Here is a 118397-nt window from a genome sequence, read left to right as displayed (position 1 = left end):
CACAACCACCCACACATGCAGGGCCTTGGAGTGGGGGTATGTCACCAGGGTGCAGAGGAGGCTACCCCCCCCCCCCCCCCCCCCCCCCCCCCCCCGTCCCCTTCTGGCTGCCTCTGCCTCAATTTTATCCCACAACTTAGACATTCACATTACTCACACTCTCATTACACATACATATAGGATCTTGGGGGTGGGCACGATACACGGAGTCCAAAGTACCATCAGGGTGTACACCCCACCCCTGGCATCGTTGCCCACCTCTCAATTTTAAATACACGTAGACATTGAGGGCTAGCAGGAGGGACCATGCGCTTACCTGCTGCTCTCTGGCAGGTAGCTCCATGCCCTCCTGGGTTTTAAATGCACCTTAGAACACACATGCATCAACACTACAATGAGTGGGTGGAGGGAGGTTTGGAGTCTTCTCTCACCCCCATTCTCTGCGACCTGCTGGAGCGGGGAGGGCTAGGAGGAGGAGTTGGCCGTCCGACTGCGGTCTGGAGTGTGGAGCCTTCCTGCTGCTGCGGAGTCGGGGCGGTCTGCCTCCCCCCACCGCGGGGAAAAGGGAAACACCACCTGGGTCTGGGTGCAGTTCCCCCCTCCAGGGGCAAGGGTACCTAGACCCGGTTTGTAGAGTACGCTTGGGGAGTGTGATCGTGTGTACAACGTCTCTTTATGTCTGTCTCCACGTTGGTTGAGTGTGGAGTAAGTGCATATGAGAGCATGAGGGTGGGAATGGATGTTTGTATCTGTGTGTGCCTGTATGTCTGTGTCTATATGTCAGGTTGGGTGTCAGGCGCCACCTCTCTGGGGACATCTCAGGCCCTCCAAGGTTTGGAGGCTTGTCTCCCCCTACCACCACTTCCCCTGCCAGTGGCGGACCCCCTCAGACATCGGTGCGTTGGTGGTTCTTTGTGTCCGGGGATGGGCGTCCAGGTACACACCGGCTCACTCCTTGGCGGCCGCTTATCGGGGCCTGGAGCCCGGGGCTCGCTCGGGCCACTTCGGAGGTGGGGTGCCCCCGGCCTCTCGGCCTGGGGCTCGGTCACTCAGGCGCAGCTGGCTGCCGGCGGAGCTCACGGGCGCGTCACTGCAACTCCCCCTGGCTTCTGCTCCGCGGCTGCTGAGTGAGCCCTCATCTGGGACTCTCCTCAGCTCTTTCTGGGACAGTGGCGCAGCTGCCCCTCTGTTGGTCTTCCTTGGTCTCTTGTGTTCTGGGGGCCTCTGGATGTCTGGAGTTTTGATCTCCTCCACACCTGCTTCACGCCCTGGAGGACGGGGCTGTGGCCCCCCCACACCCTCTAGCAGATCATTACACGAAGGAACCTTTTAAAAAAACAAGCGCGTCCATGCTCACAGGTGTACACACGGGTGATCACACCCACAAACTACACCCTTTTTGGCTCCTACCTCAAAGCACACGGTGTTCTGTTGATCTTATGTGCTGCACAATAATGTTTAATATTTAGTATTTACTGTCATATTCCCATATATCATTGTGATGTTGTTTATTCTATTACTCTTGTTCTCTTCTGCTTGCTTTCTTTTTTCTTTCTCAGCAGGTGATCCAGGTGATTGATATATGCATTTTTTTTCTCTGCCCGTTCTGTTGGTTTTTGGTTTTTGCCCTTCTCCCCCGTCCCTCTTCTCAGCTGTTTCTCTTTCCCTCTTTCTTTCTCCCCTTCTTTCCTCCAGTCAAGTCTGTCCCGTATTCAGTAAGTGAAAATAAAATAAACAATAAAAGGTGAATCAAATGGACCATTACGGCAAGGCTGGGATGGTCAGTTTGGTAAAGTAAATCCGTTGGGCATCTTTCTTTGCCTTTAGACAACAATTCTGATGGCAAAAGAGCCAAACGGGACAGGCGAAAAAAAAAAAAAAGAAAAAAGAAAAAAAAAAAGAAAAAAAAAAGAAACCTATTTCCTAATGATGTGGTGCCAGTGTAAAGCACAGAACCTGCTAAACACATAAGAAAATAGAAAAGAATAGTGCCAGTGCCAGATGATTGGCAGATGAAGCCTCTGTACCGGCACTGTTGCTAGAAAAACAGCTACATAATGAGCACCCCATAAGGGCAATTCATGATTTTCTACACACTGGAACTTGTTTGTAAAAGGAAGCTTCACCCCTTCAGCTTCCATTGAACTCAAACCAGCTGGCAGCCTTTTAGATCTCATTGTGGGCAAGCCCTGCACAGCCAGTTTAGCTTTAGTAGCGGCAGCCCATTCAAAGTTATGCACGCGAGCTCCAGAGTGAACCTCACGGAGGAGAAGGCACAGCAAAAAGAAAAAAGAAATGGAAAAAAGTTACGGAAATTCCACAGTAACAACAACAGGGCTGTAAATTTCTGCTCAGACACCTCGGCTAAGACGCTGAGATTGATGACACTGACACTTTGATCTCTGAACCGCTGCAGTGACATGTGACTTGAAACACTCCTGACCCCACGTCACAGCTGCACAGGAAGAGCTTCAGTTCAACTCACTGAACTTTACAGAAGAGATATGTGAGGGTGAAGGCTGATAATAATTAACATATAACCTGTGCAGGTATGTGATGTTGTTATAGTCCAAAACAGAAACCATAACATCTCTGAAATTCAGAAAAAGTCAGTCGTTCACGGTGAACAAACTCAGTCTTGTGATAAAGAATTAATATTCAAGAGCGTGACCGAACCATTAACTTAAAAAGTGTTCAGAGAAATTTGCTTGCAGTAGACTTTTCTTTTTATTAAGATCAGCACCTTGATGAGTTCCGTCTTGCATTTTGAACAGATTTACCTTGTTTTCCGATCTGGTTGAGATGAGCATGTTTTTGCAGCACTTTCCTCTGAGCATTCTAATTTGAGGTATTTGGGTCAAATGCAACTTTGATGCTCAACTCTTTCAACTTCATCTGAACCTAATATCCCCTCCATAAGTCATCCCTGGAGTGGATTCAAAGGTAAGATAAACAGCTTTGTGTTGGATCCATACAAATTGCCTAGCAGCTTTATCTGAGTTATTGTTCGGAGGTATGTCTAAAATTAAAACCTTATCTAACATTTAAACTTTTTATCCGCAATACGAACATCTGCAATTTAAGCTATACATGAGTGTGTGTCTAATATAAAAAGCTTGAGATCAACAAATATGAATATGTATGCTCACAGAAAGTACATTTTTGCATTTTCCCGCAGTTCACAGGTCAAAAATGCCACCTCTTCTCGCTTCCTCCTGGCTTTTCTTCCTCTTTCTCTCTCCAACTCCTCTTCCTCCCACCTTATTCTCTGTTTATACCTTCCTCTTCCACCTCTGCTTCCTACATCCCATTGTTTTTCTGCCCTGAATCCTGTGAAGACTAAATTTAGCTGAGGATTCTTCTGCAGGGATCAGTGATTGCGTTGCTTTCCAAGGACGCCCTCGGTGTTTGCAGGAAGTAGTTCAGTCTAATCTTGTTTTTTACGGTGTGGGACTTTTGCTGGAATTTTATTTTTAAGTATGTGCAAGAACAAAATACACCCTGCTTAAAACCATTCTGTGCATCAATATTGTACAGTTACAACAGCGTAATCCACTCAAGTTTAAAATGTCAGCAAGCTTCTGATCAGCAATAAATCAATGGCAAATAGTTTATTTACTTCTGCTTTCCATTCAAAGTATATCATGTCTTCTAGTGCCTGAAACAGCCTGAAGTCAGTATTCAACCCTTTAAGTATTTGTATCTTGTTTTTTTAAATAAATAAAATAATTAATTAATATTGTAATATTATTTTTATTTAGTTCGTTTTTATTGCCCTTAAGGATGTTAATGGTTTCATCACCTAAATATAAAGTAGATATCTCCCCACATTCAGTCAGTATTGGTTACTTACACGCCGCAACTTTCCTTTGCACTTATTTTAATGTTGTCTACAGTAATGAAAGCACTGAAAAGCCATAATTCATCCATCCATCCCCTTCCACTTGTCAGAGTTTTGTTTCAGCTGCAGGCTATCCCAGCGATGATGAGGGCTGGGGTATCGCCTGGACAGGGTTATTTTTTCTTTTTAAAAAAGCATTTCAGGTTACAGGTATGTTATCAGACATAAAATTATTAAAGGGACATTCCAGCGTTTCATTCTGATTCTATTCATGGGTGTGTTCCACTCAGAATAATCCCCTGAGTTCATCGGAAGTTTCCATCTGTTTATTTGCAGATTTTAAAATTAGAATGTGGGGATGGAGGTGGTTGGAGCCTAAATGCAGCTTGAATGAAAATGAAAAAAACTTCCACACCAGTTCAGAAAAGATGATGCAAAAGAGGCTAATTATAACAGATATTTATTTATTTATTTGAAAAATGTAACTCCTGACTCCTGTACAGGTGGCTGATTTTCTGCTATGCTGGTGGGTTTAAATTTAAAATATCACCCACACTTCCCTGCATGTCAGACATATCTCAACTTCTTCATATTTTCTGACTCATATGTCAGAATAAAAATGGGGAAGTAGGGAAGTTATATAACTAAAATTTCCAGTTTAGTCCTGACTGGGGCCCGTGGTGCAGCTACATCCATCCAGCACGCCACAATTCAGCTGGAGCCTCACCTAGGGTGAGCGCCAGGCTACACCCTGGACAGGCTGCCAGTTTATCAATGGGTTATTTTACTTGAAGGAAAAAAACACCTCGGGATAGAAATGTCTGACGTGACACCTAAGCTACATTTAATGAAAAAATTATTATTATTATTATTATTATTATAAAGGCACATGAATGCTAAACAATAAAACCTGAAGATTGAGCTGTTTTTTGTTTTTGTATATTGCAGCATGTGCCTCCAGATGTGAGGCTGACACACAGATCGATACTGTGTCTGAATACTTCCAGTGTACAAACACACTGGAGCTGCTACACCTTCTGTGTGCACACAGCTTTAGAAATAGTTACCCTGTTTTTTTCCAAAGGTAAAAGACTTTGTTTACAAGTTGCCTTTAAAGGTCAGTCGTCAGCATGCACAGACAGAAATGTGAAAATCAGTCTTCTTTAGCTGTGTTAGCTGTTTCTTGCTATTTTAGTCTTTATGCTTATCCTAACTTTAGCTCTAAAGTTGCATGCAGGCATGAAAGTGGCACTGATCTCCGCATGCAGCTCTTGGTTAAAAAAAGTTTATTTTTAAACTATTTTTGGTGGGAATGCTGTAATGTAGTTACTCCTGTTTGATAAAAGTAAAGGTTAAGCTGTAAACTAGTTGATCCACAATGTTTTTCCCTTTTATTTATTTTAAAACTGATTTACTGTTTAACAGGAGTGTGGCTAAAGGGGGGGCGTGCAGTGTCCGTGCACCGTTTGTGCTCCAATACGATGTATTCTTCAAATTACTGATGAAAAATAATACACTTTAAAACCTCTGATAAGTATGTAAGCAAATTTTATTTATAAGAGCTTTTCACAGACAACCAGTCACAAAATGCTGTACAAAAAACTAAAATCGACATGAACATTAAGTGCCTAAATAAATAAATAAGGCACAGTAAAATAAACAGGTAGTTTTAAAAAAGTAAATAATAATCCAATTAAAAATAATTCTCAACAGAAAGCCTGTTTACGCAGAAAACTATTTGTAGTGGTAGGCTGTTTCAACGCCCTGGTTCCACACAGTGAAAGGCTATGTCCCCTTTAGTCTTCAGTCTGTAAGGGGAACAGCTCAAACGTTTTGAGTCTGTGAACGGAGACAAGTAGTCCAACGTGGTAAACAGTGCTTTACAATAATCTAAACGTGATGACAAATGCATGAACAATTTTTTCCAGTTTCGGTGACGAGACCGTTTGTCACAATTCAGAAATGTTCCTCGAATGAAAGAAACAGCAACAAGACAAAGATTTTACATTTGGGTCGAAGCCCAGACAAGAATCAAATATGAGATGAGAGATGATGAGATGAGATAGCCTTTATTTGTCAGTTGCAGGTCTTTTGCCCACAACCGAGATGACAGACCTTGCCGACCGTACATACAATACACAAACATCACATTGGGGAGACAGGTCGGGGTAGGTAGCGAGGAAAAAAACATTGAAATGTGTAACACAAAAGGATAATACAGGAATGCACAGATATCAACACACCATAACACAATAAACACAGACAAGCAACATGGGAAAGTGTTCCAGTGTGTACATCTGATCTGGGACCGCTGCAATCTTTTGACTGCGCCTCCAGCTGACCCGATGTCCACATCATGGGGGAGGTAAGCGTTGGAGGTGGCGATGGATCCGGGATAGGGAGGGTGATGCGTCGGTGAGTGCTTATCAGTATCAGTATATGTATGTGTGTGCGTGTCCATAGTTCAGCTGAGACAGTGTCCTTCGCCCTGCCAGGCTAAGTAAACAGTCTTCCAGCCAACCCAGGTGGCCTTGCACGGAATGGGAAGGAACAGACTAAACACAGTCGTTCCACACCAAGATTTCAAATGTTGGGCTTAGCATTGGACAAAAAGAAGCAACAATCTGACTGAGAATGTAGTTCAGGAGGAGCTGTAATTATGGCTTCAGTGTTGTTACTGTTTAAAACAAGCTAATTGCTAGAGAGCCAATCAGTAACCTGAGTTAAACAGTGGACTACCTATCCATCTGATCAGGCTAAAAAGACATATGCAGCAGAATGTTATCGACATAGAACTGATAAGAAATGTCATTAGAACATTGAATAATGCCAGCTACAGGAGGCATGTAGAAAGAAAACAATAATGGACCCAAAACTGAAGCCTGCAGGTCAGGGAGGCAATGTTAAAACTTGTTCGTTCATACAGACAAGGTCCTGTCAGGTATGTAAGAAGAAAACCAGTCTTAGGCAGAGCCACATACACCAGCCAAAACCTTAATTCTAATAAGTAGGCTTTTATGGTCAGTGGTCTGCACTTATATCAAGCAAAAATAATTACAGAACAGTCATCTGCAACAGAAGCCATTAAAAGATCATTACAGACCTTCAAGAGAGCGGTCTCAGTCTCAGATCTGCTTCTCTCCAAGGCCAAAGAAGCCAAGCAAACTGACTCTCTACTCCTGCTTCCTCCAATGAGGCTCCCAAAGTAAAAGCAAACTTAATGGCAAGAGTGGAGGTATGCTGGGTGCTTTCCACATTTTTTGATGCAGCGCACTCTTTGTACCTGATTTTACCCTGGTCGAGGAATACCTGTTTTTCCCTAGGGACAGGCTGTTGGCAGATGTTACGAACCCCTCTCTAGGCCTGTGCGACTGACATCTGACTCCCTTGACTAGCAAAGATGAATTAAAACCAAAGGATGAGTTTAGTTCTGCAACTCAGTAGGATTATATAGCAATATATTTATCGTTGTTACCAGAATACTTTTTCTTGACTCAGCTGTAGCAATTAGCTGCCCCTGCCTGAGCCTGGTCCTACCAGAGGTTTCTTCCTGTTAAAAGGCAGTTTTTCCTTCCCACTGTCACCAAGTGCCTGCATATAGGGAGTCATTTGATTGTTGGGGTTTCTCTTTGCCACAAGTAAAATTAGAACTCGGAGAGTTTTCAGCCAATTTTCCAGTAGTTTGGCTTTGTGTTTATTTCTGAAAAAATTCAGCATTTCCATTGCAGCCCATGGATTGGTTCACATGAAGTGCCATCCCTCCAAAGTTGGTAGGTGAAACCGAAACACAAACTCTATTTGTATGTATTTATTTAAATGTGTTAGTGTCCTTTAAAAAACAAGGAATTGTGGAAACACTGGTCTTCTCAGATGGCAATGAGAAAGCCCCTAACATGAGATACCAGTCTGACTCATTCAGGCTCTCTCCCTGTCCCTGCATGAAAGCAACAACAACAGCAAGAGGGCGGCAGCGTGGTGACACCAAGGTAACAGAAGTGTCTCTCTCTCTGTCTCTCTCTCACACACACTTGTCCCCATCACGTCTCAGGACATCAAATTACCTAACTTAAATTTTCTGACTACCCTTAAACAATTACCACTACTTGTTGGATTCCCAACCTTAAGCTACTTCTTCATCCTTAAACTAAACCATCTGTTAACAGAGACCTGCCCAGAAGGAGAATGAGTCCCATAAAGCTGACTCTTTAAGTGCATTTAAGTCGCCACAACACAAGTAATACAAGCAGACGCACATTTAGCCTGCCACTGTGCTCAGGACTGCACCTATGTGCTGATTTGACCATAAGAAGGAGAGAGAGAGAAGGAGAGGGAGAGAGGGAGTGACTCAATTTTGTGTCACCATAGCAACGGGGCGACTGTAGAGAAATCTGGTCCTCTCTTGTAATCTCTTTTTAAATCATCTTTGAAAAGATGGGATGGCTCGGTGACAATATCTGTGAGTGTGTGACGAGTTGGGGGGGTTCAGAAAATGAATCTCTGCAGTAATTGTGACCCATGTCTTTCTTCGTACTTTCTTCCCCTCACACACACACATACCCTTCACTTCTTTCCCCTTTTGTCAGTGTATAGATTTTCTCTCGGCGCTGGCCTTGTCTTCCTCCCTGCACAACGCCACGTTTCAGAATAGCAATCAGCCAGCCTCATTTGCCCCCCACCACCCACCCACTCCCCCCTCGTCTCCTCATGTACCAGAGAATACTTATGCTCTCAAGTCAAAGGCTGCTCCCCGAAGGTGTCTGGGCTTCCTTCACGGGCTAAATTAGATATTTAAGTGGTTCGATGCTTTTGTTGCAGCTCGGCCGGCAGGCAACTACAACAACAAAAAAGAGGCGCCGATTAAAACAAACTGCGTTGACACACGCGGCAAAGTTGAACTTGAAATCATGTTATTGTTTCGTGTTCCCTTTCTCTCCCGCTGCCTTTATCGTCGTCTTTTCTTTCACTCCCTTGCGCTCTCTCCCTCTCTCAAGCAAGTAATTATGTTGTAGTGTAAATCTGAATTCTGCTTTCTGCTTGCAGGGACAGAAAAAAAGCTCACAATTTTGCTGACATGAGCAGCATTGTAACTTCTCGAGGGGCAGCCTTTGCGCTATCAATGAGTCACCGTCTGCCTCTGGTTTAGTGAAAGCTAAGACTAACACAACTAGCACAGGGTTTAGGGATGTTATTAAAAATAGGGGTGGGGAAAAAATGCACGCTTTAACAAGGCATTCTGATTCTTTTTCTCTTTCTCTTCGCGTTCCTCAGTTGCAGGATTGTTGCATCATATTAGAGTTAATTTAAGTGCTCAGCTCAGACTGACTCATGCGGCAGGGTGCAGAAGGTTACTTGAAATTATAATCTGTTTTTAATTACTGATTGATTGCGTGCTTAACACTTCAGTCAGCACAGGAGACTGTTAGACGGCTCTGTTAAGCCATGTGTGAGAGTCATCAAACAAGTATTCAGAGAATCCCTGTCTTTGAGCCTTTTTTTTCCCTTCTCCCCACTCTAATAACAGCCTTTGGATTTTCACAAAATATCAGCTGCCTTCTCTTTCTTTTGTTTTGTTTTTATCTTCTTCCTCTTTAGAAAAAAAATCTCTTCTTATGCTGTCTCTGTGTCTCGACGTTATGCACAGGCCAGGGCTGTGCAGCCGCTGCACAGTCCCCAGCCTTGTTAATATTTCACATGGTTGGAAGTCAGAGCAGACTCCTGGTCTTTCTCTCGAAAGGAAAGACATCTCCTCATTTAACCCCGGGCACCCAATCTCCATACTAACCAGCCAAGCCAAGGGTTTGACTAGAGACACACTGATTGTTGCAGTGCAGTCCCCTGTTGTTCACCCCCACCCACCCCCTCAACAGTCTTCTGCACATTTTTTTTTTCATTTTTACTTTTCAACATGACTAAACTCCAAAATATTTAGCTGCTGCAGAATCATAACCAACGCTGCTAAGCACATTCAGAGGTATGACTTCCCACATGGAAAAGATATATATAAATCTTATAAAGTTTGTATCTGTCTTGTGTGAAACTTGTATGAAAAGCATACAAGAGTGAAAACAGATATAAGATCCCTTGAAAAATTATATAATGAAACTTGTATGTTTTGGATACTTACTAAAACAATATGTGAAAGTAATGAGAAAGTGGCCACTTTCATGAGTAAATCATATATGGTTTTTCTATTTCTTTTTCATATGGGTTGCTGCAAAAACTAGTAAAAAAAAAAACTAAAACCAAACACACTGATTTTGTCTCCCTAACGGTTGTGATTCTTGTGATGTCTGAGTATAGCGTGAGGCAGATATACTTTGTATCTCCATCAGCTGCCATCAAATGAATGTGATTCATCACTTTGTGCAAAATGCAGTGTTTGTCTCAATCACTCCAACTTTACTGTTTTTTTTTTGTTCTCGTGTAAAGTCATTATCTCTTCTGAAAATAAGTTATTTTTGCTGAACAAAGTCTTTATTAAAACTTCCAGGTGTTATGTGAATACAAGAAAAGTCACCTTTCAGATTCAAGAGTAATTTATTGTCAATAAAACAATATACACAGTATACAGCGTACCGAAAATTAAACAAATATAAAAGATATATCTCCAAGTGATATAAAACTAGGAATTACAAATAAATAATAATTTGCTTTTATACGTGAAAACACAAACTAAGTGAATCACAACACTACAGTGTTTTAGAATTAATTCACAATTACACAGCGATTCCCTTTTGTGCAGTCAAAAATAGCCAAATTGCATTTTTAATTATGACCAGGAAACGATGGAGGGATGAGAAACGCTTCTTTTCTGCCAAATCAGCACATAATGTGTCTGAAATGATATCTGCAGTTGAGATTTTTGAAGCTCATTGGAGTTTTCCTCTTCTCCCCAGTTAAACCAATCACATTTTGCCTCAGCATCTCTTAGTCTGCCAATCATTTTTCCAGCTACACTCCACTTGGGAACGCTCCTGTGGCTCATGGCATTACTACCCCCTTAAACTGACGGCATCACAATGGAGTTTAATCAGCACGTATTTCTTCAGTTATTCCATACTGTGCGCACATCAAATAAATCATTTACGCCTTCTCTTTAAGCATCTTTCTCATTTAAGCCTCTTGTGATTGTTATGCTGATTAGTTATGTAGCCTGCAAATTGTTATACAGTGTAGATTTCCTGGCATTGGAAGACGTGCGACTTTGGTAGTTAAATAAGAATGAAATTGAAAAACTAATCTGAGTCGAGGTTTAAAATTTGTTGCTCTTATGCTGTGCATCAGACTGCTGTCTGCTTATGTATCATGAAGCGCATCACATCATATACATGGTTTAAATTAGGGAATATTTTATTGGTATAAAAACCAACTGTCAATCTGGTAGGAGAGACTGGTAAGGAAAATATATATTTTATTTGTTGCTGTGAAATTGATTGCTAAAGCACCAAATGACCCCCCACAGATGACTGCACTCCTCACGCTATCACTAAGGGACAGTCCAGCCACCCTTTGGATTCTCATTTCCACTGTTTGTATCTAAAATCTCATTCTCATCACCTCATCACCACATCATCAGCAAAAAAGTCACGCTGCAGAAGGAGGCAGAGATGAATAATAAACAATTAAATACAAAGTGAACAAAGTGTTGTGTAAACACAGAGTTAAAAAGGTGAGTGCATCATGGGAAGACTTGCATGTTAGGTTAATCTGTGGTTCTAAATTGGACATAGGTGTGAATGTGAGTGTGCGATAGACTGGCAGCAGGCCCAGGATGCACCAGCCCCCACAAGTGATAAAATTAACCTTCACATGAACCTTTTACTGAATTAGGGTGGGCTGCTAAACAGCCAAATATCCCAAATGTCCCAACAGCAGCCTAAATCCCCACAGCACATGAATTACATGCTATAAACATCCCAGGATCATTGGTCCTGCTCCAGGTGTAACACCAGCCCGAGTGCTGCTAACTGGAGCCGTTTCTAGAATATTCTGGCAGCTATATATGGCCCAGAGCTGGCCTGCGTCCTGTCTTCTGATGCCAGAACCCAGATGAGTGCACCAACACTCAGCTGCAACTGGCCTGATTCTGGCTAAATACCAGGCACATTTACCATAAACAAATGAGAACATGTTCAATAAGATTGGCAGTCTTTACTGGACGCTACATTTCACATTGTGCACCACAGGGTCAAATCTCGCTCACAGCGTACGTGCCGGTTTGCTTTATGACACAAAGCAGAAGACAGACTGATGCCAGCACAAACAGAACTACTGCTTCAGAGTTTCTCACAAAGGCAGATGGTAGAAGGAGTGAAAGACAGATGGAAAACCACTTACTAACTGTTTACCCTCTTCAGTAAAGTAGAAGGGAAAACATTTGCCCAAACACGCAACATTTTTTGCTGAGGGGAGGTTTCCTGTTAAAAAAGATTTAAGGTTTATTGGTTTATGGGAAATGTGCTGTTAATTTAGAGAAACATTAGCAGTGACAGCATCACTGGTGCGAGGATCAGGTTACCAATCATCTTCGCCACGGTGTCATCTGTTTGCAGTAATTATACAAAAATTTCACAGATAGTTTGGAAGTAAACAGTGCTGTGTGTCGAAAGAAATATCAACCATTTCATAAAAAAACACGTTTATTTTTTTTAACACTGGATTAAAGCCGCGAGTAAAACTGCACACAGCTAGAGAGCTGGGTGTAAAAAGGATGAACTGCAGCAATGCATTTAGAAAACCAGATTCCATTTAACGCAGTCAGTATGCTCTTCCGCTACGTGATAATGAAGACTCCGGGGATCCTGTGACCTCAACAATAGAATACAGGTCAAAGGTCACAGGAGAGCGGCAGCTCATGATGATAATCGTCTCACTTTGCCTTTTATGATTCCTGAGGTGAATTCGTGGGACGCAGACGAATGTCTCTCTTCTTTTCTTGCTGTCCCATCAGGCTCTAGCATTTTAGGATTACTAATATAGCTCACCGGTATAGAGATTGAAAATGTGACGTCACTCAGGGGTAAAACCGCAAAGAATTCTGGGAACTCGTGGCAAGAGGTACTAGCGCACGCAGGCTTTCAATTGAAATCAGTTATACAGCGATAAAAAGAAACACAAAAATGGCAAGAAGCTGTTGTATTATTAACTGCAATAGCCGGTCGCATGACAGCCACGGGAAGCCGACGGGTAAAGAGATCGGTTGTTATCGTATTACGTCGTTGAAGAGAAATTGTTCGAGCCATGTTTCCGAAGTAACAAAGAGGCGACTGGATTGCAGCCATTCAAAGACAAAATATAACGTCCCAGAACACTCCAGCTCACAGGTTAGTCTGCTCCAAGCATTTCCACAAAGGTCAGTCTGCTGTTGTAGTTAATGCGTCATTTTCATAACATAATTGGTGAAATAGGTTACAAGCAAGTCTGGCGCTGAACAGAAATTGTCGCGCTATGCTCCTTTGTTTATTGTGCATAAATAGTAAATTGTCCTGACACAATATTGTGTTTCGCTTCTGTTATTACCATGGTACACTGACAAAAACATATACTTTTATTCACAGGATAAAACAGGTTTTTTGTATCACTAATTGTCCAGTACGGTTACAGCATACAATATTATTGTCACTGCTACATTTCTGTGATGCGTACCAGAAATTATTTCCACTACTAATTAATTACCGTTGAGCTCAAAGTTCCCATTAATAAACGGTTAACGAATGTGTATTTATGACGACGATTTGTGAGACTGGTAAACTTATGATATGTACGATGGTCTTTCGTTCTACACGGTGCATTTCAAGGTCCTGCACCCATCCGTCGGCAAACTGTACCTGGGCTTGTTGCAGTGACCTGAAGTTACTAAACTTCACGAGTGTATGCGCTCACTCCAAGAACCGTATGATTATAAATATGAGCGTGGTGAAAGTTGGGCAGCACGCTAACGTCTTTTGTCCCTCTGTGTGCTCGTAAGGATCTAACACTTTCACTGGTTTGATTTTTTTCCTCGTATCTTTTCTTTGACTTTTCATTAAGTCTGTCTTTGTACGGACCGGCATTGTTCTCCTTCGTTTTGTACATACCTTTTTGGGGGGCAAAGAAAAAGCAAGAATTTATTGGAACCGAAGAATGAACGTTTTGCGGTGCTGCAAATGCTTGCATTTGATGCAGTACTTGGATTGTTTTGCCACGAGTTACCGGCATGCAATGCGCGAAAGTCACGTGGTCTGTCAATCTCTATAGAGAAGCGTCGGACGAGAGAAAAAGTTCATGCTAGCAGGCCCACCTAGTGGTGATGGGATTTCCGGCTTTTTGGAGAACCGGATCTTTCGGCTTGGATCACCAAAAAGAGCCGGCTCTTTCAGCTCCCAACCGGCTCTTCAGGTTGTTTTGTTGCTTTAATTAATTTATTATTAACAATAATATAAAATTATGCACAAAAAGAATTGCTAATGGAGAAAAGGGTTTTTATTTATATATGTTTACATATAAATGTATACGGTGGCCCCTAGAGACAAAGCACGTACAAACTCTGAAACACATTTCTAGCGTTAACTTAACTTCCAAAACAGAGCTATCTAGATAACTTAAATAACACAATTGAAAGCATATGTGTATTGTTTGTGTATTTACACACAAACACTCACTTAGTTTCAAATAATTTAAAAAAATGTTCATTTACCTGTTACTGCCACACACCAAATCCGATCATTGGTACTTGTGTAGCCACTAGGTAACAAAAGCTCAACACTGCGCAAAGCATCCTGGAGCACTTCTGTTGTCTTTTATACGTGCTTCTGAGTTTTTACGTGTTTTGGAGTTTTTACGTGCTTCGGAGTTCGTACGTGCTTTGTCTCTAGGGGCCACCGTAAATATACTTTCATTTATCCACTCCACATAAAATTTAATAAATAAATCATATAATACAAAAACCAACTATTTACATTTCAACTTTTAACTATTTAAATTTTCTGCTTTTTCCTTTTAAGTTTAAAGTGAAACAATACAAAATACTGCAAACCACAGCCAATTAAATATAAATTAAAATATGAAAGGGAGAGAAAAGGGGGAAAAAAACCCACTCTAAGAGCCGTTTCATTCGCGAACAACACATCACTACCACCATCATTAACTGATGACATTAATTTGTGTGACCGCTGGCTGCAGGCTCTGTGCATGACTGACAGATCACAGCAGTGTTTCCAGTCAGTTTGAAAGCCAAATGTAGCTGCTCTATCCTGCTCTGGCTTTTGATATTTAAAGTTCTACTTGCTATTTATTTAGCGTACCAACGCCACCGTTGCCAAATACTGTAAACAAGTTAACTGTACAATTTACTCCAGGATTAATTGCATGTCAGGTAAAGATTCAAAATCCAAGATTCAAAATGTATATTTAACAATGGTCTGTGTGGTAGTCCACAGAATATCTGTAGTTAAGCAAGCTTACTGAAATGGGCTTGGATTATTAAGGCTTAGGAACAAATATGAGCCTATCATGAACAAGCAGTTTTTGTAACATTAACAAAATAAAATGAAAGAGCCATACCAAAAAGATTATAGTGAGCAGCAACATGGGAGAGCTGTTGTTGGACCATACTAATGCATTATTGACATGGTTTGCCATGGTTTGCATATTCTCAATAATCCAGATGGCTCCAAAATTACTCTTGCGGAAAAAGAAAATCCTATTAAATTTGTTTGTATGAGGGTCAATCATAAAAGCTTTAAAGCAGCCACCTTCATATGCTGCTTGTGGGTCTTTCTGCATTCAGTTTTGTATTTATAACTGAAAAAAACTTGGGTTGAGATCATGTGACTGACATGTCCATTGAAGAATATCTTTGGACATTAACCACTGTACACAAGCAAACACACTATGTGTCATAATCTCTCTATCTGTCTCACTCATTCACAAATAATATCACCTAGCAGTGATCAATAATATCAATAGCATCATTCCAGCTTATGAATAACAATTCCAGTCAGAGTTCAGGGAAACTGACACATTTCAACTTGCCCACAAAAAATCCGAGACAGAATCAGCTTTGCTAAAGTAACAAAGAAAGGTGCAGCGTCTATAAGCCCGGAACAAACGAGATAAGCCCATTGGATGGGGTCGAGGTACCAGACAAGCACACCTCATTTATAGAATTCCTCATTCAACAAGCATTTTCAATGGACTAGTTGGAATAGAAAGAAACAGCGGCTTTCTAGATATGCCACACACATTACAGCATGAGTTTTTCATTTTCATGTCATTTTCAACTTACTTAGACTTAGATCCTCCCGTGCCGATCGGCGCATCGGGCGACAAGAGAACGCCATCGAACTCGGTCTATCGCGGCAGTTGTTGCTTCATCCTATGACAGTTCAACTGAACGTAAATCTTCAAGGAAAGTCCTCCTCCATGTTATTTTAGGTCTTCCTCGCTGTCTCTTTCCATTCTTCGGGTTCCACAGAACCGTGACACGGGCAGGTCTCGGGTCCGGTAGCCGAAGGATGTGACTGGCAAATCTGAACCGACGCTTGGTGACTTGGACATGGAGCGGCTCTACTCCTGCACGGCGATATACTTCTTCATTGGTAACGCGATCCCGATATGTGATCTTGAGCAGCCGTCGAAGACAACGTTGTTGGAAGACGTCAAGATGGTGGTTGATCTTTGCAGTTGATTTCCAAGTCTCCGCTGCATACAGTGCTGTCGGTATAACGATGGTCTTCAGGAGCCGCAACTTGGTTGATAAAGGCAGTACGGTGGTCATCCATATAGGTTGTCACTGCTAAAAGTGCAACCCAGGTACATGAACCTGTCCACCTCTTCTAGCTGCTGCTGTTGCTTCACAGTAACTTCTGTGTTTGATGGTATAGCATAACCAACTCGCATAATCTTCGACTTCTCACCGCTGATCCTGAGTCCTATCGGTGCTGCTTCACTTTCCAAAGATGAGGTTGTTTTCTGAAGAGCCCGGAGTGTTGGTGCAAGTAAGGCTATATCGTCCGCAAAGTCCAAATCTGTGAACTGCTGCAGGGGATCACGTCCGGCGATGCCCATCGTGTTCGGTCCAATTGCTCGGCGCATGACATAGTCAATGGCGATGTTGAAGAGGAATGGCGATAGGACGCAGCCTTGTCGCACACCAGTATCGATGTTAAAATATTCCGTGATGCCGTTGTCTGTTCGGACGCAGCAACTAGAGTTGCGGTACAACGCTTGGAACGCGGTAACGAAGCAGTCGGGTACGCCGTAAGACTTGATGATTTTCCAGAGCGTGTCTCGATTAAGGCTATCAAAAGCCTTTTTAAAGTCAACGAAGTTCACGCATAGCCTTTGCTGGAATTCGAGGCTCTGCTCAATAATTGATCTCAGTGTGAATATTTGTTCAATGCAGGACCTTCCACTTCTAAAACCCGCCTGCTCTTCGCGTAGCCGTTCGTCCACCGTTCTCAATAGTCGCCGAAGTAATACCTTTCCGAACACCTTCCCTGGGATGGAGAGGAGGGTGATGCCAGGCCAATTATTGCAGTTTGACAGATCACCCTTCTTTGGGAGTTTCACGATGGTACCTCTCGTCCAGTCGCCGGGTACTTTGCCTCTTTCCCAGCATTTGTTGACCAGAGTTGTCAAAGCTCTGACCAGAACGGGGTCAGCGTACTTCAGGAGTTCCGCGGTGATTTCGTCGGCACCGGCTACCTTTCCACTCTTGAGAGACTTAATTGCCGCCTTTGTCTCTTCCATAGTGAAGAGTTCATCATTTTCGGCTAAGTCATTGTCCAACAAGGGCGTGTCTGGGGCGGGTTGATTCAGGAGGTCTTTGAAGTGTTCTACCCAGCGCTTATCTTGGTCTTCCTGCGTGACAAGAGGTCTGCCATCCCTGCTTTTAATTGGCACTCCTTGACCCGAAAAGGTGTCAGTGAGGTCACGCACGATCCGGAATAGCATTCTCGTATCATTCCGATCAGCAGCTTCCTGTGCCTCCTCCGCTTTCCGCTCGACCCATTCGCATTCATCCCTTCGACAGCTTCACTTCACCTGCCGATCAAGGCGTCAGTACCGCTCCTCTGCGGCTTGCTATTGTTCATTTGATGTCGTCTGATCCCGGGCAATTTTTGCTCTTCGTCGTTCATCGATTAGCTGCCATGTTTGATCTTGGATCCAACGTTACTTGAAGGTACCTCTTCTCTGCCCGATGGCCTTCTCAGCGCTGGCTGTCATAGCAATTCGAAGACACTCCCAGTATGCCTCCAGATCTTCGACTTCTTCCAAGATGACAAAGCGATTTCGGATCTCAACTTTATATCGATCGCAGAAATCGCAATCCTTGAGCTTGGCAACATCAAAAGGGTGTACGCGGCGAGCATCTTGTCTTGTTCGTTTGAGCCGCAACTGGATCTTTGCCAAGATAGTGGTCAGACCCAACATCCGCGCCGCGTCGAGTGACTACGTCAGCAGTAGCTGACCTCCATCGCCTCGATATGCAAATGTAGTTGATCTCATTTGCTGTTTGACCATCCGGGCTTCTCCACGTCTTCTGCACATTTTCAACATATGATTGGAAACAATTCTTGACAAAAAAAAGTAGTTTGTCTTTTCTCTTTTTGTCAAGAATTTTTTTATTGGAAACAGTTCTTGACAAAAAGAGAAAAGACAAACTACTTACCCATTGGAACTTCCTTTTTTTGGGCCTAATGCTAAGCAACGACATTGACAGCACCACTCAAATCCTAAATCCTGGTGCTCTGCTTGTCCTTTTTTCCACAGATGTCAAAGAAAAAAGTCAGGAAGTACAAGTAATACACATCACAGTGTGCCAACCTGTTGTCAAGGGCCGAGGGCTGACAGCATGTTGACCGGGCAGTTCCTTGGTAGCTACCCCGCCAAAAGTTACGCCTTCGCGTTTGTGCTGTCCATTATCCATTTACACTGTGAAATACTTCCAGAGACTGTTCTTGACTTGGTTGGTTGTTGTGAAGTTGTATTTTTTTTTCCTACCAATTCTGAAATAATTCTGCGATCATCCCCTTCAGTTGTCTTCTTCTTTCAGAACTTCTGGTGTTACTGAGCTGGCCAAAATATTAAAAATGAAGCAGATTGTTGCTTTGGACACTCCAACTCAACTCACCTGGTATTTTAAAAATAGATATACAATTAAACTTTTTTTTTTTAAAAACAACAACAACTTGTGATTCGTTTTTTAGGTCAGGACACAGACCTGAACTATTTATTATCTATTTATTTTGCTTTCTAAATGATGGGTTGTTCTTTATTACTTTGCATCAACTGAATTAACTCACACACCCACAAAGCAATAATGGACCCATTGATTTCAGATTAATACACCATAGTTGTGAACACACACATTAGCCACTGCAGAAATAATCAGCTGTCAGTGGAAATATGGCAGAAATATATGTGGATTTGTGGAGGATTTATGGCAGTCATTTAGGGAGAGGTTTACAGTTGCAGGAGCCGGGAAGGAAAAGCATGGCTGATGAAAAATAGTCTGTCAATCTGTCTGCCCTAGGTAGAATCTCAAACCCAGGAATCTGACGGTGGGAATGAAATATTATGTGAAGTGTGAAATATTCCAGCGGTGAAATACTCAGCTCTGTCTGTCCTCATTATCCAGCTCTCTCTCTCTCTCTCTCGTCCTTCTTTCTCTTTTGTATCACTTCCTTTTCTTCCTCTCTACCGACACTGCTCTCTTCATTCGCCTGCCCTCTCAGTCGTCTCTCTTTGTCTCCTTCTGTCCATCTCTCTTGCTGATGCAGGGAGTTGCTCAGATTGGTCACAGCTTTCACAACAAAGGAGGAGAGAACAGAGAGGGACAGATTGGTAAAGAAGGAGAAGATAAAGAGGCTTTTACCTGGCTCAGATGTTTCATTTTGGAAGTGAAATACTTACTAAGGGAAAGATAAATAGCTTATAAAGCTAGATTACCAACTGGACCAAGTGGACAAACCGTCTAGCGATTTCCTCCACGTCATGTCTGCGCAACGCTTTTGTTGTTAACAAATTTGCCCAATTGAAGCAATCACAACAAGGCTTCCATGTCTTTTTCTTTTGTCTTGTAAGGTGACCTTGTTAAAAAAAAGTTTGTTTTATTTTTTATTTGGGTCATTTGTTTTGGTTTTTTTTATCAATCTGCTTTCATTTTGGTTCACATAATTAACACCCACGGACCCTGAGGGAAAGTACTGTTAGCTTTTAAACACAGTAGCCGTGGAAAGCTGCAACCAACATTTATTTTTATCATCAGTACATTTGAAAGATGTTTTTAATTAACTGACTGTAAAGTGTTACAAATGAGAGAAAATGCCAGTACATCTGTTCTCTTGATTTGGCTTCTAGAATCTGAAAAATAAGAAAGTACACCCTCCTTCAACTGCTGTAGGCCCATCAGGAATAAGAATACTTAAACTGTAGTGTACATCACCTCTCCTCTCGCGGTGCTTTGGTCTATCCAAAGGACACTGCTCTTGTGTTTTGTTCAGATGTAACTCTAAGCCATGCTGTGATGTTCTTTTTAGACACAAGAGGCTTTCTCCTGTCAAACTTTTCAAACAAGCCATACTCGTTCAGTCGTTCTCTAATTACACTGTCATGAACGTTAACATTTAGCAGGCCAATTTGGACCTAGAGAGCCTCAGATGTAGCTAGCTGTGTCTTTATTCCTATGGAAGCAATATTTACTTTATACAACAGACGGTTGATAATTACACTTTGACATTTTGGGTGACTATGCTGTACTGCTCTCCTTGCGTGTGTGCATGTGTGCATAGGTACACAATTCAGCAGCCAGCCAAACTCCATTCAAAAGAATACGGGAGTCAGGATTTTATTTTATTACCATTGTTGGCTGTTATAGACCCCCCTCAGCTAGTAGTGAGGCTTTAGTTTCACTTAGTGAAAAACTATCTACTTTAGATTTTAATGAAATTGTGCTGGCCGGAGATTTCAACTGGGACTGGTTGTCCTCTGCCTCAGACAGTTTTAAATCCATGTGTGATTCATATAATCTCACACAACTAATTTATAGCACAACTCGTCCAAATCTTAAATGCCCAGAAAAGTCATCACTTATTGATTTATTTTTAACTAATATGCCGTATAAATATTCTCACACTGGGGTTTTCGCAAATGATATCAGTGACCACTGTGTGGTAGCTGTAGTCAGGCAATCGAAGCTCCCAAAATCAAGGCCACAAATAGCTTTTAAACGAGATTTTAAGCATTTCTGTGAGCAAGCTTTCTTTCATGATTTATGGGACTATAACTGGAGTAGAATTTACCTGATAACTGATCTTGAGCTGGCATGGAATTATTTTTATGATACTTTTATCAAAATTATAAATAAACATGCCCCTATCCGCAAATTTAGAGTAAAATGCAGAAACAATCCTTGGTTTTCTCTTCAGCTCTCTAGTCTACTCAAAAAAAGGGATGCTGCCTGGGCTAAGGCCAGAAAAACTAAATCCGAAGCGGATTGGCTGATTTTTAGACAGCTTAGAAACCGTTCAACTTCCTTAATTAAAAAGGCCAAATCAGAATTCTATCTTTCAAATACTACTAAACATTTGAACGATCCTAAAAAATTCTGGAAAATGATAAAATCTTCTTATGGGGACATAACTACAAACGAGATGCCAACTTTTGTTGTAAAAGACTCCTGCACTTTAACAGAGAAATGCGACATTCTAAACTGCTTTAATGAGCATTTTGTTTCTTCAGGATCTCTATTTGAATCTTTATATCCAGATTTAAAACAGCTTAATCAACAAGAGGCTCTCTCTGCAACCGCTCAAACTGAATCTGTGGTCCAACCCTTCAGTTTTTCTCCGCTAAAGGTTTTTGAGGTCCACAGGGCTTTAAATCTGTTGGATCTAAATAAATCTGCAGGACCAGATCAACTTGATCCCTATTTTCTTAAGTTGGCTGCAGATTTTATAGCAGAACCGATAACTTACATTTTTAATCTTAGCCTCTCGAACAGTGAGATCCCTGTAATATGGAAATCTGCCTATGTTCTCCCTTTGCTGAAAGGAGGTGATCCTTCAGATGTTAATAATTACAGGCCCATATCTAAATTGTGTGTTCTAGCAAAAGTTCTAGAAAAGTTCATTAGTGAACAACTGAAAGACTTTTTGGACAAAAATTCAGTTCTTTCCCAATATCAGTCAGGATTCAGAAAACAACACAGCACAATAACTGCTGCTATTAAAGTGGTTAATGACATTGTTGATTCAATGGACTGCAAAAAATACTGTGCTGCTCTTTTTCTTGACTTGTCAAAGGCTTTTGATACAGTTGACCATGCTATTTTATTAAATAGACTAAACAATATTGGTCTATCTGTAAATGCTGTAAGTTGGTTTTCAAATTACTTGTCAGCAAGAAAACAGTGTGTCCATGCTGCTTCTTCTTCCTCTTTTCTCCCAGTATCCAAAGGAGTTCCGCAGGGCTCCATATTAGGGCCATTGCTATTTTCTCTTTACATAAACAACCTTTGTGATAATTTGTCAAATGCAGCGTTTCATCTTTATGCAGATGATACAATTATTTATTGTTCATCCCCTTCAGTAGCACAAACCCTGCAGTTTCTGCAGTCTGCCTTTGATGTCGTTCAGTCCCATTTAACTCAACTTAAGTTGGTGTTAAATCCAGAGAAATCCAAGTTCATGTTATTCTCAAATGGCAAAGAGTTGTTAGCTACGTCTCCTAAGATTAAAACAATTCAAGGATCTGAAATTGAAATGGTCACATCTTACAAGTATCTAGGGATCATTATAGATCAGAATTTGTCATTTAAGACTCACATTCAAAGGCTTGTGTCGAAGTTAAAACTAAAACTAGGTTACTTTTTTAGAAACCAATCCTGTTTCTCCCTCCAAGTGAGAAAACATTTGATTCGTGCAACCTTTTTACCTTTATTGGATTATGGTGACCTGCTTTTTATGAATGCACCTGCCCACTACCTAAAGAGGTTGGATACTGTGTACCATGGTGCTTTACGTTTTATTACTGGCTATGGAAGTCGTGTACATCATTGTTCTTTGTATGCTGCTGCTAAATGTCCATCTTTGCATATTCGTAGACTCTCCCATTGGTTGATTTTTATCTATAAATCTCTCCTTGGGCTAGTTCCATCTTATTTATGTGTTTATATGTGTAAAAACCACAACCAATACAACCTTCGTTCGAACAAAATCATACAATTGATTGTCCCAAAAATCAGAACAGAATTGGGAAAAAGGGCTTTTAAATACGCTGCCCCTGCTTCCTGGAATAATCTGCAGAAGGAACTGAAATTATCAGAATTGGTTACCTTGGGAGAGTTTAAGTCTGTCTTAAAGGAACGAGAGAACAGCTCTTTTACTCAGTGTGATTGTTTTTAATGTACTCTTAATTTGATCTGTCATTGTATATTTTACACATGTTTGTATGGGATATTGTATTTGTTTTAAATGTTATATACCTATGTGGTATGTGACTTTTGTTGCTATGATGCCAGGTCTCTCTTGTAAATGAGATTTTTAATCTCAATGAGATTTTTACCTGGATAAATAAAGGATTAATAATAATAAAGGATATAGTGTCCAAGCTCCAGGTGCTTTATTTTACATTGCACCGCCATACACCATTGAATCAGAGTGAAACTAAAACAAAAACAAGAATACAACAGTACGGTGATTAACACACTAATATTACAAATTCCCTTATCTACTCTACAGCAAGTGAAGGCTAGCAACAAAAGACAAAGACATTCATGTAATAGGTCCTCCTATGTATACATGGCATGAGATTAGCTTAGCAATATAATTATACACAAAGTTAGGCTTTAGAACACAAAACTACCAAAATATTACTAAAATATGGCTCTATGGCCTGCATTTGTATAGCGCTTTTCTAGTCCCTGAGGACCCCAAAGCGCTTCACACTACATTCAGTCATTCACCCATTCGCGATGGCAAGCTACATTGTAGCCACAGCTGCCCTGGGGCGCACTGACAGAGGCGAGGCTGCCGGACACTGGCACCACCGGGCCCTCTGACCACCACCAGTAGGCAAACATGGGGTTAGTATCTTGCCCAAGGATATTTGGCATGCAGCCAGGAGGCAGCCTGGGATCGAACCACCGACCTTCTGATTAGTGGCTGACCTGCTCTGCCACCTGAGCTACACCCCACCCCATACTCTTAAGTCAACAAGTACTTACAGACGATGCTTTCGAAGGCATAAACAAGAAAGAGGATTGCAGCGGATAAATGCGGGAACACACATGTGAACCTGCTTACCCCAACTAACATGGCTGACTTCCTGTTCTGGGTCAAAGTGCATGTCACATTAACAACAATTTACAAGGCCCAGCAGGGGGCACTAAACTCAAGGCAGAACATAATGTGTCTAAATCGCTACAGTTGTGTTTGGAGGTTGGTGAACCCTTCAGAATGGTCTACATTTCTCCATAAATATTTTTTAAAATATCACCAGTTTTTCACACAAAACATTAACAAAGAGGACCAAACGTGAGCAAAGATAGTGATAAGATCCTGAACCGAGGTTTATTTTCTCCCGACAAAACGTTTCTCATTTAAACCATTTCTTTTTTGGGGGGGCTCTATCAGCTTTCTTCTTGCGTTCCTGCACATCATTGTTGTTCATTATCTCCTGATGATGGAATCATGAACAGCAGCGAATGTGAGAAAGTCATTTAGTTAGTCATTTGGACATTTCCCAGGTTTCCTTTATACCTCTCAGTCTACTGAACGCCTTTCTCTTGAGGCGATCTTCTTTGGCCAATGACTCCTGGGGAGGGTAACAATGGTCCAAATTTCCCTCTGAGTGTGGAATCTCCCCTTTAACACTAGACTAAATTCAACTTAAGATTAACTGCTAATCAAAGACGTTCACATGCTTCCCTTTTTCAAGACTTGTGTGGAATTTTGATGATGTTTTAGGTCATAATTTTGCAGAAATATATAAAAAGCATGCACAACCTGCCAAGCGCCACTTTAATTGAGAGTGAAATTTTGATCATCATATTCACTACAAAAATAAGTCGCTGTGCCCCCGGGAAATTCAAGGACAGGTAATGTGAAATGTTTAAAACTCCTGTGGACAGCTGTGTGTTTTAATAGACCGAGATCATGATCCTTGCCAGCCCACCCACAAATGTTAAGTAGGCTGTGAATAGCAGAGAATCAAATCAATTTGATTTGGCATTAACTGAAACGACTGGAGAGACACTGAGTTTTATTCGATTTAATTGGTCTGGTATAAACTATGCTGTTATTCAGGCTGAAATACAAACGCTTGTTCCAGTAAGAGCGGACAGATCGGCTGTTAGGAATAATAAGTCACAATAATGCAAAATGTCTGGGTAACCCATATGGAAAAGATATATATAAATCTTATAAAGTTTGTATCTGTCTTGTGTGAAACTTGTATGAAAAGCATACAAGAGTGAAAACAAATATAAGATCCCTTGAAAAATTATATAATGAAACTTGTATGTTTTGGATACTTACTAAAACAATATATGAAAGTAATGAGAAAGTGGCCACTTTCATGAGTAAATCATGTAAGCCTTATATGATTTACTCATGAAAGTGGCCACTTTCATGAGTTAAATCATATAAGTTTTTACTATTTCTTTTCCATATGGGAAGCCCTACATTTGTGTCAGAATCTTGAAACATATAAGTAAAGTACTGAGTACATGTATGCATGTTTCTCTTTTCCCCATGAAGACGACATTTGATGACCTCCGCTGTACTCTTAACTCACTATACATCAATAAAGACGTAATTTAACGATCCTCAAACATTTTGCACACAATCGCACACTTCCAACTTTGTAGGAACAGCTTGGTGATGGCCCCTTCCTGTTCCAGCATGACTATGCATGTATAAGTGTGTTTTGTTTTAAAGAACTTGACTGGCCTGCACAGAGTCCTGACCTCAACACCTTTGGGATGAATTACAGTGGAGACTGTGAGCCAGGCCTTCTCCTCCAACATCAGTGTCTTATCTCACAAATGGAAGAACAATCAAAAATTCCCATAAACACACTTGTAAACCTTGTTTATAGCTGCAAAGGGTGGACTGACACCAGCCTTGTGAATTGTGAGCAAATACTTTTGCCAATATAGCGTATAACAGAAACCGTCATAATAAAGTGTCCGTTTGAGTTTTTATTTTTAATTTGAAGCTAAGGCCTTTGACCTGTGTCACTGCTGTCAACCTCCTGCTGCCTCCATCTAGCAGATTCACATCACTTGACTCGCAGGAACAGCAACTCGGCACCGGCCTTGGTCAAGTGTGGACACTGGTTTACCAGCAAAGACCCCAGATTCATTCCATAAACATCTCTTTAATTATACAACTTACACTAATAGCTCAAAAATGAGCCAAATGCTGAATGTTGAGAAATAAAATCACGCCACAGTTATCAGGTTGCTGGTTGCACTAGGATTGCTGCTCAGACAGCGCTGTCCATGGTGCTGATAGCAACATGGAGACGTTTGGCTGCCTTCATCCATGTGCGGTATTCACAGTTTAACGCCTTCTGTGAGCTCTATGCTGATGTAATTGATCGTGTCGTCTCCTTCCTCTCCAGGGCGAATCCCTTCCTGCTCTCCAACACATGAGCCTTGTGCCTGGCAGCCTGATAGACAGTCATGCCACGTACGGAGTTAATTCAAACACTTCCCGCTGAACGAGATGAAAGATTGTATTTGTGCCACTAACTTGAAACTAACTCCGTTGACACCGTGACACTTGATGCACCGTTCCTCTGTTGCAGGGAATTTTCCTCACTTCCTTTCCTAACCTGAAAGCACAAGAAAGTTCAACTTTTCCAGAGACAAAAATTCACGAGGCAGACTCCCACACATGAGCACACACACACACAGGGATGCACGCTTCCCCTCCCCACGCCACACACCCATCAGCGTGTGCGTGCGTGCACAAAATAACACAGACAGAATAATAAAAAATGCCTCGGCACTCACGCTGAGATGAGAGCTTGCAAGTGGAAAATAATGACATCTGTTGGGAGTCAAGAAACCCTCTACGCAGTACACATAGAAATACACACAAGACTGCACACGTGCACTCGGAGGTTGATAAATATACTAATTCTCCTGCGTGGCGTTATGCATATTGGTTTCAAACTGTTCAACCAGTCATTTCGGATCAAGCTCATTCAATGTGTGTTCGGCTGCATTGGAACTGTTGCTGCTGTGGAAATTGACTGGAAGTCTCTCGTGTCACCTGTGCTGCTTGATGCGCTGCCATGGCAGAGGCAATCTTGGCTCAGAAATGTAGCGCTGCTTGTGCTGTGCAGGTTCTTCGAGTTATGTGCTGTGGTTACCAAAGAAATAAATCTGACCTTCATAAATACATCATTTTAAATGTGGTATTGCAGCTGACTTGCACGCACTGCAGAGTAATTTGAGAGAGTTCCAGTAGGTGTCCAGTCATTTTAATTTGATGGGGGTTGTGCATTCATTACATCACCGAGTCCCCTACTGGTGCCTCCAAATAGCCAAGCAAAAAAATAATCCCAACTGCAACGCAAAGATAAGGACTCGCAGTATGCCAGGGGATAATCTCCTGATAATGTGTTGTGTAGCAGCAGGGGTGTGCTGTACAGGTAGCTTGTGGTAGTCATTTAAAAGTCCCATTACCTGGTAAGTAGACAGCCTTGGTGCTGTGGGATTTTTACAAAGTACTGCACCTGAGAGAGGCATGGGTTATCAACCACAGCGCGGCAAGGATTGCTCTTCCTGAAGTGAGTCACTATGAGATTTGGGAGCAGAAACAACTCAGTAGTGGTGGATTGGACGGGCTATATTTGCACATGTTTTCATCTCCGCTGGCCTGCCACAGGAGACAGAAGATGCTACAGTGTGATGGTAGTGGCAGAAAAAAAAGGCGGGGGAAGCATTCTAAAGGCGAGTTAAAGATCAGTGTGGCATTTTGCATAGCTGTGTGAAAAGACTGCTATCAGATTGCAGTTCAGGGTCTATTCTTGACCTTGTCTTGGAGGGACATCTATTTTTCTGACTACTGTAAGGGAAATGAAAATGTTTGACTTGATTTTTTTTTTCTTTTTTAGTACTCTGAGCACTAAAAGAGTGCCTACAGAAAATGAACATCTACAGTTATAACTGGGTAAGAACAGTCATTAACTACTTGCTAGACTGCTGTATGTTTAGTAAATCCATATTTGCCAGTCAGGGTAATAACGATGTTATTATGGGTGTTCTGGATTATAAATCTCATCAGTGTGTTGTTGTATGATGTTTACATGATTACATAGGGACAGACAGTCATTTTTTGGAAAAAAATTGATTATTATTTATTTATTTAACTATTTAGTCAATAGTTAGCTCATAAACGGACAGTGATGATGCAACACAGTTGGACTTATTGAGATTCATAGGTATTTATCTTGAAAAGATTACATTTTAAGAGAGTGTTTCATCTGTCTCCATGAAACATAAACTCAGAAGTTATGATGCCATAAAAATCTTTTTGTTAGTCACAAAGTAGCTGTGGTTGATGAAGGTTGCTGTTAGGCAACAATGTAGCTCACTGGGTTAAACAAATGGCTTTTGCAGAGGGCCTGGCTCAAATCTACCCTGAGGCCTTACAGCGTGACTTCTTCCTGTTCTGTCTCCTCTGGTTTGCTGTCTTCTCTCCACTGTCCACAACAAAAATAAAAAAAGACAGTGCTGAACAGTGAACCCCAGATCGCACATGCAACAGTGTTTCAGGTTTGTGGAACAAAAGGCTAACACACCCTATAAATCACTCAGTCCATCGCCAGAACTTTCACACCGCACTGCTCCAGCTTTAAGGGAAGGCTTTAGAGTTTATCGATCTGATAAACTAAAGACTCCAGCTGAGAATAACTCCATGGCACGAGTACGAATCTGGCTGCATTTTACACCAACTCAAAACCCAAGTATGATGACAACTTAAAAAATAAAAATAAATAACATTTCTCAGAGAGAAAATTTCAGTGTCATTGCTACAGATGTATGAAATCAAACACCTAGCCATGCAGTCCGCCTTTACAAACAGTTGTGAATAGATGGGCCCTAAAAAGCTCACTGGACAGTGTGTTATTGTAATAGGATGTCACCATTGCAACAAGCCAATGACTCTGTGAAATTTCTTTCCTCCCACATATTTGACGAACTATATCATAACTATATCACTGCAAAGTGGATGAAGGTACTGTTACAGGTTAATTACATGAACTGGGAACAGGTCAGTAACATGACTCATTATAAAAATAGTATTTTAAAGAGGCAGGGTTAAGTCTAAGAAGTAAAGATGGGCAAAGATTTTTTTTTAAAAAACACCGTTTACAATTTGTGGAAGAATTTTCCATAAAATATGTAAAATTGTCATCATCTACGGTACATAATATCATTCAAAGATTCACAGAACCTGGAGAAATCTCTGTGGGTGAGGGACAAAGCTGAAAATCAATACCAGATGCCTGTGATCTTCGGGCCCTTTAGGTCACCATGCCATCCACAAATCCAGGTTGAAGCTCTGTCATGCAAAGAGGATGCCATGTGTGAAACTTATAGAAACACCACCACTATGTCTTCGCTAGAACACAGTTCATTTTAAATGGACTGAGGCAAAGTGAAAAATTATTCTGTGTTCAGCTGAAAACTTTTTACCTTTCATGGAATCTGGTCAAAGGAAGTTATTTGGCAGATTTTCCTTAAAAGATGAAATATTTGACTTAATAAACATGTGATTTAATATTTTTCAGTTTCAGTTTAGCATAAACTAAATAAACGAAAAAGTCTTATATATAGTAAAATGCCGTAGTTTAAACATGTGATATCTTTTCCTTGATTTGAAAACCGTTTCATTCTGGTTTTCTTTACATTTTTCACAGCGTTCCAACTTTTCACGTGTCATTTAGATTTACTGAAACCTAAATGACATTTTATCCATACCCTGAGCTGTCCATTAGTAAGTGCAGCAATGTTACAGTCAAGATACCCATTATCATTAAGTGGGCTTCAGCTTTTGTCAAGCCATCTAATGCAATGAAGCCTGGTTATGTCCAACACCGAGCACAGGTGCCATTTATCTCTCTGTCTGCGTTTTACCTGAGAAAACAATCGGCGTGTTTTCACTGTTTGAACATCTGATGAGTCTTTAACATATGTATGAATGTGTTACCATTCAGTGGATGTCTCTTTGTCACTTGCTTACACTTTGTCAGACTTGTCAACACCACAGAAGCCAAAGAGAACTGTGTCGCATGTTTAATGTAAAATAAGTATGCTATCAAACTACAAACCAAAGCCACTGAAAAATCACCTGAAACAAGTGATTTACAGTGTGCAGTCACAATTAAGCAACAGCGCCTTTTGATAAACAAGCTCACGACAGTTTACAATTCAGAAATTACTACTTTGAGAGCCTCCATAAAATGTGGTGCATAGCAAGGCATAAAAAACTATCCATATGATGCAAAGCTGAAGGACAAAATAGGAAATGGGCAAACATTTCCAATCAGGCTGGAGTCGTCCTTTAATGTTGACCTCAGTGATTGATGCAGGCATTCTCCAAACATCATTTTATTCCCGTAGCCTTTCAAATCAAAAGCAGCAGAGGACCGGGAGGCTTTGAATGGCCGTAATCAGTTTCTACTCCATTTTGCACAAACCATTGTTCGTGAAACAAAACCACAATGATGGGGCTACAAAGAAATGTGACGAACTGATTGACTGCCGACGGTACGCTGATTCAGAAAAGTTCCGTTGTGGATAACTTTTTGTTTGGCTTTTGACAACTTTGTTTATCATCCGCCCAACGGCCAAGTTTGGTTACTCAGCTCTGCAGGAAATGAATAGTTATTCCAGTCACTTGTTGATCATGTAGCTTGCAGTGTGAATGTGGGGTTTATGGGAGGAATGTAATGAAGTTTTTCACAGCAGTAAAAGAAAAAAAAATCCCTGTGTTTGTGCGTGCGTCCATGCGTGTGTGTGTGTGTGTGTGCGTGCGTGCGTGTGTGAATATTAAAACCCAGGAGATCCACAAGCGGCCAAAACAACAAATTAGCTGGGCAAATGATCCAAAAAATGAACAAACCAAGCAAAAAAACAACAAAAAAACAGCTTCCATCACTTCGTAAGTCGGACTTCACATGTGTGTAGCCCCCTTTCATCACCCTTAATCAGTGTATTAGTCAGCTTTTACCGTTCCATTAAGTGTTTTCAAGCCTTGTTAGTGTCCCCTGTAGAGTGTGTTTGGGTGTGTTTTGGAGTAGCAGGGTACAGACTGTGCTCTGAGTCAGCAGACGAGAGTGGAACTGAATGTTAAAATGACTAAATGCTAAATGCCAGCTCAGTAATGAGAAACTGTCTGAAGCTGTCAGAAGCAGCCCGGACCAAATGCTCCCGGTTTTGATTAACCCTTTAAGACCTACCATAGAACCAAGTTCGCCAGGGCTTATATTATATTTTTACCTGCTGTGGAGCCATTTTTGGGAGCATTTCAAGTTGCTATACATCAATACAACCATTATAGCCCAAACTTTAATAATATGTCTGCATTAGGTGCATAGTAATTACATAAATTGCAAAAAAGTGCAATAAACTACAAAAAAATTGAAAATCGTTTTTGTTTTTTTAACATATATTTCTAGTTAGAGAAATTTAAGAGGCTTATCCCTCAAAACTGTAAATACAAAAAAGTTACACAAACTAGTTTCCCACCACAGGAAATTTATTTTGAGTGTCTTCATAGTTTTATTTTTGAAATACACCAATTTTTATATACTGCAGGAAAAACGAAAATAAATATTATAGTGCAAATTTGCAAAATAACAGCATATGCATCAAAATAAACTATTTCCAGCAGTGCAATATGAGTCTTAAGCATCCCAGAAACGACACAGAAAGTCATAAAGTCAAACATAACTTTTTAAAACACATAACAAGTAAAACACAAGCTCATAAGGCCCCGATCGTTAAAAAACTACATTTCCGCAAAATGACGTCACTTCCGGTTTCGGGCAGGTCATGCGGTCATGTGATAGTTCGCGCTGATGGACGTAGGAAGTGTTACAAACAGCTGATGGATCGGCGAAGCGTGTTTCTGGAATATCATGTTTTTGTTGCTGCAAGTGATTTTTATGCAGTTTTTGCAAAGCTATATGTGGAAGGAAACTGTGACCTAGGACAAGCTGATGGCATAAGATGTAAGTACAACTCCTCCAGTTTCATATGCAAAAAAAATTATTGCGCTAGCTTACGTGGTTGCAGAGCTACCGGGATTTAAAAATAGTTACGCAAAACAGAGCGTGCCCGCTCCGATCGGCTGTAAAGGGTTAAGACACCTATCGTCGGTGTCCCGCAAACAAAAAGCAGAACGCTCTCTAAAAAGGTCAAGCTTTCAGGAAGTGAGAAACATTTCTTCATTCGCCCAGTGACATCTCTGCATTTCACAGAGTATGTTTATGTGTTTAAGCAGTTTGCAGAAGTTGCTCTGTGTGAGTGTGAGAGGACTTTGTTGAAACTGCTGCCTTATCCAGAACATCAGACTATATTTCACAGCAGTTCTGAGTCAAAAGCAGGGTCGCAGTTGGATAGATCGAACCCATCCTGACTGATTTACCTTATCTGTGGGCAATGGGAAACCTTTATTAAGAATTCTTTCCTGACTGATCTGCAGCATGTCTGGCTTACTATGACAGCCTTTCAGCATCTACTCTGTCAGGAGCACACGCAGCTGAGCAGCAGCTCATGTAGCTTTAATAAAGAAGTCATTCGATAATTGGCCTTTTCACTTCCCATCCTTGAACAACTGTGACCTCATGCTGCAAATAGGGTGAGCAGCTTTCCACACAGCAACAGCTCTACACAAGCCTCTAAGGTGGATGGAATGACCCAAATATCAACAGTACGATACCAATGCCAGTATTGGTATCAGATCAATACTAACAAGAGAGGATCAATACTTTGTTTCTATCCTCCAAGTTCAGTGTGTAGCCCACTGAATTGTGTTAAATAAATACAAATGAAATGGAAAACACACCTCAAACAGTATGAAAAATATCTGAACCTTTTTGTGTTGACTGTCATTTATAGCCTATAGCACATTTAAACAACAAAAGCTGACCCAACGTGCTTTAGAGACACGAGCGCTTACGTGCAGGTCTCCAAATAAACCTGGTTTCAAAATACATGAAAAGCTGAATGATGTGTTTTGTTGTGTTAACTATTTAATGTGGAAAATATCAATCACCAAATTCCATCAGAGCTGAAGTACTTACAATTTGTTCCGGAATAGGAAATCTTTTTCCAGTTGCAATGTTGATCCAGGACCAACATTATCATGATGATGCAGGAACGACACGGGGATATCGGGTACACCCATGGGTTTGGAGGGGTGCGGCTCATCATCAGAACCTCACCGTGGCTGCTGCTTCTTCCTTTTAAATGAATGATTCCTGTCAGTGTTAACCTGGATGACAGATGTGTTTATTTTCTCTGTCACTTCTTCAGTCTGACTTTTTTTTTATCCGTGTGAATTAAGCATTGTGAAGCAGTTGGAAATATTTGTTTTCATTAGCAGTAACTTCATACAGCTCTGATACAGCTGTGGGAGAAGGAAGAGTAAACAGTGAGGCTGATGATAATGAGCTAAAATTACAAACAGTAATGGGTTTCTGGGAATCTTTGTGAAGGCAATCTGAATCCAGTAAGTCAACGGTTGACTTAGAGACATTACAAAAGCGATATATTGTACACATTGGTAGGTTTAAATACATATGTGACTGGATGGCTTTGCCGTCTAGGAAAGTTATCCCAGTAGCATCTGGGTTTTTGCCTTAATAAATGTTAGTATCATGTAAAATACAAAGTAAGAGCTTTTAGAACAAAGGGTGAATCTGTAAAAGAAATCAAGTTTGAAGAGATTAAGGCACTCAGTCAGTTTTTGTGTTAACCAGTGTTGGAAGTAATGCGATTCAATTATCTGTGGGAAAAGGAAAGAAAGAAAAAAATCAAACGTATCTTTTCCTACATCCTTGTGCAACAATTTTCAGTTCTAAGCTTGCATGGGAGAGGGTATGAAAAGTAGGAGGCCTGAAATATGCACATTATCTTCACATTTTTGGTCATTATGTGCAGTAGATTTGAAAGAAATAACCATTCACTACTGTCTGTGAGCACAGCTCACCATTCTCATGGCATCTGTGTTTGCACTCACCTGCAAAGGAGACATGCTAACACAAAGGTACCAGCAATTTGTACCATTGCTTGAATGTCAAGCTGTGGTGGGTCAACACAGAATAAGATGCATGTGAGGCAGATTCTCATCACTCTGAAACTCTCTTATAGACATCTGAATAACACATAGCCAATCAGCCAAGGAAACTGCTGTTGCTGCATCACTGTACAATACATTTGCGGGCTGTACAGCTAAGTAACGAGGAGTAGCTAGAAGTGCAATTCTCCAAAAAGATGAGTGCAGCTGCAGATTCAGCTGATAGTTTCCCATAAGTCAGAGAAGCCTTTCCACATCATCGCATTGCCAATATTATGACTTGATTGTTATTTGCCCTAATGAAAAGCCCGAGTCATAGTCTTACTGAACGGAATCAAAACTTCAAGTTTAAACTGTTTTTGACTCAGACCTACGAGCCTCCTCAGCAGTGCGCTCTCCTGCCTTAGGTAAAGTATCATTAACAAGGAAACATGCTGCTCGATGCAGGTGAAGGAATGCCTCCTGGTTGCCTCCTCTCTATAAGAACCTGCATGTGGCCAAACAATGAGTGTGTGAGTCATGCACAGAGCTATATCTGATGCTGCCTGTTGTTTTTTCCCTCCTTGTCAAACACACATGCTGGTCTGATGCAGTGTTTCAGCCCAGCAGTCGATGTAGCTTTTATCCTTGCTAATGTGGACGGTGGAATTGGCTAAAGCCGCATCTCTCCACTACATGGTGTTTCTTGTGTGCTTTCCTATCTCACTATCTTGGTTTAAAGTATATTACTGTCAATTTTACTATCTTTTCTTGGGACAGAGCTCTTACAGTGGGGCAAGGAACAAATCAGTAATGGAGCCAATGTTTGCGCTTCAGTACTGATTGAAGACATGTGTTTCAGGTGTGCCTTTGTTCTGGTTTAATTCAGCCACATACAGTGAACTCTGAGACCATGAGTGTGCTTCAAGTGCTGCAGTCATAACAGTTGGGCTTCTTAAGGCTGAAGGGGCCTTGTATTAATCCATGCATGATGATGGATTAAACAGGACATTCAAAAATGTATGTGTAAAGTTGGTGTGACAGGAGCCTTCAGTTGATGAAGGCCCCTGTCACACAGGCCTCGATCCCAGTTACCAACTGCCTGGCAAGCATTAGTTGCTAAATAAAGATAAATATTCCCTGAATGGTTGCCAGAGGTTGCTGGAAGTAGTTCTGTGAAACTGGTTACTTCAATTCATTTCTATTTCTATAGTGCCTAATTGCATCATGTTACTTTATATTGTAAGGTAAAGACCCTACAATAATAAAGGAACCCCCCCCAACGATCATACAACCGCCTTTGAGCTTCCCACTCTGGCAACAGTGGGAAGGAAAAACTCCCTTTTAAAAGAAAGAAACCTCCAGCAGAACCAGGAGTGGATAAGAACCCAAATAGTGCCCCGACTATCAGACAAGGTTCCTTCTATTTCAAAAAGTCCTATTTAAGTGCATTTAACTGGTCAGATTATTATCATTGCAATTATTACAGATCGACTGCATAATCACCCTTTTCAATCACTATGTGTTTGCACACCCCTATTATTTATTATTAATAATCTCTGGCTCTTTTCCACATGACAGATGGCCCCGCCCCTCCCTGGTTCTGCTGGAGGTTTCTTCCTGTTAAAAGGGAGTTTTTCCTTCCCACTGTCGCCAACGGCTTGCTCATAAGGGGGCATATGATTGTTTTCTCTGTTTTCTTTGTATCATTGTAGCATCTTTACCTTACAATATAACCTTGTTGTTATTTGGTGTTATATAGAAAAACCTGAATTGAATGGAATTAATGTGCAATGATTTCTTCAGAGCTTTTTTGCCCTGTCATTGTTACTCGTGAAGAAGTACAAAAATCTTCCTTTTGCTACGCTAGAGCCCTGTGACTGTGTTGTGAGAACTTGCATCACTTTCTGGATAAGTGATGCTGAACTTGAACTAATTATGTTTGCTTCAGTTTTACTGCACAGTCAGACTTTATTCAGCTTGCACGGTATATTTCCTTTCTTATTCTGTTCTATTTGCCTTGCTTATCGCATGGCTTCAAACAGCAGGCAGTCACCATTTCTCTGTTCTAATCCTTTGTTTTTCTTTTTTTAAATTTTCATTTGACCAGAAAATCTTGGTGTGTCATTGGGCGATTCCCATCCGGGTGCAGCAGCACACTCCCACTCTGGTCGGTGTCAGGCTCTTTCTATCAAAGCCGAGGGAAGCTGCTTTGATTCAGCAGACAACGCAGAGTCTGTAATGATGTTCTCAGCGGAGCACCCCCTCTAGAGTGATTGCGGGGCCATGTTTGTTGGTGTTGTTTAGATGCATCAATCTCACCGCTGAATGGAGTGGACTCCTGCTGCCACTGCTCAGCATTCAAATTATCTTCCAGTCAATTAGTCATGAAGTTGAGAGGAAGCCTTCACTGAAGAAGTTTTTTTTCCTAGAATGACCTAAATCTGTTATTTCAAAGAAGTGACATGTACTCCTCGACCGAAAAAAGAGAGTCACCGGCACAGATGGAGATAAAACTTCCCTGCTGTTTCAAATGGAATTTGAGTTTACTTTTCATTTCAGAGGGGTTATTTTAGGAGAGTTCTCCCCCTTTTTTTTCAGAGTAAAAGTATGAACACAAACAGCCCCTCACATGTATACACAGCCTCGCACTCTGACAAGACTAGAAAAACCTCATTAAGATCAAAGACTTGTTTCTCTTAATGACTCTGTCGCTGCAGCCCCATCCTGCCCTCACATGCATGCACACACGCACACAAAGCAGAAAACTAATTAGACTGTGGTTATTTTTAAATCCGGATCACAGTTTCTGAGAGGGTTTTCTTTGACTGTTCTGTCTCTTCGGGAAGAGGATTCCCCTATAACCCTAGGATCAGTGACTATTTTATTACTAACAACTCTCTAATGCTGGCTAGGATCCCAGAAGTGCCCGCATTCTGCATTACATTGATTCAGCAGTGCATTAGCATTACAAAGTTGCTACATGATGCAGACTCAAGGGTTCCCTTTTGTGGACTGAGATATGCTAGCTGCAGTGACCTTTCCTACAGTATAACCGAACTTAAATCATACACTGTGTCCACAAAGATGCTTATGCTAAGAAACAACCATAGCGTTAAACCACTTCAATGCTTGGAAGTATTTTGTTTTTTATATTGGTGAATATATCCTGCAATACGAAGTGATTCAACAGGTATTTGCACCTATAGGAGCAAGAGGTAAGAAAGTTTCTTTTTGCTGCATAAGCATTCTTAGAACAAAATAAGCAACAACCTTTCCTGCAGTATCTCAAAATCAGTGGTGTATTCAGACAGAAGTACTGGTTAATGAATTATTTATTTGCTACAGCAAAATTTAGCAGCAAAAGTACCCCAAATATCATTCAGTCAGAGTGCATTTATTATGGGACAGGAATGACAAAGTTCAAGTGGGACAATGTTGAAACTCCCATCTGCATCCTGCAGAGACACAGGATCTTCTGGTCAATGAAAGATCATGGTGGGCATGCAAAATGGTGAAATAGTGAAACAGCAAAGGAGTGACCATTTATAGCATGGGTAAGGATCAGAGGTCATAAAGAGGTCAGAAGGTGCCTTGACCTGCATCTGAAAGCACAAGTGTTTGTAGCCCTGCTTACTGAAGTGAAGTAGATTACATAGTATAACATGTACAGGCAGGTACCTCTATTTTTTTAAAGACTCAGTTTTAGTGACAAGAGCAGTTGTAAATAATTTCTTTGGCCCCTGCTTCAAACGATTTACGCATGAATTGTGTAACCTGCTCTTGAAAACGATGTGTAGTTTGGCAGATTTGATTTAAATACAGCACCAGGATTTTCACTCAGCCCATTGTCAGGCTGGTGAGTGTTAGGGATTATTAAACATGGCCAAGTTCGTATTAAGGCCTTTATCTGCCAAGAAAATATTCTGAAACCTATGAGGCCCCCACCCCCAGCCTGAACTGCACAAGGCAGCTCAGATTCTGTGATTCATGATCATTTTGTTCTTTATTGGATGCTGTAGGATAATACAACTTAATTATCAAAGACAGATGCAAATAGTATTTGCAAATAGTATTTATAATACATCCAGCCATTTATCCATTTTCATAACCACTTATCCAACACAGGTTGGAGGTAACACTGTGTGAGAGCTGTTGACACTATATGAGAGGCAGGGTACACTCGGGCAGGTGGCCAGGAAACACAGACGTGTAGTTTTCTTTTATAAAGAAGTGGGCACTGAGTCAAAAAACACAAACTAGCTGGGAAAAAATAAAACATGTATTGATGTTGTGCTTTAATTTAATTTGTAATAATTGAAAAAATGAAAATGTTGCCAACTACACAGTTAGCTTGTCTGAAAACCTGTTGCTTTGCAACGGAAAATGGCGTTGGGCTTTCTCGACCGTTCCTCTTTTCTCCAGCCTAGTAAAGCACAAATGCAGTGTGCATATAAAACAAGGGCGCAGGACAATCAGTCTAATGGCCAGTAAGATGCTGAAGGCAATTATATTCTTTGAGATGAATAGGAAGAGAATAATGAGGTTGACACCATGAATAAAGCACTTCAAGTTTGTGTATGAGTGTAAAGCGAGTCCCTTTGTAACGTCTTGCACCCAGCGCTGTACATGACACGCAGTCAAATAGGGCAAAGTAACAGTGCTGGACAGTCTTGTGTGTCATGTCAGTAAGTGTGCAGGGTGACATTGGTGCAAGTAGTCTCGTTAATAACTTGGTTTTTCTTAACGTTACACACATTTATTCAGAGCTTTTAAAAAGGTAGGTTAACAGTTCGAGCCCTGTATGTCAGATAAATTACAATTATGATTGAACAGATTTATATCTAACATCTCTGTGTTTCCACAGACATTTGATCAACATTCAACATTTTCATGAGCTTATGATGCTTTTTTACTTGCATTACTGCTGCCTTTCCCACCTGATTAACAGTAACACTGTATTTGGTTGGTTTGGTCTGGATCAGAGTCAAAGCAACAAGCTATTCATAGCTTTTTAAATAGGATTGAGCCCATCATGAAGTTATCCTTACATTACATCCTTACATAATTGTGTCCAAGTTTTAACTTTCTAGCTGTTGATCTGAGGTCAGACCAAAGTGATTCTCTCTGTTCATCCACATTGTGCAATGTACCAGTATTACTGGCAGCAAAACTGCCCAGGAGCATGATGCTGCTACCACCATGTTTGACAGCTGTTACAGTGTTCCCAGGTTTGAAAGCCTTGCCTGTACTCTTCCAAACAAACCTCTTTTCATTGTGTATAAATAGCTCACTATTGATCTCTTCTGATCATAACACTTTTGTCCAAAACGCATTTGTCCATAGGAGAATAATCATATGATCTTTCATTGCAGGTGTAACCATGATCATCTCATACATATTGCAGTTTGTTGCTCATTGTAGAGTTGTGCTCAAGTTAATAAGGGTTAAAAGCTACAGTCAGCGCGAATGTCTGGCTGATCTATGGAGGGGAAAGGCTTCGAGCATAGAAGGCCGCACGCACTTACACAACACTGATATCATGTTATTCTTTGTGATCCTGTATTCAGTTATATCTTTTGTTATGTTTTAAGTAGTGGCAGTTGATTAAACAACATTCATTTAATATTACATACTTGATTCAGAGCATCACCTCCAGGACATTGCGGCGTGCAGCTCGGATCTCAGCTGACCCTTCTCACCCTGGACACAGTCTGTTTGACCTGCTCCCCTCAGGCAGGAGGCTCCGGTCCATTCGCACCAGAACCTCTCGCCATAAGAACAGTTTCTTCCCCTCTGCTGTTGGACACATGAACAATAACCATATGACTGTTCCCACCACTAACACATGACCCTACGCTGTGTCACTGCATCATTCCATGTTTGGCACTGATCACCACCTGCACTCATGTATATATCTTTCTACGTAGCACTCTTAATTCTTATTCTCATGTATATATCTCATGTATAGCTCATGCACATATCTTTCTACGTAGCACTTTTAATTCTTATCCCTACTTTTATTTTTTCATGTCTATTTAAGTGCTATTTATGACACTATGTTTGCACTGAAGCACCGCAGCAATTTCCTAATGTTGTAAACCTGCTCAACATTTGGCAATAAAACCCTTTCTGATTCTGATTCTGATTCTGATTACACACTGATCACCTTAACCAATCTGGAAATCCTTGTAGCTGCAATGTTGTGTCTCCGCAGGGGACAGTTGGCTCCAGGAGATAGGCGGGAGTCAGGGCCCGTCCTCGGGAAGGAGAGAATGTTCTTTTGCTGTGTTAAATAAACTGTCAACATTGATTGTATTGTACCTGTCTTACGCATGAGGGGGCATTCTAACACCCTGATTTCATAAAACTATGGAAATGTGGTTTTTGAGGTGAGATCTGATGCTGTCTGCGTACGGTGTCCATCTCCCACGTGTGTGATCATTAAAATCATCGTTTGACTCAACCTGGCCGGACCAGTGTTGTTATTGTGGCTTTTCCTCTTGTATCCATCCCCAATATTTGAATCCGTAACAGTTTGGGGGCTCGTCCGGGTCAGACAAATTCTTTTCATGCTGGCAAAAAGAAAATGCCAGTTGTAGTCAATCATGATCACTAACAAGAAGTTAATAGTTAACGTGTGTATATATTTGAGCCCTTTGATATTTAATGAATGTATATATATATATATTTCTGACATCAACTAAATAAAACCATACTAGGTGTCTGTATGAATAAGTTCAGAGCTTGTTTGAAATAGTCATGGTTTAATGGAGGTTCTAAGTTTGTCTGCAGTCATTTTGTTTCTGCTACAAAGCTAAATGAACTGCAGGATTAAAATACAACATGCACTCTTTCCAAAATGTACAGATAATCTTGCAAAATCTTCTAGGGGATCACATTCATCCATCCCCAGAGAGACTAGTAGTTTAGTCAAACTTTACAGATAGTGAAAAGCTTAAAAGGAGACACACATGCTGTGTGTGGAAATAGCCTGTTTGGAATAATGCAACCAGATAACTGACAACATCTCCTCTGTATATTTTTGACTTATTCTACTGCGAATTTCGCTCACTTGCAACATCATTTCAAGGCACTTCTCCGTGTGTGTGGGGGTGTCTGCATTTGTGTAAATCCCATCTTCTTTTTTTAAAATATGAAATTCATTTCTGACGCACCACACGAGGGGAATATGTATCAGATCATGTCTTCCACATGCGAGGAGTGAGACTTTTGAGTCATTGCTCATCCCAGATGACTCGTGCCTGACAACCATGTGGGTTTTAAGGCTGTTTCCTGTTGTTTTTCGAAGCCTCTCGTAACATAAGATATGTGAATTTCATTACACCATATCAAAATCTGTCCCTGAACACCAAAATAGTAATGTCTGTGGTCTTTGTAGTTGCCAACAAAGGCCTATCTCTGTCTCTTATTTTGCCACTGTGGCGGTGGCAGTGTGTATATGTGTGTAGCATGTAGATGGCCCACCTGCCACTTCAAAGCTCCTGCCAGATGTGAAAGCACAGGGACTGGCAACACAGGGTCCCACAGTGGGAGGTCCCCACACGGTTCTGCAGCATTATTCACACATAATTATACATGCACAAACACAATGGCTGTAGCTCATTGTAGTGCCGGAAATCATGCACCCACCCTGTGTCTTTACCTCTGGCCACTCTTTGATGGAAAAAGCTGTAGCAGCGATTTTTCATTATTTTTCAAATAAGCATTTGTTTCATTTGAATATGTGTTGAACAGTGAGCCAGGGCTGAACAGGAGGACATCCCATCTTGCTAACGTGGTCAAGGGATGCTCAGTCTTACCTTAGACCAGCGGTCTCCAACCTTTTTTGCGCCACGGACGGGTTTATGCCCGACATTATTTTCACGGACCGGCCTTTAAGGTGTCGCGGATAAATACAACAAAATAAAACTAGTACCGGTACCGAAAAAAAGAAGATTTATTCATAACACACGTGAAAAGACCCAGGAAAACCGAGTAAACGGTAAAAACGATAACAAAATAACGCTGAAAACCGATAAAAACCCTGAAAACCATACATTTCACACCTGAGCCTCAACTCTCGTGGCCCGGTACCAAACGACTCACGGACTGGTACCGGTCGGAGGCCCGGGGGTTGGGGACCGCTGCCTTAGACAATACGGGAGGTGCTTCGAATGTCATTTCCTTGTCCAGCTTTGGACCATTTTCGGTGCCCTATCAACTTTTCCCTCAGATCATGTTGAGGGAACATGCTTCATTTCTTTATATTTTGCTTCAAAGCAGACAGACCTTTTTGTAATTGTGGTCTTGAGCAATAGTTCTCTGGGATTTCTTTCAAAGTCCTTGTACTTGACCGTTTCAGACGATTTTTCTGCTCATTAAAACACTTAATACTGACCCACGAATTGGTCGAGCATAAAAAGGCAGCTAACTCAAGTAGGATGTCTACACACAACAGAGCAAAGAACCAATTTTACATTTTATCTTTAGTGACTTGGTTACTTTGTGTCCATTTCTTTAGTTTAATCTACAAAAAATAGAAAACAGCTTGACATTCATAAAATAGTGTTTTGTGATATAAAAACTATCTAGACCTCGTGAACGGCATCTGAAATTCTTGCCCTTAAGAAATTGTAAAAAGCTGAGACCTTACACACGACCTGTGAGATGCCTCCATTGGAGCTTTGATGAAGCCTCACCGGAGAGGTTGAGATACGCTAAATTACACAAGAACTGCACTAAAAATCAGTGCAAGAAGTCTTGTGGGGAAGTGAATCCAAATTTGAAATGTTTGGTTCACATATGTAGCAAAAAGGTCTCGAGAGATCTGCAGCCATCTATACGCAGTAAAAGCACATCTGAATAGAAAAACACACAATGACATGATCAATCATGGATTAGCATGAAAGAGCTCAAAACTCAAGATTATTGAAGTAGTAAGGGGTCATCTTGAAGGCAGTCAACATCCAAAGGAGAGCTCTAAATGTCTTGAAGAAATTTTCCCAAAAACTAGTAAAGAAATTACAGGAAAGCTTAAATTAAAGAGGCGGTGCTGAAGAACAAAGGTCATACCAAATATTGACTTTCAAGCTAGAGTTGAACCAGTTGTTGCCTTATATACTGTATTCCCATGTATGTTTGCACATGTTTCAATAAATCGCTACATGTATTTCCCATTTTGCTAACAATGCACAAAGAACTCAGAGGCGGCTTAAGACTTTTGCACGACAGTGTCCATGTTACAAAATGTCTGTTTCCTGATTTTAGTTCCTCTGTTAGTTCAAGTTCAAGGCATGAGAGAAACTTCAGCGGAGAAATGAAATTTCAAGTTCAAAAAGATTTCAGACGCCACAGTAATGAGATGCATGTCAAAAGATTTGACCACATAATTACTTCATTGTATAGTTGCTACCATCACATTAAAAGCATTTCTAAAGGACTGTAACATTTCCTATTTTCAACATCTGATAAGTTTCTTTGTACTGTTCAACTAATATGTAGAGATATAACCCTGAGATGAGGCTTTTTTCTCTTCAAAAATTATTCTACCCAGAAGATAGCACATGATGTTTTCTCCGTTTTTCAGTTAATGAAGCTGATTATCTTTGTGGCTTAATTACAGCCCACAAAAAAGAATAATTTCACTACGCTTTCTTTGCTTTCTTTATTGTGTGATGCTTCTCATCATTACTGTAGTCTGTAGACTTGCTGCATTAGTACAGTTTGCATAAGTAAAGTCTGGATGCTTCATATATAGAGAGAATGGATGGCTGTATATTTTTAAATAATGTGCTTTTTCTATGAAGTTATTATGTGCTTGATCCATAAAGCTAACAGCTAAGATGCTAAGGTTGTGCTTTATTTAGCATTGTGTTAGAATATGTAGTAGAATGTGTCACCGTGATGACTAAACCTGTGTTAGCACAGACGGGAGTGATGCTTTTCCCACAGTTAAAAAGAAGATCTTTGAAGTGAATTTCAAACCGTCTTGCTGCTGATGAAATGTGGAGTCACTCATAAAACTTTTATGCCAGGCAAAATAAAGAGTAATGATCTATGTTAACTTTTGTGTTATATTTACAATGTATAGAGTCAATGCTTTCGTTCAATAAGGAAGATTTTATTAATTCTACCATTCCTTTGTGGTTTGGTCTGTGAGTTTATTCTTTACATTATTCTTTTCTTTCATGCTCTCAATGCAGTTACTCAGGTCCGGTAATGTTCTTGGTCACCTTCTATGAGCCAATCAGCCTCAGTACTGCTCTGTCAGTCTGCCTTTCAGACTCTCATTTGTGCGACCCACCTTCACCACACCTCCAGCTCATTTCGTTTCCTCAGAGAGCCTCACCCAAGTCTCCACTGACTTCTCCACCACCAGCAACAAGCATCTAGACTCCAAAGGGCCATTTCCCCAAGGTGATCTCATCTTGATGAAATGAAATGAAGGTGTCTTACTTCAAATTAAAAACCCGACATTACTTTCTAAAGACTTTAACTCATTAAAAAGCCGACATAGCATGTCATTAGATCCTTAAATTCTGAAAATATTCAGTTTGAGTTGACTTGATTTTTATAAGCTACTGTATAGGCTGTAATCACAGGAATTCTTGATTTTCTATGTTAATAACTAATTTAAAGCTTTCAAAGTGTATATATTGCATCTAATAAACTTAGTATCCTTTCATTATTTGGGCCGATGTCAGGTTTTGGATTTTAACACAACATTGAAGCATGGTAAAAAAGTGCATTTTGCTTATTGTGTGTCATTATTATATTAATTCTATTATGTGATTGACCGTATCCGGCAAGGGTCGGTCCTCTCCAGACCAGCATCGTGTTACACAGTAGTGGTCATTGGGATTTAAGAGACCTGCCTTCTCACTTTTCCCAGCAGACCAGCGCTACCCGCCTCCACTTGCTTGCCATAGTCACGTATTCCTTTTTAATACCACAAACCGCTTCCCATTACAGGGTTGATAAAGCTGCACAACTGTTCCTTGCAGTAGCCCCTCAAGAGTGTGTGTGTACATGTGTGCGTGTGTGTGAAGTGTTTTTTATCCATTAATGCTTAATATCTTTGGCAGAGGGCACGTTTCTATTTCATCTCTCACAGCGTTTAAGTGTTGAATCATCTGTGATTAAAGTGTCGAAATGACTACATCATCATGTTCCTCACGCTGCCCATGTGCATCTCGACTCAAACAGTCACTTCAGTGATATTAAGGCAGGTATGCACGCAACATTAAAACTCCATGAGCCGCTGTTACACGCCAACGTAAACGCGGCCTCTTGCCCATTCGAGTCTGTGCGCAACATCGTGCATTTTGACGCGTACGCGCATCTGAATGTGGCAGCATATTTACAGCTGTCCCGTTTTAAGTAGAAATGGTAAATGGCCTGTATTTATATAGCGCTTTACTAGTCCCTAAGGACCCCAAAGCGCTTTACATATCCAGTCATCCACCCATTCACACACACATTCACACACTGGTGATGGCAAGCTACATTGTAGCCACAGCCACCCTGGGGCGCACTGACAGAGGCGAGGCTGCCGGACACTGGCGCCACCGGGCCCTCTGACCACCACCAGTAAGCAACGGGTGAAGTGTCTTGCCCAAGGACACAACGACCGAGACTGTCCAAGCCGGGGCTCGAACCGGCAACCTTCCGATTACAAGGCGAACTCCCAACTCTTGAGCCACGATCGCCCCGTGGCGAACAACAGGGCTTTTTGATATTCCTGCCATGGATTGTAATACTGTCAGGCTAAGGGTTTTGTGCATTCAAGTGAAGAGAATTAGACAGGTAGAAAACTGGAAGGAAGGAAATGACATGCAACACACACATACGCACACGTGTAGCTTTTCATGTACTCACAAACACAATCAGTCTCACACACACACACACAAATGCGCAGACACCCTTTCCTTGTTTCAGTGATTCGTTGGCTGGCATTTCCTGGGGTTGCTCTCTCTGCATGAGCTTTTCACACATCCTCCCTCTTTGGCTGTGAGTAACACTGATCTGATGGGCAGAAAGAAAGACAGACAGACAGAGCGAGAGAGAGAGAGCAATCAGGCAGATACTTGGTCAGATGCAGCCAAGCAAAGAGTGGTAGTCAGACAACGAGACAGACTGCGCGGGAGTGGTGCCAGGACCTGAATTTTTATTTTACCCCGAACCAGCCGTCTTCATTCAAACATCAAACCAGGATCAATCGAGCTCCAGTGAAAGAAAGGCCAAGGTCAAGTGAAGAAAGCCAGTGTTCTTTAATGCGTGTGCCTTGTTAGCTGTATTTTTTTGATCCTCAGAGCTGGGAATGATCTCTAACGTGTCAGTTTCTTCTAGTTAGAATTCAATTAAAGAGAAATTTCACGGCAGCAAAAACCTTGATTTCTGGCACAACTCCAGTGGTTTCCACTGGTTTAACTTCCACTCCTGCAGAGAAATATAGCAACTGTGGCAACAGGTGCAGTATACCACGTCTCCAACCACACCCAGATACACCAGATACACTCAAAAAATACTTTTGAGTAAAATGCAGCTGAATCTAAAATCTGCTTGGTATAAAGTGAGGGCAACACTGTTGCCTCACAGCAAGAAGGTCCTTGGTTCAAATCCACCATCTGTAGCTGCTATTGTTCTCCTCATGTCTGCATTCGGCTAATCCAACTTCCTCCCACAGGCCACAGACATGGAGTTAGTGGGGTTAGGTCAACTGATGATTCTAAATTGCCTATAGGTTTGAATGTAAGTGTGTGTGTCTCTGTGTTAGCCCTGCGACAGACTGGTGACCTGTCCAGGGTGTACCAACCTATGGCAGTTGAGATAGTCTCCAGTCCCCCCAGTTTGACCCTGAATTGGATAAGCAGAAGAAAATGGAAGCATAAACTGAATATATACCAATCAAGTAAATTTCACTGACCAGATTCCATTTAAATTAATTTTTCTTTGTATTTTTGTATCAAAATTACATGCAAAATTGAAATAAAATTACTTAAAATCATTGTTTTTCAGCAAAAAAGTACTTTTTCAGAGCTCATGTAACTCAAAATCCTGAAATTCTGACCTGAACAAAATAGTTTTAGGATAATTAGACTTTAGGGTGAGAAGTTCGGCCATCCGGGAGGGGCTCAGAGTAGAGCAGCTGCTGCTCCACATCGAAAGGAGCCAGCTGAGGTGGTTCGGGCATCTGACAAGGATGCCCCCTGGGCGCCTCCTGGGTGAGGTGTTCCAGGCATGTCCCACCGGGAGGAGGCCCCGGGGCAGACCCAGGACACGCTGGAGAGATTATATCTCTTGGCTGGCCTGGGAACGCCTTGGTATTCCCCTGGATAAGCTGGAGGAGGTGGCTGGGGAGAGGGAGGTCTGGGCCTCTTTGCTTAGGCTGCTGCCCCCGCAACCCGGCCTCGGATAAAGCGGATGAAGATGGATGGATAATTAGACTTGATCCAAACGCGGCTGAAACAAACAAACCCTAAAGGAGGGAGAAAATGAGCAGTGGCAGCACCATGATACTCTACAACTTAACAAGCAGCATCTGTCGCGGCACGGTGTCAAAACATGTAATTTTTTTCTCCTGCACTTAACAGTTCGCACGCCTTGTTTCAAAAGACAGATTACACTGAGTATGAGACAATACAATGCTTTGTTCCACTTGGCTTACTGCCACACTGATATGAGTCCCGGTGCAGTATAATGAGATACTACCTGATCCAGTCAAATCACAGCCACTAGTATCTGAACAAATGTGAAGATCTGAGACTGCAGTGAAGTATTCATCTTAAAATTAATATATATAAAACCATCATCTGTGCGTTTTGGTGATGCATTTCCAGATTTGCAAGGCACAAAACTGCTAACTGGTTATTAAAACAGTGAAACCCACTGGCGGGGACGCACACCTAATGTTCATGCACAAGAGTGGTGTACAAACAATCATCAGAACCTGATCATCAAAGCGCTGCTCCCCAGCCACATCATCATCATCATCATCATCCTTAGTATTATTATTATTATGAAGCATGCAGCGGGTGTCCGCACAGGCTGCTGCTGCAAGACACACATTCAGACTGAAAAAAAGAAAAAAAAAGAATTCAATATTTGATGAACATTAAAGAGAGGGGGGAAAAATGCTAAGTGATTTTCAAAGACTGGGCTGTGAGTTCGGTGGATAGCAGTAAGATTAAAAGATTACTCTGGAGAAAGTGAGAGCGAAAGATAATTGAAATGGCGTGCTGCCAACGACATCCCAAGTCTGTGGTATGTAAGGCAGGCTGATGAGGAACGACGTAGCCCGCAGATTGTTGTTGCTGACGGAAGAATACACAGATACAGTATATCCACTGAACAATAGGGAAAGTTGCCTGTAAGATTTGGATCCATTGTTCAAAACGTGAATAATCAAATATCCCGAGACTGTTTAGACGTATTGAAACAAACAAAAACACCTCAACTGAAACAAAGCGGGGGGCATTCATAAATGACACACACACATATACGCACACATTCTCACATGTAAGCTGGCGTGCACTCACGAGAACAGACGGACACAGACACACACACATATATATACACAGGCAGTCTGAGACATCCACAGCATCCTCTATGTGCCGGGCTCTCCCTCCAGGGTGAGTTAGTGGTGCTTTTAAGTGCCGACATCAAAGAGGCCTGTATGGGTGTATAAATAGGCTTTAGGGCTGGAAAAGTTTTAGTTGTCATGAGTTTGATACCCAGTCGGTTAGACAAGGTCATGCATTGACTCAGTGACTTCTCACTAACCCCCCCCTCTCTCTCTCTCTCTCTCTCTCTCTCTCTCTCTCTCACACACACACACACACACACACACACGCATGTAAAAACACACACACAGAAAAGTACATAAATAACACACAGGCCGGCAAAACAACCTGCGCTCAGGCTTCCAAACACTGTACAGCTTGTGCAAATAAGCACATGCATCCAAACACATTTTAATATATTCACACACGCAAACAGACACAGACTTGGCTTGGAATACAAATAGGAAGCAGAGGTTATGACATTTCCCAAATAGCCACAATATTACTGCCAAACAAAAAAAAGTATTATATTTTCTTTGTCAGCGTGTCAGGCGCAGAGGTCCAGCTGTGCGGTGGGTAGCAGGTGACTGGTCCTGATACATCTTAGGGTTGGCCGAGGAGGTAAAATGAGGAGTGAGCAATGCATCGAGAGAGGCAGAGTTTGAAGTGCCACACGTGGTACTTCAATCACATTCAGTGATTGAGCCAGTCTCTCACACTGTGCGTCATCATTCCAGCTCTGGGTTTCTATAACACACCCTGACATAGCTGTGTTCCACAGTATTTTCTCTCTCTCTCTCCCTGCAAGTCACACTAAATCCCTGTGCTTGCAGTGTCTTGTACCGCGTGGCGGCCGTGGCGGCAGCATGTGCAGGAAAACAAAGCCGCGTTAATTAATGTTGCTCTAATGTTAAATAAAGTGAAGGCATGTGACGAGAGAGAGGGTCTCCTGTTAGTGAATGCCAGCTACGTTTCTGAGGAGTTTGGTTTGGTTTGAAAGCACACACAGCAAATACCTCTCAGTAAGCAAGCAAGCTGTGATTATCCCACTGGTGCAGAAAATCTATAATTCTATATCAAATCTATATATTTTTGTTATTCCTAGAATCACCAATTAACCTAACTAGACATACAGCACATCAATATACAGAAAAACAGCAATTGTTCTCCCTTAATTGAATATTCTTTTAACATCATTGGACAGAACTATCCAGTGGCTTATCAATCAGCTATTTAACTTCATTCAGGGTAATCACAGGGTTAATACAGGCAGACAAGCATTCACGCTTGTCACATGTCATTATACCTACAGCTAGTTTATAATGACCAATTAACAGTTAATAGACAGGAGGTATATATTTACTTACTACAATCTGCAAGTGCTGACAAGTGCCCTCAAACCAATCTCCTGTCGGCTTTGTTAGACTCAAAGTGCTGGCTGCTGCCATATTGCATATTTATAGATATACAGTATGTACAGCGTTTCTTCTTCACTCACTACTTTTCTCTCTGTATGTTTTTTATACACCACTCTGCATTAATCATTAGTTATTATTATTAAACTCTGGTTCTCATCCACAGTGTGTGTTTTTGTCCTGCCTCCCTCCATTCACCCTCAACGGGCCACCGCAGATGGCCCCGCCCCTCCCTGAGTCTGCTTCTGCTGGAGGTTTCTTCCTGTTAAAAGGGAGTTTTTCCTCCCCACTGTTGCCAAGTGCTTGCTTGTAGGGGGTCACCTGATTGTTGGGGTTTTTGAGACAACTGCTGTTGTGATTTGGCGCTACATAAATAAATCTGAATTAAACTGAATTGATTTTGGATTTATCCTGGGTCACTAATATTACACTATAATGGGGTTTTGATTTGCTGTTTACCTATTTGTCAACCGAAAACCAAATGAGTGGACAAATCCTAGATCCTTATGATGTGCCGTTAAGTGCTATTAATAAGTCTAATGTAAGTATATCAATAAGCATAATAAGAAATGTTACTTTACTTCTTTGGTTTTGTTCTGAAAAGGCATATACAGGAAGCACATATAATGGTTCAATCAATACGATGAATAAAATCCTGCACATACAGAATACAGGAGCATCAGTTAATGTTTACACCAGAACAGGAGGCGAGCTGCTGTCTCAATGACTCGTTGGTGCCAGAGTGGCTGCTCTGAGTACTTCTGGGAATTTCACCAGAACATTCTCTGCAATCCACACAGGTCAGTGGAAAAAAAAACAAATGCTCCTGTGGGAGTGTGCATTGTAGAGAGAGAGGTCAGATGAGTACTATCACTGTGAGCATCTTATAAACCAAAACCCTTCTCAACTCGAGGCAGACGGGCTACATCAGCAGAAGACCACGGCAGCCGAGAACATACATCTGAGGCTACAGATGTGCCGGCTCAGAGCAGACATCACCAGTTTGAATCCATCCACCGACCGGCCTTGCGTGTGCGTGTGTCAGTAGTCCAGGCTATGAGTTTGGTGGTGTAATGGTGTTGGGTGAATGCATGGTCTTAGTGGCACAGCCTATCAGAGTGGCCTCTGCATGACCATGATTAAGCCGTCTCCTAATGGGCGCTTCCAGCATGCTGACACACCAAGTCTCAAATCAAAAGTCGTCTCAAATTGATTTCATGACACGACATTGACTTCCCTGGGCTTCGGAGGCCTCCCCATTCACCAGATCTTAATCCAGTAGAACACCTTTGGGATGTTGCAGATGAGTGCAGAACAGGAGATTTGCAGCATGAATGTGCCGCTCGTGAATCTGCGGAAATAGTGTGAAATCATGTCAGCATGCACCAAACTCAGAGGAATACTTCCTTCAGTTGGTGGAACCATGTCAAAAATAGCTGCTGCTGCTTTTGAGCACTAATAGCGGTGATATTTATGCATTACATGCAGCTCTAAATGAAATGATCAGCATGCGTTTAAATGCGTTGAAAGTATCTATCTATCTATCTATCTATCTATCTATCTATCTATCTATCTATCTATCTATCTATCTATTGTGGGCAAAACAGAATCACAGTTACACCCAAGTCACACAGATGGAGGGCAAGATTAAAGGAAAGTCCAAACTCTAAGTTTTTTTTAAGTGAGTGATCACATGTAATAATGAAAGAAAACATTCCCATCTCGATAGGAGTGGTCTCTTCCCAGATAATAGGGCTTCCATCCATAAGGCACAAGGGATCAGTAAATGGTTAGACGCAATAACATGAGGTAAATGCGCACAGGCCCTATGGAAGATTTCAAACCAGTGCATCAGACAGCATTTTCCACCACTATCATCAGAACACCAGAAACATTTGTAATATCATGTGGGATATTCCGCCTGTCCAGTAGATTTCCAGAGACTTGGAATCAGTGCTAAACCAGACTGGACCTGTGCAGGCAGCAATTGGTGGCCCAGCACTTCACATGGACACTAAATGCTTTTTTACCTGTTCGTATCTTGGAGTTTGTTTTGTAAAATGAGACTATTAACGATAATAATGTTGAATTAAAAACCTTATTCTACTTTAAGCAAAAAACAAGCATGTGCCACTAAGTGCAGGCAGGAAGACTTCCCACATAACAAGCCGTGTTCTGGTGCAGGTGTCCATTCATTTACCGGCTGCTGCTGCAAAAGCAGAGGCTGAATACACGGTGGGGAAATTAAGAGTCTAAAGCTGACTACTTTATCCAAGGGAAATGACTGGGATTTGTGACCACTGCCGCGGAGAATGCCAATCAACTGTGAAAGCTTTTGCTAACACGAGCTCGTGGCTTGACCAATTACAGTGAAATTTAATGGGTTTAGCGTCAGTGTCCGTGTTTTGGCCACAACAGCGGAGGAAACAGGTCCTCCAGGGGCGAAAAAAGTTTGAAACCAATTAAATGAGGGAATTATCCTTCTTCCTCCTCTTTCCTCTCTCCCTGATGTAATGTCTCCTTGCAGACTTTGACCAGTAAGATTGAAAAAAAGAGTTCCCAGAAGCTTCTCAAGTCAGAAAAAAGCAGAAATAGAAACGGCAAAAACACAGTGGGAGATAAAATGCAAAAGAGAAGACAAAAGCGAGGCTAGTGTGAGAATTAAACCAGGCGAGATGGAGATGGAAGAGTGTGATTTTTTCTAAAGATAAAGGCTGGCTGTTGTCCTGTCCACTTGTTCTATTTATTCACACCAATCTGTGGGAGATAGTCTAAGTAATGATAAAAGACAAAATGTAAATACTCTGAAAGACAAACACACATCCCAGGTACGATGTGATTAGAAAGTGAAATGGCACTGGCCTCCCCCCCTCCCTCCTCCTCCTAAATGCACCATGCAGTACAGAAACCAATTCTTTTCCTCTTTTACTGGCAAGGGATGTGACACAGAGTGATGGGGGGGGGGTTCCCCCAGAAATTTGTTCTTGGCAAGGTGGAAAGGTCTGTGAAACAGCATTTAGAGCATGGAAGACTGCAATTCTCCACTGAAAACAATACTAATGAACTTCTCTGAAGCAGCATTTAAACCATGTCAGAGTAAAACTTTGCTCTGCGAGAAACTTCAGTGAAACCTTTCAGAGCGTATTTTAGACCAGCGTCACGCTGCAAATTTCTCTTCTCTTCTCTTCTCTTCTCTTCTCTTCTCTTCTCTTCTCTTCTCTTCTCTTCTCTTCTCTTCTCTTCTCTTCTCTTCCCGCAGGCTCATGACTGTACAAAGTGAACAGCAGGAGCCCCGGTGGCAGCAGCCCCCTCGTATCAGGGCCTGGGCATCACTACAGTGTGGCATCTATCCGCAGCTAGCAGAAGGGGAGATTACTCAGTGCTCACATCAAAGGAGGTTTGTCTAACTTGGGTCTGGCGTTGTGCTGGTAGAGCAAGTCCTTGGAGCAGCCGTGCCGTTCTTATCTCTCCCCCACAGACTCTTTCTGTTTTTCTGCAGCAACACAACTGGCTCCCGGTAACACTGACGCATGAATGCATGGCTCTGCGTGGTCAAAATGTGCACACAGACAAACACCGGTTCACATTCTCTCGTATGAAAGCACACATACACAAAGGGCGCACACAGCATGGAAGCAGCTCTCTCTCTCTCTCTCTCTCTCTCTCTTTTCCCTGATATTAGTAGAATTTGTTCTGCTGAGCGAGCCTCTCTCTCTCCCTCCCTCCCTCCTCCTGCTCCTTGTCGAGAGCTGAACCTGGTTCAGTGAATATTTGAAATGGATTAAATGATTATCCCTGGACAGATGCTTGCAAAAAAGAACCCTCTGTGGTGGAATATTATGTTAAATATTTTAACCACTCCAGGTGTACTTTCAACCCGAAAGCACCAGCAAAGTGAAAATCGCTGAAACGTATAAACAAACTGGCTAATGGCGTTTTACACACTAAACTCAGATGATCTTAATTTCTGGATGAAAGGCAACTAGAAAAATCAACAGTTTGAAAAATGGACTTGAGAGGGTTCTCATACCACCAGCATGTAGCTTAACACAAAGAGCATTGCCATGTCATACCAGCAGGTCCTTCATTAAGAGATTCACCTATATAGCTTTTATGTAAGGCATAGACTGCATATAAATGATGGATACAGCGACCACGACATCACCCACCAGTTTGTAATCTCCTGTTTTGAGACCTCGTGGCATCCACGGACTGTGCAGGTGTCAGTCACAGTGGCCGTACCACAGCATTACTTAACTGTAAGTGAAGGTGGATGAGTTTAAATACTTGGAGTCAACCACCCAAAGCAGGAGAGTGCACAGGAGAAGTGAAGAAGAGAGTGGAGGCAGGGTGTCAGGGGTATTTTGTGACAGAAGGATTGCAGGGAGAGGGAAGTGAAAGGGAAGGTTTATAACCTGCTATGATGGATAGGTTGGAGAGGGTGGCACTAACTGAAAAGACAGGAGGCCAGACTGGAGATGGCAAGGTGGAAGATGATAAGATTTTTGTTGGGAGCGACCAGAAGGGACAGGATTAGAAATGAGAACATCAGAGGGACAGCTCAGGTTGAGCTCAGGTCAACCCTAAGTCAGAAAGGTGAGGCTGGGATAGTTTGGACATGTGCAGAGGGGGATAGTGGATATAATGGACAAAGGATGAAGAATATGGAGGAAAAGAGGAAGACCACAGAGGGGTTTCACATATGCAGTGAAGGAGGGCATGCAGAGGGTTGGTGTGACAGAAAAGGATTCAACGAGCAGAGTGAGATGGAAGACAGGAGATCCATTGTGGCAACTGCTAAAGGGAAGAAGCAATGTGTCAGTTGTAAAAGTTGAGGAAATTATCTACAGAGAACCAAAGGATTTATTTATTTATTTTGGCAAAAGGCTGTAAACACGTGTATTCCAGATGAAAGGTTGGGCATTTTGACCTATTCTGAGTGATTCGGGTTCGGAGCCAGCCTCGAGTAGCCATTTGAGGGCCTGCTTTTGCCCTTTCTGTCTTGACATCATTTTTAACCCCTGAGGTCACCACCTGGTCAAATCCACAGCTAGACTGTTTTTCCTTGTTGCTGCCTTTTATGCTAAGCTAACAGCATCTTAGCTTTACTTAGATTTACAGCCTTGCCAGAGGGCAAATGTGAGTATTTCCCAGTTGTATAAAACTAATGCTTTGGAATTCTTTATTCATCAGTGTATGCAAAAAAAAAACCTTTGCTTTGTAAAATCTATGATTAATTAAATGCAAGCATATGTGCGTGTGAGAGAGAACCAAGAGAGAACGAGATAGGCCACGCACGTGTGCTCTCCTGTATGCCAGTCTGTACCGAGCTGCAGTTACAGACATTAGTCATCGATGTTCTCATGAACAATGGAAGCAGCCATACTTCTCCCAAAAAATGTGAAACCCCCCCACCACCACCACCCTTCTACACACAAACGCACACTCTCTACGAGGGCCTTACCTTCTGTTTATTACTTAAAAAGGAACATTATGTACTCCCATTTATTTAAAAAAGAAAATCTGATTTCTTTTGTAAACATGACACTAGTTTATAAAATCTAAAACAATTAGACTATGGTTACTTATTTACCACAACAAAGTAAGTTGAGTAGGATTAAGGGCAGCTGGGTTCCTCAGGAAAAAAGAATGAAGATAGGAAAACACAAATATCAGAGTTATGAGGCTCTAAGACAACATCAACATCAAATGCTAAAGTAATTAACTTGATATCAGTGAATCATTAACCCAGTTCTGCCTGGTGGACCAATAGATTTCTCAACCCGCATCTTACCAGATCCACAGTGACCCCTACTGGTGAGATAATAATATTACAGTCCAACTCAGCGACCCAGTCTTGAAGGCATTGCACGCTCTCTTTGGTGTTCATTGTCATTTAATGAGGTATCTATTGCACTAATTTAGTTTGCATGACATACACCTCTTGCACAGTATGGAAACAACTCCTGCAGAAACAATAAAATAACCCCCAGACTTAATATTGGAGCCACAGGAATAAGTATATTGAATGGCCGTTTTGACATAGGTTCTATTTGCCTTTGACGACTGCGTGTTCCAGGGGTTAAATAAATACCAGGAACATCCATTCACAAGTCAGCTCTCTGCCGTCAAATAAACTTTGTCCTTGGCGTCATTTCAGCTGTCCTGTTCGTCCTGTTTTGATTCCAAAAGTCAATGCCTCGACTGAAGGCAAACACAAGGGAACAAACTTCACTATAAAACTGCCCAGTCTTCTGGCTCCTGTCTAAAACCACCTGCCGTCATGGACAAATTACTACATCTAATATCACTATCCATTCACATCTTGTGTGTGTGTGGAGAGGGTGTCGTACTAATGCCAGTTGAACTTGCTCCCATCCCCTGTAACGACAAAGCGGTGGAGAAGCTGTCTCGCTTGGCCGTCACTTACATCAATGAGGATCGCAGCGAAGGATACAAGTTTGCCCTGAACCGCATCGCAAATGTTCATCTGCACGCTCAGGTTAGTACAAAGACCAGAGGAGGCTGTAAAACACGTTTGTTCATCCTAGACCAGGGTGGGAAGTGTTTATATGTAACAGCCATGACCAGATTCATGTCAGGGGAAGCCCATTTGATAAGATTTAAGACAACAAAAATCAGAAATGACCCTTTTCCAGGACTCGCTGTGGCTTCTAGATTCTCCAGTTGAGGACCCGCTGGGTTACATGAAAGCTGTGAAAAACAGCAGCAGTTTCATTAGGGAGCAGCAACGTAAGTACTAAAAACAACAAGAAACACTTTGGTGCGAATGGCCGCCATCAGTGCATGTCGCTTTTAATAAATGTAGCATTAAGATCAAAGTACATAATTTTATATCATAAAACGGGAAGCCATTCCTTTTTCACGCCTCGTGAAAAAAGGCCTCTAGGATTGAAGCGAGTGTTAATAAAGTCCAGGTCATTTCAGTCCAGCACTGCTGGGACAAACCTTGCACAACAGACTTTATGAACTTCATGCTGTCAGCTGCTGAAGGCTATAGTGGCCCGACTGTGGGATAGATCAGGTTTTAAGAGGCTCAGATCAACTTCATGACCTAAAAAGGCTGCTATTACTGTGGCGCAAAGTGTTGACAAATCATTATTGTACAAAGTGTTGTGTGGAATTACACAGAGCACCTCCTAAATGGTCCCTTATTGATATACTTAACAGAACAAATGATGCTACTTGGCAGGAGGACGTCTCATAAATTTGAGCCTCATAGCTTTGTTAATGCCTGCTCTCCTTTATCGCATGTGTTTATACTCTGAATTACAGGGCCCGGCAGGCAACGTGTATTACCTCGACCTGGAAGTCCTGGAGACCAAGTGTCACACAGGCAGCAAGAAACCATGGAAACGTTGTGACGTCAGGCCATTCATGGAAACGGTAGGATGTTCACACGTATACAAACAAGAGCACGTGTCCGCACGAGTAGGAGGCCCCTATATGCCTGAAGGCACTGTTTATAAGATATGTCCCACACTGTAACTGGACAATGTAAGAAAGTCACACTTAAACCATATACATGAAGGTATTTTTGAGTTTTTGGAAGTGTCAGGGCGTTCTTTCAGAAGTCACAGTCACTTTACCCATTTCCACTGGCAGATCTATTTTATTACTGTGACTTTTTTCAAAGCATAAATGTATTACTCTTCAGTAACTGGGCATTTGGAGGAAATCTTTCCCACAAAATGGAAAAATCTATTCTGTTAAAATAGATATTTATGGTTTACATATTTTACATATTTTACTTATGAAACTTCCATTATAAAAAAAACTATTGATTTAGTCCTGAAAGCAGCTCCTTTGACAAAAGGAAGGAACCATCAGCAAGACAATCATGGGCCACTTTATTAGGTACATCTGTTCAACTGCTCGTTAATGATTGTTGGTTTATTAATGGATTGTTGATAGCAGACAGGCTGGACTGGGCTCATCAGACTATGAGAGACACAATCATCTCTAGGGCTCAAAGAAACAACAACCAGTGAGTGGTGAAAATGTATTGCTGGCATCAGAGGTCAGAGGAGAACAGCCAGACAGCTTTCAAATGACAGCAAGGAAACAACCAAGATATGCAGAAAAGCATCTCTTACTGCACAACACAAACCTCTAAGCAGACGGGCTACAGCAGCAGAAGACCACACTGGGTGCCCTACTCGTGTCAGATAAGGCAGAAGAGTAGAAAAACTTGAACTTCCCTTAAGAGTCTGGATTTCTGCTATGACATTTGGATGTTAGGGTCAGAATGTGGTGTAAATGACATGAATGTATGCATCCATCCTAATTTTATATCAGCGGAAGTGGTGAAAGTGGTGTAACGCTGTGGGGGATCATTTCTTGGCACATTTTAACAAATAATAGTACCAAATAAATATTTAAACATCACAGTCTACCTGATTATTGTTGCCGAAAGTGTCCACAGTGTAACCATCTTCTAATAGCTGCTACCATCAGGATAAAGCATCATGTCACAAAGGTCATTTGGGATGTGGTGGAACAGCAGATTCGCATCATGAGTGTACAGCGGACAAATCTGCAGCAACTGCGTGATTCTGTCACGTAGCATGGACCAAAATGTCTGAGGAATATTTCCAGCAACCTTGTTGAATCTGTGCTATTAAGAATTAAGACAGCTCTGAAGGCAAAAAGTGGTCCAAACCAGTACTAGCAGCATAGTGTACCTAACAAAGTGGCTGGTGAATGTCGGTCCTCTAAAACTTACAAACACAACCTTTTTTTTACGGCAATGGGAAATTCAAATGAGTTTATTTCTTTTCCGTATAGGTGAGCGACTTATAAGCCAAAAACAGCCCTTTGAAGAAGTAACACAAGCCAAAACACTCACACTGGTCTCACTGATAGAAGAGTACATTCAAAGTTTTTTTGTCTTGCATCTGTTTGAACACATTGTGCCAAGTCTTTGTAGTGAAGTGGTTGATATTGGGCCAATCACGAATTCTGTCTGTTTTATCTTTTTTTTTTTTTTTTTTAAAGCAAATCTCTGGCAACTGCAACACCACCATCCTGCACACACCAGAGGGCTACTCCTACTTATACAGCTACGACTGTGCTCTCGTGCCAGGTAACGTTAGCAGGTTCCTAACCACTAACTGCTCACATACACAGAAGGTCGCATGCATACAGTGCTGTGCAACATGAGTCGCAACATAACATCTATTATTAGATACCCACTGTTTATCGATATCTTTAAATAATGTGTAGCATCAGAGATCATGCAGCCGGCATGTGCTGCTTTGGATACCACGTCAAGCTGGAGATTTAAGGTAAAGAAAATATTGAATTAAAACAAAGAAATTGTAAATATCCAGTAGGGAAAAATTCTCATAAGAAAGAACAGCAAAGACCTGAGGAGAGAAAAGTATCGACGTTTCACTGTGAGTATCTCAATTTGTTACGTGCAGGTGTAACTAATAACATTAATGATGGCCCAGTCTAATGGAGCTGAGTCCTAATTAATTATCAATTAGTCACACTAGTGAATTTCCCACTATGACAAATCAAAAGGTCGAGCGTGAAAATTATGATTTCGCCCCGATCTCAATCGATTTCCCTTCTCTCTCACTGCCACAGCGTTTGGTTTGGTGCTACTTTGGAGACATCAGCAAAAGCAGGTTACACCTCACTGTCATGAAAAGAGATGTAGATGTCCGATTTAAGTGCATTTGGACAGCAAAAAGTTGTGTATCCGTTCAAAATGACATGACTTTTTTTCCTTTTCTGCTTTCACTGTAAATTTAGTGCCACTGCTTTATCCAGTCTCTATCATCTGTTTGCTCATGTAATTTAATACAGACGTTTACTTATTCATTCTTATTCAGTTCTCTGGTTTCTGCAGATTCTCCAGAGAAACTCCAGCAGATCTGCCCAACATGCCCCCTCCTGCTCTCCGTAGACAGCCCCGAGGCCATGACTGCTGCTCGGGTCACTCTGGTATCCTATAAAAGGACGTCCACTATGGCTGCAGGGCTCGGGGTGAAAAAAATTACCAGAGCTGCTGTACAGGTATCGCTAGATATACTGTTATTAACTTTGATGGGGGGAAAGAAAGCTGCGGGGCTAATTTTATTGCTTGACAGTGCGTCAAACATTATGTTTATGGGGGGAAATCACACTTAAGGAAATTCTCTGGGTATACATATGCAGAAGGTACAGTGCACCTTTGAGCTTCTGTGTTCCAGATAAGAACCATTATTGCACAAGCATCACCATCACGCAATAGTTATAGACGAGTCTGGCAAGGTTGCAAAGGATCACTGAAGGCACTTTCCTCCATGGCCCAGCTTTTGTTTGGGGAGCAAATGAGAAAAACTGAATAGTTTGCTTGGGGACCAAAGCTAAGTACACTGCTTTTGCATATGATAGTCCAGCTTCAGGATGGAAAAACCAACATGATAGCTGCCGCAATAAAAAACCCTGCCATCTCTATTTGTGCCTGTGCTTGTGTTTGTTTTTGCAGTTTGCTCCTCTCTTCCTATATTATTTTTATATTTCAGTCTGTGCCAGTAAAAGCCACCTTTGTGGAATACACAGTGCAAGAATGCCCCGAGGGAGTGACAGAAAGAGGCACCTGCCAGCGACTGACACTCGACTCGGACACAGAGGTACTCGTATAGAAGTTACTCGAAAAAAATGACACATTCACACACCAATTTAGATACACTCGTACAATGTGCTTTAATTTATTGTTTTTTAGGATTCCTGTATTGTTTAGTTATGCCACTTTCGGAGATTATTTATTTTTAGGTCCTTAGTGTCCCAGCTAAGCAGATTTTGTGGCCTCCTTGTGTATGTAAACAAGAAGGACAAAAGCATTTCCAAGGTCAACAAAAATTGAACATTACAAACTTCACAAAGGTGAAATTCATGGAAGAGCTGTATAAATTCTAGATCTATTTATGTGGCCGCTAAGTGTATATTAATGATGAATTAGCACTCAGACATAGTCAAGCAGCGCTGTCTGAAACAGCACTTAATTACAAATCAATTCATTGATCACCATTGTGTGTGTGACATCTGGATAATTTCATGGATAATTTACTAGCTGACATGACTACTTTGGTTACGTTTAAAATGTGACGTCACTTAATGGTTTAGGCTCATTCAGACATGAATAGTGGTGGTGGGGTGCAGGTGGCTTGCGAAGCGGCTTGCAGATGCACAACAATTATTTGCAGGGTAAAGCAGGCTTTGATATCAGCTTCTAGTAAAAACATCAGCTGAGCTGCAGGGACTGTTGCTGAGCTTAACTTCATTTTCTGCCTGAACTAATGCTAATGAGAAGGAATGTACATTTTATTTTAATTATTTTAACCCACCCTGTGTCATACTCTTACTTTTTAATAGTCTCCCAGTATGTCACAGAAATACATTACCAAATGTCTCACACTCTTCTCTCAGACTGCAGGTTTCTGCACAGGATCTGTACATGGAGACACGAATACTGATCCTGATGTCCAGACGTCCTGTGAGATGTTTAAAGTACAGGTATGGGAGGAAATTACGTAATATTTTTTAATATTGCGTTGCTAAGCCAAAGTGGCAGCTCATTTATGCAAAGATCCTATAAAATCACAACTATAAGAATCAGTATGATGAGGAGGAAAGGAATAGAAGTGACTGCATGTGGACTGCATGTTGAACATGTTTCTTATTCTCCCATGACAAGAAGAACAGATTTAGATTTATAGAAAAGCCAACATTCAGTGTGCACGCAAGATTTGACCTAAAAACCTGTTCTGATTGTTCTCTATCAAAAACTGTGAACGTCCTACATGCAGGAAAATCACAGCGGAGGTGTAACAATGATAGCAGCTGAATTATCCGCAACCCAAAAGTGAACAGAAAATTGAAATGCATTAATAGAAGAATGTCAGTAACTGAGAAAAAAAAGCAAAAACTACTGGAAAAGTGTAGCATTTAGTGTCAGTTCACACTGTGGGACTGTGAGTTGGGAGTGTAACAACCCACTGCTTGACCTTGACTTGATGAATGTTTCATGTTCTCTGTTTTCTTTCAGGGTTTTTTGTTTTTTTTTTACTAAAGTAACCTTTAGAGTGAACATTTAACTCTCTGAATGGAAGCCAGTGGTCATATAATTATTCTGTCATATCTTACAAGTTGGTGGTTTTGTGTGTGTGTGTTTAATCCTATGTGTGAGATTTCAAATTGTATGCTCCTGCGCTGTAATTATGTTGTCTTCTCAGTTCTTTTTAGAGCGTGTGGTTTGTAAAGTAGTTTTACAGTATTGAGTAAAATTCATTCGTGCAGCCAGAAGAGTTCTCATTTGGTGTGGTGTTGTCTGCGTCTCTTCAGAATGTGGATGTCCTCCGGCCGGTGCAGCCACAGGGTCACGACCTCCCAGAAAACCCAGCAATCCCGACGTTCCCACCTGTGATTGGCGGCCCAGGAAACGATCCGCAGCCTGTTCCCTCTGACCCTCCCTTTCCCACTGCCGTTCACCCTGTACCCGTTGACCCCTCTGTGGCTGTTAACCCAGCTGTCCCTCTTAGCTCTTCTTCCAGTGAGTCTGCTGAAGGTCTACTCACTGAGGCTTCTGACTCATCCTCCGAGGAAATCGGAGGCCCTGTGGCTCTGCGTCCCCCTTTTAACTTCCGCTACCAGAGGCGTGACCGTGAAAAACGCCAGGCTTTGAACAACACCTCGCCCTCTCACCACCCTGTCTTCCTGTCTGATTTCCCCAGTGGGCCCTCTCCTTTCCGATCCTGTCCCGGTCCAGCTCGGTACACCACTGTTTAAGTGTTGCTGCTCTGTTCAGGAGTCTATTTTTCCATTTCTGATTTATCCAGCGAGAGCCTACGCTGATAAACTGTTCCACTTTCTGTTGCTGGAAGCATAAAAATAATTTGTGCTAATAAGAGGAAACCTATCTCTTTTCACTGGCCCTGAAATGACCTCTAATACTGCTGCACTGTTAACTGCTTCTAATGCAGCAAAATAGCTTCAGATGTTATTACAAATTTCAATAAAACTTGTTTTGAAACCCTCATCAGAATCTTCAAATTCTTACACTCATAGTCTGACAATGCCTACACTTATTTGGTAGTACATACAATTTTGATTGAAGAGCTGAATTTGTCAATAAAAGTCTTAATGGAACTAATCTTAACCAGTTTAATAAATAATTGAATGTTTTGAGTGAAACAACATGGATCAGAAAGCTGATAACTTTCATGCGCTTTTCTAATTCAGATATCCTTGCAAAATGCAGCCCCTGTGTTACAAGCATGTTTCATTGATTCTTTGATAATTCTCACATTTTTTACAAAATGAAGAACTATAGAAGGAAATGGGTGTTTTAAAAAAAGTAATGAGAAAATAACCAGCTGCAGCTGCAAAATCTTTAGCTGCCGTGCTGCAGCTGCATTTATATTCCTACAATTTCTATCAAGCCCATCCCTGCTGAAATTAGGCATCAAAGGGCTAACATAAAGACGCAGACAACCATTCAAGTACACGCCAATTTAGAATGCAATGCACATGTTTCTGGACTGAGTAGGGAAGCCACAAAAACTGGTGAGAACCCACATAGACACATTTAGAACACACAAACTGCACAGAAAGGCTCCAACCGACTACAGGAACCTTTTTGCTGTGTGCTGTGCTAACAGCTGCATAGCTACGTCAACTCACATCCAATTTTCTGTAATACAGGGAGTGCAGAATTATTAGGCAAGTTGTATTTTTGAGGAGTAATGTTATTATTGAACAACAACCATGTTCCCAATGAACCCAAAAAACTCATTAATATCAAAGCTGAATGTTTTTGGAAGTAGTTTTTAGTTTTAGCTATTTTAGGGGGATATCTGTGTGTGCAGGTGACTATTACTGTGCATAATTATTAGGCAACTTAACAAAAAACAAATATATACCCATTTCAATTATTTATTTTTACCAGTGAAACCAATATAACATCTCCACATTCACAAATATACATTTCTGACATTCAAAAACAAAACAAAAACAAATCAGCGACCAATATAGCCACCTTTCTTTGCAAGGACACTCAAAAGCCTGCCATCCATGGATTCTGTCAGTGTTTTGATCTGTTCACCATCAACATTGCGTGCAGCAGCAACCACAGCCTCCCAGACACTGTTCAGAGAGGTGTACTGTTTTCCCTCCTTGTAAATCTCACATTTGATGATGGACCACAGGTTCCCAATGGGGTTCAGATCAGGTGAACAAGGAGGCCATGTCATTAGTTTTTCTTCTTTTATACCCTTTCTTGCCAGCCACGCTGTGGAGTACTTGGACGCGTGTGATGGAGCATTGTCCTGCATGAAAATCATGTTTTTCTTGAAGGATGCAGACTTCTTCCTGTACCACTGCTTGAAGAAGGTGTCTTCCAGAAACTGGCAGTAGGACTGGGAGTTGAGCTTGACTCCATCCTCAACCCGAAAAGGCCCCACAAGCTCATCTTTGATGATACCAGCCCAAACCAGTACTCCACCTCCACCTTGCTGGCGTCTGAGTCGGACTGGAGCTCTCTGCCCTTTACCAATCCAGCCACGGGCCCATCCATCTGGCCCATCAAGACTCACTCTCATTTCATCAGTCCATAAAACCTTAGAAAAACCAGTCTTGAGATATTTCTTGGCCCAGTCTTGACGTTTCAGCTTGTGTGTCTTGTTCAGTGGTGGTCGTCTTTCAGCCTTTCTTACCTTGGCCATGTCTCTGAGTATTGCACACCTTGTGCTTTTGGGCACTCCAGTGATGTTGCAGCTCTGAAATATGGCCAAACTGGTGGCAAGTGGCATCTTGGCAGCTGCACGCTTGACTTTTCTCAGTTCATAGGCAGTTATTTTGCGCCTTGGTTTTTCCACACGCTTCTTGCGACCCTGTTGACTATTTTGAATGAAACGCTTGATTGTTCGATGATCACGCTTCAGAAGCTTTGCAATTTTGAGACTGCTGCATCCCTCTGCAAGATATCTCACTATTTTTGACTTTTCTGAGCCTGTCAAGTCCTTCTTTTGACCCATTTTGCCAAAGGAAAGGATGTTGCCTAATAATTAGGCACACCTGATATAGGGTGTTGATGTCATTAGACCACACCCCTTCTCATTACAGAGATGCACATCACCTAATATGCTTAATTGGTAGTAGGCTTTCGAGCCTATACAGCTTGGAGTAAGACAACATGCATGAAGAGGATGATGTGGACAAAATACTCATTTGCCTAATAATTCTGCACTCCCTGTACATTTCATATATAACGATAATGGACTGATTAATCACACTAGGTCATTTCATTTTACTGTTATCCTTCCCTCAAATGTTTTAAAGGTGACCTTTTATGCTTTCCCTTACTTCCTGTTAGACATTGATACACTATATGGACACCTTCAGGAGTTGCTTGAGCAAAGAAACTTACGTCATGAAGCTCCTGGCCCACAGTTTTTGTGCTGATGTTAATGGAAGTTTGGAATTGAGCAGTTACTGAATCAGCAGAGCACAGATGAGTTTTATGCACTATAGTCCTCAGCACTTGGGAACTCCACTGCGTAACTTTAGGTGGTCTGCCACTATGTGGCTGAGTTGCCTTGAGTATGCAGTAGTACCACATACAGTTTGTTGTGCAATATCTATGAAGGAAGAGATCGCACAAACTTGTAATGATGACATTTTATCACAGTACTATGTACCTCTTTAGAACAGCGGTGTCAGAGCTAAAGGCCCGAGGGCAAAGACTCCAATCTGCCCATTGGACGCCTTCGGAAAATGTGAAGGAGGGCATAAACTTGGACTTTTAACTGTTTTATCATTAGTTTTACAGCATTTCCTATTTCCATCGTTGCCATTTTTACTATTCCAAAGTAATTAAGTAATAGATAAACACTTAAATCAGAGAAAAGTTCATTTTTTTATTATCTACTGTAGAGATTTCCTCATTCGTTACAACAACATTTATTTGTTGTAGAACACTGACATAGACGTACTATTGAAACTGCACTTCTTTTTTGAGATATCTCCGGGATTACATGTTTGGTTTACACTGACAGAATGGAGTCCAGCCCACTTAATATCAAAGTGGGCTGTTAGGGCCCATGATGTAACATGAGTTAGACATCCCTGCTTTACAATGACCCATTCTTTCACAAGCATATATAAAGGCAGGGTGCATAGCTGGCTGCTTGATTTTGCACACCTGTAGAAAATGATGCTGAAAACACCTGAATTTGAACATACTTTTGTCCATATAGCGTATGTAGATAGCAGTGAATGCTGAAATGAAATATGAAGATTCAATATTAAGTTACAGGTGAGCCCTGTTAGCCGAAAGCTCAGGGTTCAGTCCATTTAGTGCACTTTTTTGAGAGGGGATATCCTTAACACAGTCATTTCAGGTACACAGCTTAGGTTATAAGTGCAGAAGCCCAACCTAATTGTTTCCTTTTTCTGTTTTAAATCTTCTGTTTGTGATAGACAGCCAATCAGAATAAAGTAATATAAGAAGAACGAAGCTGAAAGATGAACAGAAGATGAGCTGAAGGTCAAAGGGCTAACAGAAGGTAAATAATGATTATTTTGATTTAAAAACACACACACACACACACACACACACACACACACACACACACACACACACACACACACACACACACACACACACACACAGAGCAATGTCGAGTCCAGACCAAAGACAAATTCAGAAACATATAAGCCAAGAAATGAAATATGACTAAGACAGAGCAAACCAGGTCAGGTCTCTGCAGTATGTCTTCATTTAAGAGACAGCAGAACATTATTTGAGCTTCATGCTTGACAGAGACGAAGATGAATGAAAAATGAAAAAAGCTAAAATAACCATTCGGAACACCATCCCCCCTGACATTAGCAAAATACCAGCAGGACTCATATGACAGCCATGTAAACAATTTCAGTGACTGACGACGTCAAGTTGTAAACGTCATACAGAGGTTTAAGTGTCTGTGACTCCCTAAATGCATCAAAACATCACTGCCATTCTTGATAATGCATTCTTCTGAATTGCAGCAAACTGGAAGCACAAGTTACATTTTCTTTATTTTCCATATGGTTCTTAGCTTTCTGTGCTACGACAAATCCCCCAAAGCTACAAAAGAAGGAAGCTTAGGGTGTTAATGACCCTGTGATTCTCCCTGCCTTGTTCAAATTACACGAAAGCTTTCTGGGTACAACAGGACATCCCATGCGGTGACTGTGTGATTCACAAGTCTCAGACAGCTCTTCCTCTTTTTTTTTGTTGAAAAAAATTGCAACAGTTGTGAAAAAAAAAATCGTCAGTAAAGGCAGGGTATATGTGAGTAGTCCTGTGTGATGTAGTCATTTCATTACTTCAGTCTGACAACTATTTCTGGATAAAACAAAAAGAAACCAAAACTGAGCTCTTGGCCAGCTGCTGGGACAATCTAACCAGCAAATAGCTGTTTTAAATCATCAATTAAAAGTATTAATTGGCAGAATTAGTGAGCAAAAGTAGCTAAACTGTTTTGAGGCATTTATTTGGGCAGTTTAGAGAAGAAATGACACTTGGGAGAGACAGTGAATGACAACTAGAGGTGGCCGGGTCAGTCCAATGCTAGTACTGGTGTCAGATTGATAGTAGGAACGATATTTTGTTTCAGTCCTGAAACACTGAATTGTGTTAAATAAATTATTGTTTATAAATGAAAAAATATATACCTCATGCACATGTGCATTAGAAAAATGTCTGAATCTTTTTTGTGTTGACTGTCTGTCACCTCTATTTTATTTGCCCTATGGCACATTTAAACAACGGAAGTTGACCCAAAGAGGCAAGCACATTTACATTCCAGGTCTCCAACAGTTTCAAAAATATAGTAAAAGCTGAGAGGTGTGTTTTGATTGTGTAAAGTAGAAAGAAAAAAAACTAAATAAAATCACAGTGATTTAGTGGTTTTTAAAATGGCTTCAGAATTTGCAAACTAATGATGATTCATCTCAAAAATCATGACACATTGCTCTCGCCGCTAAAAGCTGCCTTTACAGGTTAAAAATATCAGTATTGACAAAATTGGCCCTCTATTTACTTGGTCAGTAGGTAATTTTTTACGGCACTAAATTTGCAGTATTGCACAGCACTAAGGACAGCTAAATGCCTGGGTGAAGACTACGACTACAACCATCAGTAAGGGACATACCTTTATTTTGAAATCCTAAACGTTGCGTTGCGCGTTTGTCGTAATTCCCACTTAGTCAAAGTGATTTAAACAAACTGCTACACTTTGCCACCCTACTTTTAAATATTTTTACCGGACTACACAAGACATCTGCCGTAATTTGCTTGTTTTGAAAATGAGTCGCAAAGAATAGCGCCGTGCGGCAGGGGGCGGGAGAGACCTTCAAAGCTAGGCACGCTGTATTAATTGAGGCTATTCGCTAGTACGCGAATAGCCTCAACTGGTTTATTAACAATCCCTGACTTCCAACGACGGATAGTTGACAGTGGAGGTTTACAACCGCCCTTCTGCAAACGTCACCTCAAGAACTTTTTAACGACGTGATTGGTCAGGTTACAGCACCATTGCCAAATATTTCCCATGACACTTGAAGGCAGCAACCGTGGAATCCTAATTGGAGTCAGATTTTGAGCTCGAGGAGTGGCTTCGACTTGTGCTTCCCGAGACACCAGAGTCATCTTCCTCCCAGATGGACGAGTGAGTAGTAACGCTACTGTAAACAACCCGGTGGAAAACAAAACAAACACTTTGGAAGATTTTTGACTTGACTATTTTCTTTACCGAGCTGGAGCCATGTTTGTGGTGTATTCGCGGACTTCACTTTGAGGTAGGTGAAAGAAACATCTGGGAAGTTTTGGTGTCGTTTGGTCGTCGTGGTGGTTAATTTCTAGAAACAGTCGTTTACACATATAAGGTAGCTTTAGTCTCTGTGAGACCTTCATACGTTTGGACTGTCACAATAGCTTCTATAACAAGTGACACCGTCTGCCGTTCAGTCAGACAGGGGGCATGTGAGGGCTTGCTCAGGTTTAACTGACTCATTTCCAGCTTTCTAATACAGAATTTCCTAAACATGACCAAGGCTGTGTCATGAGTTTAGGGAAGAAATGTAGCGTGAGCCAGTACACGGACCAAACAAATGGTAGCTTTAGGTGTTAAATCGTAGCACAAAAAAACCCCCCAACAACAACAAAAATAAGTTTTGTTTTTTAAGTAGTGTATTGCTACAGCTTTGGCTACATGGTGAAACCCACTCAACTAGTTTAACATAAACAGTAATTACAGGGCAGGCAGCAGTTATGATGTTGAAGCTCAGTTTGCTATTTAAATAGGCTGCGACCCATTTTCCCATGTAGGGCTGGGTTTAAGTCTCTAATGATGGTTTCTGGTGAGCTTTCTTCAGGGGAAAAAGAAAGAAAGAAGCTGTTAGCACTTCAGAGAGCATCACTTAATTGGAGAGAGATTGGCTGGGCGTATTTCTATGGAAATTATTTTTGGATGTCACTTTGAGCTCTCTTTTTTTTCTTTTTTCTTTTTCTTTTTTAATGCATGGGTGAGTAAGAGGCTTCCAAAGAGCAGCGGTGGGGTGGTGCTTTCGTTTGTAGTTGTCCACACTTTCTTTGCAAAATGCAGCAAAATTAGGAGGATTTGTTGTGTCAGCTTTTTTTGTATTATGGGAAATTAAAAGCAGTGGGCTGGGGTTTTTTTTTTCTTCTTTTTTTAAGGATGTTTTAAAAAATATTTATCACTGGATCTTCAGCAGAGAGCTGTGGTTAAAGGCTATGGAGCTGCTGCAGGACTGCACATTGCTCTTATAATTCTTCAGAATTATAAAAATTCATATTTAAAGCAGCGTTTGACAAATGAGATCTAGATTTAGGCCAAACTGGGTGGAAAGTGAAAGAAAACTGGACTTATTTGGCTGCTCATTGTGATCAGTTTTGGTTTTACTGTGCCGCACTTCCTCCTGATTGTCATTTACTGTAATGGAACATTGCACATGTATAGTGCTTGATCTTGAATGTTTTCCAGTCAGCTGATTTTTTTTTTCTTCATTCTACTCTCAAGAAAATCTGATGGCTTTTTTTTCACCCCCTCTTCTTTTAAGCTTTAAAAAGTAAAATCTCAGTTTGACAGGTATTGCTAAAAGTGCGACGCAGAACCGACTTTTAAGTTTGCTCTCGATTGTTGGCAGACGTCATGGTCCCTGCATCGGAAACGACTTTCCCTTTGGGATCCGTGTGCACTGCAACACTGTCAAAACTTTAGAGCGCATGATGATGCTTTCACCCAAAAAAAGAGGGGGAAAAAGGAAAATGGTGCAGTCAGCTGGAGTGCCTTCTCTGAAAACAGTTCAGTCAGTGAATGAGGTCATAGGATAAATGGATCCATTCAGGCCAACAGGGAGGCAAACAAGCCTAGTACAGCTCAGTATGTGCAAAATAGGTCAAAAATCAAGAAAAAGAGCATCAACGGCAGCATGATCAGAAAGACAGGAGGTGTGAAACTAGTAGTTGGATTTCGAGTTTCTGTTTGGACACGGTCTTGGGAACTGGGCATGAGGAACATGAGCACTTTCTCATTGTTTTGAATGTGAAGGGATTTTTCTTGGCATACGATTGACACTGAGTAGGTGAACATCATTTTGAATGCAGTAGCGTGCCCATTGCATTGTGTGCACTGTTCATGACAAATCCCCAGTCATTTTTTAAGCATGAAAATCAAAGAGCATGCCACAGAGCAGTGGTACCCAATGCAAGCTCTTCCCCTTCGAGACAGTGTCTGTGTATTCTGTTTATTTACCACATATTGCAACTTGAGGAGAGATCGCTATTGCTTTGAACAAGTATGTGAACTGACAGCTTCCACAGAACTCCTGGCAGCATGTGCAGCTATGAAAATAATTAAATTATAAAGCTCTGCTGATTCAATTGTCTCCCCATCTGTGTCTCGTCAAACACCCTTGATTGATTGTGTTAGTTTTTGCTTGTGAGTTGGTTTTTGTTTTTTTCTTTACATGTGTGCATGACAGTGAGTGTTTTCTCTTGCACCTCAGCTCTGGTTTCCAGATAAGAGGTGGGACAGAGATGGTGCGACAGCTGAACCCATGCATAGCAGCATGCGGGCGTTCTCCATGAATCTGTTGCATGTATATTTCGTGTCAGTTAGTTCCCAGATTTTTCTTCAAAACAAAAAAAGCTTGGTTCACCTTGAGCCGAGGAGTTGACAGGAATACATAATGTGGTTCAGTCTCTGGCTCCTTATAGGACTGCTTGGCTGACTGTCATGTTTGGCAGCTTTGCTCTGCAATGTGCATACGACAGAGAGCATTTACTCCATGTGCGCCTCAGGTAGGCTTGTGTTTGCGTTTACTTAAACTGTGCCATGCTTTTGTGCCGTTCTCTCTGAATATAAAATCAGAGAGATTAGAAGAACACGACTGAAGAGTAATGGAATAATCCACATTATTTGGCGTGGAGTGATAAGAGCTGAAAATCTGAATGCTGACACGCGTAAGAGCTTCCATACTGAATGGCACAATTACCTCAATTTGAAGTTACAGCTAATTAAATGCTTTACTTTTTTTCCACAATAGTAGTAACAATAATAATACTACTACTAATAATAATTAAGGAAAGAATCACTCACATTTGTATTTATCATTAGTTTATCTGCTAAGTTTGTGTCTGTGTCAGTAACATGAGACCTGATTGGCTAGCTGATGACAGATTCTGGATGGCCCACAGGAGGTCCTCCTGAGCCACGGTGTAAATATTTCATGGCAGGACCGAAATAGTTGTGAGAAAATGAACCTGATTACAAAGCTGTGCTGTCATGTTGTTGACTCTGACTCTCATGTTTAGCTCTGCATGTAACTGATATAGTATATGACATATATTTTGGGAAACGGCGTAGGGTAGAGACATAATTGAGCTGCATGCACAAGCCCAGTCAAACCGGTTTGCTACTGGCATATTTTCCTTTGAATGAATTCCATTCTGTGTGTTCGGCAACAGCTAGCATGCAGGTAAATAAGACAACCTGATAATGGAGATTTTCTTTTACTTTGAAGTCATAGCCATAGATGAGAAGTAGCAGGATAATAATTTATATATTATTATTCCTACATAAGTAACTCATAGCTAATTAGGAGAATTTTACTAATGCATTTTCTTGTCTAATACATTTCTACGTGCACCAACGTTCACCTCTTTGTATAACAATTGACCTGGCGTTTGGTCAGCTGAGGTGGTGGCTTTAAAGTCACATGGCTTGCTCTAGTGATCGTGGACAAGGATGAGGAAATGTCCACCCCAGAGGGCACTTTGGTCCAGCCTTCTTAATTCAGACAAGTGGATTTCTTCGGATCCGCAACAGCTGAGATACGAGAAGCTTTGGTTAAGGGATTGTGAAGGGGTGTGAATTTATTTTTGGCTTTCTGTACCTAATACATCTCTATGTTGTCCACTGTGGGATTTGCCAAAAGAAATCACAGAGAGTCATTCTAATAAAAGATGTTTCTTATTAAAATGAACACTATTGTCCAGGTAAAACATTTTTATATGTTAATAGTAGAATGTGTGTACATCCAGACTGCATGCTGCAGAATGATTATTTCATGCGGAGTCAAGCAAATAGCCTTAGGGTTCACTAGAGCCACTTAAAGTGACTATAATTACCTCGCAGGTCTGGCCTAATTGGAAGTGACACATACCATCAGGTGGATTAGATGTGCAGGTTACCAATGGCTAAGTGAGAAATATAACAATCATTTGAACATGCCAGCCTCGCGGACTGCTCTAACTTAAATCATATCAGCTCTGTAACAGCCTGCTGTTAATCCGTCTTCACCTAAACAAAAGGTCTCCCAGCCTTTCACCTGGCCATCGAGGTCGACGTGAACGCTGAGAGGATTAAGTCCTTTGTTTTGCTGCTACGAGTTAGCGGGGCGCACGCAGGGAAGGCGGCCTATCCGTGGGGGTTTTCTTTATTTCTTTGAAATTGAGACACCGTAGCTGTGTGCGTTATGTGTATGCACGCGAAGGTAGAGAAGATAAAGGGTGCAGTGCTGAACGAGCTGGGTTTGCTCCTGAGAGTCATTGAGAAGCTTGAAATGTCTGTCGTGTCAACTTGTCTCGAGTGCATCAGAAGGGGAAGAGGCGACAGGTATGTGAGCCAGGGTATTGGATTGTCACTTGTCTTTGACCGGGAGCAACAAAATGTCCAGTTACATGTCAGAAAGCATGTTAATATACAGGAAACACTGTGGTACTCTGAGGTCCTACATTGTACACATACGTCTCAACAGCTTACAGTTAGTGTTTTTGTGGAATTTAAAGTCTTCAACATATTGTAAACAATAAAGACATCCTTTTTTTTTTTTTTTAATGCATTAGTGCTTTAGTAAGAAAAGGTTTAGTTTATTTACATTACTTTTAACCTTTTGAAAGAACATCTCTGCTCTCTAGCTGAGATTAAATACTTCTATTCTTGTAACCAAAGTGTGCTCAAGTAGCCATGGAACATTCAGAAGAGGAAATCTCTAAGTTTAGAAAGTAAATGCAGCACATCACAGATGAAGATATATTAGTTTGTTTGTTTATTTATTTATTTATTTTAATGAATCCTATGAAACCACATTTAGCCATTCATAAATTACTTGTTAATTCCTGAATGGAGCAACCTAACAAACCAAATAGTATTGCAGACAACACAGCAGAATGTGGTTTCATTTCCTCAGAGGGCTGAGGGGGTTGAGGGGGCGGGGGATAACTGGTATGGTCTCTTTGGGGGATGGGGTCACAAGCGTGCAAGGGTAATTATAAACCTGTGATTGTTCTGATTAAAAAGAAATGCCTGCATGTGTGTGCTTTTCCTGTGGCAGACACACAAATTTTAACCCAGTTCATGAAAGTAAACCGCTTTGTTTTAATGCAGAGCAGTATTGCTGTTCCTCCAAATTTAGTATCAATCAACAAGTCAAGTCATGTTAATGCTGTAGTTGTGAAACTGTTGCAGCCGTGCATGACTGGATTTGTTTTACAAATTTATTGTGCATTTGCTCATGACAGATTTTTTTTTCCCCTCTCGGTTTTGTTTCATTGACAGTTTTGAAGCTGAAAAAAGTAAAAGATGATTGAGAGTGCAAAAATGTTAGACCTTATTAGTTTAGCTAATGTCATGGTTAAATGTAAAGTACACGTTGTCATTTCAGGGTAAATGTGGCAGTTTAGGAGTTGGACAGGAAATGCTTGGTCCTATTTTGGAATTATAGTTGTTGGGTCTGGTTTCACAGACTGGAGGTTTTTTTTTGTTTTGTTTTGTTTTTCCTGCTTCTCATTTGGAGTTTCTCTTTCTTGTGTTGTGTGGTAATTCGACTGTTAAAAAGGGATCTCCACAGTGAGCCAGTGAGATGAGTTCATGTGTTAGTTGAGTGATCTAACCTCCAGGTTATTTGGCCCCGTTTCAAAACACAGATGATCTCTCCGCGGTGGCACTTTAGCTTATTTCTTTGTAGTAAAGGACATTCGTGCAATTTAAAAAGTGGTTGTTTCAGATTTTGCTTGAACAATTTGTCAATTTGTTGTTAAGTCACTTCAGAAAGGTTTTTGCTAAATGTGATCTGTTGAATAATTCAAACAACCAAAATGGAATTTTTGCCATCTTTTTTTTTTTCCCCTCGCTGGCAGCAGATTCTCTTAAATGATAATTTTCTGCTCTTTTACATCATTTTTGAGTAGATGAATATTTTTTTCTAATATGCTAGGAAATTGATTTGTTAATCAAAACCTAGTCAAGAGTAATCCGTTTTACCGGTAGTAATTTGGAAGAAAAAAAAATCAGTACCGTACATTTGAATGGATGAGTGTGTCCACACTTATGTTCGGGACTGTGGACGTGACAGAGTATTGAGTTGTAGTTTTGTGGCTCAGCATGAGTAAGGGGGAAGGGGAGAATTATAACTGGTTTGTCATCCTTCTGATTTAGTAAGGTATTTCAGCCTTGTGATTAAACACACTGTGATTTCTCGCCTGGTCCCGCCTCCCTGCAGGATGGAGTCATCATGTCTGGACCTGGCTCTGGAAGGTGAGCGGCTCTGTAAGACCGGGGACTACCGAGCGGGTGTGTCCTTCTTTGAGTCTGCCATCCAGGTTGGAACAGAGGACCTCCAGATCCTCAGTGCCATCTACAGCCAGCTGGGAAATGCCTACTTTCACCTTCAAGAGTATAATAAAGCTCTGGAATACCATCGGCATGACCTCACACTCACCAGGTGAACATTTTTAAAATATGGTTGTTAAACAAATCAACCTAATCTCTTCATTTTTAAGTCTTTTGAGTTGATTGTACAACTGTTTTGACCTTGGTCAGCCTACACACACACACGCGCACACACGTATAGTCTAACAATACATTCAGGATTAAGTGCTACAACTTTTTTTTTTTTTAAATCACTATATCTCCCCTCCTTGATTAAACTGCTAAACTAGACTCCAGTGTATTACTGCTTGCAGCTGCAAATTACTTTCTTGCCTCTTGTGTTTTCTATCTAATACACATAAGGAATACACTGATATTCCAATCTAATTATTTCCTAATGCTTATTTTTTTTATTTATTTATTTTAAATCTTCATTACAATCCCAGAACAATTGGAGATGAAGTTGGAGAGGCCAAAGCCAGTGGTAACCTTGGAAACACATTAAAGCTTTTAGGACGGTATGATGAAGCAGTGGTTTGCTGCCAAAGACATTTGGAAATCACGAGAGCCATATATGATAAGGTGGGTAATGTTTTATTTATTATTTCAACACAGGCGGAGCATCCCCCAGCTGTTTTTTATTTCAGCAACATAAGATTAAATTATTTTCACTGTTTTGTCATTTAGTCTGTGACTAAATTGCTCATATACTGTGATTACCATAAATGGATCCAAATTTGTTACAACTGTACCACGTAACGTGCTGTGGAGCCACAGAACACTTCGCGCACACGTGACGACTGCATTGACTCGGTGTACCAGCATCTAGAATAGTTCTGCAGGCTGCATGCAAGCACCAAAGTCTGGTGTCTGTGTATTTTAAGTATGTAATTACAGCGCCGGTCACTCTGGTTTCCGTCTGTGAAAATCTGTTGTGCGTGTTGTAGGTCGGGCAGGCTCGAGCGCTGTATAATTTCGGAAACGTTTACCACGCCAAGGGCAAGAGCATCTGCTGGAGCGGAGCAGAGCCAGGAGAGTTTTCAGAGGAGGCAAGGATAGCCCTGAGGAAAGCTGCGCAGTACTACGAGTGAGTTGGCATCACTGTTTACCTCTAAGCATTGATTTTGCTTTGTTTACTGCAAAGGTCCCAATGAGATATGACTAAGACGCTGAACTGTGCCACGGTTGGAAGTTGCTTAAAAAATGAGCTTGCCAGAATGGATTAGATATAGAGCTTAAGACAGCTCTGAGGTGCTAGGGTGGTGTATGGTTTTTTGTAATAAAGTTGTTTAATAATCATTTCCATTGCCTCACATTTCACTGACTAACATCAATGTCTTTGCATCAGTGGCAGGCGATATTTATATAACTGAACAGTTTGGAGTGGCATTGAAACTGTTGTGTCCCATGCAGCTCTAATCAAAATTGTCATTTTTGATTGTTTGCTATTATTTCATTATGCAATGACCACCATGCACATGTAGACAAAGACGATTTGTAGAAAAAATGGTATGTAATCTTCCACTGATCCATTCAAATGATTTAAAAAAAAAAAAACACACACACACACAAAAAATAAACTGTTGCTAAAGTTACTTAAGTTGTTGGGTGGTTGTGCTATCAAGATGTAGGTCATAAGATGGTCCATCAAGAGTTTTTTTTTTTTTGTTTTTTTTGTTTTTTTTTTTAAAGTAGCAGACAAGCTCCGATTGGCATTAAACCCAAGTTGAAGCAAATCTTCGTCTGGCTGTCCAGTGGCCGGCGCAGACTGATCAGTTTCTTGTTGACGACTAGAAAAACAAAAGGAAAAGTGTCTTTTTGTCAAATCTCAGTCAGTCATCACAGAATCACCCAGGAAACCTAAGACAACAGCCATGTGTTTCTGCCACAGTTTTCAATTATAAGTGAGCATTTTCTTGTTATTGTGAACAAAGAGCAAACCTGCACCTGGTGACGGAGCTAGGCGATCGAGCGGCCCAGGGTCGTACCTACGGGAACCTTGGAAACACTTACTATCTACTAGGAGACTTTGAAAACGCAGTAGCTGCACATGAAAAGGTAGGTGCCGAAGTACTCACAACGCTCTTTGATGCTTGTTTAGGAGCTTGGCCAGTATTGTTATGATGCTTAACTCATTCTTTAATAAGATAAGAGTAACATGCACCCTTTTTATTCGATAGCGCCTTCTCATTGCTAAGGAGTTTGGGGATAGGTCTGCTGAGAGGAGGGCCCACTGCAACCTTGGCAATGCACACATATTCCTCAAACAGTTTGACGTGGCGGCCGGTCATTACAAGTGAGGCTCATCATCTTTCTCACTTCATTTGTGGCATGACAGAAAAAAAAGAATGCTGAAAGCGCACTTTTTACTTTTAGGGCTTCTCTTTGTTCTCCTCTTTGTACCATAAATGCTACATTAAAACCTTTTACACATGAACAGACAGCTATAAATGAGTTAGGTTTAAACTGATTCTTGTTCTCTAAGTGATTTACACTGGAGGATGAGTTCATCCCAGCAGCTTAGGAGGAGTTTTTTTGGCTGCACTTCCTCTCTAGTTTTTATGAGCAGCATAGTATTTTTTAATGACTTACTTACAGGAACACTGTCAAATGTTGTAACTTGTCAGTCTGTCATTCCAGCACTTCCTTGACATGGATGTCCTTGGAAAATGAGAACAAAGAGAACAGAAAAGAGCAGATAACAATCATTGTCCTGCACCCGCCCTAGACATTCTTTGACCTTCCTCCTCTTCTCTTTCACCCTCAGGAGGACTTTGCAGCTGGCCAGGGTTTTGAAGGACAGGGCTGTGGAGGCTCAGGCCTGTTACAGTCTGGGAAACACCTACACGCTACTGCAGGACTATGAGAGAGCTATCGATTACCACCTCAAACATCTGGTCATTGCTCAGGATCTTAGCGACCGGTATACCACTGAAAGCCTTTTGTTGTTGTCAGCTTTGCTGCCAAACTGTCCTCAGAAGTGTAATCAGATTGTGCACTTAACATGTGGGTGGCCGCTGTGGTGTTAAAACAAACATCCAAAAGGAAAAAAGTCCCAAGGAGCAGCATTTACAGTCATTTCATGTTGTAATTGGTTAAGTGTTTATAGATGAGCTTTATATAAAGGCTCTGCAGAATATTTGGGAACAATGGTTATTTTTATAATGTGCAAATGTTGTGTTGTTTTTTTTGTTCTTTTTTTTGAGGGGGGTTGATTTTCTTTTTAGCCTTGTAAAAAGATGTAAAAGGGTTTAAAATAGGCGGTGCTGAGTAAATCTTGTAGAATGTTTTTTGGGTTTTTTTTTTAAACTAGCTGTCATTAATATGTATAGATTTTAGCAAATTGTGCGTGGAAATGTTAAATACCCACTATTGTTGTGAAATACACATGAGCTAATTTTAGTCTCAGCTGTTGTAATTGCAGTGTGTGATAATTTGATGTATGACTACCCGTTATTGCATAATTTCACATGAAGTTACTCAGACTGTTCTGTCTTGCTGCAGCGTCGGTGAAGGAAGAGCTTACTGGAGTCTAGGAAATGCCCACACAGCCCTGGGGAATCATGAGCAAGCCATGCAGTTTGCTGAGAAACATCTAGAAATTGCCAAAGAGGTGACTGTTTACAGTTTTCCTGCTCTTTTAGGAGTTTTATCGGGCCACACCTCCATCTGCTGGTTGAGTAGGGAACAACAGGAAATAATTGCATATGTATTTGTAAAGCCAGATGTAGAAATAGAAATATATCGTATGCTCACAGTAAACTGTAATGTTGTCATTGGTGCAGACCGGAGATAAAAGTAGCGAGGCCACCGCCAGGATGAACTTGTCAGACCTACGGTTGGCTGTAGGCCTCAAGTCCAACCCAAACTTTCATCCCTTCCTCTTCGGCAACACCAATGCAAATAGCTCTGCTCTGACAGGATGCTACCAGGGTTACCCCAGCATACCAGGTAAATCTGGACTTTGTTAACCAGTTCATTTTTACACTTCTGCATGTGTGTAAATGTGCATGAACAAGAGTCGAGTCCTCTTTAACACCAAACCCATGCTGCTAAGATTTAGAAATCCATTTGCTTGTGTCCTGTAGCTTTATGCTGTGATGCTTCACTGAATCATTGTTTTTCCAGAAATGTGGCCACACTGGCTAATTTTTTTTAATTTTTGTTTCAGGGACCAAGTATGCATCCTTGAACAGAAGTAAAGAAGAGAACTTGGATTACAGTCCAATTTCCCCCAAAAGTCAAAGGGGAGATTTGCCAGCACACCCGGTACGTAAAACTAACTGTGCTCAGTCTTATTTCAAAACTGGCCATAACAAATGAAATGGTCCAAACTCCTGAGCTTTAAATTAGGCTAGCCAAATTTTTAGTTTTATTAGTTTTACTATATTCACTATTTTTAGGAGACAAAGTGGAACAGAGTAACAAAAAACAGCTGTTCTGACAATGAAAACACATTAAATACAAAAAAAAAGAGTTAATTTTACATGAAAAATGGTCTGCAAAGAATGGTACTTTCTGCTCTGTTCACCCAGCCTGTGCTAGGTAAAAAAAAAAAAAAAAGACTGATCTTGTAATTCTGTCAGTAAGAAAGTCGTATGTTCTGTGTGTTTTTATATATACAGGACTGGGGGGAAGATGCGTTCTCTGGGTCTTCAAAAAACAACTCAGTCAAGGCTTCCAGTAAGCTTTTCCCCTTCCCCTGGACAAAAAGCAAAAGGCAGAAGGATGACAAATCCTCTCTGGAAGACCAGCACAAAACCTGCACCAAGGACACGGAGCCTGAGCTGGAAGCACCAGTGCCTCAGAAGGTATGTGTAAGTTAAAGCAGGCAGAAAGACGTAACCCACTCAAAACATTTTTGGAATCCTCGCTGAGCTTCTGGTCAGTGATGATTCAGCCTAAAAGTTCAAAGTGAGCATGTAGCCTGTGACACAACCTCACGCAGATGCCTTCCCACAAAAGTGTTAATGCTGTGGGAGGAAGTTTCTGTGTAGCAGCATGGAGTCATAGTTTCTGTCTTATGTTCATTGTTGTTTTTCTTCCTACTGCTTCCAAGTACTTAAAGGGAAACGGTTTGTCTGTACAATACAGAGTCTGTTAAAATACAGGCCGTTTCAGATTTAAGTGAATTTGTAGCAAAATGTAACACTTGTAGTAATAAACTGTAAACTAGTGAATCTAAGCTTTTGTCCTCTGTGCCTGCAGCTGTCTTGGAGTATGTTGATATCATAAGACAAGAAAAATTGCTACACAAAAAAGGGGCTTTCTTTGTAAAAATCATCCACTCTGCTGCTAGTACAATTATCCCAAGTTGTGATTGGTCAGATGCTGCTAGCAGCACTCTGGGAAACCCTGGGCTAAGTTGCTGAGTTCATAACCAGTTATATGTAACTGCTTATCCTGATTCAAAGATATCCTATGTATGTTGAACTCTCTTTGTAGTACAGGACCCTCACCAGATGAAATTAGATGTGCCACCTCAGAGAATCTGTTGTATATTCAACTGCATCGCAGTTGGTGTAACAAACTGTGTGCACCAGATGAAGAAAGGCTGTGTTAACAAAGGGAGCCGAAAACCACTCAGGATACTTATCTTATTGTATTCATAGCTGTTTATAGTATATTGATGCATAAGTATCAGTAAACATCTACTCCACTCTCTGCCAGAGTGTAAAGGTTCATCTCTTGTCACACTTGCCTTTTAGTCAGTTTTGCCTCTAAAATGTTGGAAAATAGAGAAAGTGTTCATCAAAATTTCCCAGAACACAAATGGCATCTTTATTAAAATGATTTAATTTTCTGTCAAAGGTCAAATTAACTAATTGTTTTAGCTTTACTGTTTTGTTTGTTTGAGTACCTCCGTTATCTGCAGCGTTTTCTGTTGTTATTAAACCTGCTTCATTATTTATTTATAGATTTTTAATGTTTTTGTAGCCAGAAACACGGGACACTATCGGCGAGGACAGCTTTTTCGACGTCCTTTCTCGTTTCCAGGGCAACAGAATGGACGAGCAAAGGTGTACCCTGGATGGCAACAGCCATCTCCCTGCCCATCCCTCTCCCTCCTCCGTCCCACCTGTAGCTGAAAAGAAATGTGAGTCAGTCTTGTGTCCTTACTGATGTTCACGCCATATCTAAAAAGGTGCCAGGTAATATACGAGTGAACTACAGAGAAGGCACTCCCAGTGTTGGCGTATTGTGGTGTGAATGTCACAGAATTATCCTTTTACATGTTGAATGTTGCTTTTCCTCATGGCAGAGATGACCTTAAGTGATTCTCCACCCAAAAAGCTATATTTGTGGTTTTATCCTTCAGTGAGCACAGTGGCGTTTATGAGCCTTTTTGTTATCATTGCACTCATCTGTAACGGCCATGAGTCCCAGCTTATCACACCCGACAGTCTCTATGAAGGGCAAATTCTTTTCAGCCAGCTTTCAAACCTCCGAGGAATATTTGAAGCGGCACACTTCATTTGGGTGGAGGATTGCTTTAAGATACTGCCCTCTTTTGACGTGTACAAAGTCAAGAGTAAATGTTGGGTTGAGTAGCTAATTGCCCAACTAACAGTTAACTCACTTCCATTGGTTACTCACACACATAATAATTATGTCTGTTTGTAGCTGTTTCAGAGCGCGAACGACTATACCAGGATCCTGGTCATTTCCTGGAGCTGCTGGCCAGCTCCCAAGCCCGCCGTCTGGACGACCAACGGGTCAGCATGACCCCTTTTCCTGGCTTACGTGTCAACACCTCCAACCAGCCTTGTACACCCTCCACCTCCAACACAGATCAAGTCCAGTCACAAGGTAAAGAATGCAAGGAAAAGCCCACTTTTATCCTTTCATTACTCCCCATAATATCACGTAAAGGGTTTCTGGTTTTCTTCCTAGTCCCAGTCCCCACTGCAAATACTACTCGCACACCCTCCCTGTACGGTCGTCTCGAGGCCAGTTCTGAGCAGCCCGAGGGGGATGATGTCTTCTTCGACATGTTAGTCAAATGCCAGGTAAAGAAAATTCATTGCATCACGTCCTGCCTTGTACATGCCCTTAAAGTTTTCCATGTGATAACACTTAGATTCTGGGTCTATGAATTTAGGTCCCAGGAAGTAGCTTTGATAATTTGAACATGGTTGGATAATTCAGGATTATTTATACTAAACAAGAGACTGCTGTACACCGTCTTCTCATGCTGACTGTGCTCCAGGTTAAACAAGGCATTGCCATTTCATTGAAAGTGCAGGGCAGTCCTTCTTAATTGGCACCATATTACCCAGTTCATTCCACGAAATATCCAAGACAAAAAGGGACTCATGTATGTACTTTTCAACCAAGTTGGGTATTTGAAAAGTGAGTTAATGTCTAGGTGTGATAGGCAGTGTAATGCAGTCAAGTGAGAATTTTCATGGGCTATGGCGTGGCAGGCCTCCCAGCCAAAACAATCTACTGGACCTCAGAATAGAAAATATTAGGCCACTCATTTCTAATTTTTATCAGTTTCCATGCTGCACCACTACCCTGGAAATGAGTTTCCTCACTTACCAGTTTCTGCTTTATGCCTAATAAAGTATAATCAGGGGTTAATCAATTCTGATACGTGCAAAGCATCACTAAACACTTCAGTTGGTATAATTTAACTCTCGATTGTGTTTTAGGGTTCCAGACTGAATGACCAGAGGTGTGCTGCTCCACCACCTACAACTAAAGCATCGACTGTTCCTGATGAGGATTTTTTCAGTCTCATCCTGCGTTCCCAATCCAACAGGATGGAGGAGCAACGGGTTCCACCTCCCTCTGGAGTAAACCAGTCCAAACTAGGCTGACGCTGACCAGCGGGGTTTTTTTTTTTTCATATTAAATGAAGTAACAAGCTCTGGCGTTTTGCTTTTGGGTTTGTTTGTTTTTTTGGTTTTTTTTTTTTTACATTTAAGGAGAGTTTGTAACCTGTAGGAATTCCTGCCTTTTTGGACTGCCCTGACTGATTTCCTGTGCGATCAGGAAGAATACAAAGCAATCCTGCGAGGAAGTCAAGCTCTCAAAACTGGCATCGTGACTTAAAAATCATGTGAAATTTATGATTACAAGACTTGGGAATTTATTTTATTGAAAGGTCACAACTTTTTTTCTTTTTTCTTTTTTTTAAATATTGGTGATGTCACTGGTTGGCTGCTTATATAAGAGACCTCTCTACCAGTGATGTCTGTTTACTCTGGAAGTTTGCATAAAGTCACTCCTGCAAACAGATGGTTGTAGTGGTCACTGGTGGCTGGATTATGTATTCCAAAATCATAAGCCAAAAAGAAAATAATGGATTTTGGCTTCGGTTTCAAGGCTTCAAGTTGGATGGCATATTCGATGAAAGGAAGATGCATTAAAGCAGCGTGGAGTGTGTGTGGTCTGTTTACAACTTCATTAAATGCAAGAATGGAACATCTTTGTTTGAATTGATCTCTGACCTCTCCAGCAGTAATTTGTCAAAGGAGCTCAACTCTTCTCTTGGGAAATAATCCACTGCTACAGCACCGTGGAGCCATATACAATATCTGCTTGCGGATATTGCTTTTAAAGACACAAAAGACTTAATTATTTTACTGTGCTGACAGATGTATGGGTTGTCTTATTACCGTGAAATGAAATGGGATTTTTTTTTTTTTTTTTTTTTTGAATTGTAACAAGATTTTACAGAGGATTAACTAATGTGAAGGGTAAAATGCTACAATATTAGCTTTTATACTAATACCTTCTCCTGATGATGGGGAAATAAAATCATTTAATACACATTTCAACTTATTCATTGAACCTTGATTTATTACCTAGAATTTGCAACTTCCAGTATGACGTGCTTGATTTAAAAACAACATTTTCATACAGTGTTCATATGAAACTAGGAGAAGTGCATCACAGTGCTTCACTTCTAACCAGATGGGTTCAGTCAGGTTAAAAAAATCCCTGTAGCTGACTATAACAGGATAAAGTGCACATTAATTATAATTTTTAATGCGTTTCCACAATGAAATCATGTCACGCCTCTGAAGTCAGCCTCTCTTGAGTTCGATACTTCCTGCATCTGAAAGGAAGGTGGGGGGAGAGTCTCTGTTACAAAAATATGACCAATTTTCACTTGCACCTCAAGTTTAATTACCAACAGACATCTCTAGTAAGCGGTGCAATATCAACTAAAGAGCAAAGAAGTGCTGTAGAGCAGAAGTCTAGATTTACCTGTTGTTGAAGCAGTTTAGGAAACAGCTATTGTTCTTGTCAAGTCTGTATGCCCCAGAGTTTGGCAGGTCTTTACATTCTGACAAGAATCTCTGCAGCTCTGATGTTGGGGTTCCACTCTGCTGCTGTTGCTAAATGATGCAAGTCGGAGAGTGACAGTAGATACAGAGTGCATGCTTGTTAAGCGTTTCAGACACCATTTCAACTATTAAGGCTTTCTCAGAAACCTTTTGTTAGACCTGCGCTTAAAACTTTCTTCTGCAGCATTCAAAGCAGAATGTGCATTTAAAAAACACAAAAACCAATGACAGAGTTAGTAGAAAGGTAGCAATACCTTGATGGTGTCATAGGTGTCAGTGATGAGTGTGATGAAAAGGCTGAGGATCATGTAGATAAAGAGTGACACGAAGGTGTAGAGGTAGACCCTGCTGAACATCCACACCAGGCTGTTCTTCTGCTGCATGTTCTTAAAAGTGGGAAACATGTCGTCTCCATTGATCAGCGAGAACAGACACTCTGACACAGTGTTCAACGTCCGGAACTGCAAAGACATTTACAGAGCACCACGTTAATTTTTTTTCCCCACTGCATTGATTTTAAAAAAGTTAATTTGGCCTCAGTAAAGTAAAGCAGGCCTTTTTTGTGTTAAGTACAATGCTTGTTACCTTCTCATGATACGGGCCTAGGACAATCCAGCCACAAAAACAGTAACTCAGGTAAATGATTCCCGCGCAGCAGATGAAACGAATAACATTTGGGAAAGCTGCCCGGAGTGTCAGGATGAGGATCTGGAAATGAACACATGGTAATGCATCTAAAAAACACATGTGCAAAAGTGTGTGAATCATTCTCTCTTCGAGAATATCTTCAGGTTTACTGGGTCTAGTTTTCCCACAACTGGCCATTCAGAGACCTTAAAGTATTCTGAGGTCCTATTAAGCTTTAGTCTTTCACACACTGCCGTTATGCACAAAGACAATAAGAAAAGCTGCATCTTCTTTTCAGACCTATGAACAAATGTTTCTAATTATTTAACCCTTTCTAATGAATAAAAAAGGATTTTATACATGTTTAATCATGTCTAGAGATCTATTAAAACAAAAAATCTACTACTGTGTGACAGATTTACATTATACTTCTTGAAGTATCCCATATAACGGATCACCCCCATCCAGACAAACATGGTGCCTGTGCCAAGGAAGATGCTGCACACATCATAGCTGGTGAGCACCTGGAAGGAAAAAAAACATGAATGATGAACTCAAAAAAATACTTGTAGTATCAAACAGAAAATAATAACGGCTAGCACAATTGAAATGACGAACTTACTAAAATGTTATTACCTTTGTTTGGATCGCTATCTTGAGAAGGGAACCAATGATAGTCAGTGTGTCGCTGACGATAATAAGGATATACCAGCTGTTCACAAACTCTAACTTGTCAGACCACGACAGCTCTTTGCTGAAGTGTTTCCTGCAGTAACGGCTGTACTCCTGTTTAAAAGAAGAAACGTGGGTTGTAATTTGAATCACTAAAGAGAATTAATCACTACAGGTTTTTGTTTGTGATCTAAACGCAAGCACGTAAAAAACTAATAACCAGAATAATGAAGATCAGATGATATTAGAACTGGATATTATTAGTTCTGAGAATGAGATATTATGATAACATATGTAGGGAGAATTTGAAGGAAATGAACAGGTGACACAGAAAGGTGGACACAATGTTCCCTTTGGTTCGTAGTTTTGGTACTGAAGAGTGGTGAGAAAAGTGTTTATGCAGGACATTATCAAGTCAAAGTTGAGCTGAACTTCGGCCATAAGAAAATTTCATCTTCATCTTTATCATTTTCTTCAAGTCAAGCTCAGCTGTAATCCCAGCAATTCAGCTGATCTCAGTTCCAGCCCACATCAACTGATATAGCACATTTCTACCAATCCAACTGGCTATGAAATACAGAGACTGCTTGTTACAGTCAGTTGGATTAAGTGGAATTTCTGGTACAGTGGGGGTAGTGCGTTCACAGTCTAGGGATGTCCTGGCTACCTGCAGAGAGCTCTGTTATCGATGGAGGTACAGAGTATGTGGTACAACTGGTCTGTGAGCTGCTTTTGCCTGTGCTGTTGTTGGTCCGTCAGTCAGCCGTGGAAAAGAGCAAATTTTCCGCGACCTGAAGTGTTAGAACAATGAAAAGTGGCCACTGCGTGATAAACGCATGTACCGTCTGCTTAAAGCACAGGTGGGATTTTGGCGGAGTGCATGCACGATGGGTGAAAACCCCTCTCTGCTCCATGTCTGAACAGAAATGTGCATGCAGACAGACACATTTGCGGGGACTGTAAATTCTGCTTTAACCTGTACACAGCTCGTGTGCATGTGCAACCTGCTTTGCACCCACCTCTTATATCCTACCTCCCCCCTTTTCATCTTGCATCTGACTTAATGTCGTATCCATTTTCCCTGATGACTGCTCTGCTCTGTTCTGGAGCTTTCTTTCCACTGCTCTCCTTGTCTCTGTCTTTCTGTGTCTGCTCACTGGAGGGTGGAGAGGTTGCAGAATACAGCTAGCTACTAGCTAGATACTCATTTTCCTGCCACAATAGTCATAAAGCTATATAAAAAAAAACTAAAAAGAAATACTTTTTAAGTATAGACAAGTGTTACTCATCTAACCCAAAGTAAAAACTGACAACGGCAAGCTCTTATCTGCCGTTATACTACAGAATAATTGTTTTTTTAGTAAAAGCTGCACTAGGCTGAAAAAAAAAAATCCTGCAGTTGTCCCCTCTCTGTCCTAAGCCCCTCCTACCAGCTGAGCTCAGGCAGAAGCAAATACTTTGTATGAGCTAAGATAAGTCTGATTTGACTTCAGCAAGGATTAAAATCCCACTCACCCAGACACAAGTCCTCTGCTTAACCCACCCAACTGCTTAAGCTGCCACATCCAACTTCCTCTATAGACTTTCAGGACCCTAATCTGCTCTCTGATTGGCCAATATTACTCCCACTTCACTTCACTAGATCCCTTCACTTGAATTACAATATCTTTTTTTTCCAATGATGCCAAAAACATGTTGCCGAGCCTAGTCAGATGTAGAATCAGCTGTGAGCGTTCTCTTGCACTTGTGTACACAAAAATGTATCAGACAATCACAGCCTGTTTTAGGTCTGAGCAAAAGCAACCGCTTTGTTTTACTCACGAGCTGCAGCTGAATCCCAGTGATCACCGAGCGCGTGCACAGGGCGAAGGAGATGATGCACATTATAATGATGAGGCAGTCAAACAGCACAGTCAGGTATATGCTTCTACCATCTGAAAGAGGACAGGAATTCAAAATTTTCATCAAAATTAAAAAAAGAAAATCTCCAACCAGATGATTTGTACAAACTAGAATCTGCTCATCTAACTTACATGCTCCAGTTACTTTCCATTGCCTGCATTCATTGATGTCTACTTCGTTTTCCAAATCAACCTTTATCTGGCCACTGTGAGCTTGGTTGTTGAAAGTGATCTGTTAACCAAACAGTCGTATTTGGAGAAGAGGAAAGAGTAAGCACTCCAGTCTTAAAGCCACACTTGATAGCCAAGCATTTATCTGCCTGGCCTCAAAGATAACATTCATTATATAAACAGCAACTGCTGTGTAACTAAACTGCTCTAATTTGTTTACCCGAATGAACTTCAGAAATAAAGACTCTCTATACTTTGTTTAGGTACAGAGTCACAAGTAGTAACTGTCACGGTGAAGGGTTAGCGTTAGTGATACAACACATCAGATACATCGTATAACTGCTAGTAAGAGTCAAAGTCTGACGTGATCCACTCATGCTCACGGAGCCACGAAGACAAGTCAAATGACATACGATAAGAGTGAAGTCGTAGCAATCTGGCAGCTCTCGATGTCTCACTGTCTGCAAATTTATTGCCTTGAGAACAAATGTAATCTTGACAGATATTAACCTGGAAGACAGAGCAGGCACATGAGCTGACAGGAGGATTTAAATGCATATACAGCAACAACAGCGAGGGAACAAAGTCAAAGAAAACATCGAATGTTTTTTCCGTACCTTATGAAATCCAATTTAAAATGTGGAAGCGCTTCGTGTACTGGCTGGGGATAAACTCTGAGGCACTCTAGTAGAGACAGGCCACAACACAGACAGAAATTAACAAAATAAACCCATTAGACCTAATTGGATTTTTTTATTTTTATATCTGATTCCATTGTCTATAAATTAAACAAAGTCAAATGTGTTTTCCTTTTTATGCTGTTCAAAGCTTCCACTGTTTATTTCTCAAAACCACCTTCATGACTTTGTGTCCTGGAGCTTTTCCAGCGGTGCTGAAGGAGTTACCAAAAGTGCTGAGCACTTGTTGGCTGCCTTTCCTTCACTTCACGGTCCAACTCATTCCAATCCCAAACATCAGTTAGGTTTGGATTTCAGTGAAGGCCAAAGGTATTGATGCAGCCCTCAATCATGGCGCCAATCGGTCAAACACTCATTACAGAGCCTGGAGGCATGCTTTTGCTGACTGAAAACAACTGATGTTTCCACTATACACTGTACTGGGGAAATACTTCAGGAGGCTGAGGTAGTCAAAGTGTTACCTTGAAAACAAAATAAGCCACCAGCAGCTCCTTGATAAATTATCCTCCATACATTTTACCTGACCTAATGCCCATTTACTGTGCTTCTTGGACAGATAACATCTCCTGTTATTAGTCTTTCTCAGAGGTTTCTTTGGAGCAATTTGCAATTTGTGCAGGCTTCATCAACTAATCTGAGGTGCTGTTAAGTGATGAGATTACTTTAAAGGTGCAGTGTGTAAAATCTCACCACTAGATGTCAGTAGACTGCAGATTACAGTCAACTGAATTCTGTGTTCTTACTACTTCCAATTCCAGTGCATAATCCATGCTACAGTGGCAGCTGTAGGATAAGTGACTCTGGCTGCCATTCCTCTGTAGTGAGTGTAGTCGTTTAGTCCACTGTTTATCTTAGCTGTCAATATGTGTCAGTTATATATTTACTCTGGAAGAGGCTTTAGTTAGTTAGTTTTCTATAAGGCAAACCCAAACATCACCACGTGACTACTTCATGAAGCTGGTTAGGTTAAAATGAAGGCACTGTTGTGCAAAGTTTATCATTTTTGCTAACAGTGTCAACATCATTCTTTGTAGTTTCAGCACCTTATTTTTTCTACACTTTAGATAATTAGATATATAAATAGATATAATTTTATATTATTACAAATTGCAAAAATCTTTGAGTCCTTGTTTGAGTCACAGTGTCCAATCTTTCAGTTGGCTTATGTGTAAATCAGTGTATTTTAGCAATACTGTTATGAGTCTTTCCTGTAAATATTAATCATGCTTACCAGTGTCCACATGAGCATCAATTTCAAAGGTCTCATTTGAAGGGTAGATGGTCCCGTTCCTGTAGAACTCCTGACACAGTAACAGCGGGGTGTAGACACTGTGCTTTTCCTCATATTCATGATTGCTTAATGTGATGTTGTGCAGAAGCCGATACTGAAAATGAACAGTAGAAAAAGGTAGTTGACATTTTGCTAACATTTTACCACAGGAGGTTTATGTAACCGCCATGTTATTTAAAAACACATTTACTATATGAGCCATAATCAACACAACTAAAATACTGGTTCATGCGACATGACCAAAGTCCAATCCCATGACACGCTTAGCCTGTAAGACGCTTGGACATACGAGGATACAGAATTGTAAAATTCCAGCAATAATTAACAATAACTAAGGCACATGTAAAGCTGTGTTTTCAAACAACCAAAGTAAACCCATTTCACAGCTTCTTAGTTTATTTTCTTATTTATAGATAAGTTTTAGTCACCTGTTGAATGACGTACTCAATGTGATCATAAACATCCGCCTGTCTGTAAAGAGCATACGGAGCTATGCCTCCGTCCACATAGTCTTTCAAGAAGAGGTGCTTGAACGTCATCAGATTTTCATCCTTGAAAGTGACAACCATCTGGTTGCTTAGCCCAAATAAAACCAGCTGCAGTAGGGAAAAATTATAATATAAATCTTATAAATTATAAGTCTTATAAGGACAGTAGATCACAATAAAATGAACTGATCATAATTGTTTGGATCATGTTTGAGAATACCGTGTACCTGGATGGTAATAATGGCGATTTTGATGATCTGCAGTATGAGTTTCCATGGTTTACGTCCACGAGCGTGGTATTTCTCGCAGGGGTTCATGAAGTAATACTTGATCTTCCTCCTGAGGCGCTCCACTTTTGCCACGTCTTGCAGACACTGGTGGTGCTGGTCCTCCCAAGAAGAGGGGTCATTGGTCTCACGCACATCATACAAGTCACCGGACTCCTCCATATCTAGAGTTATTGACATCTGGGTGATATGCATGCAAGCTCCTTTATGAGTGTGTTTGTGTATAGTTTAGAGTTCATTTTATACTTCAGATACATGATGAATATTTTTAATGTGCTATACGGGATTAAATGCAGATTGTAACATTTTTGTCCAGCCTAGTGCTATTCATGAAAACTTAAAAGAATTAAAACACAGGCTGGGAAATAAATACTAGTCTTGATTTTTGTTTTGTTGATCCTTAAGAATGAAGAACAAACCAACATACTTGCCACAAGCTGAATGCATAGCTCTAGCTTTCACGTGATTAATGACTAGCTAACAGCTGACTGGGAAGGAAGGAAGAAAGGAAGGCAGTGACTTCTAGCTTACTTGTACTGCTGAATAATACAGACAGCTCAGGTTTACAGTCACGGTCGCCTTCCAGCATTGCGGGAACATGTAAGCTATTCATTACTCCTCGTGAAGGAGTGAACTCATACCCCGTAGATCCGGGAAAACAGTACATAACGTACATTAACAGATACTTACCGATATCCCGAAACAGGTTAATCAACTTGTAATTGCATCCCAACGCTGCGGATCCAACGACGCGCACTCGGTGTCAAAATTAATATATTCCTCTCAATTAAAAATCATAATTAAAACTGTTGCTTTGATTAGACAATCGCGAGTGACCTCACTGACTTCGACTGAACTTCTAAAGCACCAGACTTGTCTTTCCGGTAAACTCCTTTAACTATGTAAAATACCCAGGTAACTTTTAACCACTTCGCGAAGCCTCGTTGAGCTGGAATGTGATTAGCTCGTGCGAATGCCAGTCAATGTTCTCCCGCCCTCTCTCTTGTAACCATTGGCAACCCAGCGGTTCCCAACCCACTGGTGAGCAAAAACAGTGAGTGCGAAGAAGATATCAAGAAGATAGAAGAAGGTATCAAGCCTATGCGGTGTAAGATCACGGTAATATTGATTCATTCTTCTGTAAAGGGGAAAAGTTGCATCTTCGAGCATAAAATAAGCTGCGTATCCAATGTTCTTTTGATGACTTTAGCTATTAACTAGCTACACGACTAACTTAACGTAACTAGCCTGTAATAGCTAATGTCTTCTAATTTGTAATGCCTAAGTAAGCCTTAAAGAAAACAGGACGTTACGAGTTATACTTTATGATATTAAATCGAGACTTACATATTCTGGATTATACTGAGTGATAGCTATGTGGATATGATACTGGTACTACAGTGGACTAAAATTAAACTGACTAAAATACCATCCATATTTCAGGAAATAAATGAGACTATCATTAACTAGGAAACGCATAAAAACCTAAATTGACCATTGTCAAATAATACAAGCGAACTCAGAAAGTAATCTGTATTGAAAACAAACGTCAAAATGAAACAAAAAACTTTTTAGAAACTACAAAACTGTAATAATATTTTATCTTCGTGAGTTAGTGCATTTTATGGGCCCAATACTTTCCAGTTCCCTTTTTTGTGTATTTTTGTTCCAGAAGGAAATATTAAGTGAAATAATGTTAGTAAATTATTATTGTAAGTGCACACCCATAGTTTGTTTTTAACAAAATTTTCATTGAAAAATATTTGAGCTTGTTAAATTAGATGCTGTTAGAGGATATATAAAGTTTCCTAATATTACACAAAGCAGTAAAAACGTCCTCTTGGCAGAGCATATTCGCATCACTAAACATTATTTCCAGTGGGCAAATTATGTTGTTACTACTTTTGATGATTAGACTACATCCATCCAGGTCACCAGTCTATTACAGGCCTAACAGAGAGAACTAGTTAACCTAACATGCATGTCCTTGGAGTGTGGGAGAAAGCTGGAGAACAAAGGAGAACAACAGACTACACATAGAAAGGTCATGGATTTGCACCCAAGACCTGCTTGCTGTGGGGCAACAGTGCTAATTGCTGTAACTTCATGTTGCCCAATTAAATAAATTTTATTGATATGCACAAAATATAACACAATACAATAACACAAGTGTATAATAAAACTTCCTCTATCACTGGTTGTAATCTGTATTATAATTCTGATTAAGACAACTAAACAACAACTTATTATTGTCATAATAATAACTTTAACATGTATTATTTGGGTAAGTTGTTTAAATTAATATAAGCATTTATTCTCAGAGTTCACCAGCTTTTTTTTAAGTAAGCAGTGCAGTTCCCTTATCTGCCACAAGATGTCACCAGAGCTTTTGATAATGACATCAAGATCGCCTGAGCGGATGAGTTCTAATGCCAGTGACAGTGGTGAAAATTAAATTGAAAATTGTGTACAGAATGTGTTTGGTTGAAAAAAATGTGTAAACTTCCTCTCTTCCCTTTATAAATCTGCCCAAAGAGCAAAGATGGCACCCAAGAGGCAAAAAAGTCCATCAAGAAAAACAGGTGTTAAAGGAAAAGGTGAGTCCTGGAGTATTAATTTCTGAATTTAAATGCATTTGTTTGCTTTTATTGTATATGTCTCTGTATGAAAGATGTTCTTTCATGACATGTAAATAAAATAGTAAACGGATTTCCCAGAGCCAGGGTGATCCTATAATCCTTGATGCTTTTGAATTGGCCATTAAGTTTATGTTGAGGGATTCTTAACTCATGGTAACTGAATTACTTTTAATTAGTTTTGTAACACAAATAGCTGAGAAAAAAAATCTCAGAAAAAAAAAGCTATTTGCATTGTTTTAATTTGGTCTTGAGTGTAATGTTAGACAGCACAGTGACATTGGTGCTTGCAGATGGTTTCTGCTCAGCTGTGATTCCCCATTCTCAGTGTTTGGTTTACATTCACCATGCCACAGCTGAAAACCTGCATACAGTTAAATACTATCAGCACATCATTTTACGATGAGGTGATGGTGCCATGTCCTTGTTAAAGATTATTGTTCTCAGAGTTGTTCCTTTTTAAAATATCCTGTGTTACCCATTCCACCTGTCTCCAGCTTATAGCCCCGACAGTGTAAGTCTACATTGTCAAAACAATCTAAACAGGCTTACTTTTGTTTTTGATTTACCCTAACAACTAACAGTTACTTTCTATTCAGTCAAGGACAATCTGACACCTTCACCTATGGAAAAGCCTGGTAAGAAAAAAAATTATTTGTATTTTTTTTCTTTTGAAGAGAGAAAATTAAATTCGAACTCCTTATTGTGTTTTTACTTTTGCAAAAAGCTGGCTTTGTTCATTTTTCACCACTGTATTTTTATTCTTGAACTCAGAGAGCCTGAGCATTTGGCTCTCCTACTTATCTCCTACATATGTGCTGACTTTCAGCACAGCATATTAATCAGACCCTTATTATTCCGTTTCAGGTTTACCAGTAGCAATGCTCAAGTCAAAAGAACAGTCGCATTTTGAAGTAGTCCTATAATGTGAATAGTTATATATCCTTCATATGTGCATTGTTCTGATATGTTCTCAAGTGTACTGCTGTGTAACCTCTAATGCAGCGGTCCCCAACCTTTTTTGCGCCACGGACCGGTTTATGCCCGACAATATTTTCACGGACCGGCCTTTAAGGTGTCGCGGATAAATACAACAAAATAAAACCATTACCGAAAAAAGGAAGATTTATTCATAACGCACGTGAAAAGACCCAGGAAAACCGAGTTAACGATCAAAACGATAATAAAATAACACTGAAAACCAATAAAAACCCTGAAAACCATACATTTCACACCTGAGCCTCAACTCGCGTGGCCCGGTACCAAACGACTCACGGACCGGTACCGGTTCGAGGCCCGGGGACCGCTGCTCTGGAGCTCTTCTCTACTTGGCTCTGTGTCCCTAGATTTGGTTTTTTCTTAGACATACCAACCCCAAAACTTGTTTTTGATCAAGTGCTTGTAGCCATCAGCATAAGTAATGTTTCAATTTAGATTAGGTGATTGTGAGTAAAAAATATTTTTCCTTTCAAAATTTGCTCAGTTTTTTTGCATTTATTTATTCCTTTTAATCTTATACTTCCAGCAGTTTAAGTCCAATTTGTGAACGTGACAAAATTGAACATGACCTAATTAGGTTGAGCCCAAGCCAAGCCTGGGCTCAGCCTAAAATCTTGTCTTTGCCATAAAACTAATGGTAATTTTTTAGGAACCAGTTTAAAATCTTTGTGACAATAACAACACATTGGCCTTCTAGTTCAAATATAAATGCAGGTTTCTGCACATTGTGTGACATTAAGGATACGCTGATAAATGTATTTTGTTCAAGCTTAAATTCTTCACTAATATGAGCAGACTGGAAAACAAACTGTGCTAAAATTTCAATGCTCTGAGGTTTGGTATAAATATCTTGTGGTATGCTTTTAAAAATGCCTGGGTAAATTATGCAAGAGAAAAGAAGCTTAACAAATTAAAAATAGCTTTTTGGAGCAGCCAACAAATATAATTTAATTGCATTCTTGAGGGCTGTGGAACGCTGCGCATCACACTCTTTATGTCTCCCAAGCAAATATTTCCCATGAATACAAATGCCTTGGTTGACACATGACTCTGTGAAATGAAGGGTGTGAGTTTCCACTACAATGATTTGGCGTGAGGCCTAAGTGGTGTGAGTGGAAAAGGTTGACACACCCAGCTGGGAAGTGGTTACTTAAGCTGTACTTGAGCATTCCCAGTGTCCCCTTAGCAACCTTGTGGAAAGACTTTGAAGCGAGAGACCACAAGCAGGATGAAAACTATCATTATACAAAGCTTTGTTTACTGTACTATGCCCTGGACTGTGCTTGGCTTAGATATAGTAGAGTCTGAATGGATTGTTTATTAGGAAAAGCTTTGTTGTGGCGATGGTAAAGTACTTTGGCTTCGTATTATAACAGTCCTGAATAAATGTGTGTAACTGCACTTTATGTCTTGAGGGATGCCCTATTGGTTTTTACACATTCTGATACAAACGTACGCCTAGAAACATTTAAACATTGTGCACAGACTTCTCATAAGGACTGATATTTGTAGAGTCAAGCAGGCGAAGGATGAGAGGCGTTCGCTGGGTCTGAGGGATGTTAAATTTCTTCATTGGAAGGTGAACACGAGGCTCTGCGTGGATGTACGCGTGCCTTATAGTTTGCTGTGACCACAAGGACTTGTCCCCATGGACAATGCACTGCAATGCACCAATTCTGCACACATTCTCCAGGCCCACTCCAAGCATATTTGAATAAATACATGTCAGTGGTCTTTGCAGCTGTTGTGCGTATCCACAAGCCAGTAAAATCCCAACATTTATACCAGAGTTTGCTTATCTGAGTGTTTACATTGTTTTGATATCAAAATCATTATTGTTTGATTATCTGATACAGTCTCATTCAATATTCTAAAACATAAGTAATTGGTTCTGAATTATTTATTATCATTATTCTCACTATTTTTATTATTATTTGTGGTAGTAGTAGTATTAGTATTAGTATTTATTTGAGCCGTCATCAGTCATCAGCTTTGCTTTTAGGGAATGAAGCCCAAAAGCTCGTTTTATCAGATAACTTCCCTATTTTTCTTCTCTCAATTGTTTCTGAACGCTCCTGAAGATCACCCTGATGACATCTACCCCATCGTCCTGACAACAGCCACCCAGGAGCTCTTTGAATGCTGCATTGATGAGGATGTCACAGAGCAGAGCCCTTACAAGCTGCTGGAAAAGGACGACATCATACAGGATATTAAGACAAGAGCCGCAGTGTCCGATTTCCACCCTGTGAAGCAGTTTGTGCTGGTTAGGCGCTGGTTATGCATTGTTGCATAGTTTACTCAGACAACAGCAGCCAGACACTGTGATGATGCACAGACCCAAGTTAAGAGCTGTGGGAAAAGACAAAGCAACCAGTTTAACTTCATTTTTTTCTCTGTCTGATCTAAATTCTTTTATGCATTTATGACAGAACTTTGCAACTTTAGTCATCTACAAATGAGACACCAGTTTTCCTTTCAGCCATTTCGTTTTTTGTGATGTTTGTAGGGTTTTGGGCATTTTCACATTCACTCTCAACCAAATTACTGGAGAAGTAGTTTGTACTGTGATGTATTCTAACACTCTCATAAAAAATTAATGCTGTGATTTTCACTTTCTTTTGACAGGACTACCCAGAGGATGAAATATTGCTTGTTTTTGATGTAGATTTCACCTATGGACAGAGTTTTTACCTGGTTCTCACACCAGAAGCCAAGGCTAGAATATATAATGTAAGCTAACAGTTTTGGTTACAGTAACAAGGTTCTCTTTTGTTAATATGTTTTTTCTTTCCTCAATACATGTTTGTTATTAGACAGACCAGGCCAATAATTAAAAAATGTATACTGATAAGCAGTAACATAACAGAAGTTTTATATTATTTAATTTAAAGGTCGTTAATTGTTTCTAGTGCTTTTGTGGCACCAGTTATTAGTAATAGTGACAGGTCATATATCATCCGGGGTGTTTCGCTTTCCAGGCTATTTTTCCGTAAAATTTAAGACTTTAAGTACTACTTTATTATCTTTCCCTAGCATAAGCATTTTGCTGTAAGTATGAATACATGTAAAGATTGCTAGTGTGTGGTTTTTTTTTTTTACTGTTATTTTGGCCTTTATATTATATATTCTTACAATTGTATTTAGGTTCTGCAGCCCCCACAACCTGAAATAATAGTGTTGGAGGATGATGTCAGTAAAACCCCAGAACCAAAGCCATGGATATCTCTCGGCAGTGAGCTGGAAGTAGATCAAGAGTCTGTCAAAGAGACCAGAGAAAAGGCACTGCAGTATATTCAAATTAACATTAAATGTTTATATCTGATCTGATTGCTTTGCTCATGAATTCTGTTCTGTCTCTTCTGTCATCATCAGCTGTGCTACAAGTTTGACTTAAAGCGCAGACCGGGGTTACCTGTCTGTTTTTCTGACCGCAACAGTACAGAGGCTGAGTGTCGCTCCGTGGCGTGTCCTTCCTACCAAGACAGCAGATTCAGCATCAAGCAGATGCAGAGGGACTGCGGGATGCAGGCTGTTCCCAAACTGCAGAGCAGCACTGCTCAGACGGAGCGGTAGGCCAGCAAATCAGTACACTTAAAATGGATTTTTTCTGTAGGGAGGGAAAGCACGTGCAGGTTTGACTAGCCTGATAATAAGACTGCATCTGTTTCAAATCAAGGAAGTAAGATGAAATCAATTTCAGAAATATTTTCTGCTTTCTCTACATACATATACAGTGGGGCAAAAAAGTATTTAGTCAGCCACCGATTGTGCAAGTTCCCCCACTTAAAATGATGACAGAGGTCAGTAATTTGCACCAGAGGTACACTTCAACTGTGAGAGACAGAATGTGAAAAAAAATCCATGAACCCACATGGTAGGATTTGTAAAGAATTTATTCGTAAATCAGGGTGGAAAATAAGTATTTGGTCAATAACAAAAATACAACTCAATACTTTGTAACATAACCTTTGTTGGCAATAACAGAGGTCAAACGTTTACTATAGGTCTTTACCAGGTTTGCACACACAGTAGCTGGTATTTTGGCCCATTCCTCCATGCAGATCTTCTCGAGAGCAGTGATGTTTTGGGGCTGTCGCCGAGCAACACGGACTTTCAACTCCCGCCACAGATTTTCTATGGGGTTGAGGTCTGGAGACTGGCTAGGCCACTCCAGGACTTTCAAATGCTTCTTACGGAGCCACTCCTTTGTTGCCCGGGCGGTGTGTTTTGGATCATTGTCATGTTGGAAGACCCAGCCTCGTTTCATCTTCAAAGTTCTCACTGATGGAAGGAGGTTTTGGCTCAAAATCTCACGATACATGGCCCCATTCATTCTGTCCTTAACACGGATCAGTCGTCCTGTCCCCTTGGCAGAAAAACAGCCCCATAGCATGATGTTTCCACCCCCATGCTTCACAGTAGGTATGGTGTTCTTGGGATGCAACTCAGTATTCTTCTTCCTCCAAACACGACGAGTTGAGTTTATACCAAAAAGTTCTACTTTGGTTTCATCTGACCACATGACATTCTCCCAATCCTCTGCTGTATCATCCATGTGCTCTCTGGCAAACTTCAGACGGGCCTGGACATGCACTGGCTTCAGCAGCGGAACACGTCTGGCACTGCGGGATTTGATTCCCTGCCGTTGTAGTGTGTTACTGATGGTGACCTTTGTTACTTTGGTCCCAGCTCTCTGCAGGTCATTCACCAGGTCCCCCCGTGTGGTTCTGGGATCTTTGCTCACCGTTCTCATGATCATTTTGACCCCACGGGATGAGATCTTGCGTGGAGCCCCAGATCGAGGGAGATTATCAGTGGTCTTGTATGTCTTCCATTTTCTGATGATTGCTCCCACAGTTGATTTTTTCACACCAAGCTGCTTGCCTATTGTAGATTCACTCTTCCCAGTCTGGTGCAGGTCTACAATACTTTTCCTGGTGTCCTTCGAAAGCTCTTTGGTCTTGGCCATGGCGGAGTTTGGAGTCTGACTGTTTGAGGCTGTGGACGGGTGTCTTTTATACAGATGATGAGTTCAAACAGGTGCCATTCATACAGGTAACGAGTGGGGGACAGAAAAGCTTCTTACAGAAGACGTTACAGGTCTGTGAGAGCCAGAGATTTTCCTTGTTTGAGGTGACCAAATACTTATTTTCCACCCTGATTTACGTATAAATTCTTTACAAATCCTACCATGTGAATTCATGGATTTTTTTTTCACATTCTGTCTCTCACAGTTGAAGTGTACCTCTGGTGCAAATTACTGACCTCTGTCATCATTTTAGGTGGGGGAACTTGCACAATCGGTGGCTGACTAAATACTTTTTTGCCCCACTGTATATATAAATTATATATGCTTTCAGTGAATCTGCAACACATTTCATAACATATTGTTTTAAAAGTAAGGCAAGTTCCATGTTTTATTGTATGTGTTGCCTTCTGTCTATTTTACAGGGCGGTTCAGAGGAATGTGTTTACCCAGTATGAACCAAGAGAGCTAAGAGAGAAAGAAAAAGAAAACATCCTCAGGTCTGAGAAACTGAAGAAGTTTGTCAACTCAGTGACCCCCAGGTAAAATGAATTCTTATGGTATCGTCGTTTCCATCTGCTTCTTAACAACCCATGCTCAAAATATCAGCCATAGATAACTCAATCCCATCCAGTATTATGAATGCAGGAATATTCAGTGGAAATATGATGATGGTGTATTAAGACAATTGTGTGTACTTTATTCCTCTGCCGAGGCGAGAGAGAAAAAATGTTTCCAGCAGCGTTTGTTTGTTTGTCTGTTTGCTCCGCTGTCTGTGAGCAATGATACATAAAAAGTACCGGTCCAAATTTCAACAGGTACATTTTCACTTTGCAGGGTCTTGCATGCCCTTCAGCAGGCACACATAATGAATGTGTTCACTGATGACTTTAAGGCCTTGGGCATAGGAGCAGAAGCTTCTGACCAGTTAGTGATGGTTTCTGAAGGTCTGAAGCTTCAATGGACCTTCACAGACGAGAAGCGCGCCATGGGCAAGAAAATCAGCAGCGTCAGCTGGCACCCTACAATCCATGGTGAAGTACATAGACTTCTACAGACATAGCATAGAGTACATTTATGATAAAGTCAAGATTTGTGTACCATAGAAACTTTGGACATTCATTAACATTGGAAAATAATCGTTAGAACCCTGACAGGTCACATTAAAATCATCATAATTCATTTTCTTTCACTTTTTAGTTGGAAAAATTAGGTCACTATTGACCCCCTGCACAGACCTGGGCAGGCAGGAGTTTGCCCAATTCTTGTTTTTTCAGCAACAGCAGCTTGTGGCGAGAAAGTATACACTTAGTGGGCAATGATATAAATATGTACAAATATACAATAGCCTGCCTAAAAGAAATTGAACTCCCTTTTCCTGTTATTTCAACTTCACTGACAAGCTCTGTAATATCTGTAATATCAACGTGTCACCTTAAGACACACATCGACGTCCACAAAACCAGAAAAAGAATATCAGTGTGATCAGTGCACATGCATTATCAATTTGTGGCTTCTATGTAAAGTAGAAATTAGAGTAGATCTACAGATTTTTCAAAAAAGGCTTTGTAAACACAGGTCTGTTTTCCTGTTGCTATGTAGCTGATACATTGTGGGGTGTGGTGTTTTTTTGTCTATGTGGCAGGTCTGATAGCTGTGACTTTTATAAAGAAACAGGAGGAGCAGCTGGATAAGTCCACTGTGTACATCAACAGTCCTGCTTTCATTGTCTTCTATGGCTTCCCCGATCAATCTAACCCCCGGGTATGAGAAGTAGAGGAGAGAAACCCATTAACGGGAGTCGAGAAAACATTTTTTTAAATGTATGTGTTTGAGAGTTAGCTCTAAGTCTTTGCCCTTTACTGTAATTTTTCTTCTGCTGTAAATTTGAAAAGATCTATTGATTTGAGCCAAGCACTCAATCAATATAACCAAGCTGCTAAATCGCTCAAAAGTAATATGAGTTCCATGTGTGCCTTCAATGGTGCATGTGTCATGATTTGGTTTCAGCCTCTGGGACCAGTGGCACTTTGACAAGACATATAAATAACATAAATAATTAATATTTTCTACAAAAGGGAATAAAGCTAAAAAATGTACTGCATACTGTCTTTTTCCCCTTATGTCTAGTGTAGGCATATGAGAGACTAGAATAAATACATTTTTGCGTTGGGAAGCTCCTTATACATGGAAACCTCTGCTTGGAAATATGTGTATGCTCATTTTTATGTGTTTTGATTTTTTTTATATATATATAGTTGCTCTTGGAGTGCCCAGATGACATTTTTGCCTTCGAGTTCTGCCCTTCGAATCCAAATGTTATTGTTGGTGGCTGCAGGAATGGCAAGGTGCTCCTTTTTCACTCAGCGTCTCAACTTCACAAATCAAAACAATCAGTTTCTCATCCCATGCCCCCATTTTAGTTCAATATAAACATGGTATCGCATGCTGTTGCCACTCTTCTGTCAGCATTTAATATGATATGTTTGAGGGTTTTTTTTCTAATGTATATATTTGTATATTATTATCTATAGTCTCAGGCTCAAATGATCATCACCACTAAACGATTTTATGTTGCTGATGTCTCAGGTGGTGTTGTGGGACATTTCTTTTCACATCCCGCACTTACAGGGAACACGGCCTAACAGTAAAAAAGCCTCAGACTCCGACTCTGACACTGACACATTTGTAAGTACCCATACTCTCTTTGAAATAGTCACAGTGCTGATGCAGTGAGACATGCTGCTCTGTACAATGTTAGTCAAGTTACTTGAAAAAAGTAATTAGTTACTTTTGAATAACATGATACACAACCTGAACACATAATAAAGCAATAGACCTTTCTGCCCAATAATATTTTTTCTGCATAATCCAACATATAAATTTGAAATGAATTTTGAATCAAATGAAAAAGTCTCTTTTTTAAAAATTGTTTTACTAATTTTAATCTTTTAACTTTATGCACATTGAATCATGCAAAAATTAAATGATATGTAAGTTTTGACTTTGTTTTGTTTTAGCTCATTTCAGTGTAGCTTTTATAGTTTTAAAATGTTTTGTTTTACAGTTTCTTAAAGCTTCCGCTTAAAGCCTAACCTGCACTGATATCTTCCAGCTGTATTTAAGTAGACACTCGTGTCCTATCATCTCTGGCCCAGATTTACCTTGGGTGTTTTTATTGCCACTACAGTGGAGCAGCTGCCTCCATCCTTCTCCTTACTGCTTCCTTCTCTTTGCCTTCCCCTCTCCCACCCTCTGTGCCTCCTTCTGTTCTCTTTGTCATTGTTAGCCCGTTATTCACCAGAGTCAACAGCACCCACTCACATACGCCAGCTGTTACATAACTCTTGTTTCTTGCCCCCACATAGAAGATAACACACAGTGAAATCAGATCACTGCCCTTCCTGCTGTTTGCAGTGTAAACAGTGGCAGTTGTATCTACTAGAACGCTCTGTTAGGTGATGTGAAAGCTGTGCTACACCACCACCTGTCACTGGGTTGTCAGATAAATGAAGAATTACATTTTAAATTAACATCTTCTCTATCTACTTTTTTTTTATTCGCTCCATTGCACATAATAAATCCAATTGCAGGTCCACAAAACGACTAAGATATATGTTTAAAATTTGCTTGCAATACTATGAGGAGGTGTTTTAAACAAATTAAATAATCATATTGCAGCGATTTTATGTTTTTTAAGTGGCTCTATTGTGCCAGAATGTGTTTGAGTGTATTTATCTGTGTGCTGTTTGTTTTTCCATGCACACATCGAAGTCGTCATTTGCATTTCATTATTCTGCTTGTGCGTTTTACAGTGGTTATTCAGCTGTGTACAGTCTTTGTGTCTAGATTGAATTTGTGTGTAGACTGAATTGTCAGAGCTCACCATACAGCACATTACTGTCGCGTGTCTGCTTTCCCTACAGGACTTGGGTAACAAAAAAGAGAACAAGACTCCTGTCATGAGCTACTGTGCAGTTTCTTCCATAGAAAGCAGCCACAAATCCCCAGTTACTGATGTCCAGTGGCTGCCGAAAACATTTGAGGTACTGAGGGACTGAAGGGCAAAGGGGTTGGAGGGAATTAACAACTGTTGGGAATTACTTTTTCCACCAGGCGCACATGAGCCTACTCTGAGCCCTTCCACAAGGTTACTGCTGTTTAGCGTGTGGATAAAAGGTGTTTTTGTGTGACTACACAGCAATAGTCTCAGAAAAGCAATCTTTAGATCTCAGCCTCCCTAAATTATATCTAATACAAACACTGTGTCGTAATTCAACATACTAAAACCCCCAATCTCAAAATGGTAACAAAACACACACTTCAAGGTCAGGTCTCATACTGGCATACTGATTTCTCTGTCTTGTTTTGGAATGGTGACAGGTTAATGGCCAATTCACTATAAACAGGACTAAGAGGATGTAGGGCATTAGTGGGAAGTAGATAGCAAGCAGAGCAAATGTTACAAATGAGGGTGCGAGCACAGAAAAGGAGCAATGTAGAATATATGTTCAGAGGAAAACAAACCCCACAATCACAACGTCAAAAGAAATCAAATCTAAACTTATATTTATCTAAAGATATATTTTCTGCAGTAAGACTATGGTATTTTGTCTTTTACAAAGAAATCCAATATTAAGTGTGCACAGAAAATTACTAGCCATATATGTCCAGATTTGGTTTCCCACTTGTGCCTATCACTTACCTCTATGTAGTTACTTGCAGTAAATCACATCGATCACTTTCAGTTATCTTGATAAGTAAAATAAGGCAATCATCAAAGTGCCCCCAGGGGAAAATCCAACCACCCATACAGCTTCATGAACCAAGACCAAGCCTGATGCAGACATTTATTGATTTTGTAACTCCCTCTGTTTAGGTGACCAGGACAGGCGTTCCAGTTCAAAACATTTCTAACATGTCTGTTCAAGTTGTCACCTGCTCCCCTGACTGGTAAGTTCTCTACAGTTTAATGAAAAAAATAACTCCTGATACTTTTTCTTCTTACTTTTCACTGCTTGTCAGTATGTACTTTGGATGTTGATTCTAAGTGTGATTTTAGTGGCTGATAACATGTGTGTGTTTTTTAATACATACAGTTATTTGCAAAGTAGGCAAACAAAGGCCTCTGGTTACCTGATGGATACATTATACACTCACTAGATCCACTGTTTGCTTTATCACGTCCCCTTTCTCTCTCGCTGCCCTTGTTTTGAGTCTCTCTGGATTGTTGACATTCTAATGAAGGTCAAATACAGGGGGGAAAAAAGAAAAGAAAGAAAACCTTTGGAAGTGAACAGCGTTTAGAAAATGGGTTTTAGTCATTTTCCCTCATCATAACTGACTTGACTTTGCCACACCTCTACATGTGCATAGAAAAAAGGATACATAAAATATTATTATGAAATTACAGCAAAACCTCGACAAATTTAGATAATAAGCAAAACAACCCAAATAGGAATACTATACTACTTATGCCGTAACATGAGCTAAATAAATACATCATAATTTAAGTTCCTTGGTGTATATATTTGTGTAATTCCAAATCAAACTGACTTATAACTAACGCTGGAAATTAAACACAAAAGAAAGCAAATACAAAGAATATAAGAAGTAGAAGTATTTATTGCTGAATTGTAAAAAGAGTAGAAACACAGTTGCAAGATACAGAAAAATTCAAGCAGTACCAGATCTCTTAGAGAAGATGGAATTCTAACTTCAGGCTAATGCTAGAAAGTTAGCAAGCTACATACCTAGCTTCGAGTATGGTTTTGGTTTTACTGTCTGTAGTTGGCAGACAAATTGTCTGGCTATTAGTGCCAAGTCACATATCAATTAAATAATGAAACACTACAATTTTGTTCAGATCAGTGACTTGGATTAACAAGACATAACAGCTACTAGCTAAGTTTAAAACATAAAATGTATATGTGTGAAAAAATCACCTATAAATTCTTCATAAAGATGAAAGGTATTTATATAGAGTTTTTTTTTTCTTGTAGAGTAGACTGTAAAGATGCTTTTTAATACTGTAAAGTTGTAAAGCTTTCTATTGGTGAATATATATTATGGCACTCAAACACGCTGGATTATTTTTCCGGTTTCATCTTAATTCTATGGTGTAATCTGTAGTCATTCTCCTCTGGTTGAACATACTGAGCCAATAATATATTGAAGAGCTGTGCAGTTGGTTAAAATATTGCCTTTTGTAAACCACGTAAATGAGTGTATCTGGCAATCATTATATTTCTCAGGAAATAGCTATGCAGTCTAATTCTCACTAGTGTTTTTATGTGTTACTTCATTTTGCATGTCCTGTTATTCAGTTTAGATATGAAGTATCAATGTGAATACAGACTGTGTTTCACACTCTGCGTCATTAGACTGGCGCTAAAGGAGTTGCAAATGACAGAAAGATTTCAAAACACTGCTCCTGTTGTTTTTGGCAATAACCACATTTATATATGCAACAATCATGTTTGAATATGAACATTTGATGATAGAGAATTTTGTTAATTTTCAGGTGGTTCTTAATTCCACATTATCTTATTGTGTCTCTGTCTAAAGCAGTGTCATGTTTTGGGATCTGCGAGTGCCAAAACTACAGAACCAGTTTCTGGCCGACAGGAAGCAAGATGTGGATCAGAAGACCATGATGACACCCTATAGCATCCCCACAACTTTCAAACACCTGGACCGGACATGGAAACCACTCTTCAGGGTACTTTCATGTCTGGGATGCATTACAGAGCTTGTGATTTGTGTAGAAAGAGCTTTTTTCTTCAACTTCCAACCATAAGAAAATCAACCATAAGAAAAAGAATGATTCGATGTTTAGTGTTATTTTTACACATCAGTAATTATTCTGCAGACAAAGATTTGTTACAAGAAAATAAGGAAAATGGCTTAAATTGAATAACTATTTAATTTGTATTTACGTGTGCATTGGATTTATTTAACTGGGGTTTAGGTAATGATTTCAGTGTGTAGATTCTTGAGCATGCTCTGTGATTTTGTTTTAGATAAGGTTTTCTTTTTTTCTTCAAGTGATAAAAGCCATCTTCTTTTATGCCATGTGTCAGGTTTCCCTGCCAAAGATTGATACAAGTGGAGAGTATGCTCCTTTGAAGTTCAGCCTAGAACATTACACCTGTAATAGTAATACAGGTAGGAACACAGGTGAGCAAGAGCTTTTACCCTCGAGGCTGCAAGGCTTTGTCTGTTTCAGTCTGCTATACTCGTTCTCTGTTTTCCTGCAATCAGTCACATTACTTAATTACACAAAATACTTTGTGGTTTTTTTGTTTGATGCCAAACGTTTTAGGAAGCTGACTCACTCACATGCTCTTTCAAATCAAACCGATTGTCCATAAGAGATGTTGTTTGATCCCCTGCTGAATTTGTTGCTTATTGGAAAAAAAAGAACAGTCTCTAATATTCATGGAAGCTTCAATTTAATGGAGAGAAACAGAAAATCAACCAAAAATCTAGAAAAAAATACATAAACATTATAAATTGATTTGCATGTCTGCATGCGGCAGACAGATTAATTCAATTTTATTTATGCAGCGCCAAATCACAACAACAAGGTGCTTTATATTGTAAGGTAGACCCTACAATAATACATAGAAAAACCCATCAGTCATATGAACCCCTATTAGCAAGCACTTTGGCAACAGTGGGAAGGAAAAACTCCCTTTTTACAAGAAGAAACCTCCAGCAGAACCAGGCTCAGGGAGGGGCGGGGCCATCTGCCTTGAGCGGTTGGGGTGAGAGAGGGAAGACAGGATAAAAGACATCCTGTGGAAGAGAGCCAGAGATTAATAACAAGTATGATTCATACAGTCAATCAGTCAGTTACAGATACTCCTGAATCTGTTTGTCCCATTCCAACCTCTCCACCACCATAAGTAAGACCAAATAGCTCTCCATGGATGTCAGGGGCAGGACTGCAGACCTGTTGAGGCTGGAGTTGGCTACAGTTGGGACCACAGACACCAAGAGCACCATTGGTAACGGTTTGGACAATGGACAGAAATCTTCCGGGTCTCGCAAAGTCCCCTGCTCAAGAAGGCACATTTACAGGCCCATGTCAAATTTGCCAATGAGGATGTAAATGGGAGAAAGTACTGTGGTCAAGTTATTGTGTTTGTGTTTGAAGGAAGAGAAATGCTGCATATGGCACTAAGAGCATCATCCCCACAGTCAAGCACGGAGATGTAAACATGCTTTAGGACTGTTTTTCTGCTAATGGTTCAGGGCAAACTCATTGCACTGAGGGACCAATGTAACGTAACGTAAAATCTTGGACACAAACATCCTCTCCTCAGTCAGAACACTAAAGATGGGTCATGGACGGCTCTTTGGTCATGGATCAAATTCTTCTTTCAAAATCAATTTATAACTTCTATATAAAGTGTTTTCTGGATTTTTGGTTTATATTCAGTGTGCCCTCCATTAAAATTAAACTACCATAACAATTAGAGAAATGATTTCCCCATTGTAGCTGATAGTCTCATTTTCATTGTTGTCCATATAACAGTTTTGATGAGGAAAGTATTGAAGCAAAGCTCAAGCGCAAACTATAGAAAGATACACTCACTGTGTCTTCAAAATATCAAAGGTAAAGAGCAATTATTCTTTTATGTGCCTGAACAATTCTTATAATATCTGAATGGCACAGAATGTGTTAAAAACTGAAGTAAGTGAGGAGGGCAAACAGTGAGCATCACAGACATGTCTCCTGACCTCTTTGAGGGAGTTTTGGATTCTTGAGTTCTCTTTTGGATGGCTGAGCACAGTGATCAGTGGGGCAGGGCTCATTTGGCCCTGAGCTACTCTATTTCTCTCTCTGTCTTGTCTCTCCTCAGGTTTCATGGCACTTTATTAAGCGATACTTCCAAAACAAGGCCGCCATAGTTGCAGACCATTGGCTTTGCTGACTGTCAGCTCTTTGCAATATGCTGCTCAGACTCCTTGAGGGCCAGAAGATGATCATGTGTGTCCTGGCTGGTCAAGAAGAGACATGTCTTTGTCTGGCTTCCATAAACACAGCCTTGGTGGCTGGTTGTTATAGAATTAATATGCTTACTAACTCAAGCAATAAATCTGCTTCTTTTTTCATCAGCCCTCAGGGAGTCTGTTATTACGATTTTAATGAATTCCTGTGTGATTAATACTGCAGCGTTACCTAAGATATCTGACTCACATTGATTGAGGGTGGTCTTTGCTGTCTGCTTCTGTGCCTTTTGACATTTTTCTGAACATTTAAAAAGCTACAATATACTTGTTAACATGATTTTTCACACTGAAATAAATTGTGAGCAGGCGCTCATGGGGATTAAGCAAAGTCAAACACTGTCTGTAGCTGTTCCTGTATCATCTTTCTCATATCTTTACACACATCTTAACTGGGAGAAAATAGATTTAGAAGACATGTGGTTTGGTAATCTGATCTAACCTTTAAGAGTGAGAGTTGATCGAGAGCGGTCCACAGGTAAGGGGCTGTGAACAGATAGACCCACATGATCTCTGGCAGACAGTCAGGCTTTTGTGATGGAAAAGGCTTCTACCAGCTTAACCTATTTCAGCCCCTCCACCTTTTACCTCCTGTCCCTGTTTTCTCCACAGGCTTCCTTCCTACCTCTACCTCTTGTGCTTTTCTTTCTCTCTCCCTTCAAATCCACTCTTACCAGCCCTTTCACTTCGGCTGTACCCCCTCCCCACCTCACTTGCTTTAGTACTTCTGTCGTCTTGTTCACGGTCAAATTACAGCACCACTGCAGGCTGTTATTTCCTTCATTTGAATAAAGCAGATGTTCTTTTTCCTAAAATCTGCTAGTTGTCACCTATTCTTCTTCCCCTATTTGAGTTTATTGAAATATTTGTACTTGTCTAGTAACAAGGCGCTGAGTATTGTGAACATTTTAGTCCCACGTCAGCACCAGGCTCCCTCTCTCAGGTCACTGAAATGTTAAATAAATAAATAAAAAACAATGAGTTGAACTTTTAACCTGTTCTTACTTTACCGTCTCTTCCTGTTTTGTCTTACATAACAAGATAATGAAAATGATGGCGCAGAGGTCCTCCCAGAATACAGTCAACTCAGAATACCTTCAGCCAAGACGCTCAAGACCCTGAACGATGTCAATACCAAGTTTTATGTTGGAACAGAGGTAAAAATTCTGTTATTTTCTTCTAAATAAACTGTACACTCTCTATATGCTCATGTAAGGCAGAGGAGCACGAGCCAAAACATTTCATTATGGTTAAATGTGGCTACATTGTTTATCTGTACATGACAATAAAACTTGAAACTTGAAAATGTCTTCAAATGATATCAACATAGAGCAAGTAAAAAATACAGTTAAGTTCTTGACTGCTTAACTTTTAACTTAACTCTTGACTTTACTCAGCTTGTGAGCAAGCTGGACTTCTTTTTGTTACATTGAAGTTCATCTCAAGTTGGCATAACCAATAATGAATGATTTTTTTTATTAGGTTTTTGCACATGTTTTTGTCATGCCACTTAAGGAGTGTACTATACTTTACAACTTAACTGAAATAAGGAAGACGCATACATACATTTATAAACAGTTTTATGTTCATTTTTTACAGGAAGGAGAGATTGTCTACACTGACTGGAAACTGGAGGAAGATGAGTTTGGACGAAAGTTCAGTGAGTAGTCGGGCTTGCCGCGCTCTGTTTTTTATGGCTCACCAGTGCTCAGCTGTCAGACTGACAGCAGTACGTTGATTCATAAAACAATTACACCCAATTTATTGAAATGACTTTGATTGCTACTTTCACATTAAATCCACTATTTAGTTTGGTAACCTGGGCAAATGTAATGACCATAATGTTTTACAGGGTTAATTGCTCCTTTGCATTATGATTACCCTGGAAGGAAATTACTGTCAAATAAAACTGTGCATATTCTCCATCTGTCTCACTTCACTCCCAGGTGCCAAGCCCCTGCTCTGTTTTAGAACTCATGCCTGGTTTGTGAACACAATGCAGCGATCACCCTTTTTCAAAGACATTCTTTTGACAACAGGAGGCTGGAACTTTGCCATCTGGAAAGAGGGTGTGATGGTACTGCAACAGAAAACATTGATTACCTCACATGACGTATGCATACATCACATAGAATTGAGACAATTCAAATTACGTAATTTCTTGGTTGCTGTTTTGATCATTTAAACTGCAAAACTAAGCAAAATTATTCACACTTATTCAGTTGGTCACAGACATAGACTGTACATAAAAAATGGATGTAGCAGCCATGTATGGTTTGTGGAGCCTCAGCATTAGCAATCACGTTTTTTTGTTTGTTTGGTTTTTGGATAAAACTGTCAATTTTGGTTTTTGAAGCACGTCCAAATGGGAACCATGCACAGACTAATTCGTCCTAAGTAACACACAAGTAAAATACCACAAGTTCAATCGACAAAATTGGAGCACATAATTCAATAATTAAAATGCTTCAGAACGCACAAAATTTTTTAAATACTTCTTGTAAACCACAACATCCAGGGTGGCCCAATCTTCGTGGGACCAAGCTCTGAGCAAGAGTACAGTGCGGCATGCTGGTCCCTCTCCCGATCTGCGGTTTTCTTCATTGGGAGAAATGATGGCAGTATTGAGGTGTGGAACCTGCTCCTAAACACCAGCGAACCTACACACGTCCATGAACACGTCGCCAGTACCAGAATTACCTGCATCAAACCCTGTATCACCGCCTGTGAGTTCTTGGCTTATATTAGGTGCTCAGGACAGATACGATTTTTGAACCTTAAAACTCATTTAATGGACTGTTTTGTACTTACAGCCAAACAACACTACCTGGCTGTTGCTGACAACCTTGGAGTGCTACGTGTTTTCAATGTGCCAAAGGCCCTCCGCTCCCCGGTTAAGAATGAGGTAAGAAGACTGTGAGCTGTCTGTTTTGCTTGGACCCTTGTGTAATGTTAAGAAACTGCAGTAAAAATGTGTTATTTTTCTTAAAGGTATTTAATGGCTGCTACAGTATTATTGACTGCTAACTAGTATCTTTGTCTTGTTTTGCTTTGTTTGTATGCAGGATTTAAACATGCAGATCTTCTTTGACCAAGAGAATGACAGGCTGAAGGATTATTTGGAGTGGGAAGAACTGTGGGCGAAACCGAGAAAGGAGGAAGGCGAGTCCAAGAAACAAGTGGTGAGCATCCATCCATCCATCCATTTTCATCCGCTTTGTCCGGGGCCGGGTCGCGGGGGCAGCAGCCTAAGCAAAGAGGCCCAGACCTCCCTCTCCCCAGCCACCTCCTCCAGCTTATCCGGGGCAATACCAAGGCGTTCCCAGGCAAGCCGAGAGATATAATCTCTCCAGCGTGTCCTGGGTCTGCCCCGGGGCCTCCTCCCGGTGGGACTTGCCTGGAACACCTCGCCCAGGAGGCGCCCAGGGGGCATCCTTGTCAGATGCCCGAACCACCTCAGCTGGCTCCTTTCGATGTGGAGCAGCAGCTGCTCTACTCTGAGCCCCTCCCGGATGGCCGAACTTCTCACCCTATCTCTAAGGGAGAGGCCAGCCACCCTTCGGAGGAAGCTCATTTCTGCCGCTTGTATCCGCGATCTCGTTCTTTCGGTCACTACCCACAGCTCGTGGCCATAGGTGAGGGTAGGGACGTAGATCGACTGGTAAATTGAGAGCTTCGCTTTTACACTCAGCTCCCTCAGCTCACAAGTGGTGAGCAGTAGGTTTTAATTCTAAACTGAATTCCCAGAAGTCTCAAGGTGCCAGTTTCCATCAGTGTGACTGGAAGGTGGCTCAACAGCAGCTGAGAGGGAGGAAAGATGTCCTGTCCTGTGTCCAGTGTTTGTAATTTCCTAGATCTGACAGTTCAGACCATAGTGACGCACAACGAATGGTTAGATTTGAAATGAAAATGAAGGACGAGAAAGGATAGGAGAACACTAAAGCTTTTCTTTCCCTGTGTCCTTTGCCATTTGTCTACAGTGAAAGTGTCCTTGAGTTAAACCGTGACTTCCCACAAAGCTTCCCTGCATTGGTGATCAGAATCTTCAGCAGACTTACAAAAGTTTTAGTACTGACCCAGCTAAATATGTGGACGTATAAAGTTGACATTGGAAAAGATGAAGAAGGCACTCGTGTATCTCTTTTTGTGTCTCTCTCTCATTTTCTATCCGCTTATGTTTAATTCATTCACATCGTTATTTGATCCCAAGCACTGGGGATAGGGTAGTTATTGACAGGCAGTGCCTGACAGTCTGCCTGCTAAGTATAGAAGCAAACTTAAGTGGCTAACTGGTTCTATCTTAGGCTGCATGGCAGCTACCAAAAAAGTTTTGTTTTGCTTTAGTAATGTCACTTGGAGTGGATACTTTCTCTTAATTCCTCTAAACAGGAATGAATTTTCATGTTCACCTCCAGCTTCTTTCTGCTGTTGGCTTTAAAACATCTACGGCAATTTGAATTTAGATGGATGATAAGGACAAGGCACAGCTTAAATATGATATGAACAATACTGTCAGGTTTACTGTTGTGGGAGGAAAGTATCAGGAATTTTCCACACAGTATCCTAATTTTCCTTTTTTTTTCTTTAAAGGACTGTGCCCTGCATGCAATACACAGATGCAGGGCACAGTCCAGATTTTACTAGAAAAGTGTCATCTTATTTAATATTTGCATCGTTCAATAAAATTTCAGTTCAGTAAAATTCAGAGGCAATGTAATTTTCTGCCTCTACGATGGGAAACGCTGAGATCTTGGATTAGGTGCTCTATTGTTTCGTAATTATTGTTTATGATGAAGCTTGTTTCTCTGGCTTTGTCTGCAGGAGCCTGACAAGCCAGTCACATTCCAGGTAGACAGCGAGGAGGCGGACTTGAAGGAGTACAGTGATTACCTGAAACTGGAGGAAAGCATCCTCGAGCATACGGGCCTGTAGCCACATGCTCCAAAAGCCTAGGATACCTAATATCACACCCCTTCATACACACATGCACATAAATTAAAAGCTTTTTTCCTTACATATATTTATTAATTTGTATAAGTTTAATGTAAATAAGAAAACATTTTACAATATGGAAACCTGTTCAAACTGTTCAACACATTGCCAGTGTTCGTATGTTTGTGCCTATTTTTGCAGTATTTCTTGTAACTTACATCGATTTTACAGTATACATTCACATTGTCCTTGGGTTCAGGCTTCAGGGTCAACAGATTATTTTTCATCCATTCATCTAAGATCGAGTTACTGGGTAATGCCATCCATTAGTGCCCTCCTTACCACCACTCCCTAAGGATACAAAAGTGATCTGACCTTGACAGAAAGTCATTATATGGCTGTTTAATTTCAGTAAGTGCCGTAAGAAATGAATTTAGAATCTGGTGTTTTGTGGACAATTTTGAATAAAAACCCAATGACTGTGGTCACTATCGCAAAAGCTGTTTGTCAGTAATCCTGCTTGTAAGTGATCATTATGGCTTAATATTGTGTCTCTGGGTCTTTACTAAGTCAGTAATTCACACGGCTGTGAACCAGTTGGAACTGGTGGCTATAAGGCCGACTACATTTTAGTAGGGCAGCATAAAAGGAGTCAAATGAAAGGATGCACTCTTGCTGATCTATGAATACATGTACACAGCCTGCACAGCACCAAACAGCAGTAAGCTGAAACTAGCTGGAACAATAAATATTTACCTAAAGAATATGCGGAGAGCATATTTTCCAAATAATCTGGCCAGATGGTGAGAGTCATAACTCCAATTAAATGATAACACTAGTCTACCGACAAGTGGATTGGATGGCTAACAATGTAATAAGATCATGGTATGCTAATCATGTGTGTATAGCTTGCCCTCATTGCACAAGTAATCAGCTAATGCAGCAATAACGTCTTGATCTAAACAGTGGCCAGATGTTAGCATTATGCCTAAAGCAGTCTCCCTAATGGTCCCGCTGAATGAATCCATTGTTTCCAGTGAAAAGATTCTAATCATTTGTCAGTTTGTTTTTTTTGTGCACAAAAGGCCATGTAGTTATGTGCTAGTTAACGGCTGTCCAAGAACTTCCAAGGCTGTTTTGAGAGCGCAGGAAACTGCACCTATGGCCTTAAAACGTTGTAACCAGAACCACGAGTGTGGTGTGTTACTGTACAGCACCTCTACAGCTAAAAATTGGAATGTGTTCAATATTTTAAGTAACACACTTTTACCAGAATTAGAAGATTTTACTAACTGTGTATTATTTTAGAAAGTAGGCTACTGAAATGTAGCACACATGGAAACCAAACATTACAGTATAAGTTTGCAAAATGGAAACAGCTGGTTTCCCTTTCATAAGTAACTTTGGAACATTTCCATATGGGGAATAGATCAAATAGATTAAATCTAATTAAATATATCTTTAATAAATCCAAGACTGTAGACTGTAAATCCTTTAGACTGTAGTCCTCACAGCTTCATTCAGCCATGACTCAAAAACATAATACTGAAATGAGGCACGGTGGTTAGCACTGTTGCCGCACAGCAAGAAGGTCCTGAGTTCAATTCCAACATCAGGCCGGGGTCTTTCTGTGTGGAGTTTGCATGTTCTCCCCGTGTTTGTGCGGGTTCCCTCTGGGTACTCCGGCTTCCTCCCACCGTCCAAAGACATGCAGCTTGTGGGGATAGGTTAATTGGATAATCCAAATTGTCACTAAATGGTAAATGGTAAATGGCCTGTATTTGTATAGCGCTTTTCTAGTCCCTAAGGACCCCAAAGCGCTTTACACAACCTGTCATCCACCCATTCACACACACATTCACACACTGGTGATGGCAAGCTACAATGTAGCCACAGCCACCCTGGGGCGCACTGACAGAGGCGAGGCTGCCGGACACTGGCGCCACCGGGCCCTCTGACCACCACCAGTAGGCAACGGGTGAAGTGTCTTGCCCAAGGACACAACGACCGAGACTGTCCAAGCCGGGGCTCGAACCGGCAACCTTCCGATTACAAGGCGAACTCCCAACTCTTGAGCCACGATCGCCCCATTCACTAGGTGTGAATGAATGTGAGTGCAAATGGTTGTCTGTCCCTGTGTGTTGGCCCTGCGACAGACTGGCGACCTGTCCAGGGTGTACCCTGCCTCTCGCCCTATGACAGCTGGGATAGGCTCCAGCGCCCCCCGCGACCCTGAAAAGGATAAGTGGAAGCGAATGGATGGATGGATGGATGGATGGATGAGCCACAGTGATGCATTATAATATCTTAAAGTTTGTTTGTTTTTTAAATTCACTTCATCTTAGAATTGTGTCAGAACTCGGATTGTAGTCATTACTGATGAGTGTAATCTGTAACCCAACCGACTTTAGTCTTTGTTGCAGCAATCGTTAAAAATTGCTTCACCATGTAACAACGTGAGATTCTAGATCAAAGTGAGTGAGGGAAAGTTGGATATACTGTCATGTAAAAAAGAAAGTTTTCTTGGGATTCTGCACACTTGTGAGAAATTAAGTCCACACTTACTGCTTCCATAGGATCTAAGAGGGTAAGTCAGCCAGGTGCTGCTAATAACACGGCACTTAATTAACTGATTATCAGCAAGTACAAAACTTCTGGAACAATGTCCTTTGGACAGATGAGACCAAAATGGAGAGTTCTAGCCATAATGCACAGCACCATGTCTGGAGAAAACCAAACACAGTATATCAGCATGAACACGTCATACCAACCAAGCACGGTGATGGATGTGTTATGATTTACACTTGTTTGCAGTCTTTAAGTCAACCATGAACTCCTCTGTATACCAAACTGTTCAAAAGTCAAATGGGACTGTGGAATACTTGAATATCTGTCATACAAACAGGGCCGCCCATTCGACTTCACTAACGACAAACAAACTGTGTTCTCTGTGCTCTGTGCCATGTATATGGATACATGGTGTTTCTGAAATGCTGGAAAAAAAGTCTGATATTCAGATTTTTCTCCGTGTGCAATAAACACATGTGGACCATGACTTAAAGAATAAAGTTATATTTAGCATAACACAACTCAGTCATTTAAAGATAGCAACTAAGGCCAAAAACTGATCAACAAAGCGTTTACTGAGTTCAAAGACTCAGTAAAGGGATTTTCCCCATAAATATCTGCGCAATATACTGCAACAAGAGGACTCGCCCCCTGCTCGTCATTAAGACAGAACGCAGTGATGAAGAAGATGGCATTGACTTTACTTTACTTTTAACCAGATGCTAACTCAGTTTTTTACATAGTCTTTTACTAAAAGTGATAAAGCTTGAGGAATCTCGTATAAGAAATTTAATGTTAAAAAAAGACACACGATGGAAGGCAAATCCTAGTTAAAAGCATTGGAAATAAGCAGTTAAAATAATTTTACAATGAATTTGTATTAGGTTATGAAACTTATGCCAGTTGTGTTTGATTCCAAAATGGTCAAGGGCTATGGAAATCACAAGAAAAGCTAAATTAAACGTCGAATCCTCCCCCATTGTTCACAACATTTATGAGAATGTCGTTTCCTTTGCAGTATCTTGCAAGGAGTACCTCTCAGCTTTCTGGACTCCATTAGTTTCACTCCTTCATGGGGATAAAATAAGGACGCCTCAGAGCGCTGGGTCCACCACAGGTCAGGGCAGCGCCGCAAACCTATAGTCCCAAATTGACAGCCGGTGTTCTGCCAGAAAAAAGGCCGGAGGGACGGAGAAGGAGGGGGCTATAGGGGCAGCTGTCTATTGCCAAGTTTTCACACTGTGTTCGAGATGCCTCAAAAGGAAAGAGAGAGTGCGAGGGTTGAGAGAATCAATGAACAACACAAGCACGAATGGTTGAATTCAGGGGGGAGAGGGGGAAGGAGACTGTTAAAGAGGAGAGAAAGATGAAAAACAGACACGATTCTCCTTAGCAGAAGTGAACCGGGGTCGACTTCACCCTGGCCATGACTCATTCACATGGACGGTCCTGTCACGGAGCGAAGGGGGTGGAGGACGGTGAAGAATGGGCTGATGTGAGGGTGCACAGCGACAGGCGTCCATATGGCCCCTGAGGCACCAACAAGGTCCCATGACAAAAGGGGGCTCTGCTCTCAAGTCGCGTCCTCCTCAAACCTCTCTGGGAATTCTCTTTCGCAGTCCCCCCTTTCCTCTGCAGAGCCTCTCACTTTTCTGCCAGCCCAGCAAGCAGCAGAGGAATGTGCCTTCTGCAAACCAGCACTCGCTCGGAGATTGCCTTTACACTTGCTGGCTAGTTATTATTGTAATGGCTGATGCAAAGAATGTTGTGCAATTGAGTAGGCTTATGTGCTATGTAAACATTTGCGGCATTTGAGGTTCTGCAGACGTACATAGAGATGTTTGCAGGGTAAGCTCTACTGCTCAGCGTTTGTCCTCTAGAGCATTCGCTACAATAGTCAGCAGCATGGCCATAAACCAAGTGGCATGAAGGGCATTCATGATGTCAGCTTTTCCTCACTTGACTTCTTCATCTAAGTCCCAAACAAGAGATTTCCCAAACATAAAAAGCGATCTTTAACTAAAGGGGGGAGTATTGGGGGGGGGGGGATCTATACAGAGCGGATTGCCCGTAGTCCAGTTTTTATTACCAGTTCATCAAAGTTCTTAAGCCAAGTCCTGGGATACAATGAGCGCAGGTGCTGTGCAGGAGGGGCTGTAAATCTGACCAGGCGAATTAAGCCATTGCTTTGGCATTGTTCTGTTTGGCCTCCTATCTGTTTTTGCTCCGGAGGGTGTTGGGTAGATTGGGGTGTTGGGAGGGACATGTGAGGGCCTGCATCCACAAATCTCCCAACATGGGAGGCATCCTGCAGATTTCACACACGGTCATACGAGTCGGACCCCAGCTGCAGAGGAGGATCATGCAGGACAACGAGAAGGGTTAAAAGATATTAAAAGAGGGAGAGCTGGAGAAAAGGACGGTTGAGAGAGAAAGCCACAT

General features: G+C 40.9%; 4 protein-coding genes across 8 annotated transcripts; 3 read left to right on the top strand and 1 right to left on the bottom strand.

The window, feature by feature from the left end:
- Positions 1-56314: 56314 nt before the first annotated feature.
- Positions 56315-63151, top strand: LOC146649272 (fetuin-B). The gene is made up of 7 exons (XM_085386636.1): positions 56315-56609; positions 57404-57514; positions 59126-59213; positions 59988-60154; positions 60646-60753; positions 61550-61636; positions 62465-63151. Exons 1-7 carry the CDS (start codon positions 56391-56393, stop codon positions 62906-62908), a joined length of 1224 nt encoding a protein of 407 aa, XP_085242762.1. The 5' UTR covers positions 56315-56390; the 3' UTR covers positions 62909-63151.
- A 5425-nt stretch (positions 63152-68576) lies between these two features.
- Positions 68577-84019, top strand: LOC146649271 (G protein-signaling modulator 2-like). 2 transcript variants are annotated; one of them, XM_085386625.1, is made up of 16 exons: positions 68577-68832; positions 68921-68962; positions 75188-75409; positions 75783-75918; positions 76284-76423; positions 77271-77394; positions 77517-77632; positions 78104-78259; positions 78841-78949; positions 79122-79287; positions 79508-79605; positions 79962-80147; positions 81274-81433; positions 81961-82146; positions 82231-82346; positions 82995-84019. In XM_085386625.1, the coding sequence occupies exons 1-16, from the start codon at positions 68825-68827 to the stop codon at positions 83160-83162; spliced, it is 2133 nt and encodes a 710-aa protein (XP_085242751.1). In that variant the 5' UTR covers positions 68577-68824; the 3' UTR covers positions 83163-84019. The 2 variants fall into 2 exon arrangements, with proteins under 2 accessions (XP_085242751.1, XP_085242752.1); XM_085386626.1 differs by lacking the exon at positions 68921-68962.
- Positions 84020-84126: 107 nt separating this feature from the next.
- On the bottom strand, positions 84127-91711 carry mcoln3b (mucolipin TRP cation channel 3b). 2 transcript variants are annotated; one of them, XM_085386627.1, is made up of 14 exons: positions 91464-91711; positions 90714-90953; positions 90427-90594; positions 89939-90092; positions 88627-88693; positions 88423-88519; positions 87971-88070; positions 87759-87871; positions 85902-86051; positions 85688-85789; positions 85224-85346; positions 84893-85099; positions 84559-84689; positions 84127-84406 (listed from the first exon to the last, which is right to left on the bottom strand). In XM_085386627.1, the coding sequence occupies exons 2-14, from the start codon at positions 90951-90953 to the stop codon at positions 84361-84363; spliced, it is 1698 nt and encodes a 565-aa protein (XP_085242753.1). In that variant the 5' UTR covers positions 91464-91711; the 3' UTR covers positions 84127-84360. The 2 variants fall into 2 exon arrangements, with proteins under 2 accessions (XP_085242753.1, XP_085242754.1); XM_085386628.1 differs by having other exon boundaries at positions 90714-90937.
- Positions 91712-91800: 89 nt separating this feature from the next.
- Positions 91801-117904, top strand: dnai3 (dynein axonemal intermediate chain 3). 3 transcript variants are annotated; one of them, XM_085387051.1, is made up of 23 exons: positions 91801-91892; positions 93309-93370; positions 94009-94047; positions 96490-96674; positions 97037-97141; positions 97556-97690; positions 97784-97980; positions 99863-99979; positions 100275-100471; positions 101083-101201; positions 101696-101785; positions 102027-102125; positions 103364-103483; positions 104317-104390; positions 106008-106158; positions 106520-106616; positions 109497-109612; positions 110055-110115; positions 110402-110532; positions 110974-111181; positions 111269-111360; positions 111521-111637; positions 113277-117904. In XM_085387051.1, the coding sequence occupies exons 2-23, from the start codon at positions 93316-93318 to the stop codon at positions 113385-113387; spliced, it is 2616 nt and encodes an 871-aa protein (XP_085243177.1). In that variant the 5' UTR covers positions 91801-91892; positions 93309-93315; the 3' UTR covers positions 113388-117904. The 3 variants fall into 3 exon arrangements, with proteins under 3 accessions (XP_085243177.1, XP_085243178.1, XP_085243176.1); XM_085387052.1 differs by having other exon boundaries at positions 106005-106158; positions 106520-106604; XM_085387050.1 differs by having other exon boundaries at positions 106005-106158.
- Positions 117905-118397: the final 493 nt, after the last annotated feature.

This window comes from Rhamphochromis longiceps, linkage group LG17, assembly GCF_057381845.1.
Source record: "Rhamphochromis longiceps isolate RC_006_pf linkage group LG17, R_longiceps_female_GT1.1, whole genome shotgun sequence".
NCBI classification, from domain to species: Eukaryota; Metazoa; Chordata; class Actinopteri; order Cichliformes; family Cichlidae; genus Rhamphochromis; species Rhamphochromis longiceps.
The sequence above is the reverse complement of the archived record's forward strand: the minus strand, read 5'-3'. Positions and strand labels throughout refer to the sequence as shown.

Bases quoted from the DNA above. Each gene is read 5' to 3' on its own strand.
- mcoln3b (XM_085386627.1), bottom strand. From the start codon at position 90,953: ATGTCAATAACTCTAGATATGGAGGAGTCCGGTGACTTGTATGATGTG. The intron at 90,595-90,713 runs GTACACGGTATT...TCCCTACTGCAG, and splicing joins TCGCCATTATTACCATCCAG to CTGGTTTTATTTGGGCTAAG. The intron at 88,694-89,938 runs GTAAGCATGATT...TGTCTCTACTAG, and splicing joins TGATGCTCATGTGGACACTG to AGTGCCTCAGAGTTTATCCC.
- LOC146649272 (XM_085386636.1), top strand. From the start codon at position 56,391: ATGGACAAATTACTACATCTAATATCACTATCCATTCACATCTTGTGT. The intron at 57,515-59,125 runs GTAGGATGTTCA...TTTTTTTTAAAG, and splicing joins TCAGGCCATTCATGGAAACG to CAAATCTCTGGCAACTGCAA. The intron at 60,155-60,645 runs GTATCGCTAGAT...TTTATATTTCAG, and splicing joins TTACCAGAGCTGCTGTACAG to TCTGTGCCAGTAAAAGCCAC.
- dnai3 (XM_085387050.1), top strand. From the start codon at position 93,316: ATGGCACCCAAGAGGCAAAAAAGTCCATCAAGAAAAACAGGTGTTAAA. The intron at 103,484-104,316 runs GTACTGAGGGAC...CCCTCTGTTTAG, and splicing joins GGCTGCCGAAAACATTTGAG to GTGACCAGGACAGGCGTTCC. The intron at 111,638-113,276 runs GTGAGCATCCAT...CTTTGTCTGCAG, and splicing joins GCGAGTCCAAGAAACAAGTG to GAGCCTGACAAGCCAGTCAC.
- LOC146649271 (XM_085386625.1), top strand. The intron at 77,395-77,516 runs GTAGGTGCCGAA...TTTATTCGATAG, and splicing joins CAGTAGCTGCACATGAAAAG to CGCCTTCTCATTGCTAAGGA. The intron at 79,606-79,961 runs GTACGTAAAACT...TTATATATACAG, and splicing joins GAGATTTGCCAGCACACCCG to GACTGGGGGGAAGATGCGTT.